The sequence below is a fragment of the Nelumbo nucifera genome, chromosome 5, assembly GCF_055504915.1.
Source record: "Nelumbo nucifera cultivar China Antique chromosome 5, China Antique-T2T, whole genome shotgun sequence".
Classification (NCBI taxonomy): Eukaryota; Viridiplantae; Streptophyta; class Magnoliopsida; order Proteales; family Nelumbonaceae; genus Nelumbo; species Nelumbo nucifera.
The window spans coordinates 15,504,149-15,648,029 of NC_142653.1; the positions used below are offsets into that span (position 1 = coordinate 15,504,149).

The 143,881-nt window shown below is 38.6% G+C and overlaps 7 protein-coding genes and 2 long non-coding RNA genes across 17 annotated transcripts; 2 read left to right on the plus strand and 7 right to left on the minus strand.

The window, feature by feature from the left end:
• Positions 1 to 336: 336 nt before the first annotated feature.
• LOC104604239 (mavicyanin-like) lies at positions 337 to 1,345 on the minus strand. Its single transcript, XM_010268513.3, has 2 exons — positions 1,102 to 1,345; positions 337 to 883 (listed from the first exon to the last, which is right to left on the minus strand). The coding sequence occupies exons 1-2, from the start codon at positions 1,265 to 1,267 to the stop codon at positions 498 to 500; spliced, it is 552 nt and encodes a 183-aa protein (XP_010266815.1). The 5' UTR covers positions 1,268 to 1,345; the 3' UTR covers positions 337 to 497.
• A 6,191-nt stretch (positions 1,346 to 7,536) lies between these two features.
• Positions 7,537 to 10,278, minus strand: LOC104604232 (uncharacterized). Its single transcript, XR_736375.2, has 2 exons — positions 9,917 to 10,278; positions 7,537 to 8,220 (listed from the first exon to the last, which is right to left on the minus strand). It is a non-coding gene; the product is annotated as an uncharacterized LOC104604232 (long non-coding RNA).
• A 30,709-nt stretch (positions 10,279 to 40,987) lies between these two features.
• On the plus strand, positions 40,988 to 62,913 carry LOC104604222 (ATP-dependent RNA helicase DEAH12, chloroplastic-like). 2 transcript variants are annotated; one of them, XM_088888465.1, is made up of 5 exons: positions 42,257 to 42,388; positions 47,609 to 49,793; positions 50,084 to 50,165; positions 54,458 to 57,608; positions 61,535 to 62,913. In XM_088888465.1, exons 3-5 carry the CDS (start codon positions 50,127 to 50,129, stop codon positions 62,758 to 62,760), a joined length of 4,416 nt encoding a protein of 1,471 aa, XP_088744591.1. In that variant the 5' UTR covers positions 42,257 to 42,388; positions 47,609 to 49,793; positions 50,084 to 50,126; the 3' UTR covers positions 62,761 to 62,913. The 2 variants fall into 2 exon arrangements, with proteins under 2 accessions (XP_010266797.2, XP_088744591.1); XM_010268495.3 differs by lacking the exons at positions 47,609 to 49,793; positions 50,084 to 50,165 and having other exon boundaries at positions 40,988 to 42,388.
• Positions 62,914 to 67,319: 4,406 nt separating this feature from the next.
• Positions 67,320 to 69,994, minus strand: LOC104604211 (RNA-binding (RRM/RBD/RNP motifs) family protein). 3 transcript variants are annotated; one of them, XR_016076059.1, is made up of 5 exons: positions 69,441 to 69,994; positions 69,227 to 69,325; positions 68,690 to 68,971; positions 68,361 to 68,562; positions 67,320 to 67,530 (listed from the first exon to the last, which is right to left on the minus strand). XR_016076059.1 is itself a non-coding variant. In XM_010268483.3 (5 exons), the coding sequence occupies exons 1-4, from the start codon at positions 69,825 to 69,827 to the stop codon at positions 68,422 to 68,424; spliced, it is 909 nt and encodes a 302-aa protein (XP_010266785.1). In that variant the 5' UTR covers positions 69,828 to 69,994; the 3' UTR covers positions 67,320 to 67,530; positions 68,399 to 68,421. The 3 variants fall into 3 exon arrangements, 2 of the variants coding, with proteins under 2 accessions (XP_010266785.1, XP_010266776.1); XM_010268483.3 differs by having other exon boundaries at positions 68,399 to 68,562; XM_010268474.3 differs by lacking the exon at positions 67,320 to 67,530 and having other exon boundaries at positions 68,081 to 68,562.
• Positions 69,995 to 73,748: 3,754 nt separating this feature from the next.
• Positions 73,749 to 77,135, minus strand: LOC104604204 (uncharacterized). The gene is made up of 5 exons (XR_736373.3): positions 76,871 to 77,135; positions 76,531 to 76,617; positions 76,363 to 76,445; positions 76,051 to 76,232; positions 73,749 to 74,150 (listed from the first exon to the last, which is right to left on the minus strand). It is a non-coding gene; the product is annotated as an uncharacterized LOC104604204 (long non-coding RNA).
• Positions 77,136 to 83,670: 6,535 nt separating this feature from the next.
• LOC104604195 (uncharacterized) lies at positions 83,671 to 86,660 on the minus strand. Its single transcript, XM_010268462.2, has 5 exons — positions 86,305 to 86,660; positions 85,945 to 86,004; positions 85,740 to 85,822; positions 85,391 to 85,593; positions 83,671 to 83,996 (listed from the first exon to the last, which is right to left on the minus strand). Exons 1-5 carry the CDS (start codon positions 86,511 to 86,513, stop codon positions 83,838 to 83,840), a joined length of 714 nt encoding a protein of 237 aa, XP_010266764.1. The 5' UTR covers positions 86,514 to 86,660; the 3' UTR covers positions 83,671 to 83,837.
• A 3,944-nt stretch (positions 86,661 to 90,604) lies between these two features.
• On the minus strand, positions 90,605 to 93,795 carry LOC104604186 (uncharacterized). Its single transcript, XM_010268454.3, has 5 exons — positions 93,359 to 93,795; positions 93,024 to 93,098; positions 92,844 to 92,926; positions 92,520 to 92,722; positions 90,605 to 90,853 (listed from the first exon to the last, which is right to left on the minus strand). The coding sequence occupies exons 1-5, from the start codon at positions 93,565 to 93,567 to the stop codon at positions 90,752 to 90,754; spliced, it is 672 nt and encodes a 223-aa protein (XP_010266756.1). The 5' UTR covers positions 93,568 to 93,795; the 3' UTR covers positions 90,605 to 90,751.
• A 7,242-nt stretch (positions 93,796 to 101,037) lies between these two features.
• Positions 101,038 to 107,168, plus strand: LOC104604177 (RING-H2 finger protein ATL52-like). Of its 5 annotated transcripts, XM_088888553.1 has the most exons (3): positions 101,038 to 102,467; positions 103,855 to 103,943; positions 104,081 to 104,993. In XM_088888553.1, exons 1-2 carry the CDS (start codon positions 101,242 to 101,244, stop codon positions 103,919 to 103,921), a joined length of 1,293 nt encoding a protein of 430 aa, XP_088744679.1. In that variant the 5' UTR covers positions 101,038 to 101,241; the 3' UTR covers positions 103,922 to 103,943; positions 104,081 to 104,993. The 5 variants fall into 5 exon arrangements, with proteins under 5 accessions (XP_088744679.1, XP_010266747.2, XP_088744678.1 ...); XM_010268445.3 differs by lacking the exons at positions 103,855 to 103,943; positions 104,081 to 104,993 and adding an exon at positions 106,651 to 107,168; XM_088888552.1 differs by having other exon boundaries at positions 103,855 to 104,993.
• Positions 107,169 to 117,995: 10,827 nt separating this feature from the next.
• Positions 117,996 to 120,263, minus strand: LOC104604167 (transcription factor bHLH94-like). 2 transcript variants are annotated; one of them, XR_736372.3, is made up of 4 exons: positions 119,251 to 120,263; positions 118,572 to 118,991; positions 118,271 to 118,438; positions 117,996 to 118,096 (listed from the first exon to the last, which is right to left on the minus strand). XR_736372.3 is itself a non-coding variant. In XM_010268429.3 (3 exons), exons 1-3 carry the CDS (start codon positions 119,722 to 119,724, stop codon positions 118,343 to 118,345), a joined length of 990 nt encoding a protein of 329 aa, XP_010266731.1. In that variant the 5' UTR covers positions 119,725 to 120,263; the 3' UTR covers positions 118,116 to 118,342. The 2 variants fall into 2 exon arrangements, 1 of the variants encoding a protein (XP_010266731.1); XM_010268429.3 differs by lacking the exon at positions 117,996 to 118,096 and having other exon boundaries at positions 118,116 to 118,438.
• Between the last annotated feature and the right edge of the window lie 23,618 nt (positions 120,264 to 143,881).

A 143,881-nucleotide genomic window follows, 5' to 3' on the forward strand; every position in this document is an offset into this window, starting at 1 on the left:
AATAGGAATTAGAATTAGCAGGAATGAGATTTCATTTCCAAGAGAAAGACAGAGAATGACTATTCCCTCAAATGAGATTTCAATTCTGCCCAACAACTCAACCAAATAACTGGAATCGGAATAATTCATTCCAAACCTCTATTCCTGCAAACCAAACAAGGGCCTAAGCCTCTTTTTCAATAAGTGCTTATTACGTTTTTGGCCGACCTTCACCCACCACATAATTTTCATAATACTTATAGTATCCAAAAAAAAAAACTATACAACCCCATTAGAAATAAATACTTTTTCACCAAGCACTCATAAAGTCATAATCATACCACTATTGGATTACCCTTGATTAACATCATCTCCTCATCAATTCATTTCAATTATTAAAGGAAACTACAATACAAACATTCCTCGGTTGCAACAGTAAACTCAGATCTAATGAGAGAGAAAGAGAAAGAGAGAGAGCACTGCCTCCTTCCTGGCTAGAATGTGTAGCGTGGGCTAACCTAGGAGAGAAGCAGCTTGAGCAATCCCAGCCAGGTGAGTAAGATAGCGATGGATGGAGAAAGGAAGGTGGAAGAAGAAGCAGAAGTAGTAGTGGAGGTGGTAGTGGGCGTGGTGGTGGTGGTGGTTGTAGTAGAAGGCGATGTCGGAGTGGTGGTGGAGGTAGATGGTGTTGGGGTTGCTCCATCCCCCACAGTCACTGCTAGCTTCATTCCATTCCCGCAGTGGCCCAGCACTCCACAGATGAAGTAATGAGTTCCGGTTGTCTTAAGCGTGTACGTCGACTTCCCACTGCTGTCCGAGCTAATAGCGTTGCCCACTGTGCAGCTGGTGTAGTCACTTTGGCTCACTTCATCCACCGTGTGACCTCCTCCTGCATAATTAAATACTGCCAAAACGGCCCAAACTTAAAATTGTTAATACGAGAATGAATCAGCTGCAACGCCCTTCCTAATTAAACGCACCAAATCTCATACTCATTGTTTAATAGACGGAAGAAGAGGAGATCTGATCAAGAAATGGAAATAGAGAAACTCCAACTCTAGCTAGCTAGGGTTGTGAGTTTTATTTGGAATTATCAACCCTACGCACTAGTTTACAACTTACCGAGGGAATCTCCCACAGCAAATGTCTTCCCTTTGGTCCATGAGCTATAGTCCACATTCGTCGTCCAACCTGTCTCGTCTCCAACGGTGTAAACAGTGCCCAAGCTCGGCACAACGCAACACAATGCTACGACGACAGAGAAGATGCCGGCTGCCGTGGTGGCCATGTCCCACCACGTATATGACAGACACACAAATTAAAACCCAGAGACAGAGAAAGAGAGAGAGATGTGTGTCGTTATTGTTGGAGAAGGGGGTTCCTTATATAGTAGTAGAGGGTGACTGGAGTAAGTAAACTTTTGGTCTACTTTATTTTGTTTGTTGATTTGGTTCCTTTCTAATGAAAATTTTCAAAGGTGGATTCCCGAGATGACTTGAGTCGAACTCTATACCTAAAGGAAGAGGTAGGTGACTATGTCTGTAACTTTTTCCTTCTTCTCTAATCTTTTTTTATTTTAAACATGGTTGTTAAATTGGATGTGATAAGGCCTGTCCTCATGTTAGTATATACGTGTTTATATATCGGGCTCTGCTTATAGATCTCAACTTAATTTCACTTTCTCTCTTATCTTTTGATAAACCAAACACAGCCTAAGCAAACGTGAAGCTGGGTCCTTTCTATTCTTCCTTTAATTTATTCAAACACATCTTTGCATCGAAAAAGAATCTTTCGGCTCTTGAATAATTACAAACCCAGCCGAAAAGAAAATTGATATTACCTTCTTCACGTACCCACCCCCCGCCCCAAAAAAAAAACAAATATGAAGTTTCAAGAAACCAATTGACACAACATAAAAAGGGTCCCTTTTAATGGCTTATGGGCATCTTTTTTATATAAAATACATATGCAGTGATTACGATATTAAAGTATAGAAACAGAACAAATAAAACAACTAACTACTTGAAACTCACTCAATTATTAGAGTCAAGAGGAAAAGACTATTGATTTGAATAAGATTGAGGAGTGATATACACACCAAGAAAAAATTAAGGAGAGCTCCTCCCAGAACTTTTTGACAAGTGGAAAATTAAAGGGTGTCCGCCAAATGAACACTACCCCTCCACCCCCCCCACCCCCTTTTTCTGTGTTCCTACTTGTTAATAATAGTGAAGACGGGGTCCAATGGACGTCATCAAGGGAACGTATCACCAAACCAACCCCCAAACAAGTGGCCTAGGGCATGGCTTGAGTTGCAAAAGCACCATGGATAGGATATATACAGTTGGCAGAATTTTCATGATAGCAAGCGGTTTTCGTCTTATATATCATCTGGACGGTATGTCCCTCGATATATTTATAATAAGCTTATAAATGCCGGAGGAGCAGCAAGCCAGCAAGTTTGGTCGATCGTGTGTCCACTGTGAAGATTGGACTCTTCTCTTTAATGACTGGCCTAGCCAGCATATATCCAAATACCAATTTTCCAATCAATCAAAGTAATGTTGGGGAAGTGGGCTTTCCAAGGCCCAAGGGGCAAGAAACCTCCCTCATATAAGTTCTTGTTCACTTCGAATGAAGTTATTTAAAGGAACTTAGTAGCTTTAAGAGGTGTTAAAATGAAAGTATATTAAGATGTGATATGATTATGTATATAAAAGATGATGAATCTATAGCATCCATGAGAAGAAGTGATATGTTGTAAACTGAAGGGGTTAAGAGGGGGAGGGGCAGATAATAATTGACATGGGCTTAACTAAGTAAGAAATGACCTGTGCTCATGATGTAACAATTTATATGGCACCGCACAGAATGGAAAGAATGATTCATGTAGCCAACCAATTGGGTTAAGGCTTAGATGATAGATAAATAAATACATATGACGTGAGAAATTGAAGGGAGGTGGGTGTAATGAATGCATCCAAGAACAGCAAGCAGTGAGTAACTAGATTCAATGGTGGTGTTTGATTACTATTAACTTCATTTACAAAATTAATTCATATAATAAGGGGGCTTTCTTTTTTTGAATTTTGAGAGTGGGAAAATTAGTCAATGGGATTTTGACTCCCATTGACCAAGAAACTCATGTTCTTTTTTTGAAATTTATGTAGGAATTATTAGGGAAAGTTCATTTTTCTTGGGTATCACTTATCCATTTCCTGGGTAGGTAAATAACTTTTCCACCTAGGGAAAGTTGTCAATACTTGAATTGGACAAAATGCCCCTTTTAATAATGGATTTTTAAAGCTAAAATAGGCATATTACCTTATTTACCTGAGAAATAAAAGAACATGGATAAATGCACTTACTCAACTAAGTATTTCCTAAAAAACACTTACCTAAGTAAATAACTTACCGAAAAGCAAACAAAACCTAAAAAGTAAATTAGAAAATGAAATAAAAGGGCATAGTAATTTCCCTTTCCCATACAACACACCTAATTCTGTAGTTTGTACGGTTTTCATTAGTTTGCCTCCTTTATATATTGATGGTATTATTTTTGCCACATTCAATTAATCCATGACATAGCTACAGGTTAATTGAATAAATTCAAAACATTTTTGTGATAGATATTAGCAAGCATTTCCCAAAGGCAACAAGCGAATACTGTATGGGTATGTACATCTCTACTGTTTTACTTGTCTTGTATATGCATGCTATGTTTTCTTAGTTAATTCTATTTGAATCCTTCGCATCAACTCGACTCAGCAATATATGGGTGGGTGCCTGGTGTGTGGGCCGAGTTTCCGAGTTCAAAAGGGTAGAATGTTAGGTATATATAGTTTATTTTTCGAAGATTACCTAAACTCACTAGAAGGATCTCCGACAAACAAACTTGAGCATCATGCGCCAAACAGTTTGCAGCTTGATTCACTTCACGATACACATGTTTGTAGCTTAGACCTTTACCTTTGTTGAATTCATTCTTCAGCTCCAAACAACTTGAAATAATGTTCCTCAGACTCTACCTAATTCTTATTCGGGAGGGCAAACAGTATCTTCTGGCTTTGTAAGGTGGATCCATAAATGAATCCGAATCTCCTACCTACAAGAATACTTAGGGGTGTTAATAGATCGGTTTTGGATTGGATCCCGTCCAAACTAAAATCAATTTAAACGGATTGGATGGATCAATAAAACATATTGAATTGGACCAGTCCAGACTTAATGGTATTTATTGGATTGGATTGGACCTGGTTCATCCGTAATGAATTTATGTTGGATTGAGTTGGATTGAGACAATATTTGATTCATTGATATAGAAGATAAGAATATAAGTGTCAACGTGTCAGGTTTGAGATAAAATTAATCTATACTAAAACAAATTTGAACGGTCCAGACATTGAATTGGTTTGATTGAAAATATTCATTGGATTAGATTGAACTTGTTTCATTTGTAATGAACTCACATTGGACTGGATTTACTAAATCGGATTAAATCAAATCCAGTCCAATTGACCACCTACCCACAGAACACTACAACTGTACATTGGGAAAATCCCCCCATGAATGAAAACATTTAAACACGGGAGATGTTCCCAATGTACAGCCATAGTATCTTATGGGTAGGATTGCTGTGGTGGGTAGGAGATCCAAGCTCCCTATACATAATCTATAAGTTATCTTTGGCCAAAAACCCAGAAAGACCGAATTTTCTTTAATTCAGCAACTAAATCTTTTTTTTTTTTTTGGTAAAGCTAATTTTAATAGCTTCTTCAACGTGGATAAGTGCAACTCAATTAAAGCTGAAGCCTTCCAAAATGGCCTTTTGTTACACCGACCCTCAAGAATCTGGATTTGGTTCTCTCCATCTGTTTCAAAATCGGCTTCAGTGCTCACATCCTTACTTCAGTCCCTTGCAGCATGGTTTTCTAAACCGGATTGGACCAGACAGTTGGATTGGAAAAATCGGGAATCGGTTAGGTGATTAATTTTGTTTTTCTTCAAAAACGGATATTTGCAAAAAAAAATGTTGATTTGATTAACAAATCGCTAATCCGGGCAATTGAACCGATTGAATTGTTTAAACCGTTCCTTTTTATTTTTTATTTTTTATTAAAACAAGCCAATCATTCGATTTAAATGGTCAGACCATTTGACCTAGGAACCGGACCTCTGATCGATTCGTTCTCTGGATAGGTTTGAAAAACCTTGCCTTACTGTGCGAACTGTGAGTATGGTCTTATGAGTTCGAAGCTGATATGCTCGCTTTCATGGTTGAAAGCAATGTTTCATCCCAATGCAAAATTACATGGACGATTCAAGTAGTATCAAATTTAAAAAGCTGGTAGGCTGGTACTCGTTCAAAATTTCGGGGGTTTTTGATTGATTAAAATTTTTATTTTTTAATTTTTAAGGGAAATAATGGAGGTACACCGTACACAATATGAGTAGCCCACCCCAACCCTGGTGAAGGAGGGGATCACGTTGGTGTCAAAACCTGGTGAGCCTATACCAAATAAACCACCGAGTGATGCAAAACCATTGTAAAGAGACCGGATCTGCTCCTCACACTCACACGCACATCCTACCATGCATTGAGAATATCTCACGTATTAATTATTATTTACAGGAGATGTTTTTAATGTACGGTGGATGTAACTGTGAGGCGCCCATTTGTGAGGAGCAGATCCCCTTCGTGTAAAAGCTCTTTTAGGGCTACAATTTGGGTCGGGTTTGGCCCAAACCTAACCCAACCCAAAAAACCTGGTTGGGTTGGGTCGAGTTGATGATCAGGTTAGGATTAGGGTTAAAATTCTTGAACCCGACCTTAGTTCAGGTTGGGTTAGGGTTGACCCCTCGAACAACCTGATCCCCTATAGTACTAGACTACTAGTCTACAATTCTACTACATGTCATATATATACACTTACTTGTTTAGATGCATGATAATTGTATAACCCTCTCTACATACTATCATGCCTTTCTTTATTTAAGTTATTCACAGGTACTTTACTACTTGTCTTTTCCTTTTGTTGTGTAATTTTTATATATGACCTATCAAATAGATTCAAATTATTTGCTTGATCCTATGAATTGTTATTAATGATTTTATTTCCATAATTTTATGTTTCATTATTGTTAATTTTATGAATTTATATTTTTGATAAAAATTCCATCATAGGTCATAACTCATGATAAATAAATACTTATTTTTTTACTAGATTTTAAAGGATGGGAAGATTGGGTTGGGACCAACCCAAAATTGGTCAAGTTAGGTTAGGGTTAGGGTTGAGTAGGTCAGGTTGGGTTAGGGTTAGGATTGAGGGTTTAGAACATAGGATTGAGTTAGGATTGGTCTCAACCCGACTTGCAGCCCTAAGCTCCTTATCGATTGGTTGGGTTGGGTTGGGTTGAGTTTAGTAACCCATGCCTTTCAGTTAGGGCACGTTGGGTTGGGCCAACTGCCCCTCTCACCCTGCTTTGTCCATTTGTGAGGTACCGATGAGGTGTGGGTGGTGTGGTGAGCCTCTTTATTCCACCCACCCACTCATGATTTACACCTGAGGCGACCGCTTTCCACTTTTCCATTAGCAACGGAGGTTTGGTGGAATAAGATTCCACCTAACACTACTTCACTGAAACTCTTTCTGGAATCATGTATACGCTGGCCACAAGACACTTTACAGCAGCACATGACGGCTGTCAATTGAACTAAATTTGATCCAATCCGGTCCAGTTCAACATTGATCCATTTACAAATGAATTGGACTAAATCTGGTCTAAACCCCATATAAATCGGATCCAGTCCAGTCCAATTGAAATGCAAATGGATCAGATTGAACCCAATCCAGTCCAAATTAAATGTTTTCCTTACTTAAAAGTCAACTGATTTCATTTCACGTAAACAGTTTACTGCGTCATCTGATCTGAAAGCAATCGACAAAGAGAAAGTGTCTGAATTGGACCGGGCCACTTACATGTGAAAGCAGTTGGGTCAAATTTTAAGGTTCTATTTGCTGGGTCGGTTCAGTTGTGGGTCATTACCATTAACGTCACTTGTGACTTATGGTCTTCTGCAACACGTACACCAGAAAGGACGACTCTTTCCCATTTCAGTCGGCCATGTTTTTTGACTTTGGGACTTCATATAAGTGGTGCAGCATGAATGCATAAAGGTTGGTAATTCTTGGAACATTCTCAGTAAACCTGGTCCAGTCAGTTGAATAGCCCAAGTTTCTGGACCATATGTTACTTACCCAGATGAATCAGGAATACTGCATCCATTTGTTTGACTATCTCTGTCGGGTGTGTTAATAGGTAAACATGGTTTGAATGTCTGGTCAGACCTGCTTAGCCCAGAATACTCAGACAAGTATGTAAGCTAGAAATAGGATGGTTGGAATCAGGGGTGTTCATCAAAAACCAAAAAACGAAATAGGATGATTGGAAGAAGACAGTAGGAGTTGGAGCAGACTCTGTTCCATCCACAGATGGTTTGATAACTGTAAGGAAGAATATATTGTAAGAAATGGTGAAGATGAGAAGAATAAAAGCTGAATATGCAAGATAAGAACCAGAGCAAACTCTACTAGAGCATTGGATTTCTGATCTCTAATGAAAATTTCATTAAAATATAAAATAAAGAAAGATTACAAGGCTTGGTGTTACCCCATACTGAGAAAAAGATAACACAAGGTTTAACAAATTCTGCCCCACAAATCCAATTGGAAAAACACAAAACAAGCTAACAACAGAACTTAACTACATGAAAATGCAAACCAAGAAATCCCATTTCAGCTACTAGAAACATCCACCATCTCTTTTTAACAAGAAATGTCCTCGATGATTTGAACACCTATGTTTTACCTGAACTGATTCCACTTCCTAATTAACCTCTCTCAATCAAAATGCCCCCAAATCTCTTATGAAGAACCGAACCTTGTATGAGAAAATTGGACCAAATTACCTGGTGTTTGCTTCAGCAGCTGTGCTCTTCCCCAGGATTCCCCCCCCCCCCCCGGCCCCATAGAATTGGAAGCTAGGATCAGGCTTATCTCCTAAGTCACAATTTTATTTATTATTTTCAGTATTCCTCAACTCACAATTGGTTAGAAGAAAGTTAAAAATCATATCCCATCCTTTGTCCACTTGCAAATGTTATTTGAACAACAGATTACAATATTTTAGAGTGAAACTTTGCTGCTTGCAGCAACATCCGATCAAGCAAGTCCTTTTCACCTGAAAAAATATCCCGGACCAGGCCAAATGTATATTGCTTGTACAACAACTCAAACCCAAAATTACTTCAAATAAATATAACTAGTGACTGTAATTTCACGCCCACAGACTATACTTTAATTGTGTATTCAATTCACAAGCTTTCTATTAATCAAATTACCTGAACTGAAACGAAATCTCATTTGAGAAAATTGGAAATATCACCAGGATTTTCAAACTCAGAACAGAGAGAGCATGTCACAGGGAAAAAAAAAAAGATTAAGAGAACTTTAAGAATAACAAAAGCTTGAGGGGAAATATGTTCTTGAAGAACTTTAAGAAACTTGATGCTTAGATATGGTTAGCATTGTCGTAAAGGGATTAGGGCAAGCTTGTTGCATGGCTACTTAAATTAGCACAGTTGATAAAACTTAGAGCAGTAGATAGGAAAATGTCATAACTATCTATATTCTATAGTCAACAAGATAGTAATCAAAATGATAACTAAATTTCGATATTATTCTTTTGGTATAAATTGAGCATATAGGGAGAGTCAAACCATCTCCAGCATTAGATGGATTTAAATGAAACACAGAACACAGCACATATGGAAGGGTGTGACTATTTTCAAAAGAAAAGTGACACCATCTTGTACTTCTAAGTTCTAACCTTAGGCTCTACTGAAAGAAGTTTCTATTACAATACAGAAGACAATTTGCAGTTGTATATTTAAGTTCCAAAATTCCATAAGAAACTAAAAGTTGCTACTGGCATGTTTTTGTCAAGGTTGAATAGATTTTCCAATTACATGTCAGTAGCTGCAAATGCGTGGATAATGTCACAAAACAATACAAAATAGGAAAAAAAAAATGGACTAGTCCAATCCAATCCATTGAATTATCGCTGTCAATATGTTCAACCTGGATCGGATTGGGTCCAATCCAATCCACTGTCCTATTGGACTTTCTAACTTGTTCAATTTGGTTTTAATTCAGATTGTATCTAACCCACACCTGGTCCATTGACAGCCTCACAGCCCCACTCTTATCTTCTATCAATAGACTAGATATTGGTTCAAAACTTCAACCCAACCTAGACCACTATAAACCATTACAACTCTAGGTCCAATCCAAATTTTATAAGCAAGTATTTAATAAAAAAATATAAGAAAGATTTAAAAACCAATAGTATTGTTGTGAAAATTTCTTAGTTTTATATTTTATATTTTATAAAAAATTTATAATCACAGTTTATAAAATATTTTAAATTTATAAAAATTTAAAAACCAATCCAATCCAAATTTTATATTTTATAAAAAATATCATCTCAGTTTCAAAATTCTTAGTTTACCATTGTTGTGAAAACCAATAGCAATAACAATCCCTTGCCCATTGTTAGGATCAATTTACTAATTTGATGAATAGAATTTAAAAAACATTCCCTCTATAGTTTTACTTTGAAAAACAAAATGATATTAAACATATTCAAATCATAATGGTTAATCACTCAATTACACAAAAAAAGGAGAAAAAATAAATTATTTCAAATGTAGAAGACAAAATCCAAGCTATATTTCTAAAACATAAAATAACAAGTGATCTGTTCAACACAAACTAACACATAACGTTTCCTTTGGAAACATCCTGAAATCCAAACAAAGAAAGAGAGAATGGTGATTTCTGTGCTAGGTTCTAATGACAGAGGATAGATGAAATACCTGAATGAACAAATCGCAGAGGTCAAAGGAAAGGCTGTCGCCGCTGAAGAGGGAGTGCTGTGACTGCTGTCGCTGCTGAAGAAAGTGATAGGGCGCTGAGAGAAGAGAGAGTGTTTTACTGCTCGCTAGAGAAAGTGAGAGGCGCTGAGAGAGGGAAATACCGCCGGCGAGACTTTGAGATGGAGCGCCAAAGCCTAGACTTTGAGAAAGTGAAACGTCCGTTCAAACTTCAAACGAAAATGAACGGACCAGTGGGCTGTTCGAACTTTGGGGTTTGTCCATTTTATGAATGGACGATTTTTGTTCGGACCGGTCCGAGTCCATATCAATTTTATGACTGTCCATAACACTTTCGATATGGACACTACAGCTGTCCACAGACACTACAGCTGACCATCGATATGGCTGCGCATCAAAAGCATCTTGTGGTCAGCTGTAGTGTGGTCAGCAGATTTGGACTTTAATTATATGATATCTCAACGCTGTGTGTAGCTAGAACAAGATTCATTGTCTCATTAATGATGATGTCAAAAATTATAAATCGATGATAGCCTTCTAAACAGAAACAAGGTTTTTATATATATTTAAGCTTTTTTTTGGTAAAAACTAGCAAGATGAGATCATTAATAATAAAACAGTCACACTGTACAAAAAGATGTAATAGTTAAAGTCTAATTAAGTCTTGGTTGGTCAGATTTTGAATTCACTCAGGTGGAGGTGGATCTTGGACAAACAACTCAGGTTCTTTTAGACTTTTCTTGGCTAGCATGTGAACAGCAACATTACAAGATCTATTTATATGATTAAAAGAATTTATTAGATCTTCAGTAGCTTAACGTCCAAACATAGAAAGTTTGCATTCGAAACCAATTCCAAGTTTTTCGTCTTTTAGAGCCTGCACTAAAAGTTGATAGTCTGATTCCACTTCTATATCTTCCTCCTTGTGTAGTTATGACTGCACCAACATCATTCGTTAGAACTGCACTAAAACCTAAACTACTAAGACACAAAAAACTCCCATCCACATTCATCTTAAGCTTTTCTATCTTTCATATTTTTCAAAAAGAGGATTTTCCCTCATTAAAATTTGAATGTTGAGGTAAATAATCTTATAATTCTGAAGGGGAAATCACCACTCTCCTTCCACATCCTGTAAGGAATTGCAAGTGTAACTCTGGTCATAAAAATAAATTAAGTATCAAGTTTTATTAAGTTCCAGCTAAGTATTTATTAAAATTTGAATGGGCTCAATACCGTGCATATTCTATTCTTCAAATCAGGCTGCATCGATCCCTATTCCATAGGCTTCGCATCTGTTCAACTTTAACCACGGTTGGCAGAATCGTATCAAACCGTGCCCAATCCTTGTACTTATAATATCTACCTCAAATATGTGCTCTGCTGTGATTTATTAAATTATATATTTATTCGGTCCGTGACAGGTGCCCGATTGTACATTTATACACGTGTAATGAAATGATATGTTTGTTACATATTAAATCCAAGTGCACCTACGCAAATTAAACAAGTGCAGCAGATCCCACATTGTCACTTAACACCTTTCTCCACGTGTACGGTGCCCTCCAACGCGAGCCCTACACTCTAATCCATATGGATGGCTAATGTCATGGGCTTCTACATCGAGCCCATTAGAGAGTCTCATTAAAGACCCAGAAGGCTGTTGGCCTTTTCACTGGACAAAAACAAAAAGTTGGGGGTGGGGACCTTGGTCTGGTCTGTGGGAAAGGCCGAAAGCCCAGCATGTCAAACCGTCAATCCGAAAAATCTATAAGCTACGGTAGAACTAGACGTGGTAGTAATAGCTGTGCAAGTCGGATTGGTCACCACGATACATTATTAGACATGCCCTAATAAGAAGGCAAGTGAAGTGTCATGATCTGCTCACCACGATACATTATTGGTCAAGTTCATCCATCCACATCCACATAGTAGGAACATCTCTTATAATTTATATCATCCATATTCTTGATGTGCAGTTAGGGGGAAGCCTCTCATTAACACTTCCATGCTGAAGGCGTGAAATTGATAGCTGTTTTATAGGCTGTGGGTCAATCAATTTGGTTCTACATCAGTCATAAATTCAGAGGAGAGATTGAGTGGTTATCAGTCATATGCATTTTATTTGTGTGTAGACTTTTAAAGGAAAAAAAAAAAAAAACTTTTGTTTCTGCATGGAGCAAAATTGATTCTACTTTTAAAGGGGAGACGGGATTTGCTCCTCACAAATGGGCGCCTCACATGCACGTCCATTGTGCATTGGGAACATCTCCCATGAATAATAATTAATAAGTGCGGGAGATGTTCTTAATGCATGGTAGGATGTGCATGTGAGGTGCCAGGTGTGAGGAGCAGATCCGATCTCTATAAAGGGATGGAATCAAAAACCTATGTTCCATAGCTAATAGCTCAGGTTTCCTGTAAAGTCATATTGGCCAAGTATTATGCAAGATTCTAATGTCTTAGACTGTTGGGTTGTTATTTTCCTTTACCTATATCTATATCTATACTACCATTAAAAGTAAGAATTAGCATGTGGAATTTTTCCTGATTAAGATACCCTTTTAGCAGAAAATATAATTTGAACTACTATTTTTCATCTCATTAAATCTCATATCTAAGGTGTTAATTAACTCACATTCTCTCTTCTTAAATCCTACATTTCAAAGTTTTTTCTCACCAATAAAATCTACTAATTAGATTTATATCCAATACTTTTAATAATAGAAATCCTAAGCTTTTCAAAATAAACCAAAAAATGATTTTTTTTTTGTCTAGTGGGTTAGCAATAATAATTCAACCATTCGGTTCAAATGGGTCAACCTATGATGTCATAGTTATATAATAAGTTTTTTAAGATAGAAGTAAATACAAAAATTATAAAAAATAATAAAATTGTGAAAAACATAAACCCAACTCTAATATTTTACATTTACATATTAATGAAAAATATGTGCGATAAATAAGAATTTCTTTCATTGATTGTGGAGATGAAATACAAAATTTAAAACTGACCCAAAACAAAATGTGTTAGCCCTTCATGCCATAACAAAATAATAAAACTTAAAAAAGACAAAAAAATGAAAATTTACAATAACTAGTTCGTATTAAATAACTGAACACATCTCTAAGATTTTATATTCATCTCATATTAAATAAAATTAAGTGTGATAAAATAATAGTTATTTTTATATTATTTTGTTTTCATTATCATCTAAAATCGACATGTACATAATGCTAATCTTATAAAGCAATGCCCACTACGTATTTGGTTCACAATATTCCATATGTATAGTGTAGGTTGCATTTGTAGATGGTACAATGATACATATACACAAGATTTTTTTTGTAAAAAAAAACACACATAGATTGGTGTTCTATTTTTATTGAAAATGAGAATTTTATTAAAAGAAAGAAAGGAACGAGGATGAGATAGGATAATGTTCCTTTGAACAAATAGACGAACACCATTGATTCAGGAACCGGACAACGGACAGTTATCCAACACGGCAAAGGAGGCTCGACCAAGATGAGCAGCTTGGTTGGAGATGGACTATCTATCCAGAGTGAATACGCCAATGTTCAAGATGGGCCCTAGATATATAGGTAGCTCAACCTGGTTTGCATGATTTTATCTGCAGTTCATTTGAAGTGGGCCAAGATATAACTCACTTGGCTAATTATATAGGGAAAATTCTTGATTAGTATCCTGTACTTTAGGCCTAATGCCACTTTGGTCCCCGAACTTTAAAACGCGACAATTCAGTACCCGAATTTTCAAAATGTGTCAATCCAGTACCTGTCATTAACCAATTCGTTAACCAGCCATTAAGTGACATTTGAAAAAACACAAATGCCCTTTCAATGTCATCTAATTTTCTTTATCAACCATCAACGTGTTGATAAAAAATGAATAGTCTCAAATCCTTGCCTCTTCTATTCAAGAAAGTTGGGGTTATGGGCATTCTGGTGACCCTAACTTTCTTGAATAGAAGAGGCAAGGATTTAGTACTGTTCATTTTTTGTCAACGTTTGGATAGTTGATAAAGAGAGATTACACTTGAAGGGTATTTGTGTATTTTCAAATGGCACTTAACGACTGGTTAATGGCAGGTATTAGATTGGCATATTTTGAAAGTTCAGATACTTAATTGTCACATTTTAAATTTCAGAGACCAAAATGGCACTAGACTCAAAATACAGGGTACTAATCTAGAATTTTCCCAATTACATATAAGTTGCCAATTTCGCATGTGCAAGGCTATGAACAAATGAGGTATTCGGCGAAGGTAGTTACAATTTGAGGGCATGTACGGATAACTTTGAGAACATCAGAACATTCTTGTCATGCGCCAACAGATGGTCAGAGGTATCATTAATATGGGAGATCGTTCCCACTTCCCACTGGCAGTGGCTTTCAAATATCGAACAATGGAGATCGTTCCCACTCCAATATGACACTGTTGTTGTTGGGCCTCGAAGGGAGTTATGAACCATGAGTCATCAAAACCGTGTCATATATGCACATGCAATAGATTTGTACATAAGAGATAGACACCATTTACAACCTAAAAGCCTAAATTGTTGCATTATGAGTCACTATTATATATAAATCCCTTACATTTTTGTGTCTTTTAGATATAAGATTTCCTTTCACTCTTCATTCCATACACCTACTCACATGTACATTCCAACAACTGTCATGCATAACTCATTATAAAGTCTTTGGTAACTCCTCTAGCTGCCAACCCCTCGCACTTATGATCTCTGGTGATACACTTTAGAGCATCATTCTTACTTTCTATTCAAACTGTCACGAAAATATTTTGTGATATGTATTATTGGTAGGACTCGATCTGATTGTTCATGTCAGATCCGAATGGATCTGATAGGACTTGATCTGAATTCAAATACTATTGGATCTTCGGATCTGATTTGATCCGACTTGTTTTCTTTAAAAATTAATAAATTATTAAAAGAAAAAAATAAAGTATACCAATTTAAATAAAGAAAAAACAAAAATATAAGTATTTTTTAATTATTTTCATCATATATATACATATTTTTATAAAAAAATAAATAATATAACAAATTTATAAAAATACAACATAATATTTCCATTGGTGTTTGATAAATCTGAAATCTAAAAAGTTAAAAAGATATTAGAAGTGTTTGAAATTTGAAAAGTGACATGTTACTTTTTGACTTTTTAGAGGCCCTGAATGAAGAAGGTTGTTTATGTTAGATCAAACCTTCAACAACTGAAATTCATTGATTTTACTATTTTATCCCTAAAATAGATGATTTTGTAATTTTGAGTTCAATTTGCATTATTTCATAAAAATAATTTATTAAATTAAAAATATGAGTAAATCATAAAAAATAAAAAATATTAAAATAAGAATAAAATTGAAAAATACATATCAATTTATAAATTAAAAATAAATAATTAAGAGTTAAAATAATAATAAAAATAGTAATAAAGAACATGAAGCAATAAAAAATTTAATAATTATCAAATTAATATCTTAAAACTATTAAAATATTTAATAATTAATAATTAATACAAATATAATTTATAAAAAGTAAAAAATCAATTTATTAAAATAATAATAAAATTGGAAAGAACTGTTGTTGTTGCTGAGAGTTGTAGCGGCGGTGGCTAGAAGACAAAGGAGGGAGGGAGAGAGAGGGGGGGAGGAATCAAAGACACGTCACTATTGAGAATTGTAGCAGCAATGGCGAGAAGACGGAGAGAGAGAGAGAGAGAGCCTTTTGACATACACATGTTAATCGTCGCTACTGAGAGTTGCAGTAGCGGTGGCTGGAAGACGGGGGAGAGAGAGAGAGAGGGAGAGGGAAATCGAACGCCGACGACTATAGGGTTACAGGAAGACAGGAGAGAGAGAAATCGAAAGAATGAAAATGAGTTCTCCATGCCATCTCCTTTCGAGTTCTCCATTTCTCTCCCTCTGTTGTCATGACATTGACAAAAATGTCCTAGGAAATGAGTCACTGATGGTCGTTGAAAGAACATAATATTGACCACTAGACAGCCGTTGATCACTAGAATATAGGTCATCGGGAGAACGGAAACCTAGATCACTAGGAGACATGGCTGCTATGTCACCGATGGTTGGGAGCTCGAATGAGGAGAAATTTGGTTTAAAAGGGATGCCTATTTGAATATTATCAGGAGCATTTTAGACTTTTGAACACATCCAAAACGCATTTAAGTGCTCTCAGTGATGGCCTGCGGTCTAAACATTTTATATCTCAAATACACTTTCAGATCAACGTTCATATGCATACCCAAACACTTCTTGAATCTGAAAAGTAATGATTTCAGATTTCAGACCTCTTAAGAGTGTTATCAAACGCCACATAAGTGTTGACAATTTTCCCTCAATTACAATTCATGAAAGTTGAAATTTCTTTTTTATCTTTTATTTTTCGAAGTCCATCAGATTTAGGAATCTTCGCTAGCAAGTAATCTCTTTTAAGCCATTTATGTGTTGTATCGGTTCAACCCAACGTCAAAATTTTTAGCCCCATTTTATAGTTGGGGTAGGTGCCAATTTAGAATTGATACTAATACATGGGCGGGTATCACTGTATAAAATGGGGTGTTTGACATTTTCAATTATTGTAGGTTTTCAATGAAATTCAAAATTCTGCAGGGTACTTTTCCAAAAATAAAAAATCCTTTCTTTTTCCACGTCAAATGTGAGATTCCATGAGTAGAGGTTATGCGGTTAAAGGGAATGACAAGCAGTCAAGCATCGTCTATTTCTTCCTATTGGACCTGAGTTATCCATTATAAAGGTGCAAGTTATCTCCGGTTGCAGGTTGGCTCTCGCTCGCTCCATGAGATTAACGATGTCCACAACTTATCTCCGGTTTTTTGTCAGGATACCTCCGAATTTTGGGGGATTGTGTTTGGGGGAGGGCTACTCCTCTGCGGAGCATCTTGATTTCCTGTTGTTTCTGCCAAAAAAGCAAAGCTTTCCTCTCGTATACTCGTGCAATCCATTTTCAAAAGGGATAATGACGGTTCAGCCCAGGATTAGAATCCATTATTCTATTTTCAAAAGTGTAGTTTTTTAAATTTACTGTAGAAATCAGAAATCTGGACCACGCCTGTCTGTACTTTTCCATTTTCAAAAATATAATAATAAATAAAGAAAAGGGAAAGCTGATAACTTTGGATTAAGGTGGATCACACCGAGCTCAGATCGTCTATCCTCTAGGGATAGAAAGTTCTGCCCCGTCCAATACTATCCGACCACGTCATGTTTTTTCACTTATTTTGAAACTAACAAAATTAGGATGCTAGTGTGGACTCCAGATTTATCAAATTTGTTTAACCCCTCCCCCTTTTCATTCCATCGTTCTGTCGTTCCCGCCCGAGTTCTCTTCTTCTCCCTTCCCTCTCTACCCACCGCCCTTCATCGGAAATAAAGTTACATCTGAGCCACTGCAAATCTCTCTCTCTCTCCCCACTAATACATTGTGTTGCAACGCTAATTGCAAACCTCTCCCGTAGGGATCAATAACTAATGTATTATCATCCAGGTAAGACATGGGTAGCTTACAATTGAATGAAGCCTTGGGCTTGAAGCCTCTTGAGTTGATGTAAGATAGAGTAAGCTTAAGAACGGTGGTTGAGCTTTCACAGTCGAGGAGATGCTAGTGTTTGATTCAGTTTTAGGAAGATTTCTATCAAGCACTTGATCAGTTCTTCTGAGAGACTATTTGGCTTTTCCGTGTTGTTCTCCTCATCTGCTAGAGGGCTCTGCTTTTGTCTTCTCGCATTGCATCTTCTTGGTATTTCAGCAAACTCATATGTTCCTGCACATATGTAAGCAATCTTATAAGCAATGGAAAGTTGCAAACATAACAGATGGTAATTAATTCTCCATAAACGAGATACTAAGATAAACGCTATGTTTGTGGGATCTCAGCTTCAGCTTAGGTTGGTTTTTTCATTTTTGGCATAAGATATCTGCTGGGTTCCACCTCCACCGGTACGGTGGCCAAAGGCTCTGAATGTCATTCATGGTGCTTAAATATAACTCAGGGTCTATTATTGTAAGTGCTTACCATTTAGACTCGTGGAGTTCATGGTCCGAAATTCTAAAGCAGGAGCTACAGAAGCTTTTAATTGTTGGCTTCTATAATCTTTTGCATCATAGGGTGGAGGTATGAATGATATTTCAATGTCTTTCAGTCCTTTTAGGCTTTCTAACCCACAAACCAAATGCTTTTCTTCCATCTGTCTCCATCAATGTTGTTGTACCCGTCGCAATTCACATTCTTGTTCTATTTCTTTTCTTGTGATGCGAATCGCGACCCTTTCCCATAGGGATCAACAACTGATGTGTTATCATCCAGGAAAGACATGGGTTTTGATTCGTGTCGCGATGCAACATATCGGTGGGGAAGGAGGAGAAGAGAAGAAAGAGAGAGAGATTTGCAGTGGCTCAAATGTAACGTCATCATCTCCGATGAAGGGGTGGTGGGTAGAGAGGGGAGGGAGAAGAAGAGAACTCGGGTGGGAACGATCGAACAATGAAATGAAAAGGGATGAGGGATCAAAGAAATTTGATAAAATCTGAAGTCCACACCACCCATTAGCATCCTAATTCTGTTAGTTTCAAAATAAGTGGAAGAACATAACGTGGTTGAATAGTGTTGGACGGGACAGAAAATTTTCTATCCTAGGAGACAGATGATCCAGACTCGATCACACTTGTGACCTGACCCGAATTCTAGTTTACAACTCAACTAAAGTAGCGAGCTGTAAAGACCTTGTGTTCTATCATCCAAGGTTTTTGAATCATCGTTGACTCAGACGGTCAAACCATTTGGCCTGGGAACCGTCCAAACAATCAGTTCCATTTTACCTAAAACTTAGTTTTTGGTCAAAAACCGTTGAAAAGGTCAACAACCCGTTGACCCGTTCAACAGTTTTAACCATTTTTTATTTTTTTAATTTATTTATCAGTACAAACAATCCATTTGAACCAAGTGGTCGAACCGTCAACCTAAAAACAATGGCTAGAACAATTCCATTTTCATGTCATTTTTTAAAAAGTTGCTATCATTATGATACTCATGGGATGACTTTAAATAACCACGTGTTTAATGTTTTAATTTTTTAAATCACAACAAATTACATTAATGAGTTAACTTTTCAATCTAAATTAAAATTTATTTAGGATGTTTTGGAGGTTATAATAGAATATTTTACTAAGCCCATTTAACTGTTTTGAAGCTTTCTCAATAATAGAGATATTCAAAGAGGTTGAGCTCTCAAAGATTTTTCACCAACATCATATACTGTTTGTGTCGGGCCTAACTTGTAAAGCCAAAAGTTGTTGCGCTTTAGTGCCCGTGTGGGAGGGCTGAGTTGAAATCAACACAGCTAAATCGGTTCAGCTGCTTTGAAGCAATTTAGTTAAATCATTCAAAACCGCTAAAACAGATGGTTCTTCAAATGATTGTGGATTTTTTTTCTTTTTGGGTATTTAACTCAATATATTAATAACTGAAACGTAGGTGATAATAGCGAGACTCAATTCCGTGTATCTGTTGGGACTACCCAATAAATATACCCCAACTAAACCACCACTGGATAAATGATTACTAATTTGGTCCTAAAATTTTCATCAAATATAGATTATAGACTGTCCACGTAGGGTACCCTTGGAAATCCATAAACCAATATGCACAAGTTGCACAGCCTCTGGCGTAGGCCTTCAAGATGAGTCCATTAAAATTTGACAAAAAATCCAATCCAATCCCGCCCAAGTTGCACCCTTAAAAACCATTGCGTCGAAGCCCTCCCAAAGTCACTCATTTTCTTAAATGAAAGGTCAATTAGTATTGTAGTATTTGAAGGAGAAGCATGATTGTGATGCATGCAAGGAAGGAAAAAATTAAGAAAATGAGAAAACATTTAGGGTCCATAGGTTCATAGTCAAAATCAGAATTTGAATCAAAATATGTCGGAATTAGAATTAGAATGTTCTATTTTAATAGTCTGTTTGATTTAGACATGAATTGAAAATGAAAATTAGAATAAATTGGAATGGCTTTTCATACAAGAGAAGAGAGGAAATGGCCATTCCACCAAATCGAAAAATGTTATTCCTTAAGAATGGGAATGGAAAATCCGATTCCGCCCAACCAATTAGTTGGATTTCTATTCTGATTCCAAACCCTTATTCTTAAGGATCAAATGGACCTTTAGATTTTAAAAGATATTTTTATTATAATTTTTAAATATTCCTAACTCATAATTAAATTTGAATATTAAAACGAGTTGGACAACTATATTTTCTCTATTTTTAAATTGAGATGGATGACGCACACCAACACACAGGAAGTCAAGGATTACTAAACCATTTGTTGCGATGCTAACAAAGAATGAAAACATAAAAACAAAATGACAGAAAAGCACACACACAAAGATTTTCGTCGTTTGGCTTATAGCATACAGGCCCTACACCCACGGTGGGCATCAAAGGTAAAGAGATCCACTATTAACCGTAGAAATCACATCTATATTAATGTAGTGCGATCCGTAGCTGACACTCACATGTCTCCTGAGAGGTACCTGAAATGAAGAGAAAGAAGAAGAATTTCCGGAGGGGGTTTGTCCGGCGGGAACGCTCCAACGATTAAGTCAGTATTCTGTGTGAAAAGCAAAGGAAAGACGAAGGCTAAAAGTGCAAATTGCGCAAGTGATTCCAAGATACCATGTTCCTTGAGAATAAGCCCCTTATAACAATATTTCGTCGCATCAGGCCCCCTGGCTTTTGACAGGGCAGGTATAACCGCCACTGTCAGTCTACCACAGCTGTTACAGGCAAGGCTGAGGTGGCACGCGTGGGGCCATCGTCGCAGGGTACATTCCTATCAGGTGTAAGGCAACTTCTAAAGGTGGCAGGCGCGACGATGTCTGACGAGGGGCGTGGCTGCTGCTCCCAGATTTGTCGGGTATGGTTGTCGGGCAGGAGATCTTTCGGCGATGTGCCGAACTACCCTTTCGCGAGTTACCCTGTGTCGGGCTATCCCATAGGTAGTGAGCTGCCTGTGGCAAGCTATGTCAAGCTGTCTGGCCCGAAGTGTTTTCACCCCGGGGTGTCTAGAGGTGGGTCAGTGAGCTCCCGTTGGGGAGTGGCCCGAAGTCCATCGAGAGGAGCTCGGGTATCGAGAAAGGTCAGGGTACCCCGGCCTCGGGGCACCCCGAAGTGTCTTAACCCCGAGGAGGAGATGCAGGCAAGACGGCTTCTGGCGAGTAGTTTATCCGCCTAGTTGCTGAGCACAACTCGGTGAGTCCCTCCCCCCGAGTTGTGGTCATACCAGTTAAGCTGTCACGCTGAGTCACTATTTGAGCAAGGTCACGCCCACGTGTACCCGCGCTGCGAGGTCGGGCCAAATCACCCTCCATCAATAGCCCCCCACTCCCTGTGCTGGCGGCGATGACCCAGCGCAGGGAGGTCATGACACGCCGAGTGGATTTGGCGTTGGTATTTATGCCGCCTCGTCGCGCGCTACGTCCAGCTAGACCGGTCTAGCGTTCGTTCGACCAGAAAAAGACTCGAGTCGCGTCCAGATCACGCACGGACTTCACGTGACTTAGACTTTGCGGACGGCAAAAACGCGCTAAACCGTTTTCGCCTCGATGAACCCGCAGCTGCGGATATAAATAGGGGGACCCTTGGCCATTTTCTTCGCCACAAGCTTTCGTCGTTAGCATTTGAGCTCGTGCCAGGGGTCTCTTAGCTCGGGTCTTCCAGTTCATCCTGTTCTCCCAGTCCGGTTGTGTTTCTTTGGTGAGTCCTCCCGAGCTTCCTTTTCCCTTCTAGTCAGTTTCTCTCCCTTCAGTCCGCTATGTCGTCTAGCGTAGACAGCCTCATCGACGAGCCCGAGGTGGGCACCTCGGCTCGGGGTTTCCCTTCCGCCGCCTAGCCATCCGATGTACGGGTGGCTTCGGGTCATCTGGCATCCACTTCCCACCGAGGTCGGGTGCCAAATCAGTTCGGCCCTTTCACCATGACTGTGGAGAGACTCCAGAACCTCATACGGAAGTTCCATCTTCCTGGGGAGTACTCTTACAATCTTCCTACCGGCAGTTTCCCATGGGAGCACGGTCCTGATGAGATCGTGGTCTTCAGGGAACAATTAGTAGTCGGGCTCCGACTTCCTCTCCACCACTTAGTTTTTGAGGTGCTGGTGCACTTCAACATAACCTTGGACCAACTTCACCCGAATTCCATACGGAATATAGTTGGGACCATTTCTCTCTGCTTCAACCGTTCTCTTCCTATTGACCTAGACATCCTTAGCACCATTTTGGCCATAAAGAAGAGTGCTTCGGGCACTCTCCTTGGGCACAGACGGTCTTACTACCTGTCTCCCCGCCTAGGGTTCAAGCTCATGCACAAACTCCCGAGTAAAGTCCCGGCCTAGAAGCGGGACTACTTTGTAGTTTGGAGCAGCACGGGGTGGTCCTTCCCTACTGACAGGAGGGTGGCTGTTCAAGACCCCGGTGTCATCTTAGATGGGAAGACCAAGAAGGCACTCCAGATGCTGGCTCAGCTCGGGCTAAATTATAAAGACTTCACATCCGAAGAGAAGCTCATCCAGGCCGGTTTGAGCTCGGGTAGGTTTCGCTTTACTTCGGCCTTTTGCACGTATGTTTACTTCGGATTGCTAATGTCGTGTCTTGCTGCAGGTCCCATGGAGGCGGAGAGAATAGATAGCCAGAAGCTCTTTCGCCAGATGAAGAGAAAGAAACGCGTAACCAAGAAGGCGCACGTTGAGTCCCCGCCAGCTTCAACCGAGGCCCAACCTCCGCAGACTTCAACTCTGGGGCCCGAGGTGGTAGCGAAGCCTATCATCAACTTGGAAGGAGGGGCGGTGCCTCAGGGGTCCGAGGTGGTAGCAGAGCCTGCCGTTAGGCCCACCGAACCTGCTACCAAGCCCACTGAGCCTGCTGTTGAGAGCGTTGCCAAGGCTTGTGCTACAGGGGCTGCTGCCGGGGCTCGTCCTGCCGAGGCTGTCACCGAGGCCTCTGAGAGTTCCACTCACGATGTAGAGATGACAACATCTAGCTCAGAGGGCCACGGGAGTCAAACCGTCCTAAACCCCCAGTGCAGCCTGGAGAAGAGCAAGCTGGCTGCATACCCGAGGGAGGTCAGCGAGTGGGCTGAACTCACTCTTGGTCAGTTCGGTGCCCGAGCTGCCACTCATACTATGATGATAAGTCTCTCTTCTCTTTTCTTCTTCTTTTTTTTTTATTTCCCTCTTGACCAGTTTCCCTTTTGCAGGTGAACACCGCCATTCGCGCCTTGACCCTTCAATCAAATCGGCACCTGAGGTGGGCTCTAGAGGCTGAGAAGTCATCTCGCGCAGCCCATACTGAGTTGAGGGCAACTCGCTGTCACATCCACCGCCTGGAGAGTGACGCCTCGGCTCAGAAGAGCTTCATCGAGGTGTTAATGGCAGAGAAGGGGGAGTTGGCCCGAGACAAAGATAAGCTGAGGGATGAGGTAAACGGGCTCAAGGTCGGTCAAGAGGCCTTAGGGCTTGAGGTGAACAGCCTCAAGGCTGAGCGGGATGCCCTAAAGCTCGAGATACAAGGTCTCAAGGAGGCAAAGTGGAAGCTGGAGAATGAGGTGGAGTACCTCCGAGAAGATATAAGAGAGAAGACCGCGATCTTCGAGGGTGCTCTCAAGGAGGCCAAGACTCAGGCCATCATCGACTATGTCAAATCTTCAAGGTTTGACGACGTGATGACCGAGGCCTACCGCAAGGGCTTCAAGCTCAGTCGGTAGCTAATCAGGCACCTCTACCCCGACCTGAATATGAGCGCCATCACTACTTCACGGATCACGGACGACATCGTGCGTCAGTTAAAAGATGATTCATATTCTGAAGATGAGGGCGTCGAAGATGAAGCAGAGGATGTCGCCCCAGCTACTTCCCCCGAGGAGGCCCCTAACAGAGGCAACGAGCTTCCAAAGTAGTTTGTCCCCTGTATTTGTAAACTTAATCTCCTCCTTTTTTCTTTCTTGTAATCAAGATATTCTTAAGGGAATTTATGTAATGAATCTTCCGTAATGAAGAGATTTTTTTTTCTTTCTTTTTGCCAAAAGTTTGTGCATTTTATTTTGTCAGAGTGGTCATTCACCCCAAGTTGTTAACCTATTGAATTGAACTTCTGAAGTGGGTGTTCCTTAACGGCCATCGTGGCTCCGAATTGTTTAGTAGGGGTAGCCTCGTGTATGCCGGGGTGATGGACATAGTAGGGCACATGCCCGACCTACCTACACCCGAGGTAATTTGCCGTCAGTTGTCCTTACGGGTTCAACTCTTCGCATGCTAGGGCGGGCTATTTGTTGGAAGGTTCGTGCCTGAGCCGCCTGCGGCTCAGGCGCTGCAAGTACTTAGTTCATGCTGATGGGGCAACTTAGTTTTGTACACTGCCGGGGCTTCTTCATTAGCTCGGCATTTCAGACCTTAGGCTGGAGGAGTGGCTCGTGGCCCACTCTAAAGGTCTGCCCATGCCATAGAGGCGACTTGGTCCTGTGGTGTCGAGGTCGTATTAGCTCGATATTATGGCCCTTTAGGCTTTTGGGAGTGGCTCGTGGCCTACTCACTTCTTATAGATAGTATTGTCTTAGGTTGACAATATTCCATGCCCGAGGTACTTGTTTCCCTTCGAAGGTCTCGAGCCCGTACGTTCCTTCCCCGAGCACTCGCTTCACTCGGTAGGGACCTTCCCAGTTGGACCCGAGCTTGCCAGCGCCGAGCTCAGGTACCATAACTTTACGAAGGACCAGGTCGCCAACGCGGAGATTCCGCCTCTTGACCCTGACGTTATAGTACCGAGCTACTCTCTACTGTTAGGCTGCGGTCCTGATGTACGCGAGGTCCCTTACTTCGTCGAGTAGATCGAGGTTGGTACGTAGCTCATCTTCATTTTTCTAATCATTGTATGCTTCTAGTCGCAACGTAAGTACTTCAATCTCTGCGGGGATCACCACTTCGGTGTCGTAGGTGAGATTGAAGGGTGTTTCTCCCATGGCAGACTTCTCCGTGGTCCGGTATGCCCATAGAACACTTGGTAGTTCATCTGCCCACAATCCTTTAGCTCGGTCCAGCCGTGCCTTTAGTCCGCGGAGGACGGTTCTTTTCGTGACTTCTACCTGACCATTTGCTTGAGGGTGTGCGACTGAAGTAAAATTCTGTCGGATTCCCATGTCTTGGCACCAGTCTTGAAACTTGATGTCCTCGAACTGTTTGCCGTTGTTGGAAATCAATACCCAAGGTAATCCGAAGCGGCACACGATGTTCTTCCAAAAGAAGTTTTGAACATTTCGGGTTGTGATCGTTACGAGGGGTTCGACTTATACCCACTTGGTAAAGTAGACCACTGCTACTACTAAGAACTTCCTTCCACCCGTTGCTAGTGGGAATGGCCCGAGTAGATCGATGCCCCACTATGCACAGGGCCACGGGCTGGTGAGAAACTTGAGGTCGGCGACGGGTTGGTGGTGAATATTGGCATGTCTCTGGCACGTGTCACATTTTCTAACAAGTTCAATGGCATCTGCCTTCATTGTTGGCCAATAATACCCTTGTCAAAGTGTCTTTTGGGCGAGGGCCCTGCCTCCCAAGTGTCTGCCACACAAACCTTCATGAGTGTCGCGGAGTACGAGCTCGGCTTCGGTGGGTCACAAGCAACGCAAGTAGGGGAGCGTGTAGGATCTCCGGTATAGCCGTTTGTCTATCATGACATATTTGGCTGTCTGGTGCTGCACCCTTCTGGCTGCATTGCGATCCACAGGGAGGGTCCCGTGTAGCAAGAAGCTCGCGAGCGGGTCAATCCAACTCGGCTCTGCTTGAACGACGGGTGCAACCTCCTCTGCCCCCCCGAGAATGCTAGGCCGAGGCAAGTCCTCTATGTACACGGTTCTCATGGTGTTGTCGCTGGCGCTGGCTAATCTGGACAGGGCATCGGCCTGAATGTTCTCCAACCTTAGGATTTGCCTGACAAAGTGTGACTGAAAGTTGAGCAGGGCCTCTCTGACTTTGGCTAAGCTATCATGGTTGACTCGCGAGCTTCGTACTCGCCGGTGACCTGGTTGACCACGAGCTGGGAGTCGCTGCAGATAACGATGTGATTCGCTTTTTTTTTCTCTAGTTAGGGCTAGTCCAGCTTTCAACCCCTTGTACTCTGCTTCATTGTTAGATGTCGCGAACTCGAAGCGTAGCGCATACTCCAGTTTCGTGCCACTTGGTCCGTGTAGAACTATTCCGGCTCCGCTGCCCTGTTGGTTTGAGGAGCCATCTACATGAAGGATCCAGGGCTCCTCATCCCAGCTCGCGCTTGGCCTAGCTAGAAGAGATGCCACACTGGCTGCTACCCCACGGGGCTCAGATTAAACCGATAGGGGAGCTTCGGGCTCACCCGAACTAGGGACTTCGTGCTCAACCGACCTGGGAACTTCGGAGCTGAATGTGCACTTGGCGATGAAATCTGCTAAGGCTTGAGCCTTAATGGCAGTTCGCGGCTTGTACTGGAGGTCGTAATCGCTGAGCTCAACGGCCCACTTTGTCAACCGACCAGAGACCTCGGGCTTAAGTAAGACTTTCCTCAGAGGTTTGTCGGTGAGGACGATAACAATATGAGCTTGGAAGTACGGGCGGAGCTTTCGAGCTGCAATTACTAGTGCGTATGCTAGCTTTTCTATTTCTTGGTATCTCGTCTCTCCTCCCTGCAGTACTTTACTAACATAATAGATGGGTCGTTGGACCCAATCTACTTCCTTTATTAGTACTGAACTGACCACTTCGTCGCTCGCCGAGAGGTACAGTTCCAATACATCGCCCTCCTCGGGCCGGGTTAAGATCGGCATACTAGCGAGGTATTTTTGAGCTCGTCAAACGCAAGCTGGCAGTTTTGGGTCCATTCGAACCCTTTGCTCTTAATTGCCTTAAAGAACGGCACACAACGGTCCGCCGACTTGGACATGAAGCGGCTCAGGGCGGCTATGCGGCCATTCAACCTCTGAACCTCCTTCAACTTTTAGGGTGGTCTCAAATCTAAAATGGCCTTAATCTTATCCGGGTTGGCCTCAATGTCGCGCCGTTTAACGATGTATCCTAGGAACTTGCCTGAGGTCACATCGAATACACACTTGTTTGGGTTCAGTCTCATATTAAACTTACGCGGAATTTCAAAATCAGAATGCAAATCTTGTATTAATTCATGTGAGAATTGAGTTTTGACGACCATGTCGTCTACATAGCATTCTACATTTCTGCCAATTAATGGTGCAAACAATTTATTTACAAGCCTTTGAAAGACAGTCTTTTCTTCTTCTGTCGTGTCCATCTTGATTTGGTTATAGCCCGAATAGGCGTCCAAGAAACTTAGCAACTCGTGCCCTGAGGTTGCGTCCACCAAGCGGTCAATTCTGGGGAGTGAGAAGCAGTCTTTTGGGCAAGCCCGATTTAGGTCGGTGTAATTGACGCACATGCGCCACTTGCCGTTGGCCTTCTTTACCAGGACGGGGTTGGCTACCCATCTCGGGTAGTGGACTTCTCTTATGAAGTCAGCTGCGAGGAGCTTCTCGACCTCCTCGTCGACCGCTTTCCACTGCTTCGGGGCTAGGTTGTGTTTCTTCTGTTTAACGGGCCTAACTACAGGATCAGTATTCAGCTTGTGAGTTATGAGTTCGGGGTCTATACCGGGCATCTCTGCCGCGGACCATGCAAAAATATCTAGACTTCGAAGTAAGAAGCTTACTAGTTCGGATCGTAAAGGCTTCTGGACAGAATCACCGATCTGAAGCGTCTGAGCTGGGTCTGCCGCTGAGGTCGAGACTACGACTGTTTCTTCTGTGGGCGCGGCTCGTTCCTCGCCTTGCTCCGTAGGCTGCTCCAGTTCGAGGTCATCGGCCACCTTGGTCTTTCCCTTCAGGGCGGCGACATAGTACTTGCGGGACTCGAGCTGGTCGCCCCGTGTTACCCCCACACCGAAGTCTGTTGGGAACTTCATAGCCAAATGGTAAGTGGAGACCACCGCCCGTAGGACATGGGTGATCGGTCGCCCTATTATGGCATTGTAGGGGGTGGGGGCCACGATCACCAGGAAGTCATGTTTGAATCTGACCACACAAGGCCATGTGCCGACTTCCACAGGTACTGTTATTTTCCCAAGGGGCCAGACTTCTTCACCGCTGAAGCCCACCAAAAGAGTGTCCATAGGCTTCAGGTCGCTTCTCTGCAACTGAAGCTGGTCGAACGCCGCTTTGAAGAGGATGTCGGTCGATCTACCTGAGTTAACGAGTACGCGCCTGACCTCGAAGTCGTTGATTCTTAGCTTTATTACGAGCGCGTCATCATGGGGATAGTGGACCCCTCACGCATCATCTTCCGTTAGGAAAATTGGTTCTTCTGTCCTCGGCCTCTTTGGGGGGTTTTGCTCTTCCCGGGTGGCCTCACGAACTGACGCCCGAGCTGTTGTTGAAGTGCAACCCGCAATGATCAAACCTCCCACTATCATGTGGATGGTTCCCCGAACTGGCCTCTCCTCCGGAGGCTGCCTCTACGGTTGTTCGGCCAATCTACTGCTGGACTCGGGAGCATCTTTTCCGTGCTCCCCTTGCCGACCTGTTTTATTACTATTGTTATTATTGTTTTGTACAAAGTTTCTCAAATATCCGCGACGGATGAGCTCCTCTATCTCGTCGCGGAGGTTTTTACAACTCTCGGTACTATAGTCGTGATCTTTGTGAAAACTGCAATACAGATTCTTATTTCTCTCATTGGGATTTCCCTTCAGATGGGGTGGCCACTTCACGTACGGGGCATCCTTGATCGCCATCAGGATTTCGGCTTGTTTTGCGTTCAGTGGGGTGTAATCAGCTCAGTCCGCTACAGAAGCTCAGAACAATTGACCCGACTTTGCCCCCCGAGCTGTATTTTTTTTCTTTCGGTTGTCCCCTTGACCAAAAGGCTCTCCTTCCCTCTTTCTTTTTTTGGGCACGCCCTCGCCCTTTTGGTTGATCTCCTCTTTGGTGGCTATGAACCTGTCCGCGAGCTTCAGAAACTCGGTTATGGTTGCTGGTTGGTTGACGACCATATGCCATTTGAACCTTTTGTGTGTCATGCCTTTCTTGGATGCTGCAAGGTGTACGGCAGGGTCCAGGTGCGGTATCTGCATGCAAGCATCGTTGAACCGCTTGATATAGCCCCGGATGGACTCTCCCTCTCTCTGCACTATGCTGAGGAGGCTTTCTTCAGTTCGCGGGCACCGTTTACTGGTGACAAAGTGGGACGTGAAGGCCTGTGCGAACTGCGCCCAACTTCTTATCAATCAAGGAGCCAAGTTTCGGTACCATGTACGGGCTACTTCCCTGAAAGTAGTGGAGAAGTCCACGCACATGCACGACTCACTAGCTCTCGCCAGGTGCATCTGTGACTGGAAGGCATCTACGTGATCATTTGGGTCAAACAACCCGTCATACTTGTCAAGAGGGGGGAGCTTGAAGTCTTTGGGCATTGGGACTACCAGGAGTTCGGAAGACAGGGAGGATGGAACTGAGAGGAGGGAAGCTTTGACTTCGGCCGAGCTTACCTCTTCTTTGCCCCCGAGTTCGGGCAAATCGTGGGTGACAGATCGGCAAGTTCGGCGATGGCATCTCTGCTTCTTGGTGGGCTCGGTGTTCGTGTTGCTCACCTCTGCGTTGTTCGGAATGGTTTGTGCAGGAAGTAGCCTGGTCTGTCGGTGATGGCTGCGGACAGAGGGATCCTGCTTGGAGTTTGTTGCTAAGATCTTGAACTGGTTCTCAAGGAGCGGGGTTTCACACTTCGACTGTCAAGGTGATGTAGACCTGGCGAGCTGGGGTCCTCCCGACCTGTCCGCCCGCGGCGAGACCGGGGTAGCTGGTTTCTCTCGTCTGCCGCGGGAGGAGGCTTGGTTTTTTGGGAGGTTTTGGGGGGGCCTCTCCTTGGCCGGAGGGGCGCTCGTCCTGGTGACGAGACCTAGCTTGCCGCGAGGCTGGGTGCCGAGGCGGGAACTACAGCTGTTGACGCTGAGGTTGAGGCAGCTGGGGGAACTGCTACTGGTAGTGGTGCAACACTTGCTCCTGATAGAGCTGGTGTTGTTGGAGCTGCTGCATTTGGGCTTGCATGGCCCGCATGCATTGCACCAGGTCGTCGAGCTGGATCTGGCCGGTTACCAGAGGAACAACAGTTGGTTCAGCAAAGGTTGTTTCCACAGAGGATGAAAGGGGAACACCCACAGGCGTCGTCGCTCGTGGCACGTTCAGGCTGGGGACTCCGTCCACCGGGAGAGGAATGGTGAACTGTCCTATGCAGACCGTGGGAGCCTGGGGTTGTTACTTGGAGTTATCCATTTCCATACTTCGTCCAACGTTGCTTGAGGAAGCCATGAGTGTTGAATTTTTTCAAGGAAAGAAAGAACTGTGAAAGTTTAGAGAGAAAGGCCTTTTTAAGTGTTTCCCACAGACGGCGCAAAATGATGTAGCGCGATCCAGTCACTCCTAACTAGCACTCATGTGGCTCCTGAGAGGTACCTGAAATGAAGAGGAAGAAGAAGAATTCCCGGGGGGGTTTGCCTGGCGGGAACGCTCCGACGATTAAGTCAGTATTCTGTGTGAAAAGCAAAGGAAAGACGAAGGCTAAGAGTGCAGATTGCGCAAGTGGTTCCAAGATACACTGTTCCTTGAGAATAAGCCCCTTATAACAAGATTCCATCGCATCAGGCCCCCTGGCTTCTGACAGGGCAGGTATAACTGCCACTGTCAGTCTGCCACAGCCGTTACAAGCAAGGCTGAGGTGGCACGCGCGGGGCCGTCGTCGCAGGGTACGTTCCTGTCAGGTGTAAGGCACCTTCTAAAGGTGGCAAGCGCGACGATGTCTGACGAGAGGCTTGGCTGCTGCTCCCAGATTTGTCGGGTATGGTTGTCGGGCAGGAGATCTTTCGGCGATGCGCCGAACTACCCTTTCGCGAGTTACCCTGTGTCGGGCTATCCCATAAGCGGCGAGCTGCCTGTGGCAAGCTATGCCGAGCTGTCTGGCCCGAAGTGTTTTCACCCCAGGGTGTCTAGAGGTGGGTCAGTGAGCTCCCATCGGGGAGTGGCCCGAAGTCCATCGAGAGGAGCTCGGGTATCGAGAAAGGTCAGGGTACCCCGGCCTCGGGGCACCCCGAAGTGTCTTAACTCTGGGGAGGAGATGCAGGCAAGACGGCTTCTGGCGAGTAGTTTATCCGCCCAGTTGCTGAGCTCAACTCGGTGAGTCCCTCCCCCCGAGTTGTGGTCATACCTGTTGCGCTGTCACGCTGAGTCACTGTTTGAGCAAGGTCACGCCCACGTGTACCCACGCTGCGAGGTGGGGCCAAATCACCCTCCATCATATATATTATTCACAATTTTCTCACTAAACCCTAACTCTCAATACACTTGAAGCTCCCCTCCCCCCCCCCCCCCCCCCCCCCCCTCCATTTTTAATTTGTATCTCACACATGTGCACTCCATTTTTAATTTGTGTCTTGTGCAAGACACAAGACCCTAAACTGGGTTATTCATACAAAGTACTGTTGGGTGTCGGTCCAGCCCATATGAGAGGCCCACCCACTTTTATTTGCTCCCAAAAGGAGCCGCATAGTGGAAGCCAAAAAAAAAAGGCTTCCACCTCTTTTTTTTTTTTTTTTTTTTGATTTGGGCATCATGTTTCGTAACCACCAAACTGAGAAAAAACACGAGGGTTTCTGGGTAGCTCGGAGGTGTTTCAAGTCTGTTCTTGATGACATTAAGTGTTGGAGTTAAGAATCCCACTCCAGTTCAGATTTGGTGATCCTTCATTTCTCTACTTCTCAGTTCAGATTTACAACAACTTGGTGAGATCTAAACTTATGTTTGTGTTGTATTCACCTTGCATTTGGTGATGTTAATGTTGTTCTTGTGAGCCAATGATTATTTTCTTAATGTTTGTAAGCCTCTAATTGCAACTAGAGAAGACTGTTGTACCCATTAATTTCTGAATTAATGAAAGACTTTTACGGACCATAGTGGATGGGATTGGCAGATGAATTTGCAAATTATTTACTGGGTGTTTGGTATGGATGCGTTGTGCATATCCATTGCGTTTGTGCTTTGGAAATCCTTAAAAAATGGTTGTAGGCGTATGGTGCAACATTGTTTATTGTGTTTTATTATACAATATTAAGTGTCATGTAAACAGAATAAAAATACATGTTTTCTGTTTCTTCTAATGTGAATTCACATAATACAAGAAGAGAAAAATATAAAATAATATAACAAGGCATTTATACTCAATGTACCTACCAAACAAGAGTAGTTGAAATTGAGTCTAAAACCAATCTTAGGACAGTAAGAACTTTTTTCCTAAGTTTGTGTGTGAAAAATGCCAACAACAATGATAACAAGTTAACTAGTGAGAACGGAATCCTGTTTGCAAGGTCGAGATGACTCATGATTCCAGATAAGCTGCGAGTCCCACATATTTTGAATGTAGATATGTTGCGAATCCATACAGCGGAGGGTGGGGGGACACCATTACCCAAGACATCATGCAATCATTTTATAGACAGCATGGTTTTTAAAAATGAACCGGTAACTAAATCGGTCAAGGGTCTGGTTATTGGTTTAAACAGTCCGATCATTTGACCCGAACGATTAGCCCGTTTTAACAAAAAAAATATTTAAAAAATTGGAAAACGGTCAAAACCGTTTGAACAGTTCAAATGGTTAATCGGCTGGTTCAATGGTTTATTAACCAAAATCAACGATTTTAAAGGAAAAAACGGTTTTGGAGGAAATGACCGGTTTCCAATTTTTTCGGTCCGGTCCAGTTTTGAAAACAGTGATAGACAACACAAGCCGCTTCAGGGTGTCTCTACTCCCTGTATAAAGTGAAATTTTTAAAAGAAGAAATTGTGGAAGAGAAGATTTAGGAAAGGCGGTTTTTGTAACTTTAGATGAAAATAGGAAAAATAACTTGACAATCAATTCTTAAGCACATATTTGTATTTGGCATCTAACTTTTTTAAGTTTATTTCATATTGGGTGTTTGATAGCCTTTTTCTCCAATAAGCACTTAAATAAGTATTTGTAACTATTTTTGTCTTTCATTTTCTTTCAAATTTTCAAAATATATCTTTATAAAAGTACTTTTACGAAAGGACTGGATTAAAATCCTCAGTCCCATCAACAAGCTCCGTTTTGCTTTTTCTGCCCTCTGTAGTTACAGGGGATTCGGGAGATTACGTCGCCTCACTTAAAGTACTTTTACGAAAGAATTTTTATAAAATTAGTTTTACGAAAGTACTTGTAAAAAGTGTTTTTATAAAATTCAACTAGGAATAATTTTATAAGTGATATTTTAAAATTCAACTAAGGATAATTTTAGAAGAAAAAATTTGAATAAATGCTTGAAATTTGAACTTAAAAATTAAAAAATAAACCCTTACTTTAAAACAATTACATATTTTTAAGCTTATTTTCCAAATACTAGTTCCTTCCGTACTTAACATTTAAATAGGGACGGAGATTAAGAAATTATACAAATCGGGGATAGCTTTGTGGAAAGAGAATTTATGGATGAAGAAACTCACAAGCTCTGTTTCAAATGAACAACTAGAGCTTGCAAGCATTAACATTATGTGATGCTATTAAAATGTTCCCGTATGGCTTGAACGTAAAAGCAATTATAGGTTTTATTAGGCTCACAAACTATGAATAAAAAATAAACGGGAAAATTTCTTAAATTATTCCTATTTTTTAATTAATTGACTAACTCTATTCTTATTACTATTTACATATTGTCTGAAAACAATTCCACCCTCCGGCCTCCACCAAGAGAAAAGAATCGGAAAGAATTGAGGAGGCTACGCTCGCAGACGTCGCAAGTGTTGGCAACCCCATTTCTAGGCCTGGCCTGAGGACGCTCGTTTAAGAACACAACCCGGGTGTTGTTGATAAGAAAATAAGAAATAGATCACAGATAGAAGCAGCCGAAAAGAAGATGACAGCATGGTGAGAGGCAACGTGAAGGATTAGAGGAAAGAGGAGGAGATACAAAGTATGGGTACAGCTCTTGAAAGGGCTGAGAATGGGGATTTCATCGAGAAGCTCTCCCCCATCGTAACCGACGTCCTGCTTGGATTTCAAGGAAGACACGCGCGGGATAGATAATAACAAGAAGAAGATACAAGTAAACACCATGAGATAGTAGGAAGCATGGCCCATACCGACCGCTGAGATGGTGGCCCACGTGAAGAGGACCGAAGCAAAGAGAAATTGCTCGAGAGTAAGGATGACGGAAGGATTCTTGATCTGAATCCATTTGAGTTGCACTGACGCCCGAACTCCGATCAAGAAGTTGGTCACAGCTTAGGGAAACGAAGCGATGATGGCAAGAGGGATGGAGCTAAAAGAGGAAAAGATAAGAGGAGCTAAAAAAAGAAAGTGATCTGTCAGAGATGAGAGATAACCAGACACCGAAAAAGGAACCGGACTTGAAGCTGAGGGAATTGAGGATGTAAGCAATCATGAGACCTAGGGTTAAGGTTGTGAGGACCGGGTTCCGCTGTGGTCGAGGAGGAAAGCAGCGCAAGGGACAAGGGCGAGAGCAATTCTAGGGTTGTGGAAAAAAGAAGACAGAGAAAAGCGAGGATTAATGTTCAAAGATCTGATGCTACTACGGCTACTTTTGTTACTATTGTTACCCGGATTAGGGCTTCAGTCCGGTGAGTACCGGCCATTGAAGTTAGAGAACGTCAGAGCACTCACAGAGGTCGAAATGTACGGACGTTGTATATGGGTTGACGCTCAGGGTATTTTAAGAATTTTTAGAAAATGTATAGTGTCGGGGTTTTTATGGAACATTAAGGGTAATTAAGACAATTGTCAAAAAAAAAACTTAGGAGTACCTTAAAGATAATATGTAAAAAGTAATGGCAGAGTTAGTGAATTAGCTAATTCTAAATATTATTTAACAATTTTTTAAAAAGAGTTACCTAATTTTTTTTATTTTGGAGAATACACTAATGTTATCAAAAATGGATTTTTTTTTTATTTGTGATAGACTAATAGCCAAATAAGATCTCTGGTTGGGATTAGGGGTGTCAATCGGCCGGTTTTGTGTTGGATCCAACCCTATTCAAACTTTATCAAATTGGATTTGGACGGTCCATATAATTATTGGATTAGACCAATCCAAAATAAATTGATCCATATTCTTATTGGTCTGAATTGGACTTAAACCAAATTTCCAATAATCTGATCATGAGGCCAAACCCTTGTCCAATTTGAAACCAATCAAAACTAAATCCAGCATAAAACCACTTTTATGAAAGTACTTTTACAAAATCACTTTTATAGAAGTAATTTTATGAAAAGTACTTTTAAAAAAGCATTTTTACAAAAAATACTTTTACGAAAAGTGCTTTTATGAAAGTACTTTTAGAAGCAATTTTATAAAAGAACTTTTACGAAGCACTTTTATGGAAATAATTTTTAAAAGTACTTTTATAAAAGCATTTTTACAAAAGCACTTTTATGAAAGTACTGTTATAAAAGCACTTTTATGAAAGTACTTTTACAAAAGTACTTATACAAAAGCACTTATATGAAAGTACTTTTGTAAAAGACATGAAAGTATTTTTTTAAAATAATTTTATAAAAACACTTTTACAAAAGCAGTTTTATGGAAGTACTTTTATGAAAGCACATTTATAAAAGTGCTTTTTCAATGTCAAAAGGGTATTTTTTGTAATTTTCAGATTTTTTTTCATTTTAATATATTTTTGTAATTTTTATATGTTCTGTTTTCCTATATATAATTTTTGATATTTCATTCAATTTGAATTGGATCCAATCCAGTCAATTTACATTTGAATGGATTGGATTGGATTTGATTTGTATTAGATTTGGACAGGATTGAGTCTACTCCATTTGTAAGTGGACTCACATTGGACTGGATCGGGTTGGACTAAATCCAGTCCAATTGACACCTCTAGTTGGGATTGAGTTTGCAACATGGGGCGAGTCCATTAGCCCAACATAAGTTTTTGCACCGGTTAGACTTGGGTCAGAAAACTCTGGCCTGGCCTAATTTTGGGTTGGGCTTTGATTGATGCCTTGGATAGCCTAAGCCCAATAAAATCCAATTCAAGTCTCCCTAAACAAATACATGTTTACTTGTACATATGGATATTTATCAATAAAATTATATTTTATATTTTTAATTATATTTTTAAGTTGGGCCATAAAGACTAATAGTATATTCACAAATTCTTTCAAATTTAATTAACCTACTAGGCCCACTCAAACCTGACCCGACCAACTTTCAGCATGAACCCTGATGGCTTGACCTGAGTTTTATTGGGTTAAGCTTTGCATTGGGCCTGATTAATAAACTTGAACTTCATCTCAAGTTGGACCAGGGCGGATCTTGAAATTTACACCTCTAGGGTTGGGCTTTGACTAATCGTTAACCCAACAGAACCTGCCCGGGTTACATTGCCTTAGTTGAAACAAAGTTTTGTTGAATTGGGTTGGGCCTACCCGATTTGTGGGGCCTGATATTTTCTTTTGGTAAAAATGTACCAAAGCCTAATTTGTTTGCTTGTTTTTTGGTGAAGCCTAAGTTGGTTTATTAGGTAATCGATCAACTTTCCTACGTTTTTACAAGCAAATCCTAGAGAATATTAGTAACCTTGAGTAACTGAGACCCTCCCGGAGGGGTGGATAAGGTGTTTGTCCACTTGCCAAAAATGCTAATCCCCTCCCACCTCTCGTTGAGGTAAATGAATACGTAGAAGAATGCTGGCACTAAAATTACTTTGATAAGTTTTGCCCAGAAATCACTTAATCGGATAAACTTGCTTACCCATGCCTAGTTTGTTTGCTTGTTTTTCGTGAAGGGTGAGTTGATCAATTGCGAATTGACCAACTTCCCTATGTTTTTACTTCACTATAATGGATCCTATAATAAGCGAATTCTGGTGAGTATTAATAAACTTGAGTAACTGAGACCCTCCCCTCCTATAGGGTGGATAAGAAAATGCTAATCCCCTCCCATCTCTCTTTTTGAGGTAAGTGAATAAGTAGAAGTATCTTGGCAGTTGGCACTGAAGTTATTTTAGTAACTTTTGCTCGGAAATCGCTTAACCGGATAAACTTGCTTACCCATGTAAGCAAAATGAACTGGCCCAAGAGTTATTGTGCGCCCCCCCCCCCCCCCCCCATATGTCTTAGAGAGGATAATGATCTATTACTTACAGTCTTACATTAGGAACATTTTTATAATTCATGCGAGATATTCCTCAATGTACGACTAGAATGGGTTATTGGAATGTGGTTCGATCTCTTTTAGAGACTTTATAAGCAATACAATTGTACGAGTTGGGACCTCCTACCAGCAAAAACGTTCCAACCACCTATCAACATGATCTGACACCACACATTTCACCATGAGACTGGGGCCCATCATGTACGAGATGTGCGGTGTCAGATTGTATTGATAAGGTGTTGGAACGTGTTTTGTTGGCCGGCGATTCAACTCAATTTTGTACCATGAGTAAGAGTGTAAGTCAGGCGGGTTAGGTCGGGTTTATGGTCAACTCATAGTCAACCTTAAAATTTGGGCTTAAAACTCGAATCTGAGGTCAAGCCCAATCTTTGCAATTCGAGCCCAACCCACACTGTTATTTGATGCACTTGAATTAGGCTCGAGCCCTGGTTAGACTTGGATTGGTTGATGAACCCATTCTAAAATTGTGCATGTATGTATGCATTTATATATATATATATATATATATAATATGTATGCAAGTATGTATATATGCAAATGTATATAGATAAATATGTATACAAAAATTTACATATATACATGTGTATGTATAAACATATATAAGTTTGGGCCAGGTTTAAGCTACCTAAGAATTAGGCATGGGCCCAACTCAAAAAATAAAATAGCCTAAATTCTTGGACCGAAACCCAACCTGAAGGTCGAAAATCCAAGCCAAATACGTATAAAATTTTGGGTTGGATCAATTTGAACTCGGGATGGGCCCACCCAAGTTGTACCCCTCAACGAGTAAATAATAGTAAATGGTTACTAGTGTACTCGTGTGGCTCTAGAATAGTCGAACCCATTATTCACCATACCATCACATTATTGTGCGGGTCGGATGAGTGTTGCAGCCAGCCTGGGGTCAATGAAAGGAAATCCTTTTACTTAGAAAAATATATCTACATGGGAGCGTTTGGATTGGGCTCTTGCTAATGAGGAGTGGAGAGTCTTTTTTCCTATAACCATCCTAAAAAATCACCCCTTTATGGCTTTGGATCACTCTCCCTTGCTGATGATTACCAATTGTCAGAAGAATTATGGGCTGAACCGTTTCGCTTTGAGGCAATGTGGTGCCTCGATCCAAATATTAAGGATCTGGTGGACCAGGTTTGGAAGGTAGAGACGAATGGTTCTAGAGCTATGAAATTTATTAAAAAATGAATAATTTAGTGATTAATCTGAAAAAATGGAATAATAAAGTGCACTTTTGTATTATTTTCAAGAAAAAGCAAGAAATTATTAGGGAGATTGAAAAAGTGCAAATGAAGTTGGTTGATGATGAAAGCAATAGAGCTTTGAGTAATTTGGATAAGGCCCTTCAGATACAATTAAATAATATTCTTACGAGGGAGGAAACTTATTGGGCTCGGAAGTCCATAATTGATTGGATTAAGCTTGGAGATAAAAATAATAGATTCTTTTAATTTACGACTACTACTAGAAAAGCGAGAAATATAATTACTTATATTACTAACAGAGATGAAGAGAGAATTGAAGATCACTTACAGATTACAAATTATTTTTGTAAGGAATTTGGGGATAGATTTAAAAGTGAAGGTATTTTTGGGGCTGATAACTTTATCAAAGATATCACTAGGAATATATCTAATAAGCAGAACAAGAGCATCATTAGGGATGTGACAGAGAAATCTATGATGCCCTTCAGTCTATTGGTGATCTTAGCTCCGAGTCCTGATGGTCTTAATGATCTTTTCTTTAAGAAGTTCTGGAATATTATTAAGGAGTATTTTTGTGGGACAGTGAAGTTTTATTTCATACTAGAAAATTGTGTCCCAATTTGAATAAAACTTTTATAACATTAATCCCAAAGTTTGATAATCCTAAAATAGTTAATAACTATAAACCAATCAGTTTATGTAATGTTATCTCAAAAATTCAGATTAAGATAATGAAACCTATTATTGAAAATATTATTTATTCTTTTCAAAGTGCCTTTGTTCCAAATAGACAAATAAATGATAATATTCTGATTGCTCATGAGATGTTCTACTCTATGAGAAAGAAAAAGGGAGGAAATGAATCATGGCTTGTAAAATCGACATGGAGAAAACCTATGATAGGTTGAAACGGAATTTCATTGAATAAATTCTTAGGAAACTTGACTTCCATGAGAAGTGGATTGGATGGGTCATGGAATGCATCATAACGGTTTCTTATCAAGTTTTGATAAATGGGGCTCCCTCTAGAGGATTCACCCCTTCTTGAGGTAAGACGGGGTGATCATCTCTCCACTTACATTTTTGTCTTGTGTGTTGAGGCGTTAACTAGAAAGGTTAGGAAAGAAGTGGAGACTGATGTGAACCCTATTGGGTGTAGAGTCACTAAGGGTTGCCCTAAAATTCCTATTCTCCAATTTGCGGATAATTGCATTATCTTTGCTGAATGCACAATTACTACAGGCTTGAGGATTAAATAAATTATTCCTGATTTTGCTAGGGCTTCATGTCAAAGCCCAAATTTCAACAAGTCAACAATTCAATTTTCTAAGAATATTCCTAACAGATTTCAGAAAATCATTGCTCTGATTCTAAAGATCTCCATTCACTTTGAATCAGATTTTTGGACAAATAACTGGGTTGGCGGATCACCTTATTAGATTATAGTACCCCTTCTTAGGTTGGCGGATCACCTTATTAGATTATAGTACCCCTTCTTAGTGTTCTCTTGAAAATGATCTTGTAAGTGATTTCATTGATAAAAAAAGAGGGGTGTGGAAGGAGAATATGATTCAAAGTGTGGGTCATCTTGATATTTGGAATAAAATAAAATCGACTTTTATTCCCATGGACAATAAGGAGGACAATACAGTGTGGAGCGAGTTGCCCTTGTGCTAACCCTTTGAATTGGAACTCACTAGTTTGAAACCTTAAAAGTCCTCAAAAAATAAAGTTGTTTATGTATGTCTTCCTAAATAGCAGATGTCCAGCAAAGGCTTTCCTTAGAAGGAGAAGGCTCAATATTGATGGAGATTGTAGTTGGTGTGGTTCCACGGAAGACATCTATCATATTTTCTTTGATTGCTCATTCTCAAAACAAATTTGGGAAATGTCAAATATTAACCATACTAGCTCAGATCGGGTTAGTCTGAATTTAGAAGAGTGGTGGACTGAAATCCATAATAAAGATTTGATTGAACGGATTCATCTGAAAGAAAAATGTGCCTTCATCCTTTGGTTTATTTGGAAGAACAGGAATAAAAAACTTTCAACAATAAGGAAGACCCCCTTTAAATTATTCTCGACAGGCTTTTAAATCTCTTAATGAGTCTTGGACGGTTAATGGGGAACCAAACAATAGAAAAGATGTTAAGAAAATAAAAAATGTTTCTTGGATTCTCCTATATCTGAGTTAGACCTGTTTATGGGCCGGGCTCGAATTTGGCTTTTGCCAAAATTTGAATGGGCCCAGCCCGAAGTTTGGGCCCGATGCAATATAAAGTTAGGCTCAAAGCCCGACCCATGAACACGTCAAATCTAGATGAAATTAAAATTAACTTCAATGCTCCTTGCACTAGAAATGGTTTCTATACTTTGCCACTACAGCAAGAAACCATTTGGGCAAGGTTTTGAATTATAAAACATATAACTTGAGTTATTCTTCTATTGATGTTAACATTGAAGGCACGAGCAGCATGGGAAGCTCATAGTTTGGTTATGAACTCCAACAAGTTCTCAACAATTATTGAGGGGAATTATAATCTAATTATAAAATGTCTCCAAGGTCGGATCTCTCCTCTTGTAATCTCACGAAGGTTATCTCATGTTATTGTAGATAAAGGAAAAGTTGAAATAAAGGAAAAGTTGAAAGGGAAACCATGAATCGTACGAGGTTCCACCCCCGCCTCTTTTTTTTTACTTTATCAAAGGGAAACCATGAATCGGTTGGTTAATCAAAATTATCACGCTCACGCTCTTTCCAGTTTCTAGTTTCTACAATCTGGAGATTTGGAGCGCGCGAGATATTTAAAGCGGGAGTAACAGAAGAGAGTCAAAAAGGACCGACTTTATTTTTCGGGTGTTTCATCTCCCACTAGCCCGGGACTGACTGTGTTTCTTCTTCTACTACTACAGAACCAACCATTTGTAGGGTTTCGTTTCATTGGTTCTCCTTTCGTTAGCTTTTTTAGAGACGGAAGAAAGGATGAGGAGAGGCGTTTCTCCCATTACATTTCGGCACGAACCGACCACAAGTTCCCGGAGAGGAGTCGTTCCGGCGAATTGTCCCTCGGTAAGGCCTCCTTACCAGGGAAGGGAAAGGTACTTCCCCCCGAAATTCCGGCAGGATAGGATTATTTCAATGGTTTATTCTTTTCAATATGGACGTTCGAACTTTGTCGTCGAGCTTCGCTCCGGTCGTCGCGCTATTACCAAATCTGACGTGGAGGTTCTGCTCGCTGGTTGTGCTTCGACTCCCGAACGCTGCGAGGTTTTTCCGACGGTTCTTGTTGCTGCCAGGTTGTATTTCCAGCAATGGAGCGACGCCTTAGAAGCGCTGACCTTCTTCTGGGAACGGCGCCTCGACGGTGCTCATCTTCTAGATCCTGTCGTCATACCCAATGTTTTTGTCAACGAGCAGAGGGACCGGATCAAAGCCCTTTTTGCAACGCGTGTCCAGAGTCTTATGAACGGGGAGGCTGTCAGGCGTTTGCAGAAGAAGCTGGAAGTTACGTTGGATGGGATTGCTAAAATCTCGAATAAACTCCGGAAGCCTCAAAAGCCCGGTACTTTCAAGATGCTTGATGCTGAAAGAAAAGGTCTTTATGCAGAGAGGAAGCTGATCTCCAAGAGAATAAGCGAATTTAAATCTGCTATGCGGTGTATTCTCGATCACCTTGAGGGGAAACAGTCCCAGGAATGTTGTGATTATGGAGTTGAGGTGTTCAAGTTCAGTGGCAGTTTTGACTGGAGTCGAATTCATCAATTGATAAAGCGAGAGCTCCGGCGGCTTGAGGATGGCTTGCCAATTTATGCTTCGCGTCAGGAAATTCTTCGTGAAATACTTTCCCAGCAGGTTATCCCGATCCCCCACATCCTTTTGTTTAGTAACTTCCTCCTGGGATATGGAAGAAAAATAATTGCTAGGATATGCATGTGAAACTGGATGCCCATAAGAAGTACCTTTCATGGTCTGCTCCTTCTTTCTAACACAGAAGACTGTCATACTTTTTGAATTTTCTGGAAATCTTGTCTTCTCTATATGATAGCAAAACCCCTAACTCTCACTAGGTTCTCCCATTTGTTATCAGAGTCTATTCTTATGATATCCTTGAATTGTTCACAAGAGCCCAACCCATGACCGATGAAAATATTGTTCTCGTATATTCTTGGCAATGACCTAGTGGATTTTCAATTAATCGTCTGTTGCTCTGCTTCCAGATGCCCTGAAAGGTAATTAGAAGGGTAATCCACTCATTCTCAGAAGACTACCTTTTCATGGCCTGCTCTTTCTTTCTAACCTAGGAGACTGTCAGACTTTTTGAAATTTCTGGAAATCATGTTTCCTCTAAATGATAGCAAAAACCACTAATTCTCACTAGGTCCTCCCATTTGTCATCTATTAAGAGTCCGACCCATAACGAATGAACTATTATTCTTGTAAATTATTGGCAATGGCCTAGAGGACTTTCAATTAACCATCTGCTGCTCTGCTTCCAGATGCCCCAAAAGGTAACTAGAAGGGTAATCCTCTATAAGATAGCTCCTTTTGGTGGAGTTAAATTGAAAGCAATGGTTGCAGGAGTTCAATTGTATGCCTTGGTATTCTGCAACCCACATGGAAGATAAAGAGAGAAGAATCAAGTCTCTTGGATATCTTGCAACTTGCAATATTCAAATAAGTGATGTGTTGTAATCGGCTTCCTCACATAATATGCATTTTCTTGCTATATTGAAATGCCTGTCCTTAAAAATTGATCTTAAGTATCTTGCCCTTGGCTGCCTGCTAACCAAAAACTTCTAGGAAAAACTAGATTGCTCCAAATCTTACTCACATTATGCCGATTATCTCTCTAATTTCCTTGGTATAGGAAGAATTAACTGAAATTCCCCTTTAAGTTCTTTGATCTTTATAGTCAGTCTTAATTAGTTTTAGTGTTGTAAAAGGTGTGGGAGGTGTTACACCTGGAGGCGTGCCTCTAGGCGAGGCTCTCCCAAAATGCCCTAAGGTTTAATATATATTTATAAATATATAATATTTATAATGTATTATATATTTATAGTATTTATATAATATATTATAAATATAAAAACCGAAAAACCGAACTGGTCAACTGGTTAACTGATTGATTTGGTTTGGTTTCAGGTCAGTAATTTAAAAAAACTGAGGGACCGGTTCAGTTAAGAAAATGTGCCCACAGTTTGGTTAATGGAACCGTGAGCACCCCTAATATTTATGTATGATGTCTGTGGATACTGATACTTTAGTCTTTGTGGGTCCTCGTAGCTCTTTTATAAAGTGGCTGTGCATAGCAATATGAATAGTACTTTCTCTGACTTGTTTTCTCTTTTAATTTCTTCTTCTTCTTACTTTCTTTTTTCCTCCTATACTTGTTACAGATCAAAACACTTTCCATATGCTTACACCATATGAGGAAGTAATGTGTCATGGATGCCATTCATAATGGGATGCAAATGGATCGGATTGGATTCGAATCAAGGTATTTCTGAATCTGATCCGAAGATCCGATCCGATCTCATAAATACTGATCTGAATCCGAATCTGAATCCGTATCCGATCAGGATGCCAGATATCCAAATATGATCCAATCTGATTTCATTTTAAAAAATTAATAAATCATTAAAAGGAAAAGAAAATATAACAGTTTAAATAAAGAAAAATAAAAAACAAGTATTTTTTCAACTATTTTCATCATATATATACATGTTTTTAATAAAAATAATATAAAAAATTTACAAAAATGCAATAAATAACATATTTATAAATAAATAAATAACACACATATATATATATTATATAAATAAATAACACATGTTTATCAAAAAAAAAGTAACACACACACATATCGGATCGGATAGGGGTGATCCAAATCTAACAAAATAGGATAGGACTTGGATTAGATCATGATCCGACCCATTTGCACCCCTATCTGCACTACCACTCTTTGTGTAACTTGCTGTTCCTTGTTGAATTTCCCTAAGCACTTCCATAGGATTGTCTTATTTGTTAGTCTCATGTCTTTCCTATGTATATTGGATTGGGTTCTTGCAACAGGAGTCTTTTAGGTCTTCTTCATGGGCCACTATAGAGGTTCAGTAAAAAGATTTGTGGACCTTTTTTGAGGATCAGAATTGTTTCCCTATTAATGTTGTTTGGGTGCTATCTCATCATCTTTCATAGGTTTTATTTTCTTTTTCTTTTACTAAATTTGTTATTTTCTTTTACTATAAAAAATCTTCTACCTATGTAGAAAGGGGGATTTCAACCCTTTAGTTGATTATTGACTTTTCTACTTTTACTATTTCTAATTATACCTTCTATGCTCCTTGATACATGGCACATAGCATTTGACAAGCCATATACATAGCATTGGACAATGAGTGTGTCTCTCTGCTAGTATTGCAAATACTCAATTTGTCCATTCCGTTGGGTCTACACATCCGGTGAAAATTTACAAGGTAGAAATTTTCTTATCTTTTCCCTTCAAAGCTTTGCCATTCTGTCATTGATGCTGGAGGTTGCATTAGAAGCATGTAGTAGATAGATAGACTAGGAAAACACTTTCAATTAAGGTAATCCTGACTCTTGAAGATGGGTTACCTTGTTTTGCACGATTTCAATTGTTGTTTGCACTTTGTAAAACAAGATCCTACATCCTAATTAATAGGAAATCGTATAACAAGAAAATGGGAAATGGATTAACTTGTAAGTTTCATAAAAACCACGTACATGAATGATATTCCCTATTTATAATGCAATGAATCTCCAATTTATTAAGGGGCTTTTGTTTGGATTGGATAACCTTAATTTTTTTTTTTTTTTTTTTATCCAGGGGGTTCTATTATCACTTCATTATTATTATTTTTGTATATGTGTATGTGTTTGTGTTGGACAGTATATTCTTCTTTGCTTTATTTTATGCAACTTATTTTTATCAATAATGTACCAAATTTAGAGATATGGAAGGAAGGATTTTGGCCCTTTTCTCTGGTCCTTTAGGGGTGGGTGATTCACTAAGAGCAGAAGTAATGGCACTCCTTCAAGGGCTCAGATTGGCTAAACAGTTGGGTTTCCAACAGTTAGAAGTGGAGGGGGATTCAAAATTGGTTGTAGGCTGGATGAAAACAAATAATTTGGGCACTTGGCCCCTAAGGCAACACATAAGGGAAATAATGAACTCGACAAGGGAACTAGGGGCACAATTTAACTGGGTTAGGAGGTCAGCAAACAGGTTGGCTGATTAGCAAAGCAAGGGGTTAGTAAGGAGACTTTATTATGGGCTTGCTTGTAAATTTATTATGTTATGAGGGGCCACCTTTTTGGAAGGTGGTAGTTGTCATTCAATAATTCTCAAAATTAATGAAAGTTACCTTTTCCTAAAATGTGTCAAACTTTATTAGTGATTATATGAAGGATTATGTGCATACATATATGTACCAAAAACCCCCTATTGAATGGATGCTACCCATTTGGTTACTATTTGATAACTTGTTAATACAAGCTTTCACCTTGGGAAGTCATCCTCTGGTGAAGGTGGTGGCAATTTATTACCTCTTGGATAATGGTTGGGATGCTGGTGTGTCTCATTGGGCAGCTTTGTCCTCCCCTTAGCTATTCACTGTATTCTTTTTTCTTCCTCGGTTTCTTAGCGCTATCAAGTATGATGCTTGCTTTGGTGATAAAAACATGTTTTGGGAAGATGTTTGGGTGGATAACTCTCCTCTTAAGGTTCTTTTTCCTTCTTTGTACTCTCTTTATTTATATGAAAAGGAACCCATTGTGAAATTTCACTCTTCTCCTTTACCCTCTCTCTTTCAATCTCAATTGGGATTTTGGTTTTAGGGGTTTGAGAAACGTAGAGCTTGCTTCGGTGGTCGATTTGTTACAAACCATTGACAAAATTAGTTTGGATCCCTTGTCATCAAATAAGCATGTTTGAGTCCTACATCCTAAAGGTCTCTTTGTGTGTGCTTTTTTCTATTCTTTGTGCTCTTTTACCCCCTTTCAGCAGTTTCCTTCCAATGAGCTTTGGCATAGCCCTTTTTGTTGGGAGGTTTGTCATGGGAAGATTAATACTATTGGACAATCTACAAAAAAAAGGCCTTTGTGCATCCCCAAATTGGTGCATTTTTTGTAAAAGTAATGGCGAGATTTGTTATCACTTATCACCTAGTAATCTCCTGTCATTTGTTGTTGGTATTTGGGAATGGTTCTTTTCTTTATTAGTGCAAGTGGACTTTGCCATTGGAAGTGGAAAGGTTAGTTGATCCTTTTACATTTAGGTGGTATAAAAGAAGGTGAAGAACTCTTTGGAGATGTACAAGAGTTGCATTGATTTGGACTATTTGAGAAGAATGGAGTCAAAGAATTCTTTCATCTGACAAGCCACTGATGTTATATTGTGATAACTAGGCTGTTAACATTGCTCACGACCCGGTTCAGCATGATAGAATTAAGAACATTGAGGTAGACAGACACTTTATACGGGAGAGAGTGGCTTCAAGAGAGGTTTGTCTTCCTTACATTGCATCAGAAGAGCATCTAGCAGATTTTCTAATCAAGGGAGTTCCAAAGGCAAAGCTTCAAAGTTATGTAAGCAAGCTGGGCATGATTGACATCTATGCTTAGCTTGAGGGGGAGTGCAGTGGGAATGAGCCTAATGGGCCTTAGTTTCTTTATTTTTCTTTAAGTTATGTTTATAACTTGTGTTAGTAGGTAGTGGGCCTTAGTTATGGGCCTGTTTTTTCTTTTCATATTGTTTTTTACTGTTGTCTTTAGTGATGGGTGTCTTACTAAGGGCACTCATGTAATTGTCTTTATTTTTTACAACAAAAGAATAAAAGAGATCATTGGGGGCTGAAGAGAGGTTTAAAAATTTCTCCCTCTTCTTCTTCTTCTTCCCTTTCTTCTATCTTCTTCCTCCTTTACTTTTCTCTTTCTCATCTTCAATCTTCTTCTCTTTTGTTTTTCTTTTCTTTATTCAGATTGTTGCAGGTGTGTTTCACAACTGTGTTATATTTGATTTTTGTTTCTTTGGGCTCTTCCCTTTTGCAGAGCATCATTCACAGTATATCAATGTTTTAAAAGTGAGAGGCAAAACAAAGCACAAGGGCTTCCAAATGTGAAATGCCTGAACTGCAAGGCACAAGGCAAGGTGTGTGTCTGGATGAAGCAAGGCACAACTTTTCAAAAGAACAAAAGAAAAAGTAAAACTTAACATGTAAAACTATGTAGAAACCACTGATGTGGTCCCCAACTATTAGTTATTTAAGTAAGTCCACAATTAGTTGTTAGTCTTTTATTAGGATTTTATTTTTGCCATGTAAGCAGCCTTATCCTTACTTCAGAATTAATATAAATAGAAAGAGGGGAGCGACAAATTAAGCATCCTCTTCTTTTTTGAAATCCTTCCTTCGAATTCTTCTTCTCTTCTTCTCTCTTTCTCCTCTCATTCTCTCCTCTCATCTTCTTAATTTCCTGTTGATTATACACCACAGCTTGGGCTGTTAGTAGTCTCATACGACTACATGGTATCAGAGCCAACCTAGGAAATCTTATGATAGTCTGACATGGCCGGCTGCATAAGAATTTCATAGGGTTGGAAAATTTCCAGCAAAAGGGATCATCGGCTGAATCTTGGAGATTGTTGGTGAACCATCAGAGGATGACCAACAATCAGGAAGAGTCAGAAGGAAGAACCCTCAAGATTAGGGTTCAGACTTGATTTTGAAGGTTGCGGCCAGAAAGTCAGAAGGAAGAACCCTCAAGATTAGGGTTCAAACTTATTTTTGAAGGTTGCGGCCAGAGTTTTGCTGAAGAAAGTTAATCTTTGATATTGATCTATTAAAAGATTACCTTTTGTGGTTATTTCAAAGGTTCGGCTGAAAGTTTTTTCCTCTTGAACTGTTCTTGATACATTAAAAGAATAGTTTTTGGTTACTTTAAGAGGTGCGGCTGAGAGATCTCCCCCTTTTCTAGCCATTGATTGTATTCTTGGCTTGTTTCTTGACCTTTGACTGGTTCTAGGTTCAAGATTCTAGTTTCTTGACTGACGCCAATTCTAGGGCTGCAGTTAGTTTCAGCCCTGCACTTTAAATTGTTCTTGGAAGGTTACCTTTTTGGGTGGATTGCCGACCTAGAAGGATAAAGTAGGTTTGGTTGTTAACAAATTTTGGGTGAGATTACCCAGTCTTAGTGATAGAAAGGTATTGTTTCTTGACCTTAGGTTTGGCTGATAGCAAATTCTGGGTGTAGTTACCCAATCTCAGTGATACAAAAGGCATTCTTTAATCTTTTCTTGACAAAGAATGGAGTTTAAGTGCCAAGGGGAAAACCTTTTAGGGGCTGGTGGTGCTGGTAGCATACCTGAGAACAGTTTTTAGATTACCACTGTAAAATTTGATGGGTCAAACTACCTAGAGTGGGCCCAATCAGCCATGATGGCTATTGGGGGTAGAGGAAAGCTAAGTTATTTACCGGGAGATGTCAAGGAACAAGCCAAGGAGGATCAAATATATACCAAATGGGTTCAGGAGAACTATTTGGTTATGACATGGTTGTGTAATTCCATGCAACCACATATCAACCGAAATTATTTATGGGCAAAAACAGCTAAAGAAATTTGGGATATCATGAAAGAAACCTACTCCCAACCTCTCAATGTTGCTAGGGCCTATGAGCTAAAATGTAAGGTAAATAACCTTAAGCAAGGAGAGAAGCCAGTCTCGGTTTATTTTTCCACTTTGAAATTCTTGTGGCATGAGATTGATCACTTACTCTCTAGTGCACAGTGAAGAAAGTTGAAGGAAAGTTATGTTACAACATCTGCCACTTGAATCAGCCTTGGCAGCAACTAAACCCAAGTTTGGGGGGGGGGGGGAGGATAAGGAGAGAGATATGAAGAAGGAAGACAAGAAGAACCTAATATGTGAACATTGCAAGAAACCTAAGCATACCAAAGAAACCTGTTGGAAGCTACATCCTCATCTAGTTCCAGCAAAACTCAAGAACAAAAAGGGGAATGCTAATACAACTGTTACTACTGATTGTACAACCTTATCAGGCACAAGAGCAGCACCATTAGACACTCTAGCTACTGTTCGAGCTGCCTTGACTCAGTTGGAAAAGGAGGTTAGTAATTCAACATCATCATTTCAACCGGTCACAACATCAGCTCCTCCCACCTCAGCATTTGCTCATTCAAGTACATCGGCCTCAGCTTATCATGCTTCAGCTCCAGGTAACACTGAACATTGTTTTGTAATAGACTCAGGTGCATCTGATCATATGAATGGTTTGCCTTCACTATTTACTACCTATCACTTATCCTTTGGTAAAGACAAGGTGTCTATTGCTGATGGATCACTTGTTCCCATTTTTGGCAAGGGAGATATCAAGTTGTCTAGTGCCATTTTCCTGTCTTCTGTTCTACATGTTCCTAAACTTAGCACCAATTTACTTTCAGTTAGCAGCATTACTAAAAACTAGAATTTCTCAGTAACCTTGTTTCCTGATCGATGTGTTTTTTAGGACTTGGAGACAAGGAAGGTGATTGGGACTGGCCGTGAGACAAATGGAATCTATCTGCTTGGAGGAAGTTCATAGTGGGAAGGTATTGAAGTTAGAGGGTTTTTTGTTTCTCAGTCTATTGGTCAAGTCATGCTTTGGGATAACCGATTGGGTCATTTATCCTTTAGGTCTTTGAAAAGCTTGTTTCCTAGTTTATTTGAATCTATCCAGATGTCTAGTTTAAAGTGTGAAAGTTGCGAGCTTGCAAAGCATTGTAGAAAAACCTATTCATTAAGTAATAAGAGAAGTAATGTTCTTTTTGACATTGTGCATACCGATGTTTGGGGACCATATCACATCATTGCTATGGGGGGGGGGGGGTACAGATACTTCTTGTTGTTTGTTGATGACTACACCTGGTTTTCTTGGGTCTACTTGATGTGTTCTCGAGATGAGGTTTCTACCCTGACCCAGACCTTTCATCAGATGATTTTAACCTAGTTTGGGGTAAAAATCAAATTTTTTTAGATCCGATAATGCGAGAGAATACTTTAAAACATCACTAGCCTCCTATTTTCTTGACCATGGGATTATCCATCAGAGTACCTGCCCTCATACCCCTTAACAGAATGGGGTGGTTGAGAGAAAGAATAGGCACATATTGGAAGTAGCTAGAAGTATCATATTTAACTCCAATGTGCCTATACATTTCTAGGGAAATGCCATTCTCACAGTTGTGTATCTCATCAACTGAATCCCTTCATGGGTTCTTGACATGAAACCTCCATCTTTTATATCCTGATAAAGAGCTGTTTTCTGTCCCTCTTAAAACCTTTGGTTGTACCTGCTTCGTGCAAATTCTTGGCCCTCACCATTCTGAATTTGACCCTAAAGCCTCAAAATGTATTTTCCTTGTTATGCACAAACTCAAAAGGGATATTGCTGCTATGAACCTACTTCGGGAAAGAGATTTGTATCCATGGATGTTACTTTCTTTGAGGGTGTACTTTATTACTCTGGGGTTTCTTCTCAGGGGGAGAGTAGTAAGGTTGGGGTTAACACATCAGAAGTCCCTTTACCTGTTCCATTGAGTGAAGAGGGGTGTAATGGGGAGGGTTGTCAAAAATGTTGGGACTTCAGAGTTTATCACAAATGGTGTAGGCAGGTTGATTTCGGTCATCAACAGTCCAGGCCAGCCCCAATTCCTTCTAAGGATCTAGATCTAGGTACTACATCTCTTCTAGCTCCCATTACAGATGAGCCTTTTGCTGTTGAGCCTTCTCCATCTTCTGAGCCCTCACTTCCATTGAATGACCTTGACCTTCACATTGCAGTCCGTAATGGCAAACGCCGTAGCACCTCATCCACAACCCACTGTATCTCACAATTCTTGTCCTATGATCACCTGTCTCCCTCTTACAAGTCATCTCTTACATCCATTGTTGATATTCCCATTCCAATAACAGTACAGGAAGTCCTGACCATTCTTGAGTGGAAGGATGCAATGAAGGTAGAAATGGATGCCCTTCTAAGAAACAATACTTGGGAGCAAGATGATCAATCCAAAGGGAAGACACTAGTTGGATGTAGATGGGTGTTTATTGTGAAACATAATGGTGATAACAGTGAAATTGAGTATCTTAAGAAACTTCTCCATCAAGAATTTGAGGTAAAAGACCTGAGAGAGCTATAGTATTTCTTGGGTATTGAGGTAGCTCGGTCCAAGCATGGAATCTTTGTTTCTCAAAGGAAGCATGTCCTTGATTTGTTAGAAGAAACAGGAAAGTTGGGTGTTAAGCCAGCCAATATACCTATTGAACAGAATCACAAGATTAGTGCAGAAGGTGGAGAGCCTCTTGAAGATAAAGCTATGTTCCAAAGATTAGTTGGGAAACTACTCTATCGTTGTCTTTCACGACCAGGCATCAGCTATGTAGTTAGTGTTGTTAGTCAATATATGCACTCTCCTAGAACTACCCACGTACTTGCTGTTGAGAGGATATTGGCATATTTAAAGAGGTGTCCAGGCAGAGGTGTACTATTTAAGGATAATAATCACATGAAGATAGAAGTTTACACAGATGCAGGTTGGGCCGGTTGTGTTGATGATAGAAGGTCTACCTTTGGATATTGTGCCTTTGTAGGAGGTAACCTTGTTTCTTGGAGGAGTAAGAAACAAAATGTTGTTTCTCGTTCCAATGCTGAAGCTGAATATCGGTCTATGGCAAATGGTGTGGCTGAAATACTATGGTTGAAATCACTGTTTGATGAATTGGGTATTACCTATGAGAAACCTCTAATGTTGTAATGTGATAATCAGGCTACTATTAATATAGCTCAAAACCCGGTACAACATGACAGAACGAAACACATTGATGTGGATCGACATTTTATCAGGGAAATGGTTGCATATCAAGAAGTCTATCTTCCATATATCAGCTCCAACATGCAGCTTGCCGATCTTCTCACCAAGGCAGTTTCAAAGAAAAAGTTAGAAGCAGATCTATGCAAGTTGGGAATGACAAACATCCATTCCCAACTTGAGGGGGAGTGTAGAAACCACTGATGTGGTCTCCAACTATTAGTTATTTAAGTCAGTCCACAATTAGTTGTTAGTCTTTTATTAGGATTTTATTTTTGCCATGTAAGCAGTCTTATCCTTACTTCATAATTAATATAAATAGAAAGAGGGGGGCAGCAGATTAAGCATCCTCTTCTTTTTTGAAACCCTTCCTTCGAATTCTTCTTCTCTTCTTCTCTCTTTCTCCTCTCATTCTCTCCTCTCATATTCTTAATTTCCTGTTGATTATACATCACAGCTTGGGCTGTTAGTAGTCTCATACGACTACATATATCAATGTTTTAAAAGTGAGAGGCAAAACAAAGCACAAGGGCTTCCAAATGTGAAATGCCTGAACTGCAAGGCACAAGGCAAGGTGTGTGTCTGGATGAAGCAAGGCACAACTTTTCAAAAGAACGAAAGAAAAAAGTAAAATTTGACATGTAAAACTATGTAAATCTGGAATTTATATCAAATAACAAACATGTAAACCTCCATAATTGCATGATTTGATAATCCATAACCATATGAATACAGGGATGTCTACTTACAGGTTATAGATGTGGATTGTGCCAAGGTTCTTAAGCATTCAACAATTCAAGCTTGTGAAACTCTCAACGTGTTTGTGTATCTCCTAGTTGCATTACTTTAGGTAGCAAGTGTGGTGTTAGATGTCTTGTTTTCCTAATTCTAGGAGGTTGGGACCTTTATGGAGGTAGAAGGTTCAGAGGCTGTGCCTCTGACATGAATATTTAGCTATATATATATATATACACACACACACAAACACACACACTTGGGTGGACTTGCATCTCAGCCCAGGTGTGTGCCTTTTGAATGTTGCCTTACTTGGGTTGAAGTGAAGCACATGCCTTAAAATGCATCTTTCTTTCATCTGTGTATTGTTGTCTTTTAAAACACTGTAGTGCATGTTTATGGGACCAACATTGGGACTGTATCCAGTCTATCCCTCTCAAGACCCCAGATAACTGGGATCAACATTTGTGAATGGCTTTTTTGGGTATATGTTAATGGCCAGAAAGAAATTCAAGTATCAAAATTAGTAGAAAATAGAGTAAGTTATGTTTTCTATGATTTTGTTTTGATTCTATTTCAATTGCTTGAAAATTTCTTTTGAATTGAATTATGGGTTGTACATTTCTTGCATTTACTCTTATGTGTTAAAATATGTAGTTTCTTGTGATTCACCAACCATTATGTCTAGTTTCCACCCCTAGTCCACACGTGTGGGTAACACAACTACTGATTTGAGTAACCGGGGCCACCACCATATGGTTTAATTGTTATAGAAAATTAATTTTGAACGAGGATTATTGTTATATGGAAAGGTTGTCTTTTTTTTTTTTAATGAATAGATTTCTTATTGGTTTTTATTGATTGGACGGCTAGGTTGTTGAGAACATTCACCTTGGAGACCCTCAGAACTGAGAGTGTAATGGTATGGTAATTTGGTTGTATCCTATTATTCCTCATTGCATATGGTTAGAGATATTAGTACTGTGGATGTGCAAAATACTGCTAATGTATGCATTTATGAATATTTAGTTTAAGGTGTTGTCTTAACATCTTTATGTGGATGTAATCAGTTACATTTTTATTTTTAATAAAACCTTTTGTTTTGCTATCAAAAAAGTATTGTGCTCAAATCTCAAGGCTGTACTCTTAATTTCTGAATTTTCATGTAGCAAATTCATGTGATTTTGTATTGCAGTGTCTAACTGAGGTTGCAGCTTCTTTGCTGCCTATGCCAATTTCTATTTTTCCATATATATTTTAATGTTTTCTCCACTTTGTTTTAACTCTCATTACCACAGGTAATTGTTTTGATCGGAGAGACTGGTTCTGGGAAGAGTACACAACTTGTTCAATTTCTTGCTGATTCAGGAATAGCTGCCGACCGGTCTATTATATGCACTCAACCACGCAAGATTGCTGCCATTTCTTTGGCGCACAGGATTCGGGAAGAAAGTAATGGGTGTTATGAAGATAATTCAGTTATTTGTTATCCAACGTACTCCTCCATGCAGGGGTTTAGTTCTAAGGTAATATTTATGACGGATCACTGTCTACTACAACACTACATGAATGATAAGAATTTGGATAACATTTCATGCATCATTTTAGATGAGGCTCATGAAAGAAGTTTGAATACTGATCTCCTATTGGCCTTGGTTAAAAAGCTACTGGAACAGAGGTTTGATCTAAGACTTATTATAATGTCTGCCACAGCTGATGCAAGCAAGCTTTCGGATTACTTCTTTGGTTGCAGAACCTTTCATGTGGTGGGAAGAAAATTTCCTGTTGATATCCAGTATGCTCCAGTTGCATGTACAGCGGCTTCTGCTGTTTTGAAGTCTAACTCTGGTAGTCATGCTTCATATGTTTCTGATGTAGTGAAGATGGCAATGGAAATCCATGCAAGAGAAGAAGAAGGAGCAATACTGGCTTTTTTGACTTCCCAAATGGAAGTAGAATGGGCATGTGAAAATTTTCAAGTTCCCAATGCAGTTGCATTGGCCTTACATGGAAAACTTTCTTACGAGGAGCAAGGTCATATTTTCCAGAATTATGCTGGGAAAAGAAAAGTTATTTTTGCAACAAATCTGGCAGAGACATCATTGACAATTCCTGGGGTTAAGTATGTAATTGATTCCGGCATGGTTAAAGAGAGCAGATTTGAACCTGCCACTGGTATGAATGTGCTTAGAGTTTGCAGGGTTAGCCAGAGTTCTGCTGATCAACGAGCTGGCCGAGCTGGTAGAACAGAACTGGGCAAGTGCTACAGATTGTACTCTGAAAGTGATTTTGAGTCATTTTCTTCCCATCAGGAACCAGAGATTCGTAGAGTTCACCTTGGGGTTGCAGTTCTGAGGATTCTTGCCTTGGGCATTAAGAATGTACAAGAATTTGATTTTGTTGATGCACCTAGTCCCAAGGCTATTGACATGGCCATTCAGAATCTTATTCAGCTAGGTGCTATTACATTAAAAAATGATGTTTTTGAATTTACGGACTGTGGTTGGAAATTGGTTAAGTTGGCTATTGAGCCTCGTCTTGGTAAAATTATCCTCGATTGCTGTTACTATGGTTTAAGTAAAGAGGGTGTCATTCTTTCTGCAGTAATGGCTAATTCCAGTAGCATATTCTGCAGAGTTGGTGGTGATGAAGATAAATTAAAATCAGACAGCCTTAAGGTGCAATTCTGTCATCGTGGTGGAGACCTCTTCACACTGCTCTCTGTTTACAAGGAGTGGGAAGAAGTCCCTCATGAAAATAGAAATAAATGGTGCTGGAGCAACAGTATAAATGCAAAATCCATGCGCAGATGTAAAGAGACAGTTCAGGAATTAGAAAACTGCCTTAAAAGTGAATTACGCATTATTGTTCCAAGTTACTGGTTGTGGAATCCCCATGTGCCCACTGAACATGAAAAAAAACTGAAGATGGCTATTTTCTCAGCTCTTGCTGATAATGTGGCAATGTACTCTGGATATGATCGACTTGGTTATGAAGTGGCTTTAACTGGACAATATGTCCCGCTCCATCCTTCATGTTCATTACTTGTATATGGTCAAAAGCCTAGTTGGGTGGTTTTCTCTGAAATCCTATCAATATCGAACCAATATTTGGTGTGTGTAACTGCCATTGATGATGAGTGTTTGTCTCTGTCTTGTCCTCTGTTTGATGTTTCACAGATGAAGAGCTGGAAGCTGCAGATGAGGTTGATGACTGGGTTTGGCAATATTTTGTTGAGAAGGTTCTGTGGGAAATCAAACACTAATTTGCATCGTCTTGTCTCTCGCATTCGAACTTACTGCAAGGATGAGCGAATTAGCATTGAAGTTGATGTTGATAAAAGAGAGATTCAACTATTTGCCTCTTTAGGTGATATGGACATGACCTATGGCCTTGTCAATGATGCCTTGGAGTTGGAAAAGAAATGGTTAAGAGATGAATGCATGGAGAAATGTTTGTACCATGGAGGATCTGGTGTTTCTCCCTCTTTTGCACTATTTGGATCTGGTGCTATGATTAGGCATCTGGAACTTGAAAAGAGATATTTAACTGTGGATGTATATCATTCAGATTCAAGTTCTATTAATGATAAGGAACTTCTTATGTTTTTTGAGGAACACGTATCTGGAATTTCTGGTTATCTTAAGTATCCAGCTTTTGGACAAGATGGTGAGGACACAGAAAAATGGGGCAGAATAGGATTTCTAACTCCTGAAGCGGCTGAAAAGGCTGTTGCAGAGCTTAATGATGTTGAATACTGTGGCTCATTGCTGAAGGTATCTCCTTCGAGGACAAGCTTTGCTACTGATCACAGAATGTTTTCATTTCCAGCTGTAAGAGCGAAAATTTCTTGGCCCCGAAGATATAGCAAGGGTTTTGCAATTGTCAGATGTGCAAGGCAGGATGCTAATTTTATTGTTAATGAATGCTCTAATCTGCTTATAGGAGGACGGTTTGTCCGTTGTGAAAATAGCAGGAAATACATGGATAGTGTTGTCATACATGGACTTCATAAAGAAGTTTCTGAATCAGAAATTTTAGATGTTCTAAGAAATGCAACACATAGGAGAATTCTGGATGTTTTCTTGGTGAGAGGAGATGCTGTGAACAACCTATCATCTGCTGCTTGTGAAGAGGCACTTCTCAAAGAAATTGCTTCATTCATGCCTAGCAATATCCCCCTTAGCAATTGTTGCCGGGTCCAGGTGTTTCCTCCTGAACCAAAGGATTATTTGATGAAGGCTGTCATAACTTTTGATGGAAGATTACATTTGGAGGCAGCAAAGGCTTTGCAGCACATCCAAGGGAAAGCACTCAATGGTTGTTTTTCATGGCAGAAGATACAGTGCCAGCAGATGTTTCACAGCTCTGTCTCCTGCCCTGCTGCTGTTTATTTTGTCATCAAGACAGAGCTGGACTCTTTACTCAAGAGATTTGAGCAACGAAATGGTAATTCCTATAGATTTGTTTCAAGAAGAATAATTTTCTTTCCTTTAATTTTTCCTTGCTATCCTCCCTGTCTCCTTCCTGGTTTGCATATCCTTAGAAAAGATTCTTTTGGTGGTTCCCTTTCCTCTGCTTGTTCTTTGTGGTTCACCTAGGGGTGCGTGATGTCCTTTCACCTTCTTAATTAACTGCTTTATTAAAGTATGCAGTTTCCAGAATGGAGAGTAATATGATTTAAATGACTTATATATAAATGGCTAGATTTCTTTATTATACTTACAATGGTGACAATTATTATTTTTAAATGAATTGATATAAACTGCTGATAGAGTACTTATTAGAATTGTTGTTTTCGTGCAATTAATTTCATTCTGTTATGAGTAATTAATTATCAGCCAGTTATTAAAAATATCTTTCTTTTTTCATTTTTGAGAAAATGTAACTATTATATTCAAAAAGAGCAAAAAGGCAGGGGATGTACAGACTTTGCAAATATCCTTCTTAATGCACTGATGCTTCTTTTTGGTGTGGTTGACAACTTATAGCACCACAGGCTTCTTTAACTCATTTTTGTAGCCCTATGTGACATCCTCCGGATTATTTAACCAGCCCACGGATTCACGGATTCCGACATCCTCTGGATTCATGGATTCCCTTTGCTCATTACAAAAATCACATTCAAGGTCTGGCAGATTGGCTCCTTGGTTAATCACCTTCCCACACCACCACCCACAAAAAATTCAACTTTTGAGGGTGCTGTTGTTCTCCAAATGGCTTTGTAAGGAAAGGATCTGTCTTGCTCTCCCAACAAGCCAACATAAAAGGACCTGACTGAGAAGGTACTTGCATTGGACCATTTTTCACTGTCTGATATCTTGTCCACCCACATTGACTTGCTGATTGTACAACAAGGACATCAAGTCAGCTGCCATCTGCAACTCAATCATAAAATTTCCTTCCAAAAGCAGGATTTCAAAGTAAGAGAGGTTCCTTCCACCTGAAAGCATTCTGCTACTGTAGCTTCTTTGTTGCAAGCCAAAACAAACAGCTCTGGGAAATTTTCTTTCAAAGTTGATTCATCACACCAGGGGTCCCGCAAAATTTTATTCTAGTCCCATTACAAATATCAAAAAAAAAAAAATCTAGTCCCATTACCAAGAAGGTATCTTATGCCTCTCAAGATGTTAGGGAAGGATTTATATATTCCCTTCTATACTCCACAGCCATAAGACAGCTGAGAGTCCAATGCATGCCAACCATTATCGCATAATCCATACTTCTCAGCAATCAGCTCCCTGCACGAGTCATTGGGACTTGTGCAAAACCTTCACAACCACATTCCCAAAAGAGCAGTATTGAAACTTTTAACTTTTCTTATCCCATGTTCACCACAGGAAGTAGGTTTGCAAATATACTCCCACTTCACCAAATGAAAATTCTCTTCATTTTTCCAACCTTTCCATAGGAAATCCCTCATAGCCTTCTCTAATTTTTCTGCCACCTTCACTGGAATTGGAAAATAGATCCCTCATAGCTTCTTTGTATAGTGGCAATTCCCTTGTAGGTTTTTATTGCAGTTGAAACTTGGAACTGGTTGACCCTATCCTTTGCATCAATATACACCTTCTCATACACCCTCCAGCTAGGGGTGCTCATAAAAAGCCAAAAAACCGAAAAACCGAACCGAAAAGTGTGGTTAACCGAACCGATCGGTTTGGTATTTCTGAAAAACCAAAGGACCGGTTTGGTTTTCATTTAACCTAGAAAAAACCAACAGTTAACCGAACCGGCCGGTATGTATTTATATGTATATTATATATTTTTAATATATGTCAAATATCATCTATATTATATATAATATATTATAAATATTTTATTTATATTTATAGTATTTGTAATTAATATGCATATTTATAATATATTGTATTATATATACTTATTTATAATATATGTTATAAATATAAAAAACCAAAAAAATGAAGAGCCAAACCGGTCAACCGGTGGTATTGGTACAGAGAATTGCAAAAACCAATAGGGCCACATTCGGTTTCAAAAAATTGCCCATGGTTCACTTAATCGAGCCGTGAGAATCCCTTCCCCTATCTCTAGCTTTTACTTAGAATAAATATACCCATTACCTTCTTAAAAAATAATTGCGTCTTCCATTGGCTAGGATAGCAACCAAGAAACAGATAAGTTATCTTAGTACTTAGAGCTGTCAATGGACTTTGGAAGTCCGAAATTTGATCCAACATCCAATCTGATTTATCTCAGATTCAGATGATTTGTTTACATAATTGGATAAGATTTGGATTTTTATAATTTGCATCTGATTAACAATCGGATTGGATGTGGATTTAACTCCATCTGATCCAATTATGTTATAATGTGTATTGGTTTTAATATATAAAGTTTGTATAATTATATATAAAATATAAAAATATAAAAATATAATTATATATATTATACTACATATAAATTTATTTATATATGTAAAATAAATTCAATATTTCATATTCATGTTTGTTTATTATATATATGAGTTAATAAAAAGCAATTAACTTTTTTAATTTTTTCTTTATTTTAAAAACATGAAGTGAAGTAGGATTAATTCCAAATCTAACCGAGTCCAGACAGGATTTGAATCTGATCCAAGATTTTCAAATCCAATCGGATTTTGGGTCAGATTGGGATGTTGTCTGATCAATTTACAGCCGTATTAGTACTTGTTGGTTCAAGTTATGGCTGGCATTTCACGAGAATGTAGCATGTATCAGAGTGGGATTTTATGGTGCAGTTGGGTTTCCCGCTGAGCACTCACCCATAGATAATTGCTTCTTCAATCATTGGGGCTGCATTTTTTGGTATTAGAGATGCCTTTTCGTTTGAAAATGGTTGAACCTGTTGGTTGGACCAGTTGACCTGTCACCTAGCCATATTTCTTGGTCCTTTTCACCCCCAAATCTTTAACCTGAAAAAAAAATATGACTTGTTCAACTACCCAGTAACCCATCCGCTTGAACTGCTGAACTGCCTGACTCAGTCAGAGGGTTAGGTTTAGGCATTAATTCTTTTTTTTTTCGTTTTTGTATTTTAGCAATTTTCATCATTAACAACAATAACTCTTTTACCAAATTTATTTTATTTAATACGATATATATATACATATATATATATATATACAGAGAGAGAGATAGAGAGAGAGAGATGCCCTTTTTTTTCTGAAAATTTCTATTTTTTCTGTATTTTATATATTGTTTTATACTTTTATCATGTAATTCATGATGTTACAGGATTTGCCCAGTTGACCTGGATGGTTGAACTGCCGACTCACCACCCAGAGATGGAAAAGTGATTCCATTTTTGGGTTGGTCTTAAAAACATTGGTTCAGAGTAGCAAAATGGGGGAAAAGAAAGAATAGCAAATCCAGGTGAACATGGTTCATGACCCTGGTAACAACTTAATACTGCCGTTTTGTTTCTTGCCTTGATGCTGGCCAGAAGTTGTTACTGTTCATGCAGCACTCAAATATAGGAAAAGTTCTAATGTTAACGAATTATGATTATATTGGCTGCTTTACAAAAATTCTGCCATTTCAGCTTCCTTTTTTTTCACAGGATATTTTACTTCTTTTCTGATATTGTGTTGCTGGATCAAATTGATTTATCTGTCTGGTGCCAAACGACACCTTGAAAAAAATTGTTTAATCAGAGGATCAGTCCTGAAGATTCGTAATAGCAATTTGAATCTATTTGGTGGTCCATTCTTTTTATGAGTCCTCATTTTCTTGTTTGCATCTTGACCTGGATTGTCTAAACAATAAGCTCATTCTTGTCCTAGCTTGACCATAGCCTGAAAACTCTGAATCATAAAATGCAGTCTCGGATAATTTTGTTCTGATGTGGCTATTACTTGATCTTATGGACAGGTGTATACTGCAACCTGGAAAGAAATGAAAATGGCTCCTATAGAGTAAAAATATCTGCCAATGCTACAAAGACAGTGGCTGAGTTGAGGAAGCCTCTGGAGCAGCTAATGAAAGGGAAGACTATAAATGACGCCAGCCTCACTCAAAGTGTACTGCAGCTACTTTTCTCCAGAGATGGCATCATGCTTATCAAGTCGCTGCAGCAAGAGACAGGGACGCATATTCTGTACGATAGGCAGAACATGAATGTCAGGATATTTGGTCCAGAGGACAAAATTGCTGTTGCTGAGCGGAGGTTGGTGCAATCCCTTTTGACTCTCCATGAAAACAAGCAACTTGAAATCCACCTCCGAAGTGGGGATCTGCCACATGATCTGATGAAAGAGGTGGTTGGGAAGTTTGGATCAGATCTGCATGGGCTCAAGGAGAAGGTGCCAGGAGTTGAGCTGACACTGAACACTCGTCGTCATGTCATCTATGTCCGAGGAAAGAAAGAATTGAAGAAGAAGGTAGAAGAGATAATTTATGAGACTGCTTCAACTCTTAGACGTAGTGGGCTGGGTATACGGCCTAGTGGAGAAGACACCTGTTCCATTTGCTTGTGTGAGGTCGAAGACTGTTTCCAGTTGGAAGCCTGTGCACATGGGTTCTGCAGGTTGTGCTTGGTGGATCAGTGTGAGTCGGCCATCAAAAGCCATGATGGGTTCCCACTGTGCTGTGCGTATGAAGGGTGTCAAACCCCCATCTTGCTTGCAGACTTGAGGTGTCTTCTGTCTAGTGACAAGCTGGAGGAGCTATTCAGAGCTTCGTTGGGGGCATTTGTGGCGTCAAGTGGTGGAACTTACAGGTTTTGTCCATCTCCTGATTGTCCTGCAGTTTATAAAGTTGCTGACCCTGGAACTGCTGGTGGGCCATTTTCCTGTGGGGCATGCTATGTAGAAACATGCACCAGATGCCACTTGGAATACCACCCCTATGTTTCGTGCGAGAGATACAAGATGTTCAAGGAGGACCCAGACTCATCTCTGAAGGAGTGGTGCAAAGGTAAGGAACACGTTAAGCACTGCCCTGTATGTGGGTACACCATAGAGAAAGTGGATGGGTGCAACCACATTGAGTGCAAGTGTGGGCGGCATATCTGCTGGGTTTGTTTGGAGAGCTTCCACAGCAGTGATGACTGTTATGGACACTTGAGGTCTGTACACCTGGCTATCTATGAAGCCTAATCTATTATATGCCCCCTGTAAATATGTTGTATCGTATATGCCTGTGTATAATCATATCCACCATTACCGGTTTGTAGTTACAGATATCAGTAGATACTGACATACCTGATCTTGTCTTCCGACAAATCACATTGCATTTCAAGTTGGCACCGACACCTTGAGTTAGTTACTTATATCGTGAGCTGCGCACAATGTATCTGAACACTGGGGTGAAAGGGAGGGGGGGTCGTTTGATTACCCCAGTTGGTTGTTCCTACTCCCACCTTTTGGGTCATCAAGAAAAAGGCCTCCTTCACCTTGAACCATCTAAAAGTATGAATACATTTGCAGAAGTACTGACTAGCACGGAATCGCCATAAGATCTGACTAGAGCAAATGGAATGCTCTCCGTATTGTCAATGGCGTTGACAAGACTTTATCTTCATCCTCGTGCTTGGTTGGCAACAAGAATCGTTATATCTAACCATCAGGATTCAGGAAAGGAGTAATTTAATACCTAATGTAAATCGTACACCACCAGCAAAGCCCGAGCGTAGTGCAAATAGCAAAAGGCGTGCACCATGTCAGCTTACCCGCATCATCTTTCCTCTTTCTTCTCTTCCTTGCTCTCTGCCTGGTATGTAGCAGCTATGGCGTGCTTGTTTCTGTTCTATGACCGCAATGGAGACATCTATCTTAAGGCTCAGTTTGGAAGGAGTATAAATACAAATATGTACGGTACAAGTACATAAATGTGAAGTTTTACACTCTACATATTTGTATTTATACTCCTTCCGAACTGAGCCTAAGCAATTTCATCCAGTTAAAGTAAGGAAATAACCGTGATGACTCCTGGAGAAGTGAGTTGGTCAAACTATCTCTTTTCTGGTCATAATGTCTACTCTGCTTCCCGGAGTTTGTAACAGTTGCATGGCACTCAACAAACTAAGTTTCTCATTTTGGATACAACCTGCGATTGTTGGAAAATCATACCGTCTTCTCAACTAATCTCGCTACAGAATAGAACAAATCATAATCCCGAATTTCATTGTACCCGTCAAATTGTGCATCTTCGAAGCCTTTTAGTTGATTTTATTTTTTATCCTAGAAACCTCTGAAATGTCACGAAATATACCGGAGAGTGGAGATGACAGATGAGAGTTTTATGGTCATGTAGGAGTTGTGGTTCCCATTGTGATCATGGTACTCTTGAGTGTTTTTACAGCCCATGGAGCATTCCTGCCTGTGTTATATGGATAAGAAATACACACTTTAATAGTTGAATTATTTGGACAGATCACGGAAATGTTCAAATAACACTGGAAGGGTTTTGAAAGATCAATAGAGATGTCAAGGGAATTGGAAAGTCCAAAATCACCTGATCTGATTATTTCGACATCCAATCTGATTATCTCGGATTTGGATTTAATTTCACCTGATCTGATTATTCTATAATATTTATTGATGTTAATATATAAAATTAATATAATTACATCTAGATATATAAATATATAATTTCATATATTATCTATATCTATACTACCTATAAAAGAGTGCCTTTCTTTCTGGAATTTTCACTAGACGTTTTGTATCCTCTTTGTCTAAGCGTACAGTGGGCATATATGTCCTTTACTCCCATTTCAAAAACTGCTCACTTATAACTATATAAGGAACGGTCTATTGTCTTGAGTAGGGGGTGCAACCAAAGAAGTCGGTTTACAGGAGAATAAAATTCTATTAGAGAGGTTGTTGAGAGTTGCAGAGGAGGACAATGAGAAGTCTTTGTTGAAGCTCAAAAACCGGATTGATATAGGTATTAGGGACTTTTCTTCTTTTTTTTTTTCTTCAATTCCTTTCCCTTTTTTTGCTGATCTGAATTTTTTTCCCTTGAGCATTTAAAGTTGATGCAGAAACTTATGTAGGAAGCAAAACTTTGCCAATAATCTTCAATTTCTCTGTTAACATGCTTGAGGTGAATTAACTACATTTAATATTTTGATCACCATGTATTCATGTATAGTTTCCTTTGGCCAGTAATCTTTCATACTGCCACGTGTAACTGCACGTACATTCACTAGTATATAAAAGTTTGTATATAATAAATTAAGCATTTCATATTTATATTAATTTATTATGTATATATAATTTAAAAAAAATAAATATTTTTTCTTGTTTTTTGAAAATGAAGTGTCATTTAAGTCAAATCAGATTCGGAATTTTCAAATCTGATCAAATTTTGGATTGGATTCAAATGCCCTTGTTTATTAATTGGATCTGTTCGGATTTTGTTGAATCCGATCCATTTACAGCCCTTTCGGATTTTGTTGAATTTTGATAGATCTCACCTGATTGGTTACCACTTTTATGAATATAAGATGTAATAAGGAGTAATACCTGAATATTGGAGTTAATGATAGAGCGTGTGTAGTTATAAGAATTATTAATATATAAAAATTAATGAGAATGAGAATGTATTAAAATAATAGGATTGCATCACTTCTCAAAAAAGAAAAAAAAAAAGAGGACTGCATCGCTCAATAAACCCACAATATTATTCCGTATCAATAAATGTAGACTGATAAAAGACTTACCATTGGGAGTTCGGATTTACTGACCACAACACATGGCTACGCTCGTCCAGTGGCATATTGAAAATATTGGTGATCACAATACAACTGATATTCCATATGTGCAGCTGGGTAAATGTGGCCAGCAATGTATTATAGTCGGGAGATCTGAACTCATACCGTTGGGCATTGGCTAATAGCTATCAGTTCAACTGATATGGGCTGATATATACTGATACTCTAAGGCTATGTTTGGTTTGAAGGAAAATATAGGAAAAGGTAGAAAAACCTATACAAGATTTGTAAAGGTTTCCCTACCTTTCCCTTCATTTCCCTACTTTTTCCTTCAAACCAAAGATAGCCTAAAATGTTAATGCGGATATCATTGAACCTATGGCTGTGGGCTTCTACTATTACTGTGGAATTCTTTTCTCCTCTCCTCGAACCTCAACAGCTAGCCATCCAACGGTAGGTAACATCCATGTATTTTCTTTATTAGTAACCAATTCTGCAAACTTTAGCAGAGGAATCAACAAAATTTGGAAGAAGAGGGGACGGGGTTGTCTCAGTTCAATTTCTATTTTGATCTCCGTTCTTGACAAGTGAGGACTGAGGAGAGAGAATCCAGTGTAAAATGGGCCAATCCGAATTGCACCCCTGATTCCATTCTGACGACTCGCATGATGTAATTATTCACACGCACGACTCATGTTTCAACCACTGCTAGGTGTGATTGGAAAATGTTAAGCTGGTACGTGTGAAAATGTGGGTTTGAGTCGTTGGAACTGTATCCAGTCTATCATGATTTGGTCGAATCCAGTCCAGTCCGATGTGAGTCCATTACAAATGGATCGGGTCTAATCCAGTCTAATGAATATTTTGGATCAGTCCAATTTGTTTTAATTTAGATTAATTCTAATTCAAACCTGGTCCATTGACACTTGTATTCTTATTTTCTATCAATGGACCTGATATTGGCTCAATGCAATCCAATCCAATATAAATTCATACAAATGGACCAGGTCTAATCCAATCCAATAAATACTTTGGACCATTAAGTCTGAACAGGTCAAATCCAATATGCCTTGTTGGTCCGTCCAATTCATCCAAATTGATTTTGGTTTGGACAGGGTCCAATCCAAAACCGGTCCATTGACACCCCTACACATAGGCAAGATCAACATTGGAAAATAGGTTCTTATATTGGGATATACATGGCAATAGTGGAATTATAAGGTATACATGAATATAAAGATGTCAATGGACCAGTTTTGGATTGGACCCTGTCCAAACCAAAATCAATTTGGATGGATTGGATGGACCGACCAGGCATATTGAATTGGACCAGTGTAGACATAATGGTCCAAAGTGTTTGTTGGATTGGATTGGACCTGGTCCATCAGTAATGAATTTATATTGGATTGGGTTGGATTGAGCCAATATCAGGTCTATTGATAGAGGATAAGAATATAGGTGTCAATGGACCAGGTTTGGATTAAAACCGATCTAAATTAAAACAAATTTGAACAAATTGGATGGTCCAGATATTAAATTGGACCAGTCCAAAATGGTGTAAAATACTCAATGGCTTAGGTTGGACATAATTCATTGGATTGGATTAGACATGGTCCATCCGTAATGAATTTATATTGTATTGGACTCACATTGGACTGGACCGGATTGGACCAAATCCAGTCCAATTGACACCCCCGCATGAATATATTAGGGAAACTCCTAAGAATCCTACAAATGCATCAATGACACTAAATCTGATGCTTGAATGGCCATTAGATAATATACAAACACACACGAAACGCATATTAATAGTTCATGTGAAGTATGAATTATTGGAACACAGTTGTATGCATATTTGTATTTGCACTCTTCCCAAACTGAGCCTTGGGAATGCTAGAAAATTAGAAGAATTAACAGTTTAATATAAAGCAATATAGATTCTATTAATACTTAAAAAAATACTAATTTTAAAGTTGTCTAAAATTGGACTAAAAGTTATAAATTGAAACCTGTGTTATTTTAACATTACTATGGAGTGCGGTATAGTGGCAAGAAGCTTACATTTCACATTTCACAGAAAGAACTCAAATCTGCTCCTCACACCACCCTCACAGCACGTTGCAGCTGTGCATTCGGAAAGCAGCTAGCCATTGAACGCAAGAAAATGCTGAAGGTTAGGTCTGTTACCCACTCCACACTTCCAAGACCCCTGGTGACCAGAACCAACAATGGATAATGGTTCCTTCTATAGAGTATATCCAACCAGAGGATGAATATATTTCTGAACACTTACTTTCATTTTCATGATTAGGAAATCCATAAAGTAGGACCACACAAGGAACAAATAGAAGAAGCTAATTGATGAGAAACTAAACAGAAAATTGTGGGTTATGTAGAAAGATCTACAACTTTAATGTAATATTATGGTTATGTCTATTACTTATAAATACTTCCATCCATTCATAACGTTTCGTATTCTATAAAACAGATTTTCTTTAACAGCATGTGACTTATTCTGGTAGACTTCTGTTAGCTGGTATATAGAACTCTGTAATTCAGTGATTCTGCACAGTATAACAATTATATGTCCAATTAAAAAGAAAAAGGAAGATATCTTCAATTTTTGATAAATAAAACCTTGACTGTGAACCAGCACAAAAGCTAACTTGGATGATTCTTGTTCCTTCTCCTTTGCAGGTTCCCAGGCTAAGGATGGGAAAAGTAATTTTATCTCTTTACTGAAGGGGGACAAAATGCAATTGTTGTAGATTTTCTTGATCAAAATTTGTCATTTATCAAGAAAGGAAGGCATAGGAAAAGAGAGGGATACTTTTCAGTTCAAAAGAATATTGCATATTCAATACAGGTAAAATGACAACATTAGTAACAGATTAAAACTTTGGGCAACTCATATGCATTTATCAGTTGCCACAGATCCAAGATACAAGATTGACTTGAGTCCATAATCTAATTGTCTTAAAACGAACTGGAGGTTGTATAGCTTTTCTTATTGGAGGGTTGGGGCCGAAGTTGCTTTACCTGCGAAGAAAATAATAGTGAAGGAAGAGGAGTCTCACCTCCAAAATCCAAATGTGAATCTTCACATTTCATCAGAGTTGTCTGACAGCTCCCCATCACCATTCACCTCATTTGACATTTCTTCAACTTGGTTGCCCACTTCTGATTGTCCTTTCAAATCTCTTTTACTAAGTGCCAAACGAACTGGTCTTCCCATCAATTTCTGCAGCAATACCAAATGAGAGAGAGAGAGAGAGAGAGAGAGAGTTCTCTAAGTGATTGATTATTCAGAACATACCCAATTCCCAAACTGCAAGTCCATCACATGTAATCCTAAGAATTAGATTTACCTTGCCACTGAAAGCAGAAATAGCTGCCTCTGCTTCCTCCGGGGAACTGAAGGAAACGAATCCATATCCAGTGGACTTTCTGGGGTTACTCTGAAATATTACTTCTGCCGAGACAACATTACCAGTTCCGGAACCAAAGAACTCTCTAAGGTCTCTAGACCTTACCCTCCAAGACAAATTCCCAACAAACACATTATGTTTTATCACGGGCTCCGGTCGCACAGAAGGTTTCTTCTTCAATGATTTGGCATAATTCACCTTTAAGACACGTCCCTGGAATTCCTATTAAACACCCGAAAATAAAATATATTCAACGAGAAGAGGGAAGGAAAATAAACAAATCAAACACAACAGAGATATAAAGACTTAAGGCTATGTTTGGTTTGAAGGAAAAAGTAGAGAAAAGAAGGGAAAGTTGGGGAAACCTTTATAAATTTCCCTACTTTTCCCTACATTTTCCTTCAAACCAAACATAGCCTAAAGAAACGTGTCCATGACAACGTATCCGCCCCAATAACAAGAAGTCAATAACCTTACCTGCGCTTCGAGATTAGTGAGAGCTGCAAGAGCCTCCTCCTCGGAACCCATGGTAACAAATGCCAATCCTCTGTTTCTGGTTTTGTTATGCATGGAGAGCTAAATATGACAATGAAACGACAGGAACCAAATTCAGGAAATAGAAGAAAGAAAGGGAAATAGAGTAAAATAAAGAAGGAGAAATACATTGTATAATTCATTTCCTGAACCTAACCTCGACGTCTTCAACTGTCCCATGCTTCTCGAACAGGTTGCGGATATCTTCAGAAGTGCAGGTCCAGGGTACGTTCTGCGCAATCAATCTCGTTTGGATAACACTTTCACCATCGGCTCCAGATACAGGGCTTTCTACCGTAACTGTAGAAGTTGATGCTAAAGGGGAATCTTGCTGTTCGGTTGCACACGAGATAAGATTTGTTCTCCTCCTCCCTGTTGTTGATGTTTTCGTTGTGTTGGGAAGAAAGTCTAGACCAGGTCCAGGAGAAATAGACGATGTCGAGAAGGAGAGCTTCGTTTGGAAAGGTATTTGCAGCGAGAGAGCTGTTCGGCAGTGTTGGTCACCCGACAGCGTCGACGGCAGCCAAGGAAGACGAAGCGCCATCGTCGAAGAAAGGTCTATTACTATCTTCTCGTTCTCGATTTGTTTAGTTCTGACTTCTCACTTCTGAGCTGGTTTGTTCCCTCCCACTTGAACATTCGACAATAGCTCGAGTTCCCTTCACTATCTATCTATCTATCTATCTTATTCTTACAATCTATCTGTTCTGTGGCTGGATAACGTAGACCCTCTGTAGATTTTTATCTTGAAGGAAGTATTCAATGCTCCACGGCTCTATGAAGCATCAAGGGATGCGGTACTTTTGCACCGTCCACGTGTCAACTTAGGCTTATTGCAAGTTGCAACATAATATTCGGAAAAATATCATGAAAATGCATTGCTTAAACTAATATGTTGTGATTTTGAATTTGGAACCTGGACATGTTTAATAATCAACTTGATGAGAGGTGGTGTCAATCCTTATTGAGCAAATATTAGTTTCTAAACACCCCAACGCCGCTGTTGTCATGATAATAGTGGAATGGGTTTGGGCCGACCAACTTATCCAGCAAGAAAATTAATGAGCTAAAACCAACCAGGCCATTCGCCTTCCTAGTTCCTACTTCCTACACGTATGAGAGAAGATAACTGTTCATGAGAGCTTCTGTTTTTCAGCCAAATTAAAATATCAACAAAATTAGGCCAGATCTCGCTAGGCGATGAAGAGTTCAAACAATTAAGCAATAATTCACAGTCACAGTCGGAAAAGCGGATGCAATGGTCTTTCGGTCTTTCCCCACCGACTCGGCCAACCGTAGACCAGAGAGAATGGCTTGAGCTTGAGCTTCAGCAAAAAAGCTGGGAGCTAGCAGAGGTGTACGACAAATTCTGGATCTGCGTTAATAGCCCGTTCACCCTATCAGTACGACAACTATACAAGAGGATGGATCAGAGGTCTGATTCGCAAAAATTGTTTTGCAAGTTAGACAAATAAAACAGGCAAGCAAGCTGTTGGTGAAGGAGAGGGACCCTCCACATAAACATCTTAATTTTGGGAATAGCAGTAGCTCTAGCAGAGCTACTCCACACTAATTCCCACAACAAATTAGGATCGATCTACCTGCTGATATCAGCCTATAAATACCCGGCCCATTACGGTTTTCCACTCGTAGCACTAAGATCATGGGCATAGCCGCATAGGCAAGGTGGTAAGCCGAGATCTAACGGGACGGAAAACTTACCATGATCGATCAGCTGGGATGATAAAATCACTCACCTTATCAAACAATATAATCAATCATGAGGTTTTTCAAGTCCATAACTGAGGTCCCTCCTGGCCATTTCCAATCTGCCACACTAAGTACTTTGCTTTTAGGATCTGGCCAAGCAAGGATTTTGGATATTGGATAAGCCTCATAGCTCATACATTATATTGCTTCGCTAGTAATGCTAAGTTCAAGTCTCTAAACTCCAGCCCTCCCTCTTTTTTTGGGCCTACATAAGTTTCCCACCTAACCCAATTTTATTTTTCCCACACCCACCACAACTTCCTTCTTTGAATACGATCAACTTCCTCACACAATGGCTGACATAGTGTCACCGGGAGCACAGGATTAATACTTCCTTACCTGCAGCTTCCAGCCACTCGCTCTCTTAGAAACCCTATCCACCACAAAATTAAAGGTGTCCTTCTTACATCTTGCAACCTCCGGGGGGAGCCCAAGATACACACTCGGCATTCTTACTCCTGATTCTCATAAACTTTGATAAAATTCTTTCTAGTTTGGGATGGGCGTTGACACTAAAGTAAATTTCAGACTTGGAGAGACTAACCTTCTGACCCGAAGCCATTTCAAAATTCTTATGCAATGTTTGGTTTGAAGGAAAAGGTAGGAAAAGGAAAGGAAAAGTAGGAAAACCTTTACAAACCTTGTCTAGAATATAGATTTTCTTACTTTTTTTTTTCCTTTCCCTATTTTTTCCTTCAAACCAAACATGCATGGCCTTAAGGCTGGAGAGGATTTCATCACCTTCCGCTAAACACGCCTTCACAAAAATCTAGTTATCATCACCAAAAAGTAGATGGGAGAGGGTCACTTTGCCTAAACCCTCTACAAGGCTTGATAACCTAGTTTGGAGAGCCATTAATGAGGACTCTGTAAGACACCCTAGATATACATTGTTGAATCCAGTCTCTCAACTTTTTCACCAAACCCCATTTTTACCAAAGCTTCATCAAGAAAAGCCCACTCCACTCTACCATAAGCCTTTAACATGTCCAATTTAATGGCCTTTTGGATTTTTGCATGAAATGTAATAGCTCATGGGCCAACAAGATGTTATCAGAAATTTGTCTACCAGAAATGAACATACTTTGACGAGGGATAATTGATTGATCCATAATTAACCCCTTTCATCCTATTTGCTAGAATTTTTTAAATAATTTTGTTTGGAGTGTTACCTAGACTGATAGGACGAAATTGGGTTATGCTCTCCGGATTTTGAACCGGATATTAAAATTTTGTTAAGCATGTTGGGCCAAACTCTTTGATTAGCTGAACATTTTTTAACACTGGGTTATGCTCTTCGGATTTTGTTAAGCTGAACAGTTTGGAAGGAGTACAAATACAAATACATGCAAAATAAGATAAAATGTAAGGTTTTGTAATACTCTACAAATTTGTATTTATACTCTTTCCAAACGGAGCCTTTGGGATTAAGCAAATTCCACTCTTTTCAGACCTCTCCTTGGCCAAATGGATCCTCCCCCTCTTATAGGCTATAGCCACTGGGAAAAACCTCCAAGAGGTTTTGTTAAGTTGAACTCAGATGCAACAAAATCCAAAACAGCTCAGAAGGCGGCAATGGGCTTCATTGTTAGATCAGCTTCCAGTGACTTAATAGTGATAGGAGGTGGACCAATAGCCTCTTCTTCAATATCAATCTTGGAAGCGCTGGCAATCAGACGTGGTTTGGCCGATGCTATCAGATGTGGCATCAGGCAAGTTTTGATTGATTAGATTGCAAAGAAGTAATTGAAGGCATTTTAAAAGAAAATGAGGATCATTTTAGTGAGCTCTAGCCTGTTCTGTCTGATATACTTTTATTGGTTGAAACTTGAAAGGTTTCATTCAGCAGATCTCCTTCAAATAGATTACCAGGACTGCTAACTGTGCAGCTCATCAAATAGCAGCGTTCAATTCCCCTTCGCAAAGATGGAACGAGTGGAATGCTATGGCTCCTCCTCGGCTGGAGAACTTAATCAGTTTAGAAAAGTAAGTGATTGCTGTACTCTGTTGTTTTTTCAGTTTAATTTGATACAAAAAAAAAGACACTTATTCCCAATTCATAATTTCTGAATATATTTATAATTTATCCATGAGTCAAATAATCCAATCTGATGATTTAAGGTTGAACATTGTTGTAGTAGATGAACTCGAGTCGGTTTATGATTTGAATTTAGCTGCTGGCTTAATGGCAATGCATGGATCTGCCCTACACATCTTTATGCCCTAATTCATGTCGTTCCCGCCCCATTACATCACGTCCTGATCACTTGTAGATCTCTAACGATTAATAATCATGGTTTTAAAAAACGACTCGGAAATGGAACCTTTTTGGCCACCAGTTTTTGGGTTGATGGTTCGACCGTCCAATTTAAACGGATGGTATGTTCTAACAAAAAAATTAAAAAAAATAAAAATGGCCAAAAACTGTTGAATGGGTCGACAGTTCGACCGCCCGGATTAATGGGTCATTGACTGATTCAACAGTTTTTGGTTAAGGACTGGGTTTGGGATAAAATAGAACCAATTGTTTGGACGGTTATCGGGCCGAATGGTCTGACCGTCCGGGTCAATGACGGTTCAAAAACCATGCTAATAACTACGATGATTGACATTCCTGTCTAATCCTGCTTTATTAAAATATAGAAGCACCCGTATGCAACTGAGGCTCAGTTCGAAAAGAGTACAAATACAAATGTATACAAAATAATATAAAATATAAGGTTTTGTACTCTATATATTTGCACTTGTATATAAAATAATACAAAATATGAGGTTTTACACTCTACAAATTTGTACTCGTATTCCTACTGACCCTAAATACATTATTTTTTGAGGTAAATGATAAATTCAAGGAAGTCCTTTTCTTCATCCCTTATTTATTTCTTTCTACTTTCCAGGAGAAACGTATTTGATTCGTGCATAGGATTAGCCACTCAGTGCTTTCCTGAAAAAAAAAAAAACCTTAAATACAGATCCTTTTGTTTCACCCTGTTTGCTGTTCCTCATTAATGCCTCCTGGCTCATTATTGTCCAGGTCCTTTAGTTCATCCACCACTGGCTGGATAATATCTTTTACATCCTTCTCCACTTTTTCTACCTGCATTTTCACAGAAAAATTGAAAACCACTAATTTCAATTTCTACTAATTAAATAAACTTCATTAATCCATCTAAAGTTTAGATCTCTCTTTCTAATATCAAGTACTGATAACATTGCTAGTTAAGGTTGGACATTTCAACCAAAGGCTACAAGTACCAACCTTCTTTATTAAGATGGCGATCAATTATAAGATAAAATATTACAATCAATGGACGCCCATAATCTATGGTATTATACATATTTGGTAATTTCTACTTGTTGATGGAAATTCATATATAATATATGGTCGGTGCATACATCATACTTAATCTTGCTTTATTTTTTTTTTATTTTTTTTTTCACCTGCTTTTTCATATCATACATGCATCATATCTCTTATCTCTTATGTCAAGATGCCATTTTTTTTTTAATTTTCAAATTCTAACTTAAATAACGTGTCAACTTGGATTGTTTGAAAGATAGGTTCTGTTAACAACTAGGAAATTTGGAAACAGGATTTTTCCGTAACGTGTACATAACAATTTCTTAGGGGGTGGGGGGTGGGTGTGTGTTAGATAACCATTTTAAGCCATCTTTACAAATAAGTATTTATTTGGGCTGTTAATCACTTATTGGTATTTGGGAAATAAACCCGAAATAAGTGCTTATTTTAAAAATAAGGGCTTATTTTTTAAGTCAAATTTTTCAGTTTTTTAAGTGCTTATACAATAAGCACTTATTTAATTTTTTTCATCCAAAATTATCTCTAATTAAATTTTAAAATACCACTTATAAAATTATACTTAGTTGAATTTTATAAAAGTGCTTTCGCAAAAATACTTTTTCAAAAGTATTTTCATAAAAGTGCTTTTACAAAAGTGATTTTATAAGTGTTTTTATAAAAGTATTTTTGTAAAAGTTCTTTCATAAAAGTACTTTCACAAAAGTGTTTTTATAAAAGCAATTTAGTAAAATTGCTTTCATAAGGGTATATTTTGAAAATTTGAAAGAAAATTAAAGACAAAATAATCACAAATGCTTATTTAAGTGCTTATTGGAGAAAAAGACTGTTAAACGTGCCAAATGCAAATAAGTATTTATTCGAATAAGCACTTATTTTTAACTTAAGCACTCCCAAACATGATGTTAGTTGAATGGTTCTTTGACATGATATCAGTAAAGGTGCAACTGAGGTTGTCTTGGGTTGGGCTTTGTTAGAATATGAAGGGGCCTGACTTGGAAACTTACACCTAATGCAGTGTAGAATCCTAAAATGGGGCACTTGACTTGCACCCATAGGTATGGGAGCTTATTCAACTAAGTGGTCTAGTGTTTGATTCTCACCACCTCCGTTATTAATTAATTAAATTTCAGCACAAAATATGGATGGGGCTGTGCTCATCTGCGCTAAAAGCCCAATGAACTTTTGCCTGAAGGGTGTGTAGAGATGAAACCTATTCAGGCCCATTTGGTGGATTCCAATTTAGAGAGACATGATACAGAATATAACATGTGATTGGTTTAACAAAAGTATGAAGTTCGTGATTATAGAATAGGTAATGGGTCCAGGCTAGATAAAAAGCTATTCATCTTTAAGCGTATGTAGCCAGTATTAAACCGGCCCCCTAAAGTCATCCATGCTTATCTGTAATAAAGTCAAGAATTATTTAACTAATGTCAATATATATCGAATATGAAAAGGTTGATACAGTTTGATAATGCTCAACACCGTCAACATCATTGATTAAAAGTAGTAGTTGCATATTGTTTATGCAATCAAATGTAGTGGAGGACTTTGGAGAACCTCCAGACTACGCAAAAGCAGAAGAAAATGAAATCAGAGAAGGAAGAATAGTCCATTTAGCGAGAGAGAGAGAGAGGGGGGGGGGGGGGGGGGATGGCTACAGCCAAAGTAATACCTTGTTGATGAGGTCATTTGTGATCTGGGTGTCCTTGACTATTTCTTTAGTTGCATTTCCAACAGCTGATACTACTTTCTTCAGCGGTCCACCTTCAGGAAGCTCACCCTCCACCGACTCTATAATCTCTTCTGCGTCTTGTGCAACTTTCCCTACTGCATCCACGGCCGCTTTGAACTCACCTGATCGAGATATCAGCAATCCCGATCGACAGGAAAGAAAGAAAAAAAAAATAATATTGCAAAATAGAAAAAAAGTAAAGTGATCGAATTATAATCAGAGAGGAACATGTTTGTATATATCGTTAATTACCTTCTATTCTGATTAGTTATTCCCATTTGTCCTTCCAAGCCGGTACAAGTATGGATAATGTGGATCGCAAAATCGAACATACCCTTTAAGAGATACAAAACGTAAGCTAGAGGGGAGGTTTAGGTCATTAGGTGGAAGTAATTAAATTTTCAGTGGTCTCTCTCTTACCAAGCAGGAAAAGGAGGTTTAGGTGGGAGTAGTACTGGAGATTGTGGTTGATCATTGTTGGAGGCTCGCATCATCATCATCATCTCCCTATACAAATACATATATACAATCAGGATTAGTTAAGACTCCACTCCCTATTCTCATAATTAAGAATTAATTTATCGACTGCATCAACGACTTTGAACTGCAATCTGTTTGACAACTGATCCTAATGACAAACACAAGATGCTCGAATATATAATAAATGAAAAGAAGTGAGTGGTTAATTAGTGCTCCATGAGAGGAGCGAGTGGCCTCAGTCTGGGTTCGGAAGGGGAAAGGAATGAGTAGTGAAGATTACATCTTTGTAATGCGTCTGGTGTTGACTGTCCAACTAGCTCTGGACAACTGCAAGCTTTGCTTCTCAGCTAATAAGACGTATCCATGATTAAAGCTCGAAAACGCGGAATCATGATGAGTGCTGAGAACTGTATTTTGGGATCCGCGGCGAGCACAGAAGAGGCGGTGGTTACATGAGATGGAAGAAAAGATTGAATTTAGAGGTGCAGACATGGTGGATGACTTCCAGACTAAGCACTCGCTACAAAACCTGCCTCTTGTTGTGTATATATATATGTAGATCTGGTTTGTGATAAAAGGAATCGATGGCTGACAATGACAAAGTTGAGTTTGAATTTCCTACTAATTATCTTCTCCCTCTTTTCTCCCTGCCTAACCCAATCAAATGGCCACAGCTGTCTAAACTTGTATTCCCACGTGTACAACCATAGTTGGGGCTAATCTCTATGTCATGTATTCATTGTAGGGAGTGGATCCAAAATCAAATTCGGATCTGGTCCAACAGCCATTGTAACTATACATTAGTTTGCTCATGTCGAGTATGGGATGGCAATGGGGCTGATTTGGGGAAGGTTTTGTAAATTTTATATCAAAACCTCTTTTTTAAATTTCTTAACTTGTATCCTTATCAAAGCCAATAGTAGGTTGGAGGAGGGTCGGATTTAGCCTAATACTACCCTATCCGTGTCTAGAATTATAGAATCTCAAAGCTCGCTCCCACCCCAAAATCCATCAAGCAAAAAGAACAAAAAAAAAAGACCGCCCATTGGAGCAAGGGAAGAAACCCAATAAAAATTGTTGAGATATTCCCCATATATGACTGTTGGGACCATGTACAGGACTAGATCGGGATTCCAAAAATACTAGGTTTTCGTGGGCAATCATTTCGGGAAATGTTTTATTCATCTGAATATCTTTGAAAAAACGCCGGTACAAACATCAGCCAGATTAACAATTTACAAATGCATTTTTTATGGTCATTTAAAAAATGCCGACATATGCTTTATTATGTATATGTTTGGCATCAATGCTAAGATGCAGCAGAAAAACGGTACTGCTGATGTGTGAGTTGGAAGTACCATTTTTTGGGAAAATGATGTCTTTTTTTTCTTTTATTTTTCTGTTTGAAAACGTTGCTGTTAGATTGGACGTTTCCTAGAGCAACAACACTTTCTGTTTCGTACTAATGCTCCATGTTTGTTTTTGGCATTAGTACCCATTATAGGAAGTCCACTTTGCTGCCGCACGTCCTCATTGGCAGCAATAAACTGCAAAAAGAGAAAACACCAAATTCAGCGTAATTCCAAACTACACCTTCTTGATTTTCCAAGCATGACTTGGAACATTATTTTTTATGAAAAAACAATTCCAAACAAACAGACATTTCCTGAGACCATTTTTTCCAACGCAAAACTAATATATCACCGTTTTCTGGAACAATGGCATCAATGTCAACCAGACGCTAACTAAGTTCGGATCTAATCTCAATACATGGTCACAACAACATACGAACAGGCCATTGCAGCCACGCATTACATCTCGCGAGATGTTTCCAAATTCTAAATGCATGGACAAAATGGCTTCTAAACCGATCGAACTCTCACTATACTAGCTTTAAAGATAAGTTTAACTTTTTTTTTTTTCTTTCTTTTTGGGAAAGCTTAGCTACCATTAAATTCGCTGGTGGTCATACTGTTAAAATTGTTGATGGATTAATGTCATGACGTCCAGCTGCACAAATTATAAAGCAACATTTTACTTCAACTCTAATTAAAAGAAAAAAAAAAGGGTTCGCTTTTAACATTATTAGGGTGGTCCAAACTGAAGTATCCCTCATTATATGTTGAAGAATGCCCTTTATTAGAGATATTCTGCCATAAGCTCTATGATAGATAGGGAAGAAGTAGCACTCATAGTATAGAGACAGATCATGCAAGCGTGGAGAAGATGAAGAAGAATTAAGGACGGTTTATTGAGAGAAGAGAGAGGGGGCCGGGGAGAGGGAAGTAGGAGTATCCCCTTTGGCTTTGGGAATCTCTCTCTCTCTCTCTTATTGTAAATTTATATATTATGTTTCAATTGTTAAACAAATTAATGGTGTTTTATTTATATTCTCAACATTGTTTTTAGGGATGGCATCTATAACCTCTTGGTCTTTTGGATGACAACTTTCTTCTTTTTGTTTCTTGCAGCCAATCTGGCATTGATGTCATGTTTCGATTCACAGCAATCCAATTGTTTGTTATTTGTTTAAGATTTGATGGCATATGGGTTTCTAAATTTCTAAGATACCAACTTCACTGGGTTTCTAATTTGGATGGTTGAGGGGGAGGACGTACGTGGTACGTTTAATGGATAGCGTGCTAATGGTCAGTTCGTCACAGGAGATAGGGTTTTATATGAAGAAAGGAGTACTGTTGTCATAGAAAGGAAAGTAAGATGGAGTTAAGCCTCCCTTAGTCCGTTTGGTAGAGATTATTTTTGAGTTTCTAGCATATAAGGCCAACTTTTTGCCCTGAACATAAAAGATAATATTTTTATAAAATAATTAAAACAAAGTAATTTTTTTGAAAAATATAAAGGGCAATGACATTGTTCATCATTTTCCTCTTCCTCTGCCTATGTGATTGTTTTTAATAGGTGGTTGGACAGTACACCCTGCCAGGTGCTGAGCTAGTGTGTGATAAACCGGTGACAAGCCAGGATGCAACGACGAAGCTAGTGCGATACAAGCCAAGATGCGATGATAATCAGAGTGACAAGCCAGTGCAGCTGTGATACAAGCCAGGATGCCCAGAGTGTTCTGTCGTCATTCCTATTCCCCAATTGTTAATGTCGGCATTTCCTTTGTCAATTGGCTAGGATGCGACGGTGAAGCTAGTGCGTGATAAACTGGCAACGCGCCAGACTTGCTCACTAAGATGGGCGGATAAGAGAAGAAAGAGGAATGAAAGGAACAATGGATTCGCCATGTCAATACATATTGTTCCTCTTCCTTCTCTTATTTGTGCAAAACCTAAAATGGATTCACCAAGGCTTCAAATCCAGTGTATTCTAATGAATACAGAGGCAAAGGAGGACGATGAACAGTGTCATTGCCCTTCCTTGATATTTTTCAAAAAAAAAGTTACCTTATTTTGGTTACTTTATAAAAATATTATCTTTTATTGATATTCAGGGCAAAAAAAGTTGCCCTTATCTGCTAGAAACCCTTTATTTTTAAGCACCTGTTGGAAGAAGCACTTGTTTTAAGCCGAGACTACACCAATAAGCAATTATATGCATTTGGAAAAAAATCCAAATTAACTGCTTTTTCAGAAAATAAATTTGTTTTAATTCAGTACACACTGAATAACCATGTTTTAATTCGACAAAAACATTAGAAGATGATCATTAAAAGGATATTTTTATCAAGTAAAAAATAGGGATATTTTAGTAATTTTGTTTGTAAAATAATTTATAAAAGGGTAGAATGGGTATTTAGAAGAAATTGGTGCATCGGTTTAACATTTTCCATCTAAGAAAGTGACGGAAGGGAGGTTTTTGTCAAATTTCTCAAAAGTTCAGGGGAGGTATTTGTTAAAATTAAACTAGAAGGGAGGTTTTTTGTCAAATTTTTCAAAAGTTTAGGGGAGGTATTTGTTAAAATTAAACTAGAAGGGAGGTTTTTATGATTGTCAGAAACTTTAGGGGAGGTTTTTGTATTTTACCCTTTTTTTTCAACTACTTGTCTTTCTAGCCCATCATATAATTTTTAAATTACTTATACTACCCCATTTGAAAGGAGAGATTTTTCACCTAACACTCTTAAAAGCATTTGCTAAAATGAAGACCTATGGATAAGAACTTATTTCTCCAATAACCAATCCAACAGAACCTATGGATGCAAATGGATCTGATCGAATTCAAATCAGGGTATATTCGAATCCGATCCGACATTGTTCATGTCAGATCCTATCCGATCGGATCTGATAGGACTTGATATGAATTTGAATTCTATTAGATCTGATTTGATCTGACTTGTTTTATTTAAAAATTAATAAATTATTAAAAGAAACAAATAAAATATACCAATTTAAATAAAGAAAAAACAAAAAATATGAGGATTTTTTAAATATTTATATCATATATATATATTACAAAAAAATAAATAATATAAAAAATTTATAAAAATACAATATAAATAATATATTTATAAATAAATAAATAACATATATATATATATATTTAAAAATATATAACACATCAGATTGAGTATTCTCGGATTGGATAGGCGATGATCCGAATCCGATCCAAAGATCCGACGAGGGGTGATCTGAATTCAATCAAATAAGATCAGATCGGATCATTTTGCACACCTAGGAGAACCAAGTTGTGACTACTTAAAAATTAAAGCAATTTTATTTTCCCTTAAACTTGCAGTTAAAAAAAATATTTTCCTTTAAACATATATGAAGGTGGTGGCGATTGATTGTCTTCTAAGCCACGTTCACCAATATTCTAGCATTGCCTGGCTAAAGACACTAATTAAACTCAAAAGTCAAGAACCACAAGAAGGGTGGCTGTAAAGCTTTGGTTGATTTTTTTTCTCCTTAAAATGTCGTGTATGAGGATTGAGGAGAAATAGTTTCTTATGGCGATGAGGGAATCTTTGATGTTCTCTTTTTTATCTTTTTATTGTATGTATAAATAAATTACCTTTTTTTTTTTTGCTAGTTGTATGCAAACAAAAACAAATTAACTGATTGGGTAGATCAGTGATTGAATTTGGACTGTTATACAATGACCCTGGCTGATTTCACCGTGGTTGGTCGCTTTTTATGGTTATGCTGCCTTCATTTTTTAATTTTTAGTAGATTTCGTCATTTTTTATAATATTTTCTCCATCAACTTTTGGTTAGCTTTGATGGTGGTTGTTTTATATCCCTTTTGTATGAATGTTTACGGTTTAGTTAATCGAATCATGAGCCTATTTTCTAAATTGAGTTGGTAGTATCGATTTTTAGAAAATTGGTAATCAAAATTGAACCGAAGTCAATCGATTAATCAGTTGATTGGTTTAGTTCATCGGTTTTTTGATTTTTTTATATTATATAGTATAAATAAAGTGTAAATATATAATAAAAAAATTAGAGGTACATATAAAATATTATATTATATATTATAAATATATAATTATATATAACGCATATATATATTCATTTATAATATATAGATAATATTTATATATAATGTACACTGATCAGTTTGGTTAACCACTTGTTTTTTATACAGGTTAATCAAAACCAAATTGATACGTTCAAATTTTCAAAAATACCAAACCGATTGATTCGATTAACTAGAATTTTTTATTCGGTTTGATTTTTTGGCTTTTCATGATTACCCCTATCCCTTTGTCTTCTTTTAGGCTCTGATTGGGAAAAATGCAGCTTACAAAAATTGACAACATATGTTTTTACATTGAATATTCGTATTTGAATAAGTTTTTGAGGTTGTGAGTTCTTTAATGGCTGAAGCTGAATTTGGATACAGGATTATACTCTTTGAATATTTATTGTTTAATTATTTTATCTATTAAGAAAACAAAATAATAAATCATTTGGTTCAGCAACTTCATCAGCTGTTATCAAGTGCCCTTTAATGGCTGGGTTTGAACAAAATAACTGATCTTGTGACCCATAAAAGAGCAAATCAAATTCAGCTAATCCTTTATGGTAAGGGCGGAGCCAAGTGTATTGGTTGGGTGGTCCTTTCGCCCCTAAACTTTTTGTCATATAGCTAGTAAGTGGAGGCTGGGTTAAAAACATAGTAAAGTGGGTCCTTGACCCTTAAGACTTGAACTGAAATGCTAAAGTTGTGTTTGGTTGCAGTGCAATTTTATTTATATAGTACAAATCCATGGGAGTGCAAATGAAAAAAATGCAAACTCACATTTAATTTTATTTTGGGTTTTACTTTATTTTGCGTTAATTTACTTCATTTATACTACAATCAAACAACATAAGCTAAAATTTGAAACAAAAATAGGTCAGAATTTACACTCAAATCATTTGCATTGCCATAGTTTTGCATCAGTGTAAATTTATTTGCATAGCAACCAGACACAGCCTAAAGATCACTCTCTAATGTTCCTCCAACTCCCAAGATAAAAAAAAAAAATGTTTATTGTTTCTTCAGGCTGTGTTTGAATGCGGTGGAAAAATCCATCGTGTAAAAGTCAGTCGATGGAAAAATCCATCGGTTTAAAACTGCCTGGACCGTTGGGAGTTTTTTAAGTAAGAATGGATGTAAAAGTACATCGATTTTATCGGTGTATCATTTACATTGATTAATGATATAAAAGTAAGCCAAAAACAGGATTACATCGATTTTCGATGTAACTTTTACATAGGAAACAAACGGCTGCAAAAGTGGACCGGATGTAGAGTTTTACACCGGTCTGCTTTTACACTAGAAACAAACAGGTGTAAATGCAAATCGATGATTGAAATTTATGTCAATTCACATTTACACTTCAATCAAACGCAGCCTTAGAAAAATCTATAATCAACTCAAACCTTTCCTCCCATTTCTCTTAAACTCTACCTCTTTTCCTCCCTATTTCATTTTCATGTTTAACTTGGCCTCCCCAAAAGAAGATTCATGGCTCCAAGCCACTGCTTTATATATGTTTCTTCCGAAAATTGTTTTGTTGAAGAAATCAGCATTTTCCAAACCGCTGAGCGTTGGAATGAAATTGTCAAGTCAATTGAGAGAGAGAAAAATGCATAACAAGAGTCTTTTAGTAACTGAGAGAGAAGATGCAATGAAATAGAAGGAAAAAATTCATTTTATCAAAAAAAAAAGAGGGGAAAAAAAACAATGAATTAAATATAACATTATTCGTTTACAAGTTACAACCACGGAGTGGCGCGACGATCTCTTAAAAAGCGGATCGATAAGGCATAGTAGTAACTTGTATACATTTTCTATTTGGTTGATTCATCGTCTTCCTTAGTGGCTACGCTTGCAAGAGTCCGGACCGGTTCAGTGGATGCTTTCTCTTCACCGTCTTCGTTGGCGGCCATGCTTGCAAGAGCCTGGACCGGTTCGATGAGTGCTTCCACATCTTTCTCCACCTCCTCTACCTGCATTATTATTTCCATGCCAAACATTAAAATACACCTCAATAACAGTGAAGAAGACTTGATCATGAACAAAATCAGGTTCCTCGCCCTCCATAAAGCTCCCACAATCAGGTCTTGTGCTCCTTCCGGTTTACGGTGGATGTTAAGGCCTCCCTCCTCTAAAACTACAATGGTTTTCAGAAACAAAGATACTTGGCCTTAATGCCTTATCATAACTTTTAGGCTGTATTTGGTTTCAAAGAAAAGGTAGGGAATTAACAACCAGCTAAAAAAAGGATAATATTATACAGCTAAAATTGAACATATATAAACCACTAATACCACTCTGGATCTGCAACAGAAAAAAGGGAATTTACTTACAGCCCAACCCAATCCATTCGCGCTAGTGATCCGTGCAACTGTATCTTAAAGGATTACTCACTTTGTTCTCATTTTTAATCGGTTTAGATAGAGGTACAATTTGGGTTGACCCAAATTAACATTTTATATTGCTTTGGGCTTGGGCCGAGTCCATTCAAATTTTGACAAAACCAATCGGAAACCCCAAGTTGCAGCACCACTATCATTTGCCGTGAACTAGACCGTCTCCTCTGTAATACAAGTAAACGTTTTTTCGTAGTAATGGTTATCCGCCACGTCATCTCACTTTTTAGCGAAATAAGACAAAGCACAAACATTTGGGTACGTGTATTACTTTGACAAGATAATGAAGCAATCCATATTTTCAACTTTCTTCCTAGTGGCGGGAAATCGGGATAAGAAGAAAGAAAAAAGAAAACCTTCTTTTTTTTTCGCTATGACCCTACATAGCAATTAGCAAATGGGTTTGTTTGTCCTTTCATTAGTGATGTGCCCAGTTTCTAAATAAAATAAGATGTGCCCAAATCAGTCCCCTATTCTACCAGGAAAATTACTTTGGCATCCTAGACTTTTTCAAGTTGCTTGGCATCCTACCTAGACCGAGTTGTGGTCAAACTCAAACCATGTACGGGTATACCTGTGTTTCTTACCGTGTTCCCAAGTTGGAGACTAAATAATAACTGAAAATAAATGCAACAAACAATAAAGTTTTCATAGAGGACCTAGTGGTGGTGGTGGTGGATAAATTATGTAACCAACGCAACTTGAGCAATAAAAAAAAAAAAAAAAAGAATTGGAAATACAACTACACAAGTGCTCAGAAGCGTTGGTCAGAAAATAATTCATGGTTGGAAAAGAGTTTTGGACTTGCTGCAACGACGCACATGGGGTGGTCAATCGGTTTTTTCTTTCTTTTTTTTTTTTTATGGATATGGTGGGTTGGGTGGCAAAATTGAAAGTTTCTTTAATTTCACGAAAACCAAATTGTAGCGCGTGAAAGAGGTTTGCTTTGATTTGGGAAATTGAGTGAGTACCTTGTCTATGAAATCTCCGGCCATTTGTGCATCCTTAGCTGCTTCCTTAGCTATGTGTTCAACGGCACAAACAGCTTCCCTGAGCTTTCCGCCCTCCGGAAGTTTATCGGCAACTTCATCGGCTACTTTCTCCACTTCCTCCGCCACTTTTTCTACCACAGTCACCACATTTTCAATGGTGTCTACCACCGTGTCCACCTCCTCTAAAACATCAAAACCAAATTCGATTTAATTAGTTTTTGAGAAACCAGAATTGAAACTGCAATGATATCTACATGTGCTAATTAAACTCTAAAGCGTGTTCCTTATTTGAAGATGTCTCAGAGAATAATGGTTTCTCAATCCTTACTTTTCAGAGTAAGCAATGGTGCCCATTTGTTCTTCAAGAAGGGTAGAACTATCGTTACCAGAATTCCAAAAATCCAGCTTCTCCTGAAAGATTTTAACAGTATAGTAGTTTAACCTGTTGTTAGCGAAATGGGATCCGGCCAGAACATATATCCTCGTCTCTTTATCAACGCAAAAGGATCATTATAGTAGCAGATTATAATTACCAAGAGTTCGAAGGGGATCCGCTCGGTTGACCATTGTTACTGTTGTATACAGTCACATCCCTACATGGATTGGCACCATCAACTGTTAACAATTAATAAAGCCTGAAGAAATTCTCCATTATCTGAAGCAAAACGATCAATTGCAAGAATATCAAGGCCAAACTATTTTAACTAGTTTCAGCTTCTAGCTGATATATATAACTCTGAACATACAGCAACCAATGGTCATTTAGCAACCAGCTCATGCAATGTAATGGTCGCTAGGGGTTTCTTACTGAAACCCACGTCGGCTGATTGACTCTGCAGCCCGACTGAGAAAAAGCAAAAGCAAAGAGGATGGTTAATTTCAAAAAGGATTACATCTTCGTAGTGGTTTTACTAAGTTCTCTGCTTCTGATGCGGAGTGACGGCAAGCCCCGATTTAGCAGGAAACTTTGATGACTACCTTTGGTTGCTGAGCTTCCCAGAAGACGATTGGGACTGGGAACAGCATCCCAAGATCCACGGCGAGGAGTGCCTAAACGGAGGCTACTCAGGTCGCGAGACATGATCGTAGTTGTCGCATACATAGTCTATAGGGCCGACCTGAAATTCTGAACAACACTGCCACTGCAATAAGCCTCCTCAAGCTCTGTGAGATTCGCCCAATTCTCTGAATCAGATTCAAGTTTCTTTACGGAGAGGTAGACAGCTGTAGGAAACGATGGGTGTAGAGGATCGCTCATGGTCATGGTATATATAAGGGGACCCGAGAGGCCTGAACAATATTCATTTTTCTAGTGCCAAAAAAAAAAGCATTTTTCAAAGTGTTACGGAACAGAGATGGCCCCTTTCGTACATGGCTGAACGAAAGAGCCTATCAATTACACGTTTGGAAAAGTCAAAATTTTAACACTATTCTCAGCCGCCGCGTTATTTCTTTGTTGATTTTAAAAATTTAAAATTAATTGACTAGTCAGGATTCTGGAAGAATTTTCCTACGGTTTGATTAATAAAATTAGGGTTAATGCTAGTTTGTGGAAATAGTATTCATTACCTACCTACAATATGACATGAACTGTGAGCCACATAAACCACCTTTGTGTTGGCTTCCACTATATGACCTCAGTTCCCGTTAAGTGAAGTATGAGGTTTCTCCCTTTTCTTTTGAAAATTTAGGTGCCGTTTGGCATATTTTTATATCTGATTTTTCAGTTAAATTGGTCTATTCCTATTTGATACACGAAAGATCTAGCCTCCAAAAGACACGGTGCTGAAAAGACATGCAAAGTCCATTTTGGGCTGATTTTGTGAAGCTTCCCACATCTTTCATGTTTTAATCTCACACGAAAATGTTCGAAACGACACATGGAAAGGCACGCATCAGCCAAACGGTCTTTGGACTGCCCAGATCTTATATCAAAAACTCAGTGTGTCTATTGACTGTCAGAGCTACAAGAAGATATTCTCAAAAAAATTTGCCAAACAGGCCCTTACCTTTTCACACAATATTGGACCGGGTAAAAGACTTTAAACTTCCCTGAAACTCTGGAAGTTTATGTTAAGCACTAATAGTACTCCTCACTTTTTGAAATGGATTAAGACCTCCCTTATTCCGTGATGCCATCCAACAAAAATACATCATCCCATCATATGTGTTAATTGAATCTGGCCCACAAGTTTTGGAACTGGACTTTTTATTGATCGAGTTCTAGTTTAAACAACTAATTGAGTTTATTTTGAGGTTGGAACATGATTAGAATTGAATTCAAATTAAGCCTAATCAAACTTGGGTGCAAACTATTCTGTTAAAGGTCAATCCGATTGCAGCCCTATTAATTAGAAAACGTATTTTTTAATTTGAAAATAGGTATTTTCATTTTTATTTTAACTTTGAAGTAAAGGTACATCTCTGTTAATGGATGTTCACAATTCACCTTCTTGAAATTTTGTGGAGATAACTTAAGAATGTTTTATGTAATGTGAAAGTACTCTATTTTTATCCCAAAGTGTTATACTATTGAGTATAGCAATGCGAAATATAATTCTTGCAAATAAAAAAAAAAAAAAAGTAATAAAACTAAAAAGAGTGATTAGAAAAGAAATCATAGGAAGGAGCTTACAAGTAACCCTAATAGATAATAAAATGAGTATGCATAAAAGACCATTTACTGCCAAGGTTCAAAACATTGATATACTTTTTATTTTTTATTATGACGTTTCTGGGTTAGGTAATACAAGAGTAGCAGCGCCTATTAAACACAAAGATCCTCCTCATCCACATCACGTGTAAGAAAAATGAAATATTACAAGTTGAAGGGGTAGTAAGGAGTTGAAACAAACGGAAAAAGAGTTGAATGTAATTAAATAATAATTCTAGTGCCTGCAATATGACATTGAATCTAACAGAATGACAAGACACATGAAATCCCGTATGATTGGGAAAAACTGAAAAAAGGTATATATAGATAGATGATAGTGATTTTTTCCATTAAATGATCTTACATGATCCAATTCCAACAATATGATTATGTGGCTTCCGCTTCCGGTGAGAAATTGAGAATATGGAAGTTCTCCATCACCGGCGTCCACTTGGTATTTTCATTTCTAATTCTAAATAGTACAGCGTCGTACGTGGTCAATCGTGAAATTACGAAATCAAGGAAATACGTTGGATTGTGCACTTTGAAAACTAAAAGTCATCAAAGCCTTGTTTGAATTTTTGTGTCAAATATTTTTGAAAGAAAATTGAAACTCAGAATAAGATTTATCCATATATAAAAATATCTTTTTTAAAATATAGAGATCTGAAACGCCAACCACTCCACCTAATTTTATAACTAGGACTTTTGCAACTTGCAAATTTTATTTTTTATCTTACAAATTTTTAATAGGAAAATGACCTGAAAGATTTGTGACTTCAAACGCCAACCCAGGTCCAGGTGCAGGCCTCCATTACAATTACAATAAGCAGGTTGGCACTTTGCAGAGAACTGGTCTTATTTGAATACCAAGTTTCAAGTTCACATCGGCCACATCAGCGCTCCACAGGAGGTGGTGCCCCACAGCACATCCCAACGAGTTCGCATCATCCTATGAACCCTTAAACCCGTCAATAAAAATAGAACATGTCTTCAGCCGTTAGCTGAAAGAAATCTGGTTGAACCACCCACAAAAGGATAAAAAGATAATGTGTGCTTTGGATGTTACATTCGTTGTCCAAAAGGCGCACGCCTGTTGGTTGAGAAGAACGAGATTCCCGTCTGTGCCAATTGATACAACTCTCGATGAATTTGGAATCGGGATGTTCCTGTTTGCGAATTGCGACCCATACTATTGTTTTAATCGGGATTTTCTTATACCATGCATATGCCCACATATCTGTATTTTGAACTCCCGGGTCCATCGGTTGATACAAGGGTTCGGTCGTCTTTGAGTGACAGATTCAGAGTTATGGTGTCGGCTGCGATGGAAATTTCTGAGATCAAAGATCAGTGAAGTAATCATGAAAACGAAGTAGAGACGAAGACGACCGTTCATTTCTCTTCCTGCTCTTCTCCTTATTCTTCTTCCCCTTTTCTCCTGAGTTTCGATTCCAGCCATGGTCACGGAAATGAAGGAAAATGAGAGTGTCCATGCGAACACTGAAGTCAAGCTCATGCACCAGGCAATCCAGCAACTTCTAAAGAAGAACAGAGTAGAGTGGCAGAAAAAGAAGAGAGTAAATGGCAAAAAAGTAGACCAATAGAAATCTGCCGACAATAGCTTGGTCACAACAGCATGTATTGGAGTACTTCTGGGGACACCATTCAGACTTTAGAGGATTGTTGTCAACAGAAATGAGAGAAGAAAATGGGAAAATAAGAAGATGGAGAGGAGGAGGAGGAATAGAATAAGAAGAAGAATGAAAGTGCCATCGGTCGCCGGTTTATTCCTAATGCTGAGCATCAATTGCTGTGATCTCGCCGGTGGTCTGACAGGATGTCGAGAGACGGTGGTGGGAGCCGGGAGGATTACGAATGAGAGAGGGAAGCTAGTATTTGGGTTTTGTCATTTTTTGTCTTGTAGTGGTTGGCTCAATTAGTTGGAATAAGCTCTTAAATCCTCATTAATAGAATAAAAATGACGTATTTGTTTTTCATTTGCAGATGCACACCTCCCCTGAACCGGTGGGTTCACAGGATGTTTGTATTGGAAAGTGGAAACATCTACCAATGGCAAGCACTAGAAATGTTGTCAATGCACACTGAGATGTGCATGTGGGGGCACGCCTCCCTTTGGGTGGCTGATGCCATCTTCTACCAAGAAGAAAAGAGTACCAAGTCACTGTAGCGCATAGACTGACTACTAGTGGATGGACTGGACTGGACTCCTTTTTCATTAGTTTGTACTTTGTAAGATCCTCAATACTCGGTTGGATACGGGTTTAGATGGACTCCCCACCAAATGCATCCAACAGATGTTGGTGCCTCACATGCACATCCAACCATGCATTAAGAATATCTATCGTATTTATCATCGAAAGATGTTTTCAATGCACGCTGTATGTACATGTATGAGGTGAACTCAGTGGGGTGTGGGGAGCCTAAATGGAGGAATAACCTGGGATGCATTATCTTGAGGCGAGGGGCATGATCCATTCAGCTTTGGTGGCGAGAAAATACTCAAATAAAACTTGGTATTAAAAATCAAAACTGAGCAAACGATTTTAACTTTTTAATCAAACGAGGGAAACTACATGTTGGTATTGTGTATCATGGCTTTCAGCCGCCAACAGAGAGAAGAAGAAATATAATAATAATAATAATTAAAAAATAAGATGCCATGATCAACTACTTATATGTCCACCATCTTCGTCTACGCCCTTGGCTCCTCCCTTATGGACAAAGGGCTCAATGATAGTATCCAACTCCTGCTTCAATTCGTCGGCCTACATTTGAATGAAGAAATAAAACATCAGAAGCTTTTGACCATATATGCTCACCATCTTTAAATCATCAGTGTGATCAATGTTAATAACTTAATATGGTAGTACATTTGGTAACCGGATCTGTTTCTCACATGCACGTCCACCGTGCATTAAGAACACCTCTCATAAATAATAACTTAAAAATACGAAAAATGTTGACAATACATGGTAGGATGTTCGTGTGAGGAGCAGATCCGGCCTTGTCCATTTGAAGGATCGACGAATCAGATACTAAATCATGTATCTGTACGAGGTACCAAATAAAAAGTGACCTAAGGCCTATCCATTGTCAAGGCTCAAGGCCCCCGGTCCACTTGTATTAGTTTGGATCAAAATGGATCAGAAGAGTCATGGGTGGGAGGGACCGGGACCGGGACCGGGACCGGGAGTAAGTGAGTAACCGAACCAAATCCTCTTTCGCCCGCCAGCTTTTAGGGCTGTCAAAAATCCGTCCTGTTAAACGCCCAAATGGATCCAATCCTATTATGGGGTTTTGATCTGTATTGGGTCCCGATAATTAGTAGGGTCCAAACCCTATTAACACCCGACTGATTATCTAAGTATATATACATGTATTGCATGCATATATTACAAATGTATTTATTATACATGCTTCTTAACCCTATGAAATATTATATGATATCTACGGATCTACCTCTTATGTCATGTTCTTTTTCAGTGACAACAACACACAAGCAAGAAGCTTTTCAATGAGTCCTTGCCCTCTCTTATCTACTTGTGCGATTAAAGGGCTACGGATGAGAGCAAATAAACAAAGAGAAATTTGAAATACAATTTTCTTTCTTTTCTGTTTGGTCGCTAAATGTGCCATTTCTATCAGCGGCGACTTGTTTATCAAGAGTTTAAGTGCACGATAAGGACCATCGGAAAAAGTGCAGGATAAATTTTCTGTTCATTCATTCTTTTCTAGAGTACGAACTACGCTTAAAAATAAGAATACAAATGGATCGGATCTGATTCGACTCGGAGTATATTTGAATCTGATCCGATATTGTTTATATCAGATCTGATCCAACCTGAAGATTCGACCAGATCTGATACCATTCGAAGATTTGATCAGATCTGATAAGTTTTGATTTGAATTTGAATTTTATGGATAAGTTGAATTTTCGGATCCGATCTGATCTGATTTGTTTTTTTTTTTTTTAAATTTAATAAACTATTAAAAGAAAAATAAAATATACTAACTTAAATAAAATAAAAACTAAAAATACAAGTATTTTTAATTATTTTCATCATATGTTATATATATTTTTTTTATAAAAAATAAAAAATATAATAATTTTATAAAAATATATTTATAAATAAATAAATAACATATATATATATATATATATTTATATTTATATTTATAAATATATAATACATATCAAATAAGATCTTCTCGGATCCGATAGGGGTGATCGGAATCCAATCCAATTTCTGATCCTATTATTCGATCCGAAGATCCAAGGGATTATACAAATTCGACCAAATAAGATCGAATCTCGGCTAAAATCATTTGCACCCCGACTTGAAAATATTTGACGTTTGTGTCGTTCTTACTTAATTTGATAATTTCTACTCAGAAAGCATAGGTTAAGATAAGTGCAGTTGGCTAGGATACCTGGTGAACGATGTCCTGCGCTAATTGAGCATCCTTAGCTGTTTCCTTGGACACACGTTCTACCAACAAAGCTGCTTCCTTAAGCTTTCCATCGTGGGGGATTATATCGGCCACCTCTGCAGAAACTTTCTCCGCCACACTGGCAACCTTTTCTACAGCCCGCGCGACGTTTTCAACCCTCTCGGCAACCATTTCCACCTCATCTTTAAAAAACCCAAAACTAAAGCAGCTTTAACGTAACTGAACAATATAATGCGGCCAGAAACAGACACTAGTTAACCAGGAAATATTTCTTAGAAGTCGACTCCTTTTCATTATGCGTACCTTCCAATCTTAGCAAATTCTCCCATTTGTGTTTCCAGAATGGTAGAAATAGAGATAATATCGAACCCAAGACCCACTTTGCCCTGCGTGAAATTAATATCATGTGTGTCGCTAAGCAAACCAATTCAATTATTAACAGACTTATGATTAATTATGTAATTAGCAATATATATACATTACCAAGATGAAAAACTGGTTCTAGAAGAAGGAGGTGGCACCGGCGGTTTGACATCGTCGACGTTATCCTTCACCACCCTAAAGAAGTGTTAAGAAATCCAAATAACAAATTAGAACTAAAGAAAGACAATACTATCAAACTTGAAGAAATTATACCAGCGGACTGACTGACAAGGGACGAAGGAAGTTTTTTTTTTTCTATATAATTATGATTAGTATTCCAAGGGCGATGATTTAAGCGATCAGCATTACTGGTGGTTCGGTGGCCATCGCTGAGTGACCATCCCCAATCCCCATCCCGTATTTGGGTCGCATGAGAAGTGGAGAAGGGTAATTACATTTTTGTGTCTGGACTAGTATGGAGTCGACTATGACTAACAGAAAGAAACTTCAATCCATGATTGATGGGAGCACCATGTAAATGATTGCGCGTCGAGATATCTGGAAGGTGGTCGGAAGAGAAGGCTCCGATCTGAGATCTATAGCGAGTAATTAGCCGAAGGAAGCTGCGCAAGTTGTAAGAAGGGATTGGTCTTCTCATAGACATCTTGTACAAATTTTGGCAATGGCAAATATTCAGATTCAGCTAAAAGAAGCATCATAAATATATACTTGTCCTCCTTCCTCGGTCTCTAGCTTATATGAAACTCCTCTGGTTTCCAAATGAGAAAGAGAAACAGGGTTAGGTTGGTAGCCCTAGATGTTCTTGCTCTCAAGACGGACGGATGGTTGAAGCGTCTACTGGTGAAATTACGTGTTCCAGTGTTCCAGACGTAGCGCTCTCATCTCTATAAACAAACATTCAAAATCTTTCCAGCACGCCAAGGGAAGACGCATTTACGCCATCTCATTCAAAATCTTTACAAACATTTAAAACCTTTTCAAATTATAAGCACTTCTTTTCTATATTCATTTCTCATTTGAATGAGGCCCGGTCTCGTATTCGGGTAGATGAAAAACCCGTAACGGTTCCTACAAATTCATATGTTAACTAATCCCTATGTGACAGGTGTTCCATTCATTATACATGTGTAAGAATCCGTTCATGTGAGAGGAGAGTAATGTAACTGAGTTTTATGTCCTGTCGTCCTAGACATCTGTCACATCGTAAGTGGTTAATGGGTCGTGTAGGAAATCCGGTCTTTTAGCGGGTAATTAACATGAACTGGAGACTTTTGGATTAAGCTACCTTTGGAAAATGGAAAGCGTGATGATTGATGAAAAGTTAAAAAAAAACGGATCTGTCGGACCGAACCTTGTCAAGATTTATGCAACTATGCGTGATGATTGATGACAAATCACCAAGCTGATGCAGTGATGCACGCAATGAAAAAAGAAAACAAACAAGCTTTACTTGATAATATGGATGATATCGTGGGTTTAGCTAGCAGTGTCAATGGACCGGATTTGGATTTTTGATCCATCCGAATTAAAATGGACCAATAATATATATGGAATTGGATCAGTTTAAATTTAATGGTTCAAAGTATATTTTTATTGGATTGGATTGGATTAATTTGGTCTATGGATTTATATTGAACTAGGTTCAATTGAACCAATATATAAGAGTACAGGTGTCACTAAACCATATTTGTGTGTTACATTCAATTTAAATTAAAACTAATTTGAACAAATTAGACGGTCTAAAGATTGAATTGGACCAGTCCATAATGATCCAAATTATTTATCAGGTTGAATTGGATGTGATCCATCTGTGATTGACTCATATTGGACTGCATTGGGTTGAACCAATATCTGGTCTATTGACAGTCTTATGCTTAGCAAGGCCAAACCAGAATAGGAATCTAACCAAGCGAAGATTATTTTTTGAGCATGGACCCCGTTCATTTAGCTGAGTTAGGAAATTAAGGAAGTGCTCATCAACATGAATTGCTTTTTCTTGTCGTGAATTCCAAAAACAAAATAGAACCATCTAGTATAAAAATAATTTTTTTTTAACAAAAACATGAAAAACATGTTTTTTTTTTTATGCAAACGTGTATTTTGTATCACAGCTGAAAGCTCAAAAGCAAAAATTTATATCTAAATAGCTAGGTTCAATTTGAAAGGAGTACAAATACAAATATATATAAAATAATACAAAATAAGAGACTTTACACTCTACGTATTTGTATTTGTATTTGTACTCATTCCAAACTGAGCATTAATTGCAACTATATAAGATGTTTATATCCAAAGCAAAAGCAAAACTTTTAATGAATGATTGCTTACTGTAATAAGGAAAAAGAGTAGTATTTGAAGTTTTCTCTCCATGATGGGAACAGAAAATAAAGGAAAGCTCTTAGAAATTTTTTTTTTTTTAATTTTTTCTTTTTGGTAATTGAAAGCTCTTAGAATTCATGCAATCGTGCGATCCCTATGGGCTATGGCTTCATATTATGTCTCAGGACTAAAGTTTCCATTGGTTTAAGTTAACGTAAAGGATGAATATTCTAAATTTACAGTCGCTTTGATAGTTTGGCAATTGGCATATATGACAAAACCAGTGATAGTTAAAGACACATGAAACTTGTAATCGCTATTTCTCTTTTGAAAACATTGAAATTAAACTATTCAATTTTTTGACGAAAGTGCTTCTATCATGTCTAAAGATAACAGATGTTGCGCAAAACGGAGGTTTCTAATTCCACCAAGGGAATATTATTTCTAAAGCTTCTATGGTAACAATTGTTGCTGATAGCTAGTGATGAAGTAATTTGGTCCTCCAATGAAATCATGATATATGGCATTGCAGAATAAGAGAGTAACATCTTGGCATCACGTAAACAGATCCTAGAAGCATTTCAGACACTTCACAACCACTTTGATGACCTCGGCACTACTCTGGTAGGTCGAATTCTCAACAACCAGGCAAGACCTCAGGTCGGCGTGAGAGGTGACATGCTTCCGTCGATCTTACCTAACTTCGGTTAGCGGCCTGCCTGACGTGCCGGGCGACCTCACCCTTATGAGATCTCTCAAGGACTAATTTTCCTTTCATACGAGGATTCTCATAATCCGCGTGTGTTACTTCTTTTAGTGATTCATTTAACCAACGTGGTACTGGTGACATCATCATTTAGCGTGCGCACTTTTATTAGACCCACGTGGTGCCAATGTTCAAAATATAGATACGCCAATAGGGGTGTATCGAGTGAATTGATACACATTTTGGAGCCCTTTTTTTTATTTTTCGCAACTGGTTCAAAGGGGCCAGTTTAGGTCTCCTCTACCCCCTGAACCGGTCAGACCTCTAATACACCCACTGTAGGGGCATATCGGAAGGGTCCCGAAATGATACATATTTACCAATACGGGCCGATACTTTGAACTTTGTGTGGCGCCTTATCACACACGTAATTAAAGATGCACGTGTAACCGATATTTGTTCCCGGTCTGCAATGATCCACGATTTTGTAATAGTCTCAAATTCATCGCAATTCCGTGTGCATCTGAAGTTCATCACAAAACCGCGCACCTAAAGTTCATCGTGACTCGTCTTGAGTACGAATTTGTCTCAATCGTGCGATAAGTTATACATTCATCACAGTCGTTTAATGGATTATAAACTTATCATAGGTAGCTAATGAGTTATAAACTCATCGCAAGAGTCCATGGGATACTAATTCGATATCCTTTGTATTCTGATAGTCTAAACGATCACTATATAACCTACATATGACTTAGAGAAAAGTATCAAACATGAATATAATAAAAAATATATCATGAATTAAATAGATGCAAGTAAATATACGAAATCAAATTTATCATCATTCATATTTCATATAGAATTCGTAAAATTAAGTCGAGCTTTAATTTCAGGGGACCCATTCAATAATTTGAACTCAGATTCATTTGGTGAAATGAGTTGTGGTTTATGAATCATGTTAAGAAAGCAGAAAAGCATAGAGAAAACAAGTTGTTAATTGGAAGAATCCCAATCAAGCTACAAGACTATCCTCTCTTGACACTATAAACCACTATAACCCCAAGGAACTGACCCACCTTGGACACTTGCAACCATTGGACCTGAATTTAAGACAAGAAAGAGGTCGTGACACATCAAATGTGTATCTCATTTCTTGTGCTGTTGGGCTTTGAATGAGAACACAAATAAGAAGACACCGTAATCCTCCCCTGATGTTTCTGACAATCAGAAAGACCTCTCGTGAAGTTTCATTTTAATAAAATCTTCCCCCGTAGTTTTGAAAAACTCTGCAACTACGTCGCTTTCATCATTATTCCAGCCAGAAAACGTTGGTCTAATGCATTAATTGTTTTGAAAATATCCATTTTAACATTATTATGAAAACAATAATGCTTTTTTCTTAATAATGAATTGAGATAATGATGGAAAGGAGATAATTAGGGGTGGATTTGAACTGAGCCGAGTCGAATAGTATGAGGCTTGAACTTGGCTCGCCAAGGTACTACAAGGCTCGAGCTCAAGCTCTGGAGTCAAAAAATTTAAAAGCTCGAACTCAGTTTGGTTCAAATTCGATTTGAAGAAAATGTTTTATAAAAATAAAAAAATTATATATAAAAATATTTTTTATTTAATATTTAAAAAATTAATAATTATAACATTTTTATTAAATATATTATTTTCTATAATTTTATTATATAAGTGGTGAAGAGTTCGGATCGAGTTCAGACAAGTACAAGAGGGGAGATTTTTATATTTGACCCTATTCAAAATGATGTGAATGTGAGGAATCAAATTGTCATTATCATGCCATTAAATGCTGGTGGGGTGTATTGTGTGTGACTAATTAATTTCGCTGCTTTGAACAGTTGTTGCATTGCCGTCGAAGAACAAACATTTTGCGATGGACAATCTAGCGAGAGAAATAATCAGGCTACTTTTATCTGGCCCGGGCAGAAACATGAACATCGAGACGGAGGGAATTAAAGTGGGAGGGGAAGCAGAGAACCAAAAAAAGAAGTCATTTTTAAGATGGGGGTGGGGGTGGGGGTGGGGGTGATGGTGAAAATTGAAAATTCCCAACCAAGCAAGACTTCTAACATTAATTTGCGCAAGAAAACTCAAAGGTGTCATTATTTTGTCATTATGAACGGGGTGGACGTGTCCAAAATGAAATATCCCTTAAATCTTGAAGTGGAGGCACCGGCTGGTTGTAAGGTCTTTCTGCTGGTTGTAGGGAAGATTTGGGATTGAATCCCGACTGCAATTGGATTGGAGGATGAATTACCTACTTAGCCCCGGTTGTATAGCCCTTGAAGTAAAAAAAAAAGGTGCAGAGATCTTTCATCTAACCAAGGTTTAAAGTATCAATATGCATCAGTTTGTATTAGTTGATATATATCATATTGGGAGCTTTTTGTATGCCCTTATAAAAGGTGTATTGAGGTTTTGATCGGTTTAAGAGATGAATGAACCTTAAACCGACCCCTCTGAACCAGATTTTAAAAAAAAAACTAAAAGAAAAACACTACCGATACAGCCCAATATGCTTCTAACGGGATATCGGGCATATCAATATTTTGAACCTTAAACCTAACCATTACAGTAGGAACTTGCATACATGACCCTTTGGTTGACCTTCTATTTGAACTTTCTAATTAAATTAAGCTCATGACTGGTTTCTAGGGTAAAATGGTTTGGTTTGATGATTTGATCTGAGACCTATTCCAAATTAGACCAAAACGGACCATGAACAACCCTTAGCCATACCCGCATACCCATCAAGAGTGCAAAGCTTGCTTAAAATTTTCAGTTATCAACAAATTGTAAAGATTAAAATCTGTGTTCTCAGTTGGGACTTTTTAAACTTTTTTTTTAAAGCCTTCACAAAACAACTTACTCTGAATATAAAAAGCCAACGGATCTCATTATCTAATTACTCCTTGGAGGGTATAGAGTCGAGCCTCGTCCATTTGTATTTGTATAACAAGTGGGAATGCAAGTTGCAAAAACTGAGATTTTTTTTTCACTGCACGCTATGATTTTAGTCCAAAGAGAAACTCATATAGATGTTTCTTTAAAGGTAACCATACAATGCTCCTAACTGGGGTCCAGCGTCAATTATGACAGTGTTTTCGAACCGTCTTTGATCTGGACGGTCAGACTATTTGGCGTGGAAACTGTTCAAGCATTCAATTACGTTTTATCATGTTTTTTTGGCCAAAATCCATTGGCTTGATCGATGATTCATTAGCCTGGGTGGGTCAAACTATCGGTTGGTTCGATCTGAACAATGTTTTTGTCATTTTTTTAATCACTATTTTTATTTTTTAGAGAAAATTTCAGATCAGTACCTTGTAATTTGGTTCGAGTGACAATTTGGTCATCAAATCAAATGTCACTTAACAGCTGATTAACAGACTGATTAACAGGATTGTCACATTTTGAAAGTTTGAATACTAAATTGTTGCATTTTAAAATTCGAAAACGAAATTATCACTTGAGCCAAAGTACTTGAAAACTTTCCCTATTCTTTAATTTGAAATGAGCTGCTCGTTCAAATCAAACAATCAAACCGCTTACTCCAAAACCAGTAGTCAAAATGATTCTGATTTCAAGCTGTTTTTAAAACATTGGAACCATAGACGTCTCTATTGGTATTCCGGTTCTCCTTTTAGGGGTTATCAGGAAAGAGAACCCAATACCTCTTGGTGGATCATCTGTCCGACGTCTCCGCTTTGAAACAGAACAATTAGAATTAGGCTTAGTTGACAGGAACGTGTATTATTCATATAGGAGACATTTTAATTGAGAAGATACTTCGACTTGATGCGAAGAAAATGAAAAGGTTTATCTATTTTATTAGTTATTTAATTAAACTAATGGCTCATTATTAGAGTAGATAACATAACAACAACAACTTTTTCATTGAACGTGTATGTTTTGGATTTTTCAATGAAAATTTTTGTTAATCTAAACTACTTTTTCCTTCCCTTTCCTATCTTTTCTCAGCCTTAACGAAAATATAAAAGTGCATGATAATTTTTTGAATTTGGATTTCATCCTTCAAAATACATATTTATGGTCATTAAGCCGTGGATTGGAAATATCTCTTCATGAATAAAAAATACAAATATAAAAATAATTTCAATGCACGACTGCAAGGGCTGACGTGTAAAAATGGATTTCTTGAGGCTTAAATCCAAATTCAACATTTTCTTGAGGCAAATTTATGGGGTGAAGAGGGTACAGATGGGAAATGGGATTCAATCAGAAGCCGGTGGGTAGTGGGTACTACCCATTAGAATGAGCATTTTGCTATGATACTGAGTGAAAATCACAGATTTTGTTAAGTTTGGAAACAGTATAAATATAAATATATAGAGTATAAAACCTCTTATTTTATATATATTTATATTTATACTCTTTTCAAACTGAACTGAACCCTCAATTTTCTCTGTCCCTCTTATTTTGTACTGGATCAAATACAAAAAAAAAAAAAGTAAAAGAAAGGGACTTTTCTAGGATTCCTCTTAAATCATAGGACCCTTAAAAAGAGACGGTACATGGCAAAGGTTGAACACGGTTTCACCCTCTACCCATCAAAAAGCAGAAGAATAATACGGTCTTAACTTGTCTGTAGTGTAAACTTCTTTTGTTTTGCTCCTTTATTTCAATTTTATATTTTCTTCATGACCGAAAACAGCTTTAGAAGAATCCAGTGCCACACTGGATTGGTTCGATTGGAGGCTTGGAGATCGCCATTTCAACAATTCAACACCCCTCTATTTGCCCACATCTTCTTCCACGTAGGAAGATGCGGGCAAGGCCACTGAGTGCCAACTAGTCAAGAGAAAATACCCAGAAGGCCAGAACTATCCCTAGGAGAGAAGTAGTTGTAGTTGGGGTGGGGCCGTGGGGGTGGACCATGGTTTTAAAATAGTGGGGTCTGTCTATTCCGACAGATCTATCCAGAACTGGGCTTTATATGATATCAACGGCTTTGATAAACGATCAGTCATCAATATTCTGTAAATCTAATCTCCACAGAGCTTATACAAACTGAAAATCTGTATGCCACTACACCATTCATTGGCTTGGCTTGGTATGGTTGTTTCTTCTCTACCTTCGTTAGTCTTAGTCAATGTGTTGAAAGCCAGCCATATGAGATGATATGACATGAAAAAAAAAGGAGACCAAATTAACAAATAGATGCAGAGAAGAAGCAAGCCACTTGCTGTTCTCTCTTCTTCCAACACCAGGTAACCTTTTCCTCCCCCTTCTTCTCTATGTCTAATGGCGTTTCATCATAGACGGTTGTTTAGTTCAGATTCAAATGAAACAGAATACAGTTTTTGTTTTCATTTGTGTAAGTTAATGTATCATTGTTCAGTGATCTGTGCGGAGAACTGTTCTGACTGCCCTCCTTATTCACCTTTCGATTCTCCACCACCTCCTTCTTCTATCTCGCATATCTCACCGCCTGTGATCATCCTGGTCGCCATCCTTGCCAGTACTTTCCTTCTCATTAGCTACTATGCCATTATTGCCAAATATTGTTTAAGCTGGAACACCCGGTCAAGGAGACCACCACCACCACCACCACCTGAATCGGACAATACCCATGAAGATTTTATTGATGAAAATCATGGCCCCATCTTGGACAATCCCATCTGGTATATTACCACTGTCGGTCTCCAGGAATCCGTTATCAATTCCATCTCCGTCTGTAAGTACAAGAGGGGAGATGGCCTCATCGAAGGCACCGAGTGTTCGGTTTGCCTCAATGAGTTCGAAGATGACGAGACTCTGCGTCTCCTACCCAAGTGTAGCCACGCCTTTCACCTCCCCTGTATTGATACTTGGCTTAGATCCCATAAAAATTGCCCCTTGTGTCGTGCACCTATCGTCTCTAACACCGCCGGGCCTCCTCTGACTGCGTCGTCGGCGCCTAATTCGAACAACTCCGCTGCCGTGGTCGAAATTCGGGTGGAGAATTCTGAGACTGACGGCGGATTTGGAAGCAATCAACCAACAGAAGGTGTGATTTGCGAAACCATGAGTGTTGGAGCTGAAAATGAAGAACGTCAAGTCCCAGTCGAGGATGAGGAAAGGAGGGATACTATGCTTGAAAAGGAGGAACAGGAGGTTGTGTCTTCATCCCTTCCGAACTCTGGGTTTCGTATTTCCAGTGAATTGGGCCGAAGTCATCGGGAAGGGGAAGATAAGATGCAGCCAGTGAGACGGTCAGTTTCCATGGATTCGTCTCAGGCTGCAATGATCAGTCTTTCTATGGCTAACTTTCTTCCATTACAATCGGAAGCGAGCTCATCTAACAAATCCAATTCGGCTATTGTTACAAAGCATGGCAGTCAAAATATGAGCATTGTGAAGCTAATCGGTAGTTCTTCTGCAAAACAATCTCTGCAGAAGGGGCCTATTTCCATGAAAAGATCATTCTCAAGCGGTGGCAAGTTCTTGTTTTCCAAATATAGCCGGAGCCGGAATTCAATCCTTCCTCTGTGAGTTTTTTCTCTCTTCTAGTTCAGGCTATATTGTGAAACAGGGATATCTTTAACCACTCTCATCAAGGTTGGAGTTCCCTGTTTCTATCCATACATAATAAAGTAATTTGTTGGCGATCTATATACAAGTGTAAAAACAGAGCCTAAGAATGAAATATGGCTAGGGAGAAGAATTTTTGTGTTCAGCCTGCCATTTCAAGTTCATAATGAGATCTAAGAAATTCGCAGACCCATGCAAATATGTCTTTTATTTCTATATCCTACAAGAGAAGTTAAGATGTAGCTTCCTGTGATACAATTATGTTATATGCAGGAGATTGTGGAAATTTTGAGGAAAAAAAATATCTGTTTTTGTTTCTATATGATTTTGTCCAAAATGTTTCTTGCCAGACAGGCAAGCCTGTTTGGGTTCTGGTGATCTCTATTAGCCTCTTTCTTTATCTATTTCCAAGGATAGTGGACAGTATTAAGTAGTTGATTTCTATTTGTTTCCTTTATCTGAATGGATGGATGAGGATAACATTTTACACTTCTCTTTCTCTGTGTAGTCATATTTGCTTCTACCCTTGGTTATTTATACTTTACCTAGTTTGATATGTGGAGACCAAGTTTGCTACTACTATTTCATACTGAGGTGCCATCTAAAGGGTTTAACATGTTTACCTTGTTGCTTAAATAGTTCAATTATTGTTACATGTTAGTAGCATCTCTCATGCACCATTTTCTTTCAATGATTTGCATGCTGATTTTGCTAGTCTATTCTTTTTATATCTCTTCTAATAATTTAACAGTGTATATGACTTTAAATAGAATGGATTGATGAAACAGGATTCATGTAGCCGACCCCAAATAGTTGGGATTAGGCATAGATGATGATGATTCTTTTTATATCTCTGGTTCTTTTCATACAGTGAAGCTGTTGCATGGTTAGCCCTCTGCTTTAGTCAACAGTCTCTGGTTTGAGCAAAACAGCATTGCAAGATTTCAAATATAAGCAGACATTAATAGATAATTTTTTCTTGTCTACACATTTCCTTCCCTGTGGTCAATTCCTACACAATTGTTTATCAAAGTGTTTCTTTTAATAAAGGGCATGATGCCTCCAAAGAAAGATTTTTAGGCAAGTTAACTTTAACACTTCTCTTTAAAATCCTTCCATTCCCATTTTATTTTTATTGTTCAAATAACTAGTGGTTGGTGAAGAGCAAATATTGCAATCATCTTCAAAGCTCCTTAAGTTTGCTCAAAAAGAACCAATGTTAACCAAATCAAAGTTTGCTCAAAAAGCACCAAAATAAACCAAACGAACCTAAACATTTTGATCCTATCCATTTACTCTGTCTCCTGTTTTTTTTTTTAACATTTTTTTTTTTAATTTCCATAGGATATTAATGACTATCCTGCTTGAAAGAGATGCAGCATGCTCAACCTCCAGGAAACTCATGAAATAGATTAAGTAGATTTTATAAGGAGGTAAGATTTATTGCTGTAAATCTTCTGTACAATTTGGTACAGAGAGCTTAAACATTAACAAAACTTGAGATATGGTCAACCGAATTTAATGTCGTTGGAGTCAGTGCCTGATAATTATGTCATGTACATTTTGTTAGAGCCAGGTATGGGGCAGGGTAACAACAAGGAAAATCCAAAGATCTCTCTCTCTCTCTCTCTCCCCATCTGCAGAGACCTCGGAGAATGCCATCAATCTCAAGTCCTCCATTTATACAAGTAACATCTTGCAGCCATATTATTAATCATTAACATATTGTACCAAGGGGGTATCAGGCAAAATTAAGATTTTTTTTTTCTGCACTGAACGATCGATCATTCTCTTCAGATGTGTCTAGCATGCTTGGAGAGGTGGGAGAGATAACCTTCAAGAATGCCATCATTGCCTGATCCTTGATATGCAAATGGTGGTACGCATGGAGGTGCTTTCAGAGCATCTTCATTGCAGTTGAAATTGCAATAATTAACCAAGTTGATGAAACAAGCTAAGTTCTAGATGGTTGTTTTCTCAAAATATCATAAAATTCAGCAATTTTTGGGGGAACAGTTTAATCCAAAAAAGTATACAGCATGGAATTTATATTCTTCATCCATTAAAGTTGTCTACAGGTCTGAAGGGGGAAGCATCATCTTATCTCCAATACTTTTGTCAATTGACAGCCATCTGCAAATGCAGGAAGAAAATGGTATATATCATCTTATCTCCACTTCAATCAACAATCCATTTTCTTGAAGAAGATGCTGAAGTATTTGAATATATCAATGCAAGGTAGTTCTATGAATGAACTATTCAAATTTAAATTCAGCTTAGTAATGATGAATATCTTAGTCAAGAAGTTGAAACCATTCAGCTATCATCCCAACCAACAGTTGTGTACACTAAAAATAATTTGCCCTTTCTCAATCTTTACTTGATTGTAGAAGAGTTTGTTTGTTTAGAAGCACATATACCAAATGACTAATTTATACTGGGTATAGGGTGGATCTGAATAACACACAACATTATTATTATGGTACACGATGTTAAAAATGGATTGGATCACAGACTTGAACACTGTCTCCACAAATACTGTTACAATCTGCCACAAGCCTAATTGAAAATTGTATGAAGAAAATATCTTCTAGTTGAACATACAGAGCACTAATATAGAAATTGCAAAATACTACCCTGGTCTTTGTAACCTTAGAGGAATAGAGCATAGGATGATTTTTCTTGCTGATAGTTGTCATTGACTTAACACAACTCTTCCTAAGACTCTCTCTGTATCTGGCTATCTGCTATACAAAATAGTCAATTTGTGTGTAATTTATTACCGTTCTTTTAGTAAACTATGTTGTATGACGCCTTGAACTGTCAGTTTAGAAAGAATGAAATATTTGTTGCCAAAAGTATCTTGTTTAGAACCATTGTGAATATTAGTTTTAGGCTTCATTTGGCATTCCTTATTTAGAGGACTTGTTGCCTTTTTGCAGTTAAAAACTCAGTGTTTATAGGGGCCTTTTAACTGCAAAAAGGAGATAAGTCCTTAAAATAAGGAATGCCAAATGCAGCCTTATCTTCCTATGTTCCTCGATTAGAACTGAGATTTGTCACCAAAATGGAGCTTCTCTAGTTTGCTCTGGGTCTATGTCTGGCCTTGACTTAATATCTCTAGTTAGCTCTTAGTCTAGGGTCTGAAGATGAAACTTGAGGGTTGACATTCTATAAAGCAATCATATGATTGCTGGTGCCAATTCAACTATTATTAAACAACAATTATAATTAGGGATAACAATTTCTGACCCAATCCACATAACCCATCCAAACTTACACATGCATGTACTTGGCGAATTGTAAATGGGTTGACAACCCATGTTGGTTTAGGTGGGTGGGTTGGGTGATAGGTACCCAATGGGTGCCCTCCCAAATTCCCATATTCTATACCAGCCTTCTTTCTCTGTCTATCCACATTCTCTCTCTCTCTCTCTCTCTCTCTCCCACATGCACCCACATTCTACTCCCAGTTATAAATACGAATCAGGACTCATCTTAAAAAATACTTATCGGCACTTGTTGAGAATGAAGAGGTTTGTATACTACTCATTGGACACTGAAAGATTGACCAAGCCAAATTTGTTGATTAGAATTTTTCAGAATTCAAGTTTATCTTATGAAGGCACGTTTTGTTTCCTGGTGTATATGCAGCAGTCCAAACATATATGGAAGTGCCATTCCATATTACCTTGCTTAATTACGACTCATTTCGTCCTATTTCTATGATACATTATGTAGTCAACTATTCAATCTGGAACTTAATAGTTGTTACTTTTCTAGATGTTATATGGAGTGACATGAGATACAGAAATTGCCAATTAGTAGTCTGTGTGCAGAAATGTCTGATCATTTTGTCATCTTCGAGTGGATAACTTATGCAAGCCTCTAAAATTCCCTAGTTCTTTGCTAGTTGATCCCTCCAACTCATAAAATAATTCCCTAGTTCTTTACAACAACCATAGTGATTTTTGTACTTGTCTTAAAAGCTTTCTTCTCATGCCTCCATGGTGTTGAGCACCTTTATGAGGAGCAAATCCAACTATGTTTAATTTCTGTGATAACCTTTATATTTTGGTTTCTTTTTCTTTCATTTTAACTGAACAAGTTCGTAGTATATATTGGTCTCGAGCAAAATAGGAATGCCTTTGTGACTTTGTGTGGGGTAGTCAAATCAAGCTCCAGAGGATCAAAAAGTTGTAGCTTGAATTGGAGATCTTGAATCTAATAGATTAAAAGTTGCCCAGGCCAGCCAGCAAGCACTCAAACTATCCATACTCTTCATATGCAAAATACTACTCGATCGAAGTCACCTTTGGCCGGTCTGTTAGTTGCAACATCGAATTGGGCCGGCCCAATAACAAGGTAAGGAAGGAAACCATTTCTTTGCCTAGAGCTTTCTAGTTAGCAGCATGGATCAAAGTATAAAGATCCATTTGCATCTATTTCGTCTGGTAACCAACGGTGCAAAGAGGCTTATATTGGGCATGGCGGAAGAACAATTGCGGATTATTAGGCTCATTTTTGTTGTAGGTAGAGACTGACGTGCCCCTATTTGTGGTGGTAACTGTTCTATGTGAATTGGAATTGTGATTCAAGGTTTCCAAGTAAAAATTGCCATTTCAATACGAAATCCGAAGAATGGTTTTTTCCTTGCAGGTTGACAATTTTAGAGCGGCATAGCTCAGTCTCTCCATGCTCGCCTCTGTTTCCGCATTAGCTCTTGGCCCCGAAGAGATGAGAGAGAGAGAGAGAGAGAGAGAGAACTAAACCAGAACTGGAATATTGTTCTTACCTTGGTGACCAACGATAGGGAAGGTAGATGCGAGGTGACTGTTGTATCATCCGGTGGGAAGAAGAGAGGAGACGAATTTTTTTTTTTATTTCGATGGAGAAGAAAAAAAACTAACATGAATTGAGTTTTACACCGATTTACGAGGTGTTTTAACACCTCTATCAAACGTCTGCAAAACCAGACCAAGAGTGCAATATTACACTGGTCCAGAGTTTACACTACAAACAAACACAACCAACCTAAATATACAACAGGATACTACACCCGATACTGTACCTTGGCCAGAAGGTTTAGCTTAGAGATGATGCCCAACTCCAGCAAAAAATAGAAAAAAATGCATTTAGTATAAATTGCTATTGCAAATATGTTTGACTCCTAAAAGAAAATATCTATCACTATATTATATAGCGATTTATTCCACATCAGAACATCAGAAGCTTCTCCTATTATTCCTCTCATTTATTCTTAAACATCTCTCCTTTCTCCTTTACCCTTTTTTTGAATCCCAGCTCTCTCTCTTGCAATCACATCTCCACCCCACAAGGGGCCACCCCACAACGCCCCACAACACTTCCCTGCCTTGTATTGAGAACATCTCCTGAGGATGTATTAGAACGGATGATGTCATCATCGGTAGATGTTCCCAATACACGGCAGGGATGTGCTGTGGGGCATTGTGGGGCGGCCCCTTGTGGGGCAGAGATGTGATCTCCTCTCTCTTTCCTCCCCTTACCCTATTCAGCCCTCTAATAAGCCGTGTGGCAAGAGAGGTCTTGCTATTTTATTTGGAAACTAATCAATGCTATTCTCTCCTTAACTCTCTCTCTCTCTCTCTCTTTCCTCCCCTTACCCTACTCAGGCCTCCAATAAGCCATGTGGCAAGAGAAGTCTTGCTATTTTATTTGGAAACTAATCCATGCTATTCTCTCCTTAACTCTCTCTCTATCTTTCTCTCTCTCTCTGCCATTTCCTCTTCCCATTAGGGGTGTTCATGGGTCAGGTTGGGTTGGTTTGAGTCATTTTCTTCAACTGACCCGACCTAGTTGGTTTACTTATTGACTAAACCGAAATCGATCGACCCTGAAGCAAAATCGACCCAAACATGAATGGTCGGTTTGGGTTAATTTATCGGTTTAGTCGGTTTTTATATATGTTTTAAACTAAAATATCTATTTATATTTAAGTTTATTTCTTTTTAGTTTTTTTGCAAAATCAAAATATATATTTAAATTGATTAGTTTTTTATGCAAAACTGATTTTTTTTGTCAATATATATTTAAATTTATACAAAACTGAATTAAATATTGTACCATTGTATTATATTTGTATTGGTTTTACTTTTTAGTTTTTATCATAAATAACCAATTCTTTTCAAAGTTCAAACAAAACAAAAATAAAATATAACAACATTTAACATATAGGGCAGGGACTAATTAATAATTACTTAAAACATATAGGATTGGTTTGATTTGGTTTCGGTTTTCATGTATAAAAACCAAAACCAAACTGAGTTGCCGGTTTATTTCTCATACAAACTGAAACCGACTGGTGGTTTTGAAAAACCAACGGCTCACTAATTTCTTTTCATTACGTTTTCCTAATTAGGTTTTATTTGCTTTCAATATTTTGGAATGAGAGGTTTCTTTTGCATTCAATATTTGGCAGAAACAACATTTCTGTCCAAGCTTTTTTCTTTGAGTTCAAGCATTTTCACATTCATGGCTGTAGCCTGTAAGTTCATGGTCGAACTAGGTATGCTTTTTCACGTTCCTACAATTTTTTTTTTTTTTTCTCTTATTGCAAGAGAACATGCCAAGGAATGGCGATTCTCTATAGGAGCAATGCTTTTATTCACCGGACCAAATCTCAGCACCTGCTCCCTTCGTTCAACAACTGTGGAATGTGGGAATGCCCAGGTTTCTTCCCAGCCTCTATTAACAGTAAAAAAGGGTCTCAATACTTCAGTCATTAATCTGAGTGTTAAGCATATGCTTAAGGTGAGTTTGGATGATACCAAACAGAAGTATTACACAGTTGACCAAGGATAACTACTTTTCAAACCCTGGTTCTGTTGACAATGATTTTGTCTTGAGATACTATTATGGAAATTTTTAACTTAAAAAACATTTTTCAATGACTCGAAGAACAGGAGGATATTGTGGGGTTGGATAAATGAATCCGCCAATATAGTGGATGTTTGGATGATGTCAAGAAGGAATGGTTTGGACTTTAGGCAATTAATCAAAACCAAACCAATCTGATCATGAACATCTCTGTTTCTTCATCTGCTGGACACAAATATCAATTAGATAACCTTTAAAAGGCCAACAACACCTCTAGTGCTTACTTTCCTCTAATGCTTTTCCATTTAGAAAGTGGCATAGCGTTTCACTTGGTTCAACAACTTTCCTAGGTTGATGGCCTTTGGCTGAAGACTGAAGTTGGGCAATATAATCAGAAGAAAGAGAAGATGGATATGTAAAATTTCATGATTTCCATTTTTACAAGCAATTCCAAGATATCTTTGGCTTGACACAAGTGACATTGTGGGAAACAATCAATGCAGTGGCCCATCGTAGAGGTCTTTGCATCAAAGTTGAAGGATACGTATCTATAATTAATTAATAATTGTCATTGTAAACAAGCTGGTGTTGAGGTTTCATTTGAGTGAAGGTGATGGACCCGAGTTGGATTAACCCATAATTGCTCATGCTCTATAGCGAAAAAGGTGCTTGAGTTAAAGGTGGTGTAGGGCCATTTGGTTTGTTTTGTTGGGTCTGGTGTTGAAGGACATTAAAGCACAAACAATTCTTCTAGGTAGGGGTATCAATTGGATTGGATTTGGTCCAATCCGGTCCAGTCCAAAGTGAGTCCATTACAAATGGACCAGGTCTAACCCAATCCAATGAATATTTTGGACCAGTTCATTTTAATGTCTGAATCGTCTATTCTGTTCAAATTTGTTTTAATTTAGATTAATTCTAATTCAAACCTGTTCCATTCACACTTATATTCTTATATTCTATCAATGGATTATATATTGACTCAATCCAACCCAATCCAATATAAATTCATTACAGATGGACCAGGTCCAATCCAATCCAATAAATACTTTGGACCATTAAGTCTGGACTGTTCTAATTCAATGTCTTGTTGGTCCATCCAATTCGTCCAAATTGATTTTCGCTTGGACAGGGTCCAATCCAAAACTGATCCATTGACACCCCTACTTTTAGGTATATTCAAAGATGGCAAGAGGAATGTGGTGCTCATGTGTAGTGACCACTGGTGACCAAAGTAGGTTAGTTTTCAAGACTTTTTGATAAAACCACGATTTTTTTGGATTTTGTTACCTCAAATTCTTGACCTATCAACCACTTTGGTGTGGACAATGTAGTTTAATTAAATTCACAATCCAGCTTAAATAAATTAATTTAGCTTAACTAATTAATTTTTTAAACTTAATTAAATAAATTAACTGAGAGGAGAGATAATTAATAGCAATTTAATTAATCTCATTTAACTTAAATAACTTAATTAATTAATATATTAACTTAACTAAACAAAAATAACTAAATTGAATTATTAAATTAATTAATAAAAAGTAATTTAATTTCCCTCGTATACTGCATATACTGCATGATTTCTGGCACCAATAGCAGCATTAACAAAGCAATAATCATATCCTTTTTCAAAGGAAAAAAAAAAACGAAGGAATGAGAAATCGCAAATCTCATATTGCCAATAACATGCATGATTTTCTAGTAAAAATAAACCACCGGCCAAGGAGAAGAAATAACCATAATCTGAATAATCTGAATAAGGATTTCATTCTGATGGGATGATGAATCAAGTAACATTGATTATTGAGACCCTATCTAATTAGATGGAACGATGGAATCCTCTTAAAAGTAAGGCAAGAGATGGGCTTCACTTCCAAATTGAGTTGTTTATTTATTTTATTCTTATTTTTCCAATAAATCTGCTCTTCTTCTTCTCTTTTTGTTGTTAGTTTGAACTTGAATCAAAGAATCGTCCTTGTATATATAATTTATATAGTTTAGTCAATTCTACCTTCTATTATTTTTTGTATTCTTCCTGTGATGATTTGATAAAACTCAGTTACTGAATAAGAAATGCAATTAGAAATTATTGTTTGACTTTAGTTCTACTTTTTTTGTTGTTTCGTGGGATGCAAACAAGAATAAATCCTTTTATATTATAGTTAATTAAATGAACATTCAAAAATTGCAAAGCTAACTTTTCCATCCAACTTTAACGAACCAGACACAATATAATCAAATCTCCAAACCTTTAACATATTACCTTCTCCATTTTAATAAAGAAAACAGACGAGAGAGAAGGAAGCAATTCGAATCATTCGGTCGAATCAATCCCATCTTCAGTATAAACAAAACAAATCGTGGATCAAACAGGTCAATTGAGTCCACTGTAGGAATCCTCTAGGCTGAAGAGTGAAGACCACATTAAAATGTTTTTCGGTCTCTGTGTTTGTTTGTGTCTTATTAGTTATTCCCCTATGTTCATCATCCATCCAAATGTGAAAAACAAAACAGACATTTTAGGAGTACAGTAGTGAAGCTGATGAATGATGATGCATGAAATAAAATTTCCATGTACATCTGATTCTTGAACCTTGAATGGGGATCAATACTGGTAAGTCTAGTTACGTTCCTCCTGGATGGGCCAGAATTAATGTAAAAAAGGTCGATTCAGCTAGACAGGTCCGACGTCTTGATCAGGATGACTGGTTCAACACTTCAATTTGTAGCCTTTGGGTCTAGGAGTATCAAAAGGTGGTACAGGTTACCTGACACACCCAGCCTCCTATTAGAAGGGTTTGGGCCCAAAGTTTTGGACGTTATGAGCAACTGGGCTGGTGTTCAGTTCTTTCAAATTTGAATATATACATGATTATTAGAAATTGGGCCCTGTTTGGCTATTTTATTATAGTTTTGTTTATTTGTTTTGTCAACTTATCGAGGGAAAACAATTATCTTTGTTGAGGGTTGGCATTAAAAATAAATAAAAAAAAAACAACCTTTTTGACTGTTCCTTTTCAGGCTGGGGGGTCTAATTGGACAGAACAGTATAATTATTAGTGATTTTCATCTAATCTATGTAATTAAGATTAGTATATTTATGTTAATAAGAAAGAGGAGTAGTGTTGGGATTTTCCACTCCTAAGTTGTTCTTTTGATATACTTTGTATTTTTAAATTTTAATCAGTAGATACTAGCAGGCATGGTTTGAAAAAACAACCCGGAAATGGGACCGTTTTGGCCACCGGTTTCCGGGTTGAAGGTTTGGCTGTTCGATTTGAACGGATGGTCTGTTTTGATAAAAAAATAATTAAAAATAAAAAACAGCCAAAAATTATTGAATGAATCAACAATTCTACCACCTGAGTTAATAGACCATTGACTGATTCAACAATTTTTGATTAAGGACTGAGTTTGAGATAAAACAGAACCAGTTGCCTGAACGGTTCATGAGCCAAACAGTCTGACCATCCGGCCATCCGGGTCAACTGAGGTTCGAAAACCATGCTAACAGGTGCATTAATTTGTCATCCTCTCATCGTATTGTTACTTTTGGAGGAGCAAGGGCTCAAACAGGCTTATTGGAAAAGCTACCTTTTTTTTTTTTTGGTAAAAATTGAAGCTACCTACTATAACCATAATGATATAATACTTAAGATATCCATCGTCATCCTTGATTCCTAATGGTGAGGTGAGAGGTTAATTAGATTTTAGAGCCAGTGTTTTAAGACTCGGCCTGAACCGGATGGTTGGACCATAACATCAGGAACCAGTGGTCTTTTGCGGTCCCAGTTAAATGATGGTTTTGACAGGTTTTCGTGGGTTTACTAAATGAATCACTCGGTTAACTGGTAAAAAACCAGGATCCATGAACTGGTGGGCATATTCCAGTTTTTAATCTGGTTCAAGTCTTAAAACACTGGTTAGAGCCTTAGAGGTGAGAGGTGAGTGGTGGTGAGCACTGAGACCACCAGCACGGCCACTACACCGAGTATTGCAATTCATGTTCTTCGTTTCCTTAATTTAAAGTTTGCCCGGCTGGCACCAACCCGTTGCAGTGTTTTTCAAATCACCCTTGACTCGGATGGTTGGACCATTAAACCCGTTATTCAAAAGTAAATAAAACAAGTTGGAATTTCCACAAAGCCTACCCACGGGTAACACTTGCATTGCTTCATTAATTGTTAGCTGCCTAACACCTAAGATGGAGGTGGTAGAGCGCATCCACTCTTTAAGATTAACGACAACAATCTCAATTGCTTTAATTTTTACATTGAGAAGATGGTACGTACCCACTTGACAATATGTTATCATGGCTCCCCTTTTAATGGGGGAAGAAAGTGAGGAACCTTCATGGCCTTTTTATTTATATATTTATTTATTTATTTTCCAAAAAGGAAGATTTTGAATTTGGATGTTACACAATCATGACAACCAAGGCTTCCATTTTGAATCAACCTAGACAAAAATATTCCTTTACATTTTCAATCCACATATGATTGTTACTCAATAAGCAACTCTCTACTCTCTACCTCCTAATATATATATATATATATATATATATATATATATTTATTTATTTATTTATTAGACCGTGTGAGTCTCCATTTTTTTTTTAACTTCTTTGGAGAACAATGCCTTTCTTATCTCGATCCGTGACTTTTAAAAAGAAAAAGAGAAATATACATTTAAGGATACTGTGCAAATGCGCAATTATTATTATTATTTTTTTTAAATTATAAAACTAATCTTTATCTTGGTCTCTAGATGTATAAAAAATTGAAGATAAATTTTAGAAAAAAAGAGAAAGAAAAAAATAAAAGAGATTTTCATACAATAACAACCATTGAAGGGTCAAATGTACTAATGGAGCAGATATAAAGTTGTAAAAATTAAAAGAGTGAATATTGGTGTGCTGGATGCTCCAATCAGTAAAAGTTAAAACGTGGACAGAGGCTCTGAATTCTGAAACTCCTTTTTTTTTTCCGACTATTAATGTGTATGTCTATTCTCTTCAACGATTTTTTTTTTTTTTTTTTTCCTTTTCCTACTTTTTCCTTTCCATCAACATCAATTATCGAAAATAACCGACCAAAGGAAAATTTTTAGGGATGACTTGGTTGTCCTCGTATATTGTATTATTGTGACTTTTGGGAGAATGGGACGATACCAATTGGGTCATCACATATGTGATGGAAAGCTATTACTCATCATAAAGGATTGCAAGTTTTCTTTGTTATCCATTCTTCTTCGCCAATGATTTGCTCTACATAGACTACACGTACACTCCATGAAAAGACAAAACAATCCATATTCATTAATTATTTAATAAAGGCCTATGGCTATGAGTTTTTTTTTTCTTTCTTTCTTCTTTCAAATATATATAGATAGAGAGGTCAGAGGGTGCTACTTTCTAATTATATATTTAAGATTATTGTTTTTTTTTTTTTTTTTTAGTTTAGGGGTATATTGTTGTATTTCGCTGCTTTTCCATTCTCTTATAGGCTATGGGGAATTAAGTTGTGTTTTCAATAAAAATCTATTAATAAATTATCAAAAGCATAAAAAATCTACTATAAATAATCAGATGAAGTTAAAATTTATTCCGGTGTTGTTTTCTTTCGGAAAGAACTTTTTTAGGCTATATTAATCAGCCTAGCTATAATATAAATTAGCTAGTGTATAACGTATGCCCCAATCAGCACCCTTTTCATATATTCACGCGCTAGATCTGCTCTTGTAACTACTGCTTTAGTCTCGTCAAGGATGATATTAAAATCGAACAAGTGTTTCAAAGAGTAAATTAAGACCTTAATATTAAGGTGTAGAAACTCAGTTATCAGATTAAAACAGCTCATTTGTGAAGGTTAGGTCTTCTTTATATTTGTGTTTGCCAATGTGGACGGTTTCCTTGAGGTAATTTTCTCAAGAAAATGGCCACATGTAATTAGTGCATTTTGATTATTTTCATACACATTTTGCCAATACATTAAAAAAAAAAAAAAAACCTCTCTATTTTGCAGCTCCACATTTTGAAAGTTTGTTTTCTTCCTTCCAAAAACCAACAAAGAGTTTTCCAAAATTTGACATGAAAGGCCTTGAAAGCAAACTGAAACGACCACATTAATGGAGAGCACTCTTTAGTTAGTTAGGATTCCTGTTTGTACCAAAAATAAAAATAGAAGAAAATGCTTTTATAAAACACCAACTAAGACAGTAGTGTATTTGGAAGCAAGTGTGAAGAAAACTCGTAAATTAAGCCGTGGAAAAACAAATAAATTCCTAATTAACATCATATATATAAATTTAAAATCCACCCAAAACATGGAATTAAAGGCATAAAGGAAAACTCGTAAATTAAGCTGTTAACAGACATGAGACATCGTACGTATTCATTTGCTCCCCGAGTTCCAACTTTGCTTTAATCCAAGAGCAGTACCTACCAATGAGAAAAATAAGCATCGCCTGTATTTGATGATAAAGTCCATAGAGAAGGACGATTTCACATGCATTCTGGATTGATTTTTGTTTCCATTGCAAAAGGTGGTTCAAATTCTTATTCGCTAGGTGTAGGTGCATGCGCAGTATGTGTATTCACTTGTTTATCGAGGGGAATGAATCAAAACTTTGTCTTGAATATGCATTTCATTCCAACATCAATGCTAGATCCGACTTTGGTATCATTTGGAGCGGAGTAAGAGACAACAAGTTGAGTCCAAACATGCATGGGCGGCTACCTACAGTCCGTCACACATTGATACTGATGTTGTCCACCCCATAACCTATAAATGCTTATAAACAGTTTATTTTGCTGCCACAGGACCTTTTATATCTAACCCCACCCAATGTTATTGCCACCAAACCTTCCTCTGCAAATAACACCCAAACCGGCAGGCGATGTTATTTTTAAATTAAAAAATTTACAAAATTCTATAAAGATTGGGAAGCAATATGAGGAGTTTGACATGAATAACTGCATTTTAGAATATAGTAAAGATTAAGGTGATATTCACCGATGATGCGCGATCTGATCTGTCCTAGCTGCCGGTTACCTCGCTTCTGATGACATCGGAGGTGTCTGAAACAAGGAAGAAAATGGAAGCTTCTGGGGAGAAACCCGGTTGGAACACTCCGAAGCTCAAGTTAGTATTCTTCAGAAGGCAAGGGAAATGAGGAATTCTAAGACCAAAAAACGCAAGAATCACATACCCTCTTCTTTGTGGGATGTGGGCCTTTTATAATTACCCTGTACACACTTCCATGCCTCTGCCAGTTCGGGCATCATTACCTCTACCAGATCGGGTCACTTCCTCTGCCAGATCGGGTCACTTCCTTTGCCAGTTGCCAGTTCGGGTGTCATAACCTCCACTGTCAGTTGCCAGGGCCGCCTCTGTCCGTCTGGGATGGCGGTGGCAGGTGGCTGTTGGTTGGCAGCTGTCATGTGTCGATCCCCTAATCAGTCAGGTGCGCCGCCTCCGGGTACGGTCTCTTGGGCGTTAGGTACGGTTGTTCAGTCAGGCGACTTGGAGCCAAAGTGGTGTGCGAGGTGAAGTCTTGAGTTCGGATAGAAGTATGGCCCAAACTGCCCCTGGGCGAGTAGTTCGGGTTTTTTGCCTTTGGTGCTCCTTGTAAGGCTCAGGACCTCGAAGGGAGAGCTCGAGACTCTTTAGTTCGGAGCTCGGTTTGTAGGTTCCTTCGAGGGAGCTCGACTCTCTTTAGTTCGGAGCTCGGGTTGTGGGCCTGCTGCCATGCCGAACTGGCGTTTCTGCCAGGTCACTCTCGGTTGCTTCCACGTGTCACATGGTCAAGGAGTCGGGTCAAATCTTCCTCCATCATTCACCATTCGGCTCGGTTGAGAAATTTGACCTATCTATATTAGCGTTGATTCCACAACAAAAACACCAAGCTAACATTGTGTTGCCAATGTCTATGATTTTGTTTTTTGAAACAAAAAACAACTGCCACATCAGAAAAATCAATATATTTTTGGCTGATGTGGCAACTGGTTTAAATTTTGGAAAACAAAATCATGTATGCCGTCAGCATCTAGAAACTACAACAAATTTCTTTGTCTTGTATATTTGATACATTACTTAATAAGTTTGGCCAAACAGACAGCCAACTCCTCATAATTGGATTTGATATGGAGTTATTCATTTGTCTCCCTTCTTTCTCCTCTCCTTTCTCAGTCGTAGGCTTTCTCCCCGTTACAATTAATATGTCATATGTATTTCTCCATGATTGTTTAATTAAGAATTTTTAAAGCTTCTACGCAAACAAAAAAAAACAACTGTATCACGTAAAATTGGATCATGCAATATCAGCTGGCCACGTCTTGATTCTTGATCAATGGGCCCGCTGCCCCAAAAAAAATCACATACCAGCAAAAAGGAAACTTAGACTCCAATCAATGATAAATCTACAAACAATTGCCGATGGAGGAAATTATGGGAATTAAATCAGTTGAAGCAAAGAATCCACCTCCAGGCTCCAGGTAGGTAGGTTTTCGAGGGTTATAAGATGATGGGATCTGCATGGGTTTTTGCGCTTTAAGAGTGAGCATCTGGTATATATGTATAGTCAAATTAATGATGCCCAATTCACATATAGCCTAGATCGCTCATATATATACAAAATTTCCTTATTTGGCATGTACACAATATCATTTACTTTTTGATGAACATAAACCTCCTAAATCTCAAAGTAGTTCAGAGTTGAGTTCATACACCTGTAGAGACAAGCGCCCAGGAATTAGGTGAAATATATATTGGTCACATTGGGATTGGGCCGTAGCAAATACAAACTAAAGAAATTAATTCCTAAAATATAATAAGAAACAAGTCCACCTCTTTCTCCATACAATGAGATGGGGACTGGGGAAGGGTTGGTTGAGGAGAATTACATTTGGGATATTTGGACACTCCTCCTCTGGAATTACTACATTATTGGGGAAATCAACTGCACCCGGCCCCTTTCAGCTCAATTCAGACTCTTCCTGAATCCTTCCTAGCATCTGATAAACAGCTGTGGCGATTTCATCCACCGAGGTAAGCTGACACTCGTCCTCAACCTGTCTCCAATATAATAAAACATCAATTAAATTGAAGACCAGGAAAGGAGGAAGATGAGGAGAGGAGATGGAAATGGAATTGATTGAATTAATGCCGGAAAACTGTTGTAACTGTTATGCCAACCAAACCAACCTTAACGCTGAATGAGTAGAGGACCATTTGATCGACGGATGTGACGTTAAGGTGGAGGATTGTTAGACGCAGGGTGTGGAAGCCGGCTACCATCTTCAACAGCTGCTTGGGTCTCCTCTTGGACAGTACTTTGAGGTTGGCATGGCTCTCCACCATCGTCACTTCGATATCGGCAATTGCGGACCGGTTCTCGGCCGTAGATTCATTGCTCCCCGCCGCCGAAGATGCCGACCCGGCTGGGTTGTTGCAATGAGTAGAGGATGAAGAGTATTGAGGGAAGGAAAAGAAATCAGCGAATGGAGAAGAGAAACCCGCGTCCGATTGCTGCTTTATTCGTTTCTGGGCCTCCAGGGATTGGAGGTGTTGCTCGAGCTCCTTCACGAAATTAATTGCTCCCCCTATGATTGATGCTTGGTCGCCCTGTTTACATACAAAAACAAATACCCCAGAAACAAAAACAAAGAGATTAATTTATTAGGGTTTGATGGAGAATTTTTAATGTAAATTTTTTTTTTCTAAACTGAGCGAGTTAATGTCTTTTTGTAATGGTAATTCTTGACATGCGTGAAGATAAAAAAGATAATTAAAAGAAAATATGAATTTAAGCGATAAAGCAAACAAATCAAGTATACGAAATGGATCTCTTAATGCGGCGAAAAAAGTAGGGAGAAAGGCAGACCCTTTGAACGTATGATGCCGGCATCAAAGACCGGAGCACGGCGAGATACTCGTTCATCTGCTTCCGACGATTACGTTCGACGGCAATGTGGGTCATCCTCTGATTCTCAACCTCTTCTTTGTTCTTGCAGCTCTTAGTGCGTCGTCTCTTACGACGACCCGACGTCGCTGCTTGAGCATCCACAGGGGAAAAGCCTCCGCCGGTAAAGAAGCCGCCATCACCGGTGCAAGCCTCCGGGGAAGAATTAGCGTCCCATTCCTTCATATTTTGCACCATTGAAGAAGGAGAAGAGTCCCAATTTCCAGCGAGACCCTGCTCCATATTCTTGTCAGGCATCTGAAGACCACATTTGTTGTTATCTTCTTCTAGGGCAATATCGTAGCACCAACCTCCTACTCCTCCCCCCAAGGAGTACAAATCCTTGCAGCCATAACTAAACAGGTCCTGTGGAAACACCACAGCTTCCAACGCCATTATCTCTTCTGCTTTTCTGTCTGCTCACAAACTCCTTGTATGTGTGATTAGTTCCCTTCTCACACAGATACAAACATATTCGACAGAAGAGAGCAGTTGTTAATTTCTTTCAAATGCAAAAAAGGTCTGAAGCTACCTGAAACTCTTTTTTTTTTTTTTGTTTTCTTTTTCTCTAGAAGCCCAACCGGAACCAAGAAAACCCGCAGAAGCACAACTACAAAGCAAAACAACCAAATAAACTCTCGCCTTTCGGTCCTTCCTCGAAGGAGAAGTGGGGAGAGGTTTTTAAAGGCGATAATCAAACAAATCTAACTTCTAAACGTTAGAGGCTACAGCGCGAGTTGCACGTGAGACAGAATATAATCGTAATTAGTTGAGGGTTGAGGGCATAATAAATAAAAAAGAAGGTTATCGAGGGGGGGGGGGGGTGTTTGATTTGGTAATAATGATGGTCAGACGTAAAAATCGAAAGGGAGAGAGAGAAAGATAGATGAAAAGGCTGACAAAGCAGAGATTCTGGTAGAGATCGGGGAAAGCCCGAGAGAGACTGTGTCTGAGAGAGAAAAGCAGATAATATAGGGAGGGGAGTGAGGTGAGGGCTGAGGACTGAGGAGGACTGAGGTGAGACGAGAGGGGGAAAAGAGTACGTACTACGTAGAGATGAGCAGAAGAAAGCAGCTTCGCTCAGGTGTCGGACTTGTGCAGCAGGGAATCCATGTGACCACACAAACAAAGCCACCCTGCAATCATCTACGATAAAGACTAACTCCCTTTCCCAAGATTTATGTCCTCTTTTGTTCTTTAACCCCACGCTTAATTTATTTTATTATTTAAGCTTTGTATATTACTTAATTACCGTCCTCCACTTTTCTTAATATATATATATATATATTTTTTTAATGGGTTTTATATAACAACACATTCGACAATCCTGGCTCTCGTTCTTTTTGTTTATTTTTATTTATTTATTTATTTAGTAATAGTGGGTATCCTTTTTCTTTCTAGTATAATCTCTCTCTCACTCCTTTCTTCTCCTTCCAAAAGTTCATATAGACATAGACAGATGTCATAGAATGCATAATAATACTGTTACTGTACTGTTTGATGGATGCTTTACTCAAATAAATAAGCTATCGTGGGACTGTTATTACTATTATTTGATGAGTTCACTCAACACAAGAGTCAAGAATGGATCAAGATGTGATCTTCCCCTGCTGTGTATTTAGCTTTTACTTACTACTACAGGAAGAGCCGAAGAGGGGTGGGTTAGCACCCTAACCCTAATTAATTAGTAATAAATAATAGTTTAAGATATAGGGGCGATTTGGCAAGAAGGGGGCAACGGGCCGGGATTATATATATATATATATATATATATATCGCCATAAATTGATGTGGAAGGAATGATTAAGCAACGTAAGACCCAACTGGCATATCGCATTGAATATGGTTGTTTAAGAGATTCGATGACGATTAAAGAGTCCTTAAGAAGACCGCAACTTGAGTATGTCAATTTATTTTATGGTTAGAATGATAGGAAGAATCTGGTTGGAGTTGGAGGGTTTGTTGGTGTGAAATCGTCCGTACGTTGGTGCGTATATTATTAGTAATTAATAAATCACTGGTTATTGTGAGAAAAACTGTTACAAATGACAAGTTACGCTAGCACCAAATCGCCGATTCCGTGCTGGCGGGTCCCCGACCGAATCCTAAAATTAACATTCACAGTTTAATACTGAATCATGGACACGATTCCATATCCAAATCTGATCTGGGGTGTATCATGTATGTATACAAGCATTTAAGTATTTAACATTTATCATAATTAGAAAATGATAGTACTTACATGTTGCATGAATTATATTGAAATGCTTATCCTTTGAATTTGAATTGTGGGGTTGAGGTGGGAATGTTAGGAGACGATGGATGCAGCAGAATTATAGTGAGGAGAAGAAGCAGAGGAAACAAATAAATAAAAGGGGGGAGAGAAACAAAAAGAATCCAGACCCAAATCTGATGGATTGTGAAAGACTAATGGGGTTGATTTGATGAGAAACCTAATAATGGGGGAAGAGAGGAGACAGGAAAGGGGAAATGGGTCCATCGTCCGTCACGGTCCAATGTATCATAGCTTTCAACATTGAGGAATGTCCAAGGAGAATGTGCCAGGTTCAAACGCATTCTTGCAAGAAAAACCGGCTTGTTTTGTCATTATCAGTTGAGAGGTGTAGTAGAGACTATTAGAGTGGGGGAGGAATAATGGACGACTACTCGATCATCTCTCCCTGGATCAATGGAGCTAGGTGCATGTTGGTGTTGGGTCTGGCCGGGGAACATGTACCGATCGAGTCATTATTAATTAAACCCCTCCTCCTCAAGTCTACGTTAGATCTTTGTCTCATTTCCCATCAACTTGCACTCCATGGCATGAGATGAGGGGGGTACTTCCAAATTTAATCACCACTCAACCAGCTCATCACTTTAAGACAAAAATGCATGAATTCCCTAAATAAATAAAAAAAAATCATAATATCTTTTTCCTTCTTTCTGCTCCACTGGTAAGCTAGCTTAATTGCTTCAACCCGGCCAACCCTACCTTTTTCAGTCTAAACATGTGCAGCTGAAGCGCAAACCTCGGTTTATAGTTTGTGCCACAAATATAATCGATCCTCACTCACCACAACGCATCTTCCCACTGCTCAGCCCAGAATTCGAGATGTACAAAATCCTCAATCCCTCTGATCCTTCCCCAATATATTTGACGTTCTTTGACCACATACAAATAGATTAATTACTAACACCAAGGGGTTCAGAAATATATATATATATATATATATATATATATATATATATATATATATATATATATAAATGCACCGTATTGGCAAAACTATGGATTAAGTAGGTGCTAAACCGGATTAGCTGTTGGGTTGGGTTGGGTTATTTGATGTGTGAAGATTAAGGGAACCGTGGATTGCGCTCCTTATATTCCGGGTACCTAACCAATTAAGTTAAATTTTCTATTTTCATTGTTCGTTTTTGGGAGAAGGGAATGTAGTGGGTTTGCTACTGGCGAGAGAATCTCAAAGGCCTGACTAATTTGTACTTGGGTACCAATTGTTGAGTTGAGTTGAGCGATGCTTAATGCAAATATGGATCATATAATATACACAATTACATGGGCACATACGTACGTTAATATATATATATATATATATATATATATATATATATATATATTTATAAGATGTACTTGTATTCTTGCTGTTGTTTGCTCCGCAGTCCGCACTTCAGCACTTGTATTTTCTATGTATGCGCGTGTGTGTAAAGTGTAAACACAACACAAATGAGTGTGCAGAAAAGATTCAACCAATTTTGGTTTGGTTTGTTGTCTCAGCAGAGATGAGATGGATTGATGAATAAATATGATCAGAGAGACAGACATGTATTTGATGATGCTTTAATTTGTGGTCTCCAGTCTCCTTCCTTGAAAGAATTTGCACAACTGTTGGGTAGTGACAGCTGCTGACTAGTGGTGATCCCACGTAGTCGTCTCATTGTTTCTATTCAATTGTCTTTCCACATTCATAAGTGGATCAGTTGCCAAACAATTGATTTGGATTTTGGGCCTCTCTCTCTCTCTCTCTCTCTCTCGCACACGTAAGAAAGAGTGAATACAGACATCAAGAGAAAAGGAAGGCGAGGGAATACGTGTTTGGTGTGAATAATTGTGAATTGTGATGTGGTGGTAATCACATTCCGACAATTATGCCCCATTGTGAATACGTCATGTGGCACGTGGCATATTGTTGAGATTCGTGCTTAAGGTAACTCGGGAAGATTGCATTGGTCCATACTATGACATTGAAATACAGAAAACAAACTTTTTTTAAGTTCATTATTAATTTTTTGATTTTTGAATTTATCCAATCATCATAATTTTGCTTTCTTACTTGTAATTAATTAATCGTCTCGCACGATCCCGTGGGGTCTCAGAATCTCTCCTTAATTTATTAATTCCCTTCTCTCTTTGAAACTCGACAGATCTAAAGTGACTGACCAAAAGCCTAATTGGGTTATCCAGGAGAGAGAAGGGAATAGCCGAGTAGTTTCTTTCATTTTTGTGTTTCAATGAATCGGACCCTAATAATTAGTCTGCCTTATAGAGGCCATTCATCAAGCAATTAAGCAGCATTTTCCTTTTAACTATTCTAATCTCTCCCAACTCCTTAACCATAAACACCATCAAATGTCCTTCCAAGTTAACGAATAAAAGAATAGGGCTTATTCCAAAATCCAAACTGTGTATTATTACAAAATTACAGTCTTCGTTTCGGTGCAGTAAACCTTTCTGAGAAGCAATCCAAACAAAAATAGCTAGCTTGGATTCTCAAGCTCAAGGTTTGATGTTCTCTCTCTATCTCTCTAGAATCTATGAAAATAAAAATATAATAAAATCCGTTTTCGTCTCTTTGCTTTTAGGGACATTATGCATAGTAGAGACAACCAGTAGCCGGCTGCCTTGAAGACTATAAAGCTCTAGTCTTTCATGGAGATGGACAGCAGCTTACCTACCAGATTAGGTCGGGGAAACAAAAGACAAACTAATTAATCATACATAAACGTGGTACATCATGCATATTGCATGGAGCCGGTCGTAGACCTTCCTTTAGATGTCGGGATACAGTATAGGCAACCAATTAAGACTCTAATGTTTTGAATATACTTGTATATAAAATCTTAATATCATGATAAGACTAGATTCCATAGAGATAAACCAGTAAGGTAAATGATGCCGTCAAAAACCTCCCCAGGCCTGAGAAACATCTCGGAGGTAACTGTAAGGAGGGAAAGAAAGTCAGATAGCCCGGGGTCATACTTCGGTTGTACACTGGGATTGTACATGTCAAACAAGCATAGGACATCTGTCATGCTTCAAGACACCTAGTATCTAGTTTTGAGCATCTTGGACCCGGTTAGAACATTTAGAGCTTGGTTCTGAAACATTTGTGGTTTAGTCAGGCCATTTGTAGACCAGCCTGGTCGACTGGGATTTAGTTTGGAGCATTTGGAAATCAACTGAGCCACTTGGGGCTTATTTGGGGCCACCTGTTGGGTGATTTGGCCATGTGGTGTAGTATGTTTGGCTGGGACCTGTCGATTGATGGACAATTTTACGTGACGTCTAATCTGTTGCATGGATTGCCAATTGATCATTTTTTAAGACATGTGGTAAGGTTCTGTGCTTGCCTCCGATAGCAGGTCATATCGGTAGGTGCTGCTTCCTCAAACCTTGATTCGACAATTGTTGTGGTCACTCATTTGTCAGGACTTCACAAGAGCTCAAGGTGGCTTGTTTCTTAGGTCACCTACTGAGACGGGCTCACAACCCTGAGGTGGTTCTCCTCGGTTCGAGGTTTAGCTAGGTCTTCATTACGAGTGGTTTCGAGTCGAGCCGAGCTTAATAGCTAGCTATTCAAGCTCGGCTCACCAAGGTAGTACGATGATCGAGCTCGAGCTTAGTTCAAGCTAGAACCTTGAGTTCGAGCTCGGCTCGAATCAAAAGCTCGTAAGCTCGAGCTTAGCTCGGCTCACCAAGGTAGTACGAGGATCGAGCTCGAGCTTAGTTCAAGCTAGAACCTTGAGCTCGAGCTCAGCTCGAATCAAAAGCTCGTAAGCTCGAGCTTAGCTCGGCTCGGTTCAAGCTCGACTTGAGAAAAATGTTTTATAAAAACAAAAAAAAAATTATATATAAAAATTATTTTTTATTTTATATTTAAACATTAAGAATTATAATAATTAGTTATTATTATATATAAAAATAAAAATATTATATCTATAATATTTTTATTATTATTATTATTATTTAGCTATTCAAGCTCAGCTTGCGAGCCTCACAAGCTAAGCTTTATTAGGCTCAAACTTGGCTCAATTAATAAACAAGCCTGTAAATTGGGCTCAAACTCGACTTGAAACTTGATTAAAACCAAACCGAACCGAGCTCAAATAATTTGTAAAAAACTCGGCTTGTGACCACCCCTAATCTTCATCATTCAGCTCACAAATCGATTGGCAGTTGTGTATACATGTCACATGTTAGTAAACCAGAGGTCGGTTGCGCGTCACATGTCAGTAGACCGGAGGTCGGTTTTACCCTATCAGTAAACACTATGGGGGGATTTGAATTGAAGAGAGTCTGGTGGGAGTTTAATTTCTATTTGTTAATTAAATTAATTAATTAAAGCTATCCATATACATATACATTCTGGACCCTCCTATATATATGTATATAGGTTAGCTAGCCATGTTCATATAAATAGTAGTGTTCTTGGCATGCGTCATCAACCTCATACTTTGTTTGGCACTTTTCCAACAGTAGTTAATTTTTGTCATCAACAAAGTCAGAAAAATTACACTCCTTTTGCCAGATGGCGAAGGGCAGTAGAGCTCAAACTCGGTATAAGACTGGTGCGGACAGACATGTGAACCCATTTTGGACTTGTACCACCACAACCCTCTTAAGTAATGGATCAAATGAATTGGATTTGTATAAAGGAACCCCTGCTCACTGGTCAAGTGATTCTTATATATGGACAATACAAATATTTAAACGGCGCCGGGGACATATATTCAATGCCCTGAATTTATTGTTATTGCTGCATTCTGGATATATAATGGAATAGTTTCTCATTATTCATTAATATATATACATTCCTACACCAACCCACAAAGAATAAAATTATTGGAGGAACAATGTTTCAGAACGCTGATTGGGACCATGCATGCATCTAACAAGCTCATGTCTGGATCCGTTCAACATACATTACCCTTGTGTCATGCCTATACTCAGTGTCATACATACTTCTCAAAGAACGATAAAGATGGAGATCGATGTTTTTTCTTTACATCAAGGAGACTACCTTAATAGCTCAATTATACATAGGAATAGGAAAGGGCTTCCTAGCTAGGTAGAGTCATTGTACCAAGTAGGAGATTAATTAGTTGGAAGCCTAAGGACTCCATCTGTTGTTCTGTTTATCATTGGTCTTCCATGAGCTACGTGTGAAGCTAATATCATGTGGATAAATAAAGCCTTTTAGTATAGACCTAGGAATTGTTAGAGAGGGAAATTAATGCATAACATCATAGGGTTTATAGTTATTGATGAGGGCGCCCTCCAGTGAAATTGCAACACGTGGCACCTTGTGACAACTAGGCAAACACCCAGGCAACAACTTACTAAGTTGGTGTCCCACCCGGGCACCGGTCTGGCTGCCCTGGTGCGGCCTGACGCGACTTGCATGCGACCTACGGGCGGCCTGCATGCGGCCTGCGTGTGGCCTGGCGCGGCCTGCACGTGACATGGCGCGGCCTGCACGACATGGCGCAGCCTGCGCGCGACCTGGCGCGGCCTACGCACGGCCTGCGTGACCTGGCTGGATCAGCCTGGCACATGATCCGACCTGGCAACCCATAAAACGCCCACCGAGAACCATTAACGGCATACCCCGCGAGCTCGGTAGCTCACCAAGGAGTTGCCAAGGAGCTCGATAGCTCACCAAAGAGCTCGCCAAGGAGCTAGAAAGCTCTCCAAGGAGCTCGCCACCAAGGAGCCAGGCAGCTCGGCAAAGCTTGCCACAAGCAGCTCGGCATAGCCCAAGGAGCTCGGCATAGCTCCCCTGGGCAGCTCGCCACTTGTAGGGTAGCTCGGTACAGAAGAGTAGTTTGGCGTATCGCAGGAAGATCTCCAGCCTGACAACTTGGCCCAGACACCGACTCGCCGACTAACACAGGCGCTGACCTGACAACCTGGCTTAGACACCGACCCGCTGATTGACACAGACGCTGACCTGACAACCTGGCCCAGGCGCCGACCTGGCTGCCTCACACAAGCGCCAGCCTGACAACCTCGAGGAGTTCACCACCGTACCCCGGTTCTGATGGGATATGATGAGTCTTACCGTTTGAAGACTTTTCACCCAGCAAACCCGCGAGGACACCACTATATAAGGACTCTGACCCCCAAAGCCAAGGGAGGGGAGAAAAAAGGAGGGTAACCCCTGCTCTCTAGCTCTCTCATTTCTCCCCAAGCTCTCTGTAATCAGAATGCTAACTTAGGCATCGGAGAGTCCCCGCCGGGAAAATACCCCCGAGTCCTCTGATTCAGTTCTCGTAGGTCCCTCAGCTCCCGCTGCCTTTAAAAGGAGAGGAAATCACCTCACGTAGAGGGTAGTCGGGTTGCGCTGCACCAGGGAGCTCCACCATCCTCTGAGTTGCAGGCCGCCTAGGAGCAGGTCAAATGACGAGTCCACCAGGGAGTTCGCCACCAGGGAGCTCGCCACCAGGCAGTTCGCCACCAGGGAGTTCGCCACCAGGGAGCTCGCCACCAGGCAGCTCGCCACCGGGCAGTTCGCCACCGGGCAGTTCGCCACCAGGCAGTTCACCACCAGGGAGCTCGCCACCAGGCAGTTCGCCACCAGGCAGTTCACACCGGGCAGTTCGCCACCGGGCAGTTTGCCATCGGGCAGTTCACCACCAGGCAGTTCGCCACCAGGGAGCTCGCCACCGGGCAGTTCTCCACCAGGGAGTTCGCCACCAAGTAGCTCTCTACCAGGGAGCTCGCCACTGGGCAGTTCTCCACCAGGGAGTTCACCACCAAGCAGTTCGTCACCAAGTAGCTCTCCACCAGGGAGCTCGCCACCAGTCTGTTCTCCACCAGGGAGTTCTCCACCAAATAGCTCATCACCAAGGCACATCACTACCGAATCAAATAACGAAGTACTTAACCAAAAAAATTTATACATCACAAAAAAATGGTACGTGACCAAAAACGGTTACATCAACTATAATCTTGGAACCTCATAACTCCCCACTTGTAGCTAATTCAAAAGATCAGGTCCTTTCTTTATATGGGCCTACCTGCAAGAGTACCTGTAGAAAGAAAGGGAAAAAACTCAGTAATCAGTACGGATGATTTTAGCCATCTAACTTAAATGAATTAATAAAGTTCTATCTCCCTCTCCCAAAAAATAATCATGCATAAACCCTAAAGCAGATATTATAGTTAGATAATTAGTGTTATTTTATTTAGATTTCTAATTTTTTGTTTCAATGTTAGGTAGTACAAAAGCAGGTTTCTTAAGTCTTCATCATTGATAACTAGTTGATTAGCTTACAATATTTTATGGGTATTGTCTGATCAAGCAATTTTAACTCATTACCAATTCAAACATTTTTTTTATCAATTTATTGGATAAGCTCCATTAATATGGGTTTGATTTGTCAATGCTAATTAAAGAGAGCACATACACAATTACCACAGCTAAGAAGGCGGTTAATTTTAATTCTTTACAACAAAAGGAATGCTCTCAGTGAAGTCACTGATTAGACTATTATTATTTTTATTTATTTTAAAATAAAATTATTGTTTAGATAACTATCTGATTTTCTATTTAATTGCTTCATTAAAATTATGAAGAGAAAGTTCTACCATATACTCATATAGCACTAAGCTTGGGATCGGATTCAGTAAAAGGTATATCCGATCTGATTTGATAAGAAATTCAACTGATCCAAATCTAGTAAGAAACCGTTGGCTTTTTAAGAGTGATTCGAATTCGAATATATTATCATATGTCTAATTTGATTTAAATTGTAATAAAAATTTGATGATATAAATAATATATTATATTATAATATATATTCATAATTAACAGATTGGATCAGATTGTAGCGGATTGGATTGGGGTATAATTGAATTTGATCCATCAACTAAACGGGTCAAATTCCGTTTCAAATCAAATCTTGTTCAATTATTTGTAGCCCTAAACCAAGCAATGTCTCATTATAATTAAATTATTCTTCAATGACTAAATTATATATTTTCACTAATTTGACCAATAATATTTTACTTTAATTTTAAGATGTGATAAGATTAGCTTTAAGTTGATTGATCTACTGTATGCAAATTCAATGGGAAAAAGATTTTTCAAAGCAACAATAGTTTCTTAAACAGTTCAAGCCCCCCCACTCTCTCTCTCTCTCTCTAATATATATATATATATATATCGCAGAATGCATTGAACCCTTTTTTTCAAATAATATTCATTCATTGGACAAGGTGCATGCATGAAGTGGACACCATTAATCTAACAAGGGTACCTTAGACTTGGAACAAATATAGTAGTTAGTGGCGATTTTAGTTTTTTTCCACTTGACATCAGGGGGGTCCCTAAATCAGTAACCAAAAGTTGCTAGTTATTATTTAGTAAAAAAAGGCCTATTTTAATCTTATTACCACAAGTCTAGTTTAGTTGTGCATTACTGCAAAACGCAGATCACGTGCTTTGTCACAGGAGACACGTGACCATGGATGGGTACCCCGTACCCACCATGGAAAGGCCCTGTCCAAGACATTCTCAAGTATAGCTAGAAACCAGCATGATTGGAGTTTTATGGGCCAAGTGGACGACATGGGTTTGCAAATTGCTGAAATTGTCCTCCAAATCTTCCTCCCCCAGTATGCCCCGCCATATACAGCCAGCAAAAACGAGACCTATTTGGATCTGATCCGAGATTCCGTAGGCCCACACGTTACACGTAGAGATACCGGCCCTTTGTGTGAACACAAATGAACGCACCAATAACAGTGCCAGTCAGATATTATGTATTACGCTAGCTAGTGATGGACGCGGCTTAACCAGTTCTACGTGTCTACTGGGACCATCAGCCCATACAAAGAACGTCATCGATTCCACGTATACGGGCACTGTTGTTATGTTTTTCATTAGGTCTTAGGATGGCGGCCCAGCACCACTGCACCACCAGTTTTAACAGCCTTTGGCTCGTCTCGTCGGGTCCAGTTGCTAGCCGACCGTGTTAAAATGGATATGGCTTTCAAAACTAAAAGGCCGTGGGCTGAGGTCCAAAATTTTTACATAGTACGTTTATACACACGGCCACGGCCACGCGGGGTACAACCCGTATTATGCTTTCAAATAATTGCTAGACACTTTACACATTTATCGTTTGGGGTCATGGCCTCTTCATGGGTGCCCCACTTCACTACTGCGTTATTCCGTCTTCTTCACACTATTTTCTTCCTCAAGGTATGTCTGTTTATCTTTATATTTGATGTATTGATTAGTTGGATTTGGATGAATATGCATATAGAGTAAGGTTTTGTAGTTCATGAAGCAGCAAACACGAGATTGGAATATTATATATATATAATCCAACGGTTTGGATTTTGTGGAGTTTGAAGAGAATTAATATTGAAATACAAGTGTGGATGGAATTGGAGGAGAGTGTGGTGTGGTCCTTGCAATATTGGCATTGCTTTCCTTTTACGTGTGTACTAGCTAGTGAATTGACAAGTTGGTTTGTCGGGCTCGTTTGGACAGGCACCAGCTTGTATTCCCAACCAAACACGTGGAACTAAAACACCGAACACGTCGGAGACCTCACCAGTCAGCAGGGGGGCAGGGGTCGGTCTTGAGCTTATTGGTGGGCACCCGCACCGCTGCAGCTGCAGCGTATAGGCACGGTCGACGAAAACCGCGGCAGAATAAAACAGCTGTTTGCATAGGGCCCCTACTCACATGGCATGGCATCTTAGAGGAAGCAGACAACATGAGATGAGAGAGAGAGAGAGTGTGTGTGAAAGAGAGAACATTGTTGCATTTTTATTAAATCATACATTGCATAATCGTAAATTAATTTAGCCAAAGGCCAAAAGAAAAGATGTAGTAGTAGATTGAATATGTTTATGGATATATATGATCGGACTTGGGAGGATGAGAATATGAGATGATTCACCTTCACCTTCACCTCCAATAAGCCAAAATATTCCAAATTTCAAATCCATTCCCGTGTCTGTGTGGGGCCAGTGGGGACGGGTTTGCTGGACGAACCGTGTAATGTAGCAACTATCAAATTCTTTATCCAATCCAAATGGGATACTGGACACGTCGTAATTGGGCCCGTGGGTTTCTTGATTTTGGGTACTGCCATAAGAAGCCTCGAGGGAACGAGCCTAGCTCCACCTCCACATGCCACAACGCCCTCTCCTCAGCTGGCAAGTTATGGCCCCATATATTCCCTGCTGCCTCCTGGCCCCTACCAACGTCTTGGCAGTTGGACATCATCATCCTGAAAAGCCCAAAAAACCCGTGTTTGTAAGGAAAGAAGAAATCAATACAGGATGGTGGTTTTTATCCATGGATTAGTGGTGGAGTTTTTGTCTTTTTTTAGTTAGGCAAAACCGTAATACCCGGGTCGCTACTCGCCATTAATAAAGATAGACCGGATCGTGCGGAGTCCTGATGCACATATACCTGTTCTCTCAGAAAGGGATCTCTCACCTCTGGACGATATGCTCAGAAAAAGAAAAGAAAAAAAACCTTTGCATGCATATATACTTTGTACTTGCAATACACTAACATGCTTAAAATTATTCCTTGTCTCTTGTTTACCCATTTATTTGAATCTTAGAGTGTTCTCTGTATATAGTTTGGCTGTACATTTACATGCATGACAATGACTAAGGAAGTAGGGCCATAAAAATAAACAATGTAACTTAATTACCATAAAATTCGTGACTTCATCTAGTAATTATATTGAATAATACAAACTCAGCAGCCTTGGTGTGAAATTAATTTGGACCCATTGAAGTACTTCATTTCTTTTTTCTCTCTCACGACTACTCATCTTAATTAATCATGAACTTAATGTTGGGTACTTCAGATCTGAGAAGAAGACTATATTTGCCCATTTCTAATCCAGTTTGTTTATGGCCCAGCTGAGGTTGACATTATGCCTGACATAAACCGTGTCTCTGTTCCAATAATTTAGACAATTCTTTGTCAGCTTAGTTTTGGTAATACTTGATGACTTGGATTTTCTACAATTTTTGTGACAATAGAACATAAGCTTCGTTTGGTCACTCTGAGAAACTTGCTCCAATAAAGTATCAGGATTGCTAACCAAAAACGAAGTATTTTTCAGCATTAATTCACTCTGAGAAACTTGCTCTAATAGAGCACCTGTACCTGTACACAGCATTGTTATTTTATTTATCTCTGTTTCTTTTTCCTTCCTTCAAATGACAACAGATTATTCCAATCGCAGAGTTATTATATTTATCAGTACAAGGAATCCTATAAAACAGCTAGCTAAGAATTTTGGAGTCACTATTGACATAAAAAAGAATCGGAAGCTACTGAAAACCCCTGGAAATATTATATGATAAACACTTTCTTAAGCCTGTAAAAATATGGGAGTTCTGGTGGACCTGATATGATGGCCTTTGTGTTGTCAGCCACATCCTAACTTTCTTATATTTTATTTGTAGAAAATTTTGCCCTCATTCTTCACATAGTTTGCGAGAGGGACTTTGGTTACCTATAATATAATTGTAAATTGTATATTGGGTTAGGTATAACCTTTATGAGGTATGAACCTCACAATTTGTTAAACATAATTAACCTATAATGCTATTTTCTAGTTTGCCTATGTATAGGCTGTTAACCCACAAAATTCAATGAGTAAATTGAAAAACAATGTACATGAATTAGACTATAAAATTAAGGAGAAAGTTGCTGGTCCCCCACTCTAATTACAATACTGAAACAATTTTTCCATCAATTTGGTACACAAGAGGAGATTTGAAGAACAAACAAACCTTCTGTTCTATAAATGATTGATGATGCTTGAGTTGAAGGGCTATTATTTTCCCTCAATGGAAATTCCCTGCTTTCTCTCATCTTTCTCCACAAATGCAAGTTGAGTTATGAAACGGGTCACAACTAACAATTCAAAGGCACATACACAATAGAAAGCCTCTTGATGGCGTTCATTATAGGGGAAAATGGTATTCAAAGTCCAGCAAAATAGTTGATAGAAACCCTCTTTGATCTCATTTACAAACAAAATGAGATCAGGCCTGGCTTCACTGCTTCAAAGGTCATTCAAAAAATAAAATACAAAGGATTTTGCACAAAGTGACAGCAAAATAGTTCTAGAGTTGAATTCAATTCAAATTTGTTCGTTATATAGGGATCCAGTCGAATGCTAATTACCTACACGTTTGGTGTCAAACTACCAAAATTGCCTCAGCGGCTAACTGGTGCTTGAGCTTCACCACCTAAATGTTGTTGTATAGATATTAGAAACCAGTTTATTGGTTTGGGGGCGTTTGGTAATGGTAATATAGAGGGAATGCTTTTCTTTTCTTATCTTAATCCTAGAACCTAGAAGGGAGAAGCTTTGGGGGACGGAAAACCCGCATAAATTGTAGGTAAGACTTAAGAGCTCTTATAAATATAATACACACCTACACACATAGTATAGGTATAGGGTGAGCCAGCCCCTCCCTCGGTCCCTCTGCACCTGCCCACCTTTGGTTGCCTTGTTCAGCGGCTCAAGCCCTTAAGTGGGCCCAAAAGAAAAGTAGGAATGTGGCAATGAAATGCGACATTGATCCATAAATAAATAAATAAAAGAGAGAGAAAGTGGCAGACCGAATGACTCATCAACAAAAAGGAGGATTGATGTCACTTTTGACTAGTTAGGGTGGATAAATCATCAAGCTGCAACACAGAGTGACGAACGTGAAAGAAGGCACCAGAAATCCCTACCACCATGATGCATTGTATGACCCTTTTTAAGACAATAAGGCCCTGCTACTACTGTACTAGCAAGTGTTTGGAATTTCTAAAAGCTAGAGAAAGCTGGCGCTCTATGCCTCTATATCCTTGTGTAAATGTGGGGACTAACAAATCTCACTTTATTTCTCTTCTGAAAGAGACAAAATCCAACGCTTTCCTGCAAAAGGAGACCCCCATATGTATTTAATGTGTTTCAAAAATACCAAGAAATAAACCTTTAGGTTGTGTTTAATTGGTGTAAATGTGTAATAGAAATTAAATATTAGAGAAACAGAAACTTGGAGGGAAAGTTATTCTCAAAGTTCCCAAGAATTTTCAGAAGAAGAAAAAAAAAAAAAAAAAAATTGTTTAGATTTCTGGGGCTTGGGTCAGTTGGGTGGAGTGGAGCTGCCAGAGTGCCCCGCTGTGTAGCTCATACTCCCGAGTCCCAACTCCTAAGAGAGGATAAAAATGAAACAAGGCCTCATCAATTAGGTAATTAGCTTTTCCTTTTTTTTTACCAAAAAAAAAAAAACACTAATTGTAATTAGCTAGTAGGGAGCATCGAATAATAGCATTGGGATTGGGAATTGATTTAAGCAATCAACCTTCACTCCCGGACCTCTAGTAGTAGACTTGAGAGTTGAGAGCTCAGAGTTTGTATACATGTACATGCTGCCTATGGCTGCGACTCTACCATTACCAGCTGCCTATGGCTGCGACTAGTCGTAGAACAGAACCTAGATGATTGGATTCGGATCCCCATTGAGTTCGGTCCATCGTTGGATTAACCAAATTAATTTATATATATTCCTTTCATGAACTTGCAAAATTTGATAATTACACAAAATTTAATAGTCGTCAACCAATGAGCATTCTTAGACCTCAGTTTCCCTCTTCACCGGCCGTCTGCTAGACAACTCACAACTGAACAACTTTGACCCGCTTTGCCACCGAGAAAAAGAAAGGAACCAAACTTTGAACCATTTTGTGTAAACTGGATTGTAAAAACTAAAAAGTAAATAAGCTAAACATTTTAGTTGGTTAGTAGAAGAAAACAAGGAGATCGAAAGTGGTCTTGTACAAAATAAATTTGTATGAATCTTGAAATTAAACAATTAAGCTGGCTTCGCAGTCCATATAGTTTCAATGTAATTATTATCTCACCAATATTTAGTAAATGAATCTAGCTACCTATTTCTAGCACATGAATTATTCTGGGGTTCTAAGCATATATAAAGCATTAGCATTTCACACCAGTAAATTTGACAAGTTCAGTATTTTTCATAAATTGTCCTTCCAAAACAAGCTTTAGATTGACACTAAAACGTCCCCGTAGGGTGAGACTATTAGCAGTGGTATTTCAATAGATAGCCAACCAACATTTTGAACTTATTGGAATCACACTGTCGATTTGGTCCAATCCGCCAATATGAGTCTATTACTAATGGACCAGCTCCAATTCAATCTGATGAATATTCTGGATCAGTCTAATTTAATGTTTGAATTATGTCTAATCTGTTTAAATTGGTTCTTCAAATCTAATTCATTAATACCTGTATTCTTATATTCTCTCAGTGGACCGGATATTGGTTTAATCTAATTCAATCCAATACAGATCCATTAGGTCCACTCCAATCTAATAAACTATGGACCATTAAATTTGGATTGGTCCAATTCAATATCTTATTGGTCCCTCCAATCACACATGCAGGGCACGCAGATTTACGGGTCAAGACTTAGATCTGATCAGTACCCTTCATGGATTATAAAATGGAGTCCAGATTTCCTACTCACTTTTTCTATTTACTCACTATCCGCCATGAATTGTAATCGCACATCTCTCAATTCATAATGCAGATGTATGGTTCCAATTCACAGTGAGTAGAGAGTGGATAGAAAAAATGAATAGGAAATCCCGAATGCATAAAATGATGATGTAAGTCCATGTAGTCTAAGCTCTTAAAGAAAAAGGGAAATCGATAATATGGATACGTTTATCATCCAAAAAAAAAAAAATCTGAGACGCACTGAGTGTTTTTTTTTTTAAGGGAAATTCATTACTCAAGAAAAGAAGGAAGATAAAAATAGAGGAGGGCTATTTGTCACTAGTGGCAAGCTTGTGGGCAGCCACATTTAATGACCTAGGCTCAAAACAAACTGAGCTAGGTGATTATATTTCGACACTTTCGTTCCTGTTGTGATTAGAATATATGGGCCCAATATTGAGTACGGGTTTGGGCAAACCCTAATTAACTAATCCAGTAGGCCCATAACCCGTACCATAGTTAGGGGGAGGGGGTTGTTTATATCTCATGATTTAATTAAACTGAAGTATGAATTGACCCATCTAAGACAAAACCAAACCCAATTTCTGCAGGTAGAAATTGGGAGAAGTCCCTTGGGCTTTAAAGGACTTAGGCCCAGTTCTTACTTAACTGTGCTGGAAGCTAGGTATGCCATGACCTCCCTCATTCCATCCCAATTGCAGCCTTTATTTTGACAGAGTAATGTTATTTGGGAAATGCTCCCAAATGGGTTTAAATGTTCCGATTCCTATGGTTTTTTTTTTCAAGTCGATCTTGATCAATAGGAATTATTGACAAGATCCAATGAATAATAGGCACTTGTACGTCTGTGATTCATCGCAATTTCAAAGAAAGAAACACTAAAATTCAAGCTTTGTCATGCTAATGCGTGTTGTGAAAATTAGAGAGAGAGAGGATTTTGTTTTTTCTTCACAGGTTATTTAAAGTAATCGGGCAACCATTGACCTCATCTATGGACGGTTTAAATTTCTGACACCATCTCTCCCTTGACGATGTTTAAAGTGCTCGCCCTTGACAAAATTAGGAAGGCAAATACATTGAGGAAACTTATATATGCATGTATTACTTTACAGAAAAATCCAAACAAACCTAGATATAGGGGTTGGCAATTTCTTACCCAACCCATTTGACCTATCCATGAACCATACTTCTCACTCAGCAGTCAGCACTCTTCTTCTCTGAAACGTATGTTGCTTAATGGATATGAAGATGGATTTGTTAAACATTTGCGTTGAATTGGACTGTGCAAAAATGTTCTCCATGGCAGCAGGTCACGATAAAGATTCAGACACCAATTGAGGTTGGATTTGGATCTCTTTCTGAAGAGAAAAAGGAATGGGAAGGTGGAAGTTTTTAGATAATTAGCTCACACACTTTCTGGCCTGCCTGAATCCTGATGCATAAGTATAAATGGGACTGGTTTTTTTTTCATATTCCCTTTAATTATGGCTTACCGACATGTATGACAATTGTATGCCTTGGTCACGGTCGTTTGAATTCCTTTTCTACCCCACTCAAAAAATGTTAATACAATTTAAAGTAAAAGACTTAAACCTCCCTTCCTTTTTATTTTTTTATTGTAAATACTAAAACTTTCCCTCTTTTTTATATAACGGATTAAGGGTCCATTTGATTCACAGTCGGAATTAGAATCGAAAGTAGAATCAAAATCCTTTGGAATTTAAAATGGTCCATTCCTATAGTCTTAGTCTGCTTGATTCACATAAGAATGGAAATGAAAATTAGAATCAACAGGAATGGAATTTCATTCCCAAGGGAATGGCAAGGAATGGTCATTCCCTCAAATGGGAGAATGTCATTCCAATAGGAATGGGAATGGATTCTGATTCCGTCCAACCAAACAATTGGAACTAGAATAACCCATTTCGATTCCGATTCCAGACCCCATTCCTGTAAACCAAACGGGGCCTAAGACTTCCCTTGTGGGATGATGTCATCAAACAAAAACCTCCCAAATCGGTGAGTAATTCTTCAAAAACTGTTTATATACGACATTATGTGTGAGTGGATTTCTATAAAAACCCAAATCTACCCTTCAATTTATTTGGACAGTGTTTAACATCTTCTTTTTGATTTTTGATGTTCCCATTCAATCCTGTGAGAAAAATGTCTTGCTGTGTAGTAGGAACTAGGAAACTGTGGCTGCAGTTCTAGTTCTATGCACCCCAAAAGGAAGGCTGTAAGCAATGGCAGATCTAGAACCTTTGATGAGCGGGGCATACCTGAGGCTTCACCTCTTAGGCCTTTTAAAACTATGAAAAAGGACTTCAATTAAAAAGTCAAATTTCATTGGACCCCCCTACTATTATATTTATATTTGAGTGGGGGCAATTGTTAAAATAGATTAAATTTTTTGATATACATATAAAACACCAACTTATCCACATTCGGATTTTAAGACGAAGTGGGGCCGACGGACTTATCCAGCTAAATGATACCCTTCTCATACTCGGGTAAGTTTGGTTTTCCGAGCGGGGAGAGTGAATGGAAATGAGCGAAAATGTCAAAATTACCCCCCCAAACATAAGGTTTACTGGTTTGATAGTTTCTCAGCTTCTGCCCAAAAATCACCGCTGCAATGTTGTCGAAGAGCTTCTATTCCGTCGACTTCAGCGTTCTCGTTTATCCTCACTTGCCGCTACTGCTCCACATAGTCACGCTGCTGCTCTACCTAGTCACTGTCGTTGATTTTCCTCCGGCAAGAATCGTTGTTCCCACTCTGTTGCTCCTCTGTCTCCTGCACTCTGTCATCTTGCTGCGTTGATTCTCTCGATTTCTGCCGCTGCCATGCATATTCATTCTTATATCTATGTCATTTCGAAAACTATCTTTACCTAACTCCTACATACCATAGCTTCAGGCATGCCTGGGTAGTTTAGATCTAGTTGTTTCCAGAATAGATCCTCAATCCAATTTTGTATGTTGTAGACACCGAGTCATTCCAGAAGGAAATTACAGTTCAAGAACTGATAGATAAATGTAACATCTGCACACAATACACTAGCAAAGTCAACTAGTTTCCCTAGATATAATTTGTTCCTTATGTGTCATTCCATTTTCCTAGTTAATTTGCCCAATTTATTGAAAGTTTCACAGCCTATCCCTGCAGCCAATTAGCAACTAATTTTGTAAAATGTCCATTGAGCTTACACTTACAATTCTTACGTGAGTAAATGCATGATACTTGGTTCAAGCGCATTATGTTCTTGTAGGATTTACTGTATGAAAACTTTGTTTGAGTTATGATGTTTTTAAGAAACTTGGTATGCTAATACTTTTTGATTGCTGAATTAGGTAGTGAAAAGTACTGAAGCCTTAAAGGAATGCAATATTCATCCATCTAAACATAGGATGGTATTAGGATGTGCTGGTTCTTAGCATTGTTCACTAAACTGGACCCCTTTCATGACAATCTAAAAAGTTAAGTTGGTGATCCTCCTCACTGAAGTCCAAAGATTACAGGATTTGTAAAACTTAATTTTGTCTAAGCAAAAACAGGAATTGAATGCCCCAAAACTGTAGTTTATTTAGTTAATAGTAAACAATGGACCTTTAATAACTCCCTATTAGTGTCTGAGAAAACTCTTGGCATGCTCAATGTTTATAGCCTAATTTGTTCGGTTTGTCAAGTAAGCTGTTTCAGAAAACCATTGGGTGGAGGTGTTTTTACAAGTTTCATGCAATTATCATGTTAGCACATATATGATTGTCTAGTTTAGTTCACTATGAAGAGAATGGACTTTTTTTGTAGTGACTGGTCCAAGTTTGAGATTTTTGTATTAGATAGTGGTATAGGACCTTCAAAGTCTGAGGATCTTGGTGCCATTGTTGAAACTCTAATTTATAACTTTATATCTTGAATATTTGTTGCATTATAAATTCTTAGTCAATTGAACGACCATTATTAATTGATTTATTATTTATCATTTTGTATGTAGAAAAGACTACTATGCATGGAAGGGAATCCATTGCGGCAGCAGAATTGGACACACCATTAAACTCGGCCTAGGACAGCCAAATCAACTTGGCCCCAGCCAATTTGCAGCTTATAGAAGATCATTGTTGGGTGGGAAGATAAACCCATCTTTCTTTTGATTTACATGACAATAATTTTGAAGGTCCAATTCCAAGTGCTCTTCAGAACATGACTGCTCTTAGAGTACTTGATCTTTCTAACAACAGATTCAGTTATGTCATACCTGATTGGTTGTTTAATTTCACCAGTCTTGTAATCCTTGATCTAAAACAATTTTTTACGAGGTAGCATTTCAAATGCTGTTGGTAACCTGAGTTTGCTTACAGACCTTTTTCTATTTCGAAATCAGCTTGAAGGGGAGAAACCAACAACCATGGGAAATCTCCACAACTTGGTAAAAAAAAAAAAAAAAAAATCTTGCAACTAACAAACTTCAAGGAGAATTATTTGGGTTTTTGGGAAGTTCATTTGGGTGCATTCTAAATAGTGGATTGGAATGGTTAGAGTTGAGAAATAACCAGCTTTTAGGCCAATTGCCTGATCAGTTGGGACATCTTTAAAATCTGTCCGGCCTTATTCTTGACTCCAACTCATTTTCTGGTCCAATTCATGAGTTTTTGTTATATTATAAATTGTTAGCCAACCGAACGGCCATTGCTAATTGTTTTATTATCCATCATTTTGTATGTAGAAAAGAATTTTTCTGGGCATGTGTTATTGAGAGTGGATTGTAGACAAATTTGGACAGGTTGAATTATTGAGACAAAAAGCCAAAAAAGCATGGGTTTGAACACGGGTAAAATTGGCAAGAGGTGAAAAAAATACCAACTTACCAGGGAAAGTGGATGTTGCAAAAGAACATGGGAAAGTAAGGCTGTGTTTGGTTGCAGTGCAAATTTATTTGTACTAGTACAAATTTAAAAAATGCAAATTCTTGTTTAATTTTGTTTTGGATTTTACTTTATTCTGATTCTTGTTTAATTTATTTTATTTGTACTACAATCAAACAAAATAAGATAAAATTTGAAACAAAAATAGGTCAGAATTTACACTCAAATAATTTGTACTGCCATGACTTTACATCAGTACAAATTTATTTGCATTGCAACCAAACACAGTCCAAAGAATCTCATTTACATAAATAAATTAAATAGAAAAAGAACGTGGATAAATGCACTTACCCAGATAAATATGTTTCCGAAAAAGTAATGGGACCTTAGATCCGCTTGGCTGTAAGCGCAGACCCAACTAACCTTGTGTGTGTGTGAGTGTGAGTGCAAGTGGGGGTCTCATCTCACATTGTAGAACTCTGATGAAGTTTTTGAAATAAAATAGCCATTATTGCTGCATATCTTGCTGCTTGCTACTTTATTGCCTGCATTTCTTTTTCTTTACTTAGTAATGTACAAAAAGAGTGATATGCTTTGCTTGACTCGACTCTGGTGAATTTCAGAGTTCTTTATATATGCATATGAAAGGAGAGGTGTGGTTAATTCATGGGTTGCTTGCCAATGATACCGTCAATTATTCTTAGATAAGCAGCCAACGAGGGATGCTCCATCTTTTTCTGTTCATCAAATTTATTAATTCCAAGGATGTATCGTCCTCCATTATTCATTGATTGTTGGCCCAATTCTCTCCTTTTCTGAAGATTGAATACACCACCAGGCACCAACCCTTGTGATTAGACCATCTCCACCCACCAATTAATCTTACTCTAAATGCCTGTTACACCAAAGAAACAATAAAGAACAGATAGGTCATCGTGACAAATGCTTAATTGTGGTCCACCGAATCCTCTACAACTATGGCTATCTTTCGTCCTCGGTTTTGCAGTTTTGGTGGAAATATTTTGCATGTAGATTAACAGAGTATACTAAAGAAGGGATTCTCCCTCCCTCATTTGCACAACCACTGGCTTTTTCCATGGATTTTCTACCCCACGCTTCAGTGGTGGAACGCATGGATGAAGTCCTTACACAGTTGTCTCACCTAATCAGTTCTCTTGCCTTATTTAGCACCATTATAGTTGTCCAAAATTTAGTTTGTAGGGCTATATTAGACATTTTAATTCCCTCCGTTAAATATAACGGCTAACTTATTTGACTGGGGAGGTATTACTCCATTTTAAAAAGTGAGAAGAAGTTTTAGTATTTATAACAAATATGAAGGGAGGTTTCAGTCTTTTGGTTGTGCGTCCTCGCCCCTCCACCTGTAATAAAGTTTGGGGTTAAATAAAAACATGGTGGAATTCATGAATTCTGATTTTGCTCTTCACGTAGTACATTGCAGCAATGCATTGATAACATCTTCCATGTATGACAACATGCAAGTATATAGGAGATGTTCCCCTACAACGTTTTCAAATCGTCATTGATCTAGATGGTTGGACCATTTGGCCCGGAAATCGTTCAGGTAACTGGTTCCGTTTTACTCAAATCTAGAACCTGGTAAAAAACTGTTGAAAAAATCAACAAACCGTTGACTCTGGTGGTCGATCCGTCGACCCGTTCAACGGTTTTGACCTTTTTTTATTTTTTAATTTTTTTAATTTTGCTGTTAAAATAGATCATCCATTCGAACCGGATGATCAGACCGTCGACTTGAAAACTGGTGGCCTAAATGGTTCCATTTTCGGGTCGTTTTTTAAAACGTTGGTTCTCCATGTGGCTGTTATCACATTCACAACAGGAAAGTCCTTTAATAGTACAACATAGACAAGAAAAATATATATATGATTGGCAAGAAAATGCAGCTTTTTAGGTGGCAATGTGGCATTTGATAACATTTTTCAAAAATCTCTAAAAAACTTGCTTTTCAGAAGTAAGGGACATTTGGAATTAAGTCTATTTTTAATACTAGAAAGAGAAAAGATGTCTAAAATGCTAAGAACCAGTCTCTAGGGGTGATCATTTCAGCCTGGCCCGCACAAGCCCGGCCTGGAAATTCTGGGCTTGGGCCTGAGTTTAGTGTTCAGGTTGATCCAGGCCCAGCCCACAAATTTTAGGGCCGGGCTTGGGCTTAATACTTCAAGCCCGGCCCGGGCCCGGCCTGGCCCGCATATATTTAAACTTACACATTTTGTGTATAATGTATACATATGTATATATGTTATTTTACATTATATTATATATTTTATATATAAATATTATAACATGACATGTATAATTTATATTATATGTAATATTTTATATTATATAATGTATAAAACAAGTTTATATGCATGTTATGCTTCAGGCCCGGAACTCTGGGCCAGGCCGGGCTTGGGCATAAGTTGTAGCCCTTATCATAAGTGCAAAGCCCGGCTTGGCCCAGCCCATGATCACCCCTACCATTCTCATGTCTTATGGTCTTACCAAAATTAGACACATTTAAGATGTGATGAAATGACGTTAATGTCTGCATTACTGTCATCTATTTAATAATAATAGATTATAATAAAAATATGTACTTAAATAATAATGTTAAATATTATTTCATAATATTAAAAATACTATTTAATAATAATAATAATAATAAATATTATTATGAAATAATTATTTTTCAATAATTAATAAATAACATTATTTTTTATTTGAATAAATAATAACATCTATTAAATAATATATTGTTATTATTATCAACAATAATGGTAATAATAGTATTATTATTTAATAAAAATAAATAAATATTATTATAAAATAATA

What these genes read in the sequence shown, in the direction of transcription:
- LOC104604239 (XM_010268513.3), bottom strand. Translation starts at nt 1,267, where the DNA reads ATGGCCACCACGGCAGCCGGCATCTTCTCTGTCGTCGTAGCATTGTGT. An exon ending in TGCTGTGGGAGATTCCCTCG is followed by an intron (nt 884 to 1,101) that starts GTAAGTTGTAAA and finishes CCGTTTTGGCAG; the next exon opens with TATTTAATTATGCAGGAGGA.
- LOC104604167 (XM_010268429.3), bottom strand. Translation starts at nt 119,724, where the DNA reads ATGGCGTTGGAAGCTGTGGTGTTTCCACAGGACCTGTTTAGTTATGGC. An exon ending in CGGCATCATACGTTCAAAGG is followed by an intron (nt 118,992 to 119,250) that starts GTCTGCCTTTCT and finishes GTATGTAAACAG; the next exon opens with GGCGACCAAGCATCAATCAT. An exon ending in TCTACTCATTCAGCGTTAAG is followed by an intron (nt 118,439 to 118,571) that starts GTTGGTTTGGTT and finishes TATTGGAGACAG; the next exon opens with GTTGAGGACGAGTGTCAGCT.
- LOC104604177 (XM_010268445.3), top strand. Translation starts at nt 101,242, where the DNA reads ATGGCGTTTCATCATAGACGGTTGTTTAGTTCAGATTCAAATGAAACA. An exon ending in CGGAATTCAATCCTTCCTCT is followed by an intron (nt 102,468 to 106,650) that starts GTGAGTTTTTTC and finishes CGAGCAAAATAG; the next exon opens with GAATGCCTTTGTGACTTTGT.
- LOC104604211 (XM_010268483.3), bottom strand. Translation starts at nt 69,827, where the DNA reads ATGGCGCTTCGTCTTCCTTGGCTGCCGTCGACGCTGTCGGGTGACCAA. An exon ending in GGACAGTTGAAGACGTCGAG is followed by an intron (nt 69,326 to 69,440) that starts GTTAGGTTCAGG and finishes TGTCATATTTAG; the next exon opens with CTCTCCATGCATAACAAAAC. An exon ending in TTTCTGCTTTCAGTGGCAAG is followed by an intron (nt 68,563 to 68,689) that starts GTAAATCTAATT and finishes GTATTGCTGCAG; the next exon opens with AAATTGATGGGAAGACCAGT.
- LOC104604222 (XM_010268495.3), top strand. Translation starts at nt 41,519, where the DNA reads ATGAGGAGAGGCGTTTCTCCCATTACATTTCGGCACGAACCGACCACA. An exon ending in GTGAAATACTTTCCCAGCAG is followed by an intron (nt 42,389 to 54,457) that starts GTTATCCCGATC and finishes TCATTACCACAG; the next exon opens with GTAATTGTTTTGATCGGAGA. An exon ending in GAGATTTGAGCAACGAAATG is followed by an intron (nt 57,609 to 61,534) that starts GTAATTCCTATA and finishes TCTTATGGACAG; the next exon opens with GTGTATACTGCAACCTGGAA.
- LOC104604195 (XM_010268462.2), bottom strand. Translation starts at nt 86,513, where the DNA reads ATGTATGCGACAACTACGATCATGTCTCGCGACCTGAGTAGCCTCCGT. An exon ending in GGATCCCCTTCGAACTCTTG is followed by an intron (nt 85,823 to 85,944) that starts GTAATTATAATC and finishes AAAATCTTTCAG; the next exon opens with GAGAAGCTGGATTTTTGGAA. An exon ending in CCGGAGATTTCATAGACAAG is followed by an intron (nt 83,997 to 85,390) that starts GTACTCACTCAA and finishes ATAATAATGCAG; the next exon opens with GTAGAGGAGGTGGAGAAAGA.
- LOC104604186 (XM_010268454.3), bottom strand. Translation starts at nt 93,567, where the DNA reads ATGTCTATGAGAAGACCAATCCCTTCTTACAACTTGCGCAGCTTCCTT. An exon ending in GAATTTGCTAAGATTGGAAG is followed by an intron (nt 92,723 to 92,843) that starts GTACGCATAATG and finishes GGTTTTTTAAAG; the next exon opens with ATGAGGTGGAAATGGTTGCC. An exon ending in CGCAGGACATCGTTCACCAG is followed by an intron (nt 90,854 to 92,519) that starts GTATCCTAGCCA and finishes ATTCAAATGTAG; the next exon opens with GCCGACGAATTGAAGCAGGA.